Below are 144,179 nucleotides of genomic sequence, written 5' to 3' on the forward strand. Positions count from 1 at the left end.
TTTATTTATCTACGAAGTTTACCCCTGTCAGCAACCCCTTATCATTATTACACTTACAATGAATTCCAATGAGGATATGGCGCTATAGTATCAACTCAAAAGCATAGCATATCCGGACTAAAACGAGGTTGAAAGACAGTTCTATTGAAGGCAAACAAGTGAGTTCAATATAGTGGAGATCACCTTGTTCTTGCTTTTTTGTGTGTCTGATGGTTAAAACATTGTCTGCAACCTGTACAACCATGTTGTATCACTCTAATGATTCACAGTTTCAGAAGGAAAGACCGTCTTCCACCAATCAGCACCTATGAGAAACAACACCAACCTACTTCATTTTACAGTAACACACCCACAAATCCACCACAGCACTGTATAGAAAACAACATGTAAGACATCCTCATCATGGCTCCTGAATAAAGAGAACCACAAACAACGGTTTGTGGCTGCAGGCAGGCAGCGGTGTTGAGGATCAGTGAACTCCAGGAGGGTTCTGTCAACCCCTTCCCTAATTAATACAGCCTCCAGACAGAGCTGAGCGGCTCACCACTAATGGCTTGTCAGAGGCAGCAGGCCAGGGAGCCAGTTAACACCAGCAGCCTCACGGTGGGTGATGATAGTCCACTGGGATGGAGAGAGAGGGCTTATTCAGCTCTATGGTCCTGGAGGGAACAGTTAGCTAATACACCTGAGCTGCTCTTAATGTATCTAGCTATCTCGATATTCTCTCAGTCTTGTGCCTATGCAGTGTGTGTGCGCGTGTGTGTGCGTGCGTGCGTGCGGGTGCATTTGAAGGCCTGATAAAGGTATTCTGTGCGTAATTGGTAGTGGCTTCCTCCGCTCGCCTCAACTGAAAGTCATTAAGAGACAGCGGTTTTCATAAGAGGATTGTAATTGTCATCCCTTCCTCCAATCGCCACCGGCTGAGTAATTGCATTCTAGTTTGCCATACAATGCAGCAACTGAGTTCAATTCCGCAGGAAAATATTGCTTGCGTTAGTCTGACAGTTAATCCCAATGTCATTGTCCCTGTTAGGCTGTTTCCTATCATGTCCTTTCTAAATCCCCCATTTTATGCAAGCTTACAGGTTCTCCATGCCCTGGAGAGGAGCAAATGCACACACACACACACACACACACACACACACACACACACACACACACACACACACACACACACACACACACACACACACACACACACACACACACACACACACACACACACACACACACACACACACACACACACACACACACACTGGCCCTGCAGACTACACTACACAGATTAATTCTCCACATCACTCATTTAACTCCCCTTTTCTGGGGCTCAAGAGCAGTAGCCTAAGGAATGACAAATGTAATATGGATTTAGATCTGGAGCTGTTGTCTCACTGTAAAATCCAAATATCATAGCAACTATTCGCAATAAGTCTCTGAATCATATCATGACACTGTCCTCTAATTACAAAATACCAGACTAGTTCTCTGCGACTACTTCAAATCTTCCTAAAGCAGAGGCAAGACAGGAGAATTCAGAGCCCTGGATCCACTGGACATGGCACCAAACAAAAAGGCGTCACCTTGTGGATATCTAGCACACCGCAACTAAAAACACAGGGGAGACTTTGCGCATGAAAGGTGATCTCGCTGGGAAGAGTGAGCGCATCGTCATTCTGCGTGTCACGAGCAGCAGTCCGGCCTAGGTCTACTATACTGTACACATTAAAACTATATTTTTTTGTGCACAAGATGATCAAAAGATATATTAGCCCATTGAAACCTACCAATTGAGAAACATTGCCTTATAATTTAGCCTTCTATTTTGGTACAATAGTATCCGAAATCAAAGCCACGGTTTTGCTTCTATGCAGATGTGCGACCCACTACTCTGCTAGTGGTGGATTCAGCTCCTCGTCTTGGCTTTAAAATACCAAACTGGGCGGGGAGAAATGTGGCATCTGCTCTCTAAAAAAAGTAGAAGAGAAATGTTTTCTGTGTTTACTGTTCAGATCGCTGTCATGTTTGAATGAGTCTTACTTTTGTGATTGAAAGAGCATTTATTTATATTTGTAGGCTATTATATTTAAACAACTAAAAACTGTAGGCTTTATAAAGGTAACTTATTTTAATTGGTTTATTTTGTTATTGACCAAGAATCCAGGTGAAAGTGTGAAGAGGATTTTTTTCCCCCCACGATGATGAATCAGTTCAGTGTTGTTATGGTGATGTTGGGTTTGCATAATCTCTACATTGCCCGTGGCCAGGTGAGTACAACATGTGTTCTAGCCAACAACTATTGCTCTGGTTTTGTTTCTCTTGACTGATTACTTTTTAATGGAATATTGCTTCGATTTTAAAATTGCCATTTTTTTTCATGTTGCATGAAAATGCTTGCTGCTTTAAAAAAACAAACAATTGTAATACAAAGACATGCACAACTATTGCCCTACTGATACTAAATCCATATAGTGCATTTTTAAATAAGTGATGTTGTATTACCAAAAGTCATTCTGACACCTAGGAGCTGCTGATTGTGCCAATGAAAAAAGACTGACCTCCGGGATCACGTTTGCGCTTTCCTTTTCTCTTATATCAATGCATAGTGCTGCAATTCTAGTCTAACAGTGTTATTGTGTTTGAAAAAGCTATGGAAGTTGAGACAGAGCCACTAGAAAGTGTTCCTGACACATTTGGAGAACTTGGGAGACCGTTTGTGTTTGGTCACGAATTCCTGGCGCACTACATTTTCCACACAGGTGGGACTTCAGTAATCGGAGCAAAACATTTCACAAGGAGCTCTGACACTGAAAACCTCACCTCAGGACTTAACGCCTTTTACTCCTGTTTCAGTAAATACTACGTATACTTTTAAAAATGTTGTGTGCAGTGAGCAGCCACACACTGGTGATACCTCAGTGGGTGTTTTCCACTGAATGGAGCCAAACATGACTGTCTATAGTTTGCACTTGAAATGAAGCACATTTGACATACAGTACCCATTTTCCCCGAGAATGTGCAAGGAAAGCTATTGACATAGTCCTACGGTTTTATAGTAATATGTCTCCTACCACTGATCTGTAATGAATCATTTACTAACCTGGGTAGGTAGGTATCTCTTCTCATGTTGATTTGAATCATTGGATCCCAATTCAGTGTTACTCCACAGTAAACTAATTTCATCTTTCATTCACACACCCAAAACATTTAGGGCCAATTCCCCCCCACAACTGAAATCTTAAAATTGTGGCTGTCTACTGAATGATCTGGTCCTTGCTGTGCCCCCCACAGGACTGCCTGTCGAGGCAGGAGCTGCAGAGCTCTCTGCGCCAGGTGGAGAAGTTGCTGTCAGCCCAGGAGGCCTCCTACCAGCAGAGCCTTCTCTCCCTGAGGAAGAGACTGAGCGCCCTAAAGAACAGCAGTACCGTCAAACACACCACCAAGGCGCACAACGGTGAGAGAGAGAGATACAGTGACTGCTTAGTTTGTCATTAGCACATGAACGTTTTTTCTCTTGTACAATATATACTGTATATACTGTATAGTATTGCACTAGCACTTTGATAGTTACTGGACTTACCATTGCCAATGTCTTGTCTCATGCTTGTCCGTCTGAAAGTGTCATGATTGTCTTACTGTTTGTACTGTGTGTCTCTCTCTCTCTCTCTCCCTGTCCAGCCACCTGTCCTAAGCCTGAGACCCTGGCTTACGGCAGGAGACTGGGGAGGGTGTTTGGTGTGGGGCACGAGGTGCACTTTGTGTGTAAGGCAGGTTATGAGCTGCTGGGGCCCCAGACCAGAGTGTGTCTGGCGTCTCTGAAGTGGAGTGGCCAGCAGCCCACATGCAGGGGTGAGTCAGAGCCCAGAGCCCCCGCCCACTCCTGTCTGTGTCTCTGCTCCCTCCGTGCCTAGAACGATACCATTGTGTTATTCTACTATGATATGGTACGTTATTTATTACTGTAGGTAATATTCAACACCACTGGAGTACTATCTCTTTGTATGAATGGGGAGCCCCTTGTTTTATACTGTACTGTAACATGTGTAGACTTTGTCTCATTGCTCTTACTTACTCTGCTTAGTGGTGTAATATTTATGGTCCTTTTTGTTCCCCAGTCTTAAACACTGGGAGCAACATCCCCGCCGCCCTACCCACGCCGTCCTACTTCTCCTCCTCCCCCTCCCCCTCCACTTCCTCCATCTCCCCATCCTCTGCCCCCCTCTCGGCCTTCGTTCGTCCATCCCGCTGCACGCAGTTCCAGGGCTCCACCCATTGCATCTGTGACGCAGGCTTCACCATAAGCGGCCGCGACAGCGACATCTGCACAGGTCAGTACGGCTGAACCTTACCTACGGCCAAACCGTGGGCTCCTTTAATTCATGTGTTTCACTTTTAAGAATCAATCGGTTCTTAGAGCCAGACAATCTTAGAGCTGTATGTAAGTCATGGGATTTTATATAGGAGTGCAGTCAGTGTACAGTTGTGATTTTGGAAGTGGACCCAATACATCAGAGCTTAAAAAATATGTAGCCTGGAGTTTTTTCTATATATACTGAACAAAAATATAAGCAACAATTTCAGAGTTTCCTGAGTTACAGTTCATATAAATAAATCAGTCAATTGAAATAAATTCATTAGGCCCTAATCTATGGATTTCACATGACTGGGAATACAGATATGCATCTGTTGATTACAGATACCTTAATTAAAAGGTAGGGGCTTGGATCCAAAAAACAGTCAGTGTCTGGTGTGACCACCATTTGCCTCATGCAGCGCGACACATCTCCTTCACATAGAGTTGATCAGGCTGTTTATTGTGGCCTGTGCAATGTTGTCCCACTCCTCTTCAATAGCTGTGTGAAGTTGCTAGATATTGGCGGGAACTGGAACACGCTGTCGTACACGTCAATCCAGAGCATCCCATGCCCAATGGGTGTCTGGTGAGTATGCAGGCCATGGAAGAACTGTGACATTTTCAGTTTCCAGGAATTGTGTGCAGATCCTTGCGACATGTGGCCGTGCATTATCATGCTGAAACATGAGGTGACGGTGGCGGATTAATGGCACGACAATGGGCCTCAGGATCTTGTCACGGTATCACTGTGCATTCAAATTGCTATCGATAAAATGCAATTGTTTTTGTTGTCCATGGCTTATGCCTGCCCATACCATAACCCCACCGCCACCATGGGGCTCTCTGTTCACAACGTTGACATCAGCAAACTGCTCGCCCACACAACGCCATACACGTGGTCTGTGGTTGTGGGGCCGGTTGTACATCCTGCCAAATTCTCTAAAACCACGTTGAAGGTGGCTTTTGGTAGAGAAATTAACATTACATTCTCTGACAACAGCTCTGGTGGACATACCTGCAGTCAGCATGCCAATTGCATGCTCCCTCGAAACTTGAAACATCTGTGGCATTGTGTTGTGTGACAAAACTGCACGAATTAGAGTGGCCTTTTATTGTCCCCAGCACAAGGTGCACCTGTGTAGTGATCATGCTGTTTAATCAGCTTCGTGATATGCCACACCTGTCAGGTGGATGGATGGCTTATCTAGGCAAAGAAGAAATGCTCACCAACAGTGACGTAAACTAATTTGTGCACAACATTTGAGAGAAATACATTTTTTTGTGCGCATGGAACATTTCAAAGATCTTTTATTTCAGCTCATGAAACCAACACTTTACACGCTGTGTTTATATTTTTGTTCACTGCATATCAGTGATATATTGAGGAACTGTGTTTCAGACATGGATGAGTGTCAGCTGTTTCCGCTGGCACAGCCTGGACGACTGTGTATGCACACCTGTATCAACACCCCCGGCAGCTACCACTGTGTGTGCCCTCGTGGCTACAACCTGGCCAGAGACAACCGCAGCTGCAAAGGTCAGGACCACAGACCAGACCATTCCACCAATAAGAGCTACCACAGTACCCTGGCCTTAGCCAGTGGTTGTTACAGGGAGATTGTATTTTGATAACACCTCTGATATTTAGGTCTACTAGTGTCCATGGACTTTGTTGCTTTGTAATTGCAATGGGAACTAATGGTCACTCTGTATTATATGATAAAGTCTTTCTAGTCAAACTGAAGCTTTGGAGATGTGACGTGGGCTCAGTGGGGACCAGACTTGGTTACTTGTGTTTCTTTTCTGCCCCCTCCACCTCTGGATAGATATTGACGAGTGTGAGAGCAGACTTCACAACTGCACCCTGGACAAGGAGTGTGTGAATACGTACGGGGGGTTCCAGTGTGTGCAAGTGGAGTGTCCTCGCATCACAAACGCCACGTACATCAAGACCTCTCCTATGTGAGTAACTGCTGTAACAGAAACACCACTTCTATCCGATCTGGTGTCACTATGCTTCCTGTTTTAACCAAATCATGTTATGGTTTTGCACTGAGACTGAAAGCTACACTGATTCGATGGAGGAGATTCCCTACACTCTCAATCATTTTAAAACAAACATACAATTTAGATGTTTCTGTGGAGAGCGAAAAACATTTTCATTTCATTGTCACCACAGTGCAGCTCCACCCATCATTTGGCTCACATAACCTCATTCACCTAAATTACCCCTTGCACTAGACAATTCTTTTTTTATTGCTCATACAAATAACTACTACAATTAAGACAGATATACAATAGAAAACAACATTATTACAGTGGTTTGAGGAGGTGAGTTTGGATTTATTTCTCAGTTATATTAACTGGGTGAAACAAGAAGAACCATCCTCTTACCCTATCCCTGACCCTCCTCTTCCTCTGTCCCTGTCCCAGGCGGTGTGAGAGGAACCCGTGTGTGGTGGGGGACAAGGCCTGCTCCCAGGCTCCCAACTCCGTATCCTTCCACTTCATGCCCGTGGTCTCCAACATGTCCGCACCAAGGGTGCTCTTCCGGGTGTCTGCGGCCCGTGTGCTGGGTGACACACTGCGCTTCGGCCTGCTGGGGAGTCGCGGCCGCAGCCACTTTAGCATGCAGCGCTCTGGCAGGCAGACGGGCACCCTGCTCCTGGTGAGCCCTGTGCAGGGCCCAGCTACACTGGAGGCAGAGGTAGAGATGAGCGAGCTGGAGAGACAAGCCCTGCTGGGACGCTACCTCACCAAGGTCATCCTTTTCGTCTCCCCCTACGGTTTCTAGAGTGATGGAAAGGGAGAACGGAGGAGGATGAAGAAGGGAGGAGGGGGTGATGAGAGAGCACTGTCAGGTGTGGAAGTGGAGGAGCGAATCGAACCACTGGAAGAGCATTGTGGATAATGGCGAAGGGGAGGCCTCTGTGTAGATGGGTGTGGGTTTTTCCTGTCATTTACAGGAAGTCCTGAACCAGCCATACTGTTAATGTGGATGTGTTTTCTCCCTTTGTCTGTCGGTAGAGGGATCATAGTAATGTAAATAGTGGTTTATAAACAATCCTCAGGCTTTAGGCTGCTCTCTTGTTATCACCTTGGAGAATTTGAGGTATTTGTATGAATAAACCAGACTGGTTCAGTGTGTTTAATTTCCGTGGGGAATACAATGTGTTTCTTTGGGCTATGGAATCTGTAGCTCTAATATCAAAGGTAGACCGCCACATTAGCTGTAATGCATATACATGAGAAATGTATTAAGAATTTCAGTATTTTAGTGGTGTACGTCTATATTTATTGTTTCGTACATGTTTGGTTTTGTGTAAGGTATTTGTGATTGCAGGTCCTCTTCAAACTATATGTACTGTACTTTTTTTCTTAATTTCTGTTGTTACCATTTTGGTTTATTGGATATTCTCTGAATAGTTCATAGAATAAAAATCAACCCATTTACCAATAGAGCATGTAATGCTTCACTGTGCATGTAATCAAACATATTGTATGCCAGGGCAACATGGATGAGACCCTTGTCCCACTCACAAGTCTATTGGGGCTGTGTCTTGGCCAGCTGATCGATGAGCGTTCAATTAAATCGTTCCACCATCTCATCACACTGCAGATGATAGGGGCTGGTCCTGGTTTTCTTAACTCCCAGCAACTGGCAAATGTCTCCATCCACCATCCAAAGAACACTCAAACTACAATATCTAAAAAGTCCTTACAGAGTGTAAACTACCTATCCATCCACCCATGTATGCAGAGGAAGGCAGAGTGGGGTGGTTTTGAACTAGGCTGGAGAAAATGTAACACTCCAGTGTCAGACAGCAAACACAGGATCGGTCCCAGTCTCTGGCCTCCACACTGTTATCATATCCATCCATCTGACCATGACTGGATGCAGCTGGAAATAACTCCAACATGCGTGTACATGTGCACGCACACACACACACACACACACACACACACACACACACACACCATATCCAGAATGTCACAGGTCAGTACTTCAGATGGTCACGAGGCTAGTCTACATGGGGAATAGGACATCATTTATGTCGGTGTACTCTGCCCTTTTTAGAAATGATTTTATTGGGAGCTGTATTATCTAACTGACTACTGGGGCAGGTTGAGGTTGAACACATGAAGGGTTAACCAAATGCAAGCAGACTAGAGCACAAAGCAAAGCAGCATGTTCCCTACAGACATGTAATTCACTAATCATATTTATACATTTTAGTAATTCAGCTGACGCTCTTATTCGAAGCAGCAATGTTTTGGTTACTGGCCCAATAATCCTAACCAGTAGTCCCCCTAGCCACCTCATGGCCTGAGACCCCCTCTGGCATATGGTATGTTTGATTATTCATCTTGAATGTAGTTAGCTACCTTGAATGGCCAAGTCTAGTATAGCCAGGCCCACAGAGTAGACTGGCATGCAGATGGGGGGAAAAAAATGCAGGCATTCTCAATTAGTCTACTGAAGCGGTGATCAATGGGTGTGCTTCAGAATTGTTTATCAAACCTGGCTACTCGTGGCCATAGACTAGAGGATTTGTGTGCTAAGGGGCTGGAATGAACACAGATCCTTCCTTGTTTGGAACCTAATCTGAGTGGGAATGTAGGTTAGTGTAGGGGTTCTTCTGGGAGACTGGCCCCAGCCCTATAGCCCCCCTCCTGTCAGTCCTGTGCCTACAAAACAGTGGACAACATTATAAAAACCGGCAGACTTTATTAACAAATTGTCCAACTTCATCGGTATAGGACAGAACTCAAAACCAGGGAAATGCACTGTTATTCTGTTACATGGCATAATCAGAGATGAAAGCAAAGGACCTCCATACATTTATACACAAGAACATAATAATTACAAAACATTTTTTTCATCATAATCTTAATCATATGTTATAGTCATTGTTATAGTAATTTAATTTTGACTGGATGAAAGCTTTTGACAGACAAAAATAAAACAGTAAGTATTGATAGATTGAACGACTCAACAGAATTCAATGCTGTCTTGGTAGCATAGGAGCGCTGGTAAAAAAGAAAACTGAAAAATTGCAACGAGTTCTCCCAAACTAGGTGTCTTTGTTGGAGTGTTTCCCTTTCCCAAGTCTGGGGTGTGACAGCTTTGAGGGGTGCATGTACACACACCTCTGCTCAGTTTGAAGGGGAGTTAGGAGTAGGCTAGGGGCTTCTAGTATATATATATATATATATATATATATATATATATATATATATATATATATATATATATATATATATATATATATATATATATATATATATATATATATATAAAATAATGTATGTGGGGGATCCCCATCTGGGATTTTCAGAGTAGGCACACATTGACAAATCTACCTTTTGCATGGTTACAGCGGAGGCCATTTAAAATGACATTTATCAATTGTTTTTACAAGCAAGGAGGGAAGCGCTCACAGCTCACACCAATTCAAGAACAAGGCAATGACATAGTAGCAATGAGGGGAAAATGCTAAAGACTAATTTACATGGCATGACAGTTTGTTTTGAGAAAGCGATTGTTGAATCGTCGTGAGAACGCGTTTCAACTCCTCCTTCAGAGGGCTTTCCTCTGTTTGGATTGGTTAAAGTTTAGATCCCACCTGAACAAGTACTTTAGAGTTCAGTAACTAAAACCGAGCCAAGATGCTCCTGGAGGGACAACATCCAGCCCCTCCCCCAAACTCGTCCCCGCCACCACTACCACCCGCTTCCCTTAACCTAGCCTCAGCTACCAGGCTTCGCTCAAAGGTAAGGTGAAAGGCTGTGGCTACTCTTAACCTGGTCTAACAACAGGGTACTTCACAGGCAATGAAGAAAAAGGCAACAAGAGAACAATCAAATCAAAAAAGGACTCACCAACTTTGACCATTAGTAAACAAATAAATAAGGCTATGACCAAACAATATCTCTATATATATATGGGTATTGGTATATATATATATATATATATATATAAGAATAACAGAAAAATGTGCAACGGTTCCAGTTCCTTTCAAACAAAATCTTCACATCTCTATAAGCGTTAATCTGTATTGTATATCTATTTTTTTTTTTTTTTTTTTCATTGTTCTTGGCCCTTTGTACCACCAACCATTCTTCAATACCAATACCCATGGTTTAAACCTGCTACCCTACAGGTTTCACTACTTGAAAACTAGATGAGACACTTGTTAGAAGACAGTTTTCAAAAGGAGACTTATCTTTCCGCACCATCCGTCAGTGTTGTGTCCACTCAAGACAAATTAGACCCAGCTCTCTGTCAAATGTTCACTGTTAACGGAGTACCTTGAGAGAAATGTGTGTGAATGCCAGTCTGTTTGATGTAAACCGTTTCTCTACCATACCATCCATTAAGTTAGCGTCATGCAAACCCTACCACAGGCCAAGCATGGAGTGACTGGAGTACCGTTTCAGACTGTACTATCTCAGCAGGCATCCTTGCCACTGGAGCCATCTATGATACACTGCCAGGTCTATCAGCATAATCACGAATAGAGTAATCAATATAATTATCATCAGCTTTAAGGAGTGTAAGACTGACATAATATACTGTAGGCTAAAGGACTCCTCTCCCATGAGGCTCAGTCAGTGGAGGACAGTTCAACGCCACACCTGGCAGTCCCATGGCAAATCAGTGAATCTAATACCCATCGGCAACCTGAAGTCAGTCAACCACCTCGTCCTCTCAGAAGAACAATAATATAATAGAAAAACAGCGTTAATACTCCTCTTTCACAACTGTCAGACACACACACACACACACACACACACACACACACACACACACACACACACACACACACACACACACACACACAGTATCAGTACTGAAATCATTGAAAGCCTCTCAGGCAGGCCATAAGTAAGGAGAGGTTCTTTCTCACATAATAACTCTTCATGCTTACTGAGAACCCACCTCCCCTTCTGACCCACCAACCCCCCACAAATGCAACATTTCTTAAAAGAAAAAGAAATATTGCATCTAAATGATGCGGAAAAAAACCCAAAACACTGCAAAAGAAACCAAAAGCAGAATCCAAATCAATAAATAATGCTTATGGCCTAGCAGGCTGGCCTAGCCCGGCGGTACAGGTCTGTTAGCGTTAGCTGGTTAGCAGTGGAGCGATAGAGGACTAAGAGGTGGCGGCATCGTCCTTCTAGACGTCTCCTGTAGAACATAACGTGAAGACTTGGCTTTCATCAGTCAGACACTAGAGTGGGGTTGGAGGGGTTATGTGTCGGTCTCACAGTTGGGGCATGTGGGCTCTCACACCAGTGAAACTGGGAGACCAACCACCATAGGGGAGTTTGGGTAATGTAGGCCAGGCCCCAAAGTGGCCCTCCGACGACATAGCGATGATGACAGGGAAGCTTGAATGGCTCCCCCATAGAGCCCAGTCTCAGGGAGTGACGTGGAGGAGGCTTGGGGGGTAAAAGAGGGGGAGAGAAAGTAGGGGAAGATGGTTTGTACATGGAGTCAGGCTGAGGTGGGGGCAGTTGGGGCTATGCTGAGGGAGGACCCTGTCCAGGTTTTTTTTGCTGTTAGGGCCCTCTGAGGCCCCCCTCTCTACCTGTTCTTCTGCTCCTGCATTACTCGCTTGGTGATGCGGCCACACAGCAGGCCGAACAGGAAGAGAACGCACACGCCCAGGCAAATCATAGCCAGGATGTAGTTCTTGGAGGGTGAGGTCATCACCTGCATGGCCAGGTCTGAGAATCCTTCGGCCGGGGCCATCTGGGAGGGACAGAGGGGAGCAGGTGTGGGTGTCAATCAAATTATGGAAAAAGTAGAGGTTTCAGTGTGAAATTGTGCGAGTTCAATGCTAGACCATAGGAGGGTAAGCATCCACTGTTGTGTTGCACGGTATACCAGTACCGAAGTAATATCCCTGTAACAAAACCTCATTATACCAACATTTTTTAATACCGTAGTACTGTTTCATATGATACTAAAGACTTTTTCAGCCCTACCGATCTAAAGAACCTGCTGGCACCTGTTATAAAATGTGTATAAAGTCAGTTCTGTTAAAAATGTTTGTTGAATTTCAGCAACAGCCACTAGTCTCCGATATGCACACCTCTAATAACATCCCCTTTACTTTCATGCGCAAATCACAGCCCACACCAGCCCTCACTCACGTGCTTCTCTCAGCATCCCTTACCAGCCCTCACTCACCTGCTTCTCTCTGCATTCCCTACCAGCCCTCACTCACGTGCTTCTCTCAGCATCCCCTACCAGCCCTCACTCACCTGCTTCTCTCAGCATCCCCTACTAGCCCTCACTCACCTGCTTCTCTCTGCATTCCCTACCAGCCCTCACTCACGTGCTTCTCTCAGCATCCCCTACCAGCCCTCACTCACCTGCTTCTCTCAGCATCCCCTACCAGCCCCCACTCACCTGCTACTCTCTGCATCCCCTACCAGCCCACACTCACCTGCTTCTCTCTGCATCCCCTACCAGCATCCCCTACCAGCCCACACTCACCTGCTTCTCTCTGCATCCCCTACCAGCATCCCCTACCAGCCCTCACTCACGTGCTTCTACCAGCATCCCCTACCAGCCCTCACTCACCTGCTTCTCTCAGCATCCCCTACCAGCCCTCACTCACCTGCTTCTCTCAGCATCCCCTACCAGCCCTCACTCACCTGCTTCTCTCAGCATCCCCTACCAGCCCTCACTCACATGCTTCTCTCAGCATCCCCTACCAGCCCTCACTCACCTGCTTCTCTCAGCCTGCTCTTCAAGCTCATCTATTCCTCCATCAGTTTTGTTAAACATCATTTAGCCGTGATGGTGAGCAGGGATGCAGACCCAGACCCTGATGACTCTTCTGTTAGATTTGTACATGTGTTACATTGGAGCAGCGCGCAAAGCGAACAATGTGGATACATGGTTATTTCATCGCCTGTTATAACCAAGAGCACAGACTAGTCTGTGAGCAGAGCGAAGTCGGAGCAGAACGCGCCTAATTTCACTGGAGCACGCAGCGAGATTCCCAAAAGGCTGGAGTGTCGGCCTTTTCCAATTTCACTCCAGTGGAACTCACTTCAGGAGCTCAGGGCATGCCCGGCCCAGCATGCATTTGTAGTCTACTTGTGTGCTGCAATAGCCCGTTGCTTTAGCTACTGTCATGGAGTTTGCTAAATATTTTCATAAAGAAACTGATAGACCACACAGGTGCTAAATCAAGGTGACTTACAAAGATGAGGACCAAGGGCAAACGAGGGAGTGTGGTGATGCAGTGTCCACAACTAAAGAATCATTGTGGAATCTGAAAAGACATGTATCCCGAAATCATGATGGTGTACTTACTACGTGCACATGCTAAAAGGAAGGAACGAGGTGGGTAGATAACTAAGTGTGTCATTGCCTAAAAACCTTTGGGCCTACCTACAGAAAAAAAATAAAACAACTCTGCATCTCTGCCCAGCCTGGCAAGAGTGGCCGTCCCCAGTGGCTCTGCCAGTAAGGAGAGGATATTCTCTGCTGCTGGCCGGCTCTCCATGCACCATCGCATGAGCCTGAAGCCAACGAAATGTTGTTTAAATGCTGAGCGCTTTATGTCCCTACCAGCCTATTGGGTCGCACTCACAAATGCATTGCTTTGTAGGCTACAGCCTTGAAATAATATAGCCTAAATAATACATTTTTGTTCCTTCTTTGTCTCCCTGTCTGGCTCCTGACCTATTTAGAGAGTTATATGCTGTTTAATATGACATGTAACCTATCTGAAATGATATTTGCTTCTTACATTCACCTTTTCATGTTTATTCAAATACTTTTAATTCAAGTCCATATGGTTTGGTTTCAATACTTCAAAACCAAAAGGTAGGTCCAGGTAGTCACAAAAATAGATGGGTGTTAGTTACATTTCCAACCGCTCAACTCTGCTCACATGCTCTAGTCTGCAGCTTTACAGCAGAGGAAACGTCTCGTCTCTAGTCTGCAGCAGAGGAGACATCTCGTCTCTAGTCTGCAGCTTTACAGCAGAGGAGACATCTCGTCTCTAGTCTGCAGCTTTACAGCAGAGGAAACGTCTCGTCTCTAGTCTGCAGCTTTACAGCAGAGGAGACATCTCGTCTCTAGTCTGCAGCTTTACAGCAGAGGAGACGTCTCGTCTCTAGTCTGCAGCTTTACAGCAGAGGAAACGTCTCGTCTCTAGTCTGCAGCTTTACAGCAGAGGAAACGTCTCGTCTCTAGTCAAACGGTTAAAAAAACTATGATCCCTATTACCAGAGGTGCCTTTTTCCTTTCTATCTGGATTCGGGCGCATTTTATATAAATTTCATAAACCATGTCACGGGGCCGTTTTTAAACTAATCCTGGGTCGCTAATTATTGGTGTTGTTCAGTTGTTACCTAGATAGCTAAGAACCTGGTACATTGACAGTAGGTTTAGGCACATTTGACTGGCACAGGAAGAAAGGAAAATGGTCTGATACTCATTTTACATTTACCTTTTAGTCATTTAGCAGACGCTCTTATCCAGAGCGACATGCATATATATTTTTTTGGGACTGGCCCCCCGTGGGAATCGAACCCACAACCCTGGCGTTGCACACACCATGCTGGCGTTGCAAACACCATGCTCTACCAACTGAGCCACAGGGAAGGCCTGTGGCTCAGTGAGATGTGCTTGAAAAGGTAGGATTCATATAGGCCTAATGTAAAAATCTATTTCTGGTGCTACTTATATTCAGTTTGTGTGTGTGTTTATGAGAGTCAGGGAGACAGAGAGAGTGTGTGAGGAAGGGAGTGTGTGTGTCTCCGTTAACTGAAGAGTAAAGGTTTCATGCAGTGTTTTCCCCTTACTGACACAATGACATGCAGATCATTATGCATGTTTATCACAGGTTGGTGGCACCTTAACTGGGGAGAACGGGCTCGTGGTCATGGCTGGAGCGGAATCAGTGCAATGCTATCGAAGACATGGTTTCTATGTGTTTGATGCCATTCCATTTGCGCCATTCTAGCCATCATTGAGTCGTCCTCCATTCAGCAGCCTCCACTGATGTACAGTTGAAGTTGGGAGTTTACATACACCTTAGCCAAATACATTTAAACTCAGTTTTTCGCAATTCCTGACATTTAATCCCAGTAAAAATTCCCTGTCTTAGGTCAGTTAGGATCACCACTTTATTTTAAGAATGTGAGATATCAGAATAATAGTAGAGAGAATTATTTATTTTAGCTTATATTTCTTTCATCACATTCCCAGTGGGTCAGAAGTTTACATACACTCAATTAGTATTTGGTAGCATTGCCCTTAAATTATTTGATTTGGGCTTTCCCTGTACCTCAGTTGGTAGAGCATGGTGTTTGCAACGCCAGGGTTGTGGGTTCGATTCCCACGAGGGGCCAGCACAGAAAAAAATGTATGAAATTGTATGAAATGTATGCGTTCACTACTGTAAGTCGCTCTGGATAAGAGCGTCTGCTAAATGACTAAAATGTAAATGTAAAAAATGGGTCAACTGTTTGGGTAGCCATCCACAAGCTCCCCACAATAAGTTGGGTGAAGGGGATATTCTGTAATGATGTCAGTGATCACTGTGCGATTGCTTGTGTTAGAAATACAAAAAATGACCAAAGCCAAACCCCGTTATATTTTTCAAAGACATTTTAGACAGTTTGATGAGCAAGCTTTCTTACATGATCTGTACCATAATATTGACTGAGTACATCTGATTCCTGATGTTGACACTGCCTGGGACTATTTTTATATGAAATTTGTGTCCATTTGTGATAAGCATGCCCCTGTGAAGAAATTTAGAATCAGACAATACCTGGTTTTCAGATAACTTGGCAGAATTAATTAGAAAGAGAAATTTAAACAGTTGAAGTCGGAAGTTTACATACACCTTAGCCAAATACATTTAAACCCAGTTTCACAATTCCTGACATTTAATCCAAGCAAAAATTCCCTGTCTTAGGTCAGTTAGGACCACCACAAATGTCAGAATAATAGTAGAGAGAATTATTTATTTCAGCTTTTATTTCTTTCATCACATTCCCAGTGGGTCAGAAGTTCACATGCTACCAAATACTAATTTGAGTGTATTGCCTTTAAATTGTTTCACTTGGGTTAAACGTGTCGGGTAGCCTTACACAAGCTTCCCACAATAAGTTGGGTGAATTTTGGCCCATTCCTCCTGACAGAGCTGGTGTAACCGAGTCAGATTGTAGGCCACCTTGCTTGCACACACACTTTTTCAGTTCTGCCCACAAATTTTCCAATAGGATTGAGGTCAGGGCTTTGTGATGGCCACTCCAATACCTTGACTTTTTTGCCCTTAAGCCATTTCACCACAACTTTGGAAGTATGCTTGGGGTCATTGTCCATTTGGAAGACCCATTTGCGACCAAGTTTTAACTTCCTGACTGATGTCTTGAGATGTTGCTTCAATATATCCACATAATTTTCCACCCTCATGATACCATCTATTATGTGAAGTGCACCAATCCCTCCTGCAGCAAAGCACCCCACAACATGATGCTGCCACCCCCGTGCTTCACGGTTGGGATGGTGTTCTTCAGCCTGCAAGCCTCCCCCTTTTTCCTCCAAACATAACGATGGTCATTATGGCCAAACAGTTCTATTTTTGTTGTTTCATCAACCAACATTTCTCCAAAAAGTATTATCTTTGTCCCCATGTGCAGTTGCAAACCGTAGTCTGGCTTTTTTATGGTGGTTTTGGAGCAGTGTCTTCCTCCTTGCTGAGCGGCCTTTCAGGTTATATCGATATTGGACTCGGTTTACTGTGGATATTGATACTTTTGTACCCGTTTCCTCCAGCATCTTCACAAGGTCCTTTGCTGTTGTTCTGGGATTGATTTGCACTTTTCGCACCAAAGTACGTTCATCTCTAGGAGACAGAACACGTCTCCTTCCTGAGCGGTATGATGGCTGCGTGGTCCCATGGTGTTTATACTTGCGTACTATTGTTTGTACAGATGAATGTGGTACCGTCAGGCGTTTGGAAATTGCTCCCAAGGATGAACCAGACTTGGAGGTCCACAATTTATTTTCCTGAGGTCTTGGCTGATTTCTTTTGATTTTCCCATGATGTCAAGCAAAGGTACACAGGTACACCTCCAATTGACTCAAATGATGTCAATTAGCCTATCAGAAGATTCTAAAACCATGACATAATTTTCAGGATTTTTACAAGCTGTTTAAAGGTACAGTCAACTTAGTGCATGTAAACTTCTGACCCATTGGAATTGTGATACAGTGAATTATAAGTGAAATAGTCTGTCTGTAAACAATTGTTGGAAAAATTACTTGTGTGATGCACAAAGTAGATGTCCTAACTGACTTGCCAAAACTATAGTTTGTTAACAAGAAATGGAGTGGTTGAAAAACAAGTTTTAATGACTCCCACCTATGTGTATGTAAAGTTACGACTTCAACTGTATATTCCTTCCTGCCATTCCTCCGGCCAAATCTCAGGTAGGCCTTTGCAAATATGAGGAAATCTGCCATTATATATGCAGTCTTCCATTCTTTACATTCATTGAGTAGGAGTGTGAATTTCAGTGACAGGTTTTTGAAGAATGTTTTGAAAACGTGAACGAGCGTCCGGGGGGGGACGGGGAGAACAGATGTAAGTGCCTTAAAAAGCATGATGGTAATGTCTGACAGGTTCTCACTTGTTTTGAAGGGAATCGGGTGTGAGTGCTTAGTCAAGCTAGTGACGTGTTGCTGGTGGGTGGGGTGTGTGTGTGTGTGTGACTTGTTCACCTTGGCAGCGTAGCTCCACATGTCGATGCGGTCCTGCAGTCTCTTCTTACACTCTGGCTGCAGACGCACCCTCTTGTCTTGCAGAGCCTCCATCAGACAGGACATCTCTGAGGAAGAACCAACGCACACTGTCAGGTAATCAATCTTCATTGGTTGTGTACACATATTTTGCTGATGTTATCGCAGGTGCAGCGAAATGCTCCTGTTTCTAGCTCCAACAGTGTTGTAAGGCCACTCAACACAAAGCAAAAAGGGCCAAAGCGGTAAGAGATGTGTGTACGAGGGACAGAGGTGTGTATACAAATTGACCGTGTGCGTTACTCACGGCGTCCTCGTCCTGGTGGGATGGCAGCACAGTGATGTTTGATGTCCAGAGCACAGGCTGTGTGGAGGACAGGGTCCACAAAGATGTCTGCTTTACTCTCCTTCAGTATGTTCAACACCTCCTGCAGAGAAAAACAGAGAAAGGCGTGAAGAAGAGGGATTATGTGAGACTCTTGACTCCCAGAAAGCGGAACATTGTTACATTCGAGGTGAGGAGATGAGAGCCACCCACCTTCTTGCAGCCCTCCACTTTGATCTTGAGCAGGTTGACTTTGAGACACTCCTCAACTTGACCCGTCTGTTCCTGGGCCGCAGCCTCCTCTGGACACAGCAGAGAGATCTGACACACAGACGCGTGTTAACTCAGTGACTTCCCCAATGTGAAAAAAAACCTTAATAACGTGCGTAAACAGCAGAAATAGTCTTGCGCAGGACCGGGCGGCCTACTCACCTCGTCAGTGCAGTGCAGCTGCAGCTGAGGGTCCAGTCTGTAGTCCAGAGCTGACTCCTGCAGGATAACCCTGATCTGATCCTCACAGTCAGGAGACAGACGCTGTGGACAACATTACGCGTTTAGTACACACACCCAAACAGACAGACATAAAAAATAAATTAAAAAAGGCCTCAACACGGTAGTAACAACCCCCCCCCCCCAAAAAAAAAGGTGAACGAAATAAAAAGAACCAGTAACTCATTCTGCATTCTGACCTGGTCGGCGTATTTGAGTTTGAGGCAGGAGACGACCTGTCCCTCTAGCTCGCTGTCCCCTGTAGCCTTGTTCAGGATGCTCTGGCAGAACTTCGGGATGTCAGCCTTACACGACTTCCTCAGCACCGGGTTCAACCTGTAGTCTGGACAGGACACACGGGAGAGGAGACAGGGTGAGAACAGATGGGACATAGAAGTAATGCTACAGAGGTGCTGTGTTTGCATGCTGGAAGCCATAATCTCTGCTCATATTGTGAGCAGTGGAGACCGGTAGGAGGAGCTAGAGGAGGACGGGCTAATTGTAATGGCTAGAATGGCAGAAATGGAACGGAGTCAAATATGTGGTTTCCATATGTTTGATACTGTTCCATTAATTCCATTCCAGCCATTAGAATGAGTCCGTCGTCCTATTGCTTGTCCCACCAGCCTCCTCTGATTGTGAGCTATAGTGTGTGTGTGTGTCTGTGTGTGTGTCTGTGTGTTCAGTATCTACCCGTGTTCTGTGTGATCTGTCTCTTGGTGATCATCTGTTTACACTTGGGGTCCATCAGCTCGCTGTTCTTGTTCTGCTTCAGGCACTGCAGCATATTCTTGGCATCAGCCTCAGTACAGAACCGCTGGTAGAGACAGACAGAGACAACACTATGAAACTCAGAACCCTGATGAAGGCAGCCTAGCTGTCGAAACGCTGGTTGTTATTATAAATGACATTGATTGCACGGGAGCCACAGACCATGCAGCTTTTCTCTTGTAAGAGTCCCGGACTATAAAAACACTGGAAGAGAATACGCATGGGAGAGACCAACAGGCACCACAAGCCACAGTCATCCTGTCTGTCTGACAGTTTTACTAACTGCCAGGAACCTCTTCTTCAGAAAATTATAATTATACAAAATACACTCAAATTTAATTTCAGACGCAATGCAATCAGCAATCATGGTTTTATTGAGGCGCCTTCGAGCATAACTACATTGTTGAAGACTTCCTTACATTCCTTGCATTTGCCTTGTGTTTGGACCTGTGTCCTTGTGTGCTAAAACGACGCCGTGAAAAAAGTACATACCCGGATCATCGGCTTGCAGACCCTCATGAGTTGGTAGTCGAGCTCTGAGTCCATCATCTCTACCTCCTGCAGCTTAAACACCTTGTGGTGACAGCGTTGGGTCAGCTGCTTCTTGTTCTCCTTCAGACACTCGATCACCTATTACAGAGAGAGGGCACTCGTCTTCATCGTCATAGTCATCCTCGTCAATCATTCTCGTGTAGAAATATTACCGTTGCTAAACGCTTTTGTCTAGGGCACGACTGACAAGCGAGGTTGTCGTCAGGCTGATGGGAATCAGATGGAGAGGAATGTGTTTAGAACACTCATTAATAATACTGACCTGTGCGTTTCCAAAGGCCACGTTCTGGCACAGCCTCCCGATGTCCTGCTTACAGGAGTCGTAGAGCTCAGGCTCCAGACGGATATCCTCAGACATCTCCAGCTCCTCCACCCTCAGCTGCTTACGACACTTGACAGACACGCGCTGCTCTTTCATGTCCTGCAGAGTGTCGTTCCTCACCGTGGTGCTCAGACAGAGCACTACGTCCACCCTGGAGGGAATGAGAGAGGGGAGCGAAAGAGAGAACGTTTTGTTTGACAGTTTGTTCAACTATTTCCGGGTTCTCACTCAGGCAGCACTCACTTCTTCTTGATGTTGGGGCAGAGTTTGAGCACGTCCTCTTTGCAGGCCATCTTAAACTTGTAGGAGAAACGGAAGTCCTTAATCTGGACCTGGGAGGGAAGAGAAGGGACGAGCAAAAGGAGAAGGAACGAGCAGAGAAATGGGAGTGAAGCGACGGTCAAGGGCATGGGTTCAATTCTCACAGGGATTACACACATACTTATGTTGTTTCAGATCAGGAGTCCTATTTGACTTGGCCATGCCTCCTTGCCCGTCCAACAATTCCTCATCTACCACCCCTTCTAAACGCGAGTAGCCCCGATGCTCCTACCTCTTTTTCCCCTGCCACGCTACAAAGTTTCTCCCTGCAGGCGGTCACTGAGTCCGAGTTGCTGAAGGAGCTCCTTAAACTTGACTGCCAAAAAACATCTGGGTCAGATGGTTTAGACCCATTCTTCTTTAAAGGTTGCTAGAATCGCCAAGCCCATCTCTCCTCTCTGGGGAGGTTCCCATTCCTTGGAAGGCCGCCACAGTGCATTCTTTATTTAAAGGAGGAGATCAAGCGGATCCTAACTGTTATAGGTCTATTTCTATTTTACCCCGTTTATCAAAAGTGTTGGAAAACTTGTCAATAATCAATTGACTGGCTTTCTTGATGTCTATAGTATTCTCTCTGGTATGCAATCTGGTTTACGCCCAGGTTATGGATGTGTCACTGCAACCTTAAAGGTGCTAATTGATGTCACCATTGATTCTAAGCAATGTTGTGCTGCTATTTTTATTGACTTGGCCAAAGCTTTTGATACGGTAGACCATTCCATTCTTGTGGGTCGGCTAAGGAGTATTGGTCTCTCTCTCAAAGAGTGCAGTGTATAAAGTCAGTACATCTGCTGTCTCAGCCACAGCCTGTCACCTAGTGAGTGGCCCACGCTCTTCTCAATTTACATCAACAACATAGCTCGGGCAGTAGGAAGCTCTCTTATCCATTTATATGCAGATGATAGTCTTATACTCAGCTGGCCCCTCCCCGGATTTTGTGTTAAACGCTCTACAACAAAGCTTTCTTAGTGTCCAACAAGCTTTCTCTGTCCTTACCCTTGTTCTGAACACCTCCAAAACAAAGGTCATGTGGTTTGGTAAGAAGAATGCCCCTCTCCCCACAGGTGTTATTACTACCTCTGAGGGTTTAGAGCTTGAGGTAGTCACCTCATACAAGTACTTGGGAGTATGGCTAGACGGTGCACTGTTCTTCTCTCAGCACATCTCAAAACTGCAGAATAAGGTTAAATAAATCTTGGTTTCCTCTATCGTAATCACTCCTCTTCCACCCCAGCTGCCAAACTAACCCTGATTCAGATGACCATCCTACCCATGCTAGACTACGGGTCCTTAATTTATAGATCGGTAGGTAAGGGTGCTTTCAAGCGGCTAGAGGTTTTTTTACCATTCGGCCATCAGATTTGCCACCAATGCTACACATCACTGCACTCTATACTCCTCTGTAAACGTGTCATCTCTGTATACCAGTCACAAGACCACTGGTTAATGCTTATTTATAAAACCCTCTTAGGCCTCACTCCCCCCTATCTGAGATATCTACTGCAACCCTCACCCTTCACATACAACACCCTTCCTGCTAGTCACATTCTGTTAAAAGGTCCCCAAAGCACATACATCCCAGGGTCACTTTTCTTTTCAGTTCGCTGCAGCTAGCGACTGGAACGAGCTGCAACAAACACTCAAACTGGCCTGTTTTAGTCTGTCCTGTCTCTCCTCATTCAGACTCAATTATGAACACTCTTACTGACAGTTTTGGCTGTTTCGCGTGATGCATTGTTGTCTCTACCTTCTTGCCCTTTATGCTGTTGTCTGTGCCAAATAAGATTTGTACCATGTTTTGTGCTGATACCATGTTGTGCTGTTGTTGTCGTCTTAGGTCTCTTGTCGTGATGTGTGTTTTATCCTATATTTTTAATCCCAGCCCCCGTCCCCGCAGGAGGCCTTTTGGTAGGCCGTCATTGTAAATAAGAATTTGTTCTTAACTGACTTGCCTAGCTAAATAAAGGTTAAATAAAATAAAGACAAATAAAATACACCAGTGTTGGGAGTATATTTGGAGTTGGGCCACAGAGACTCACCAGCTGGAAGTGTGTGACGCCCACGGCACACTTGTCGTTCATCTCCTTCTGGTGTTTGTTCTGCACCAGACACTCCATCAGATCCCCCGTGTCGATCTGGTTATCTGCCACCTCCTGGGAGAGAGTAAGAAAAATAGAAAGTGGTCAGGAGCCAAAGACCATAAGGAAAAAAGTTTGAGTACTGTTAGAGTCAGAATACAAAGCCATTGAAATACAGTATGTCTCTTGTCCTTATAAGAATCAGTGAAATCAGTTAAAGGTGCACTATGTAGAAATCGTTCTGCCATTTCCTGGTTACTAAAATTCTAATAGTTCACCTAGTGTCAGTTTATGTGACAAAACACACAAGTATAGTATAGAGAATCATTGTACCATCTAAACTGCTGTGAAATATATTTTCCATAACCAGAAATATTGTATTTTCAGCTGTTTGAAGCTGGTGTACAACAGAAAGAACAAAAACTAAACTTAAAACGGGAAGCAGCGCACATAGAACAGATCTACCGCTTCTTTGACTTGCTTTCAACGAGAACAACAGATCTATAACTCACATTTCTTTTTTAATTATGGATCATTTGAAATTCTAGACTCTTGGCAGGATAGATATCCCTGTCATTGGTAGTGGAATTGAAGGGGGGGGGCGGGGGGGGGTTGCTGGTATGAATAGCCCTGTGAGAGAGCTCATCGTTGGGGTAGAGGTAGGACTCACGTGACAGTAGGACTGGATGACTGGCTCACAGGCTCGCATCAGCAGGGTCTCAATCTGAATGTCCTGGTGGGAGGAGAGAAGAACATCCTTTTACCATGTGACCAACCATAGTTTACCACAGCCAGTTCCTCACACAGAGCAGTCAGTAAATGTGTCCCTGGTACTCCTTTCTTACCTCAGACTCCAGTTCAGTCAGGTTGCCCACCACATCTTTGCACTCTGACACCAGGTCTTCTAGGTGGTCCTGTAGACAGTCCAGCTCCTGGAACACCCAAAAATACCACATCAGACTTCAATACAGAAAACATACACCTTGGTTGTGCAATTATTACTGTGCCCCTGATCTAAGCCCAACATGGTTGACCACATGTTATAGTTAACGAGTACAAAGCATTCTAAAGAAAGATTATCCCGCCAGCAGTTACAGGCTACAATAAATAGATGGATGATATGGTTTAATATGCAAGTGATAAGAATTGTGTGAGACAGACAGCAGGTGGTCTCCTCCAGTACCTGTCCAGACTCTGCCTTCTCACTGCACCACTTCCCCAGGTCGGTCATACAGCGCCTCTGCAGCTCCGGGTCCAGCTTCACATCCAGCGCCCTCTGGTGGAGGATACGCTGCACCTCCACTTTACAGTCCCGAGACAGCTAGGAAATATCAAAGAATAGAACCCAACATTATAGAGCTCGGGATCAGGGTTGGGGTCAATTCCCTTTCAATTCAGTCAATTGAGGCCAACCCTGTTGAGGATGCAGGACAAGAGACAACCAGAAAGTAGGGGACAAGAAAGACAAGCAAGCATCAATGCTAATGGAATGTCCCATCAAAATGAATGATACTGTTGCTTGTAGTGTACCTTCAGTATATTGATTGGGTGATCACAAGACATAATCCCACTGTTGTCAATGTCACCAAGCAACCATTCCAGTGAAATATTCAGAGATTATTCAGATTATAGTTATTTTCATTGCAAGGCTGAAGATCATTCCAGAGTATAGAGACCAATACATTACCTAATTCCACTTCTGACACCAATGCCACATTCAACATGTAAAGGTGCACACTGATACATCAAGTGATAAGCTATATAATTACATTTTCAGAAATGGTTTTCAAATTGACATTCGACAGCAACAAAAAATCCCAAATGTTCCCTCATTTTGACCAGAATCATCTTCAGGAATCAGAACCCAATCACATCACAATAATCATCATCATCACTGAACTTACTTACAATGTAACCTTGTTTTCCTGTTTGTTCCACTGCATTGACCTTTTAAAAAGGACAACACTTTCAGGATGTACTGAGGACAGATGTACGGTATTTCTAAAGGTCTAAGATCACTTCAGACAATGGTTCTTTATGTGATTATTGCAAGTAAATCTATATTGCTATTCCTCTACATTAGGCACTGATGCGTTTCCTGTGTGCAGTACGCTGTAGTCAATCATGAGTATATAAAGACAAACGGTTTGGACACACCTACTCATTCCAGGGTATCTTTCTTTTTACTATTTTCTACATTGTAGAATAATAGTGAAGACCTCAAAACTATGAAATAACACATACGGAATCATGTAGTAAACAAAAAAGTGTTAAACAAATCAAAATATATATTATATTTGAGTTTCTTCAAAGTAGCCACCCTTTGCCTTGACAGCTTTGCACTCTTGGCATTCTCTCAACCAGCTTCATGGGGTAGTCACCTGGAATGGATTTCAATTAACAGATTGTTATGGCAAGAACAGCTCAAATAAGCAAAGAGTAACAACAGTCCATCATTACTTTAAAACATGAAGGTCAGTCAATCTGCAAAATTTCAAGAACTTTTAAAGTTTATTCAAGTGCAGTTGCAAAAACCCTCAAGTTCTATGATGAAACCGACTCTCATGAGGACCGCCACAGGAAAGGAAGACCAAGAGTTACTTCTGCTGCAGAGAATACGTTCACTAGAGTTAACTGCACCTCAGATTGCAGCCCAAATAAATACTTCACAGAGTTCAAGTAAGAGAAACATTTCAACATCAATTGTTCAGAGGAGACTGTGCGAGTCAGGCCACCTTGGTGGAATTGCTGCAAAGAAAGCACTACTAAAGGACACCAATAGGAAGAAGAGATTTGCTTCGGCCAAGAAACACGAGCAATGCACCTTAGACCGAAGGAAATCTGTCCTTTGGTCTGATGAGGTACAAATTTGAGATATTTGGTTCCAACTGCCGTGTCTTTGTGAGAAGCAGAGTAGGTGAACGGATGATCTCCATGTGTGTGGTTCCCACCATGAAGCATGGAGGAGGAGGTGTGATGGTGCTTTCATGGTGACACTGACAGTGATTTATTTAGAATTCAAGGCACACTTAACCAGCATGGCTACCACAGCATTCTGCAGCGATACGCCATCCCATCTGGTTTGCGCTTAGTGGGACTATCATTTGTTATTCAACAGAACAATGACCCAACACAACTCCAGGCTGTGCAAGGGCTATTTGACCAATAAGGAGAGTGATGGAGTGCTGCATCAGATGACCTGGCCTCCACAATCCCCCGACCTCAACCCAATTGAGATGGTTTGGGATGAGTTGGACCGCAGAGTGAAAGAAAAGCAGCCAACAAGTGCTCAGCATATGTGGGAACTCCTTCAAGACTGTTGGAAAAGCATTCCTCATGAAGCTGGTTGAGAGAATGCCAAGAGTGTGCAACGCTAAAATATATTTTGATTTGTTTCACACTTTTTTGTTTACTACATGATTCCATGTGTTATTTCATAGTTTTGATGTCTTCACTATTATTCTACAATATAGAAAATATCAAAATAAAGAAAAACCCTTGAATGACTAGGTGTGTCCAAACCTTTGACTAGTACAGTATGCAAATATGAATGCATGTATGTCTATGGGTGCAATCCTACCCGCCGTCCCTGCTCCTCTGTGCGGTACGCATGGCGGTACAGACAGGAGAAGACGGCGCCGGGTGGCATCATCTCGCTGGTCTCGTTCCAGCCGTGGGTGTGACACAGGCGGGAGGCGTCGCCCTGGCACTTCTTATACAAGATGGGGTCCAGTCTGGGAGGTAGAATGTTTTTGTAAGGAACCGTCAATCAGATGCATCTAGAATGCCCTTTTTACATCAGCAGTTGTCACAGTGTTTCACAGTCCTCCGGCCTTGACCCCAAAGAGCAAGCAAGAGCACGATGGAGGACGAAGCCATACCAGGAAAATGCAGTGACCAGGCATAATAACAACCCTTATATTAAAAAGGTTAAAAGCTTAAAAAGGCTTTGAATGTGTGGAGGATCGCCATATGTCTGGAGGATCCCCATAAACTAGCATTGCCACTTACTTCCAGTCCCGTGCTATGAAGTACTGCAGCTCCAGCAGCCTGTGTTCACAGTCCTCCACCATCTTGTCTGTGTACAGGTGCTCCATCAGACACGACAGGATCCTACACAATCACAACAAACACACATTACCAGTGCTGAAGTATGACAGATAAATGATTATATATTAATTTTAATCACTGTTCTGGTAGTTCTCTTTCCTATTATCTATGTAAAGTGAGCAGGGGAGTGGTAGAGTTTGGTGACTCACATCGGGTCTCCGTTACGGATGTGTTTGCAGGCTGTCTGGATGACAGACTCACAGGCCTCGTTTAGGGCCCGGTCGATACGGTAGTCTGCCCCAGGGTCTGCCTCCTGGATCAAAGTCTGGAGCTGGGAGGGGTCAATAACAACCAACCAATCAATCGATAGAAATAAAATAAAAAACATTATTTGAAGCAGATACCTGTGTACAGTATGTCTATTTTCGTTCTGGTCCATGGCGGCTCTTTAAAGCTCCAAACTAAATGATTGTGCCCTTAATCTCAGTCTTGATAACTCATCTCCTAATATCTATGGTGAGATTTTGTAGGTGAACTGAACTCACAGCTTTCTGGCAGAGGTTGTCGATGGCGCCCAGGTCTCCTCGGCCTACCCTCATCAAACAGTGCAGGGTGCGTCCCTTGCGGTGGAGTCCGGAGCAGTGGGCCTCGATCTCCCCACGGCAATGCAGCACAATCTCTGGGCTCAGAGAGAAGTCCTCCATCAACATCCTCCTGTAGTCCAACATCTCCCCCTGACATTCCCCGCTCACCGTACGACCTAGAACACACACACACACACACCACGTCAGGAAATACCATGCAGGAACTGCAAGTAGGGCACTTGAAAGACATTTAATTTCATTAACTGAAGAGAAAAACACTAAAAGTAACACCAGTGTGACACCATATGAGAGTTTTGTACTCCAAAGGCAGATATACAGTACCAGTCAAAAGTTTGGACACACCTACTCATTCCAGGATATTTCTTAATTTGTACTATTTTCTACAATGTAGAATAATAGTGAAGACATCAAAACTAGGAAATAACATATGGAATCATGTAGTAACCAACAAAGTGTTGATATATATAATATATATATATATATATATTAGATTCTTCAAATTAGCCACCCTTTGCCTTCATGACAGCTTTGCACACTCTTGGCATTCTCTCAACCAGCTTCATGAGGTAGTTACCTGGAATGCATTTCAATGAACAGGTGTGCCTTATTAAAAGTTACTTTGTGGATTTTCTTTCCTTCTTAATGCGTTTGAGCATATCAGTTGTGTCGTGACAAGGTAGAGGTGGTATACAGAAGATAGCCCTATTTGGTAAAAGACAAAGTCCATATTATGGCAAGAACAGCTCAAATAAGCAAAGAGAAATGACAGTCCATCACTACTTTAAGAGATTAAGGTCAGTCAATGCGGAACATTACAAGAACTTTGAATGTTTCCTCAAGTGCAGTCTCAAAACCCATCAAGCGCTATGATGAAACTGGATCTGAACGGATGATCTCCGCATGTGTGGTTCCCACCGTGAAGCATGGAGGTGGTGGTGTGATGGTGCTTTGCTGGTGACACGGTCAGTCATTTATTTAGAATTCAAGGCACACTTAACCAGCATGGCTACCACAGCATTCTGCAGCGATACGCCATCCCATCTGGTTTGCTCTTAGTGGAACTATCATTTGTTTTTCCAACAGGACAATGACCCAAAACAAGGAGAGTGATGGAGTGCTGCATCAGATGACCTGGCCTCCACAAATCACCCAACCTCAACCCAATTGAGATGATTTGGGATGAGTTGGACCGCAGAGTGAAGGAAAAGCAGCTAACAAGTGCTCAGCATATGTGGGAACTCCTTCAAGACCGTTGGAAAAGCATTCCAGGTGACTACCTCATGAAGCTGGTAGAGAAAATGTCAAGAGTATGCAAAGCTGTCATCAAGGCAAAGGTTGGCTACTTTAAAGAATCTAAAATATAAAACATATGTTGATTTGTTTAACACTTTTTTGTTGTACAAAATAGTAAAAAAATAAAATAAAAAAATAAAAATGTGGAATGAGTAGTTGTGTCCAAACCTTTGACTGGTACTGTATATTTACAAAACATAAGAGACAGAACAGGTGGACACACAGATATAGGTTAGGAAGACACGAGCCAGCCCAACCTCTGTGTACGGCAGACTCCAGACAGAGCAGCAGGTAGGAGAGGCGTGCCTCGCGGGCGCGGGGCATGTTGGTGTCTGCGCTGCAGCGGTACTTCCTCAGGTCCGTCTTGCAGGCCTTGGCCAGGGAGTAGCTCACCTTGTAGTCCTGGGCAATCAGCTTCTGACGAGTGGTCAGAGCATCTCTGCACTGTGGAGGACAGCCACAACACACCACAGCTCTGGTCACAATCACTCTGACTTATTGACTAATGGCCAGAAGAATGGAAATAGAATGACCAGAACAGACATTCCAATGTTTCCCCTAGGATTTGTGGGCGTGGTAGTGGTCATGGCCAATGGCGCTGCCTCCACCCAAAAATGTAGAGGCCCTCCTCTTGGCCACAGAGACAACATTTTGCTGTTTTAAAGTAACTGCCCAGTGTTTCAGATTTCTATAATTACTTACAATACCAGTGAAACAGTTATTTCCCAAAAATATGTTAAAAAGCAGCTTTTCTTTGTTGGAATGGTGTGGGCGTACCCCAACAACAGAACGGTGTGGGCATATACCGTTTTTTTAAGTGTTTTTTCTCCAATTTATACTTTATAGGATGGGCATAGTCCCACCCACTGGGGAGCCAGGCCCAGTCAAATCAGAATGAGTTTTTCACCACAAAAGGGCTTTATTACAGACAGAAATGTTCCTGTTTCATTTGCTGTGTTGGTGGCTGGTCTCAGATTCTCCCGCAGGTGAATAAGCTAGATGTGGAGGTCCTGGGCTGGCGTGGTTACACTTGGTCTGTGGTTGTGAGGCCAGATGGACATACTGCTAAATTCTCAAAAATTCTCTAAGGTGGCTTATGGTAGAGAAATGAAAATTCTATTCTCTGGCAACATCTTGTGGACGTTCCTGCAGCCAGCATTACACGCTCCCTCAAAACATCTGTGGCATTGTGTTGTGTGTCAAAACGGCACACTTATTTTCACCAGCACAAGCTGCACCAGCATAATGATAATGCAGTTTAATCAGCTTCTTGATATGCCACACCTGTCAGGTGGATGGATTATCTTGGGAAAGGAGAAATGCTCATTAACAGGGATGTAAATAAATGTGTGCACAAAATTTGAGATAAATTATATTTTTGTGCATATGGATCATTTCTGTGATCTTTCATTTCAGCTCATGAAACATGGGACCAACACTTTACATGTCGTGTTTATATTTTTGTTCAGAATACATTTCAAACAATTACTCAGACGGATCAAAGGCCAACATTGGAATAATATTCAAATACATTTTTCATGTATATAAATAAAAAAAGCCTACATATCAAAGTGTAGGTGATATGCATATGCTATTGGCTATAGCCTTGTGTCCAAACCGATGCTGACAAGGGAAGCGCCAGAAAATGTAGCCAAACTTTAATGACAATTTTAATTTGCCAACATAAATATAGGCTTAACACCAGTCATTTTGACAAATATAATAAAGAATAATTAACATTTAACGTCTAAAGCAGGGGTATTCAAATACTGCCCTACAATGTCCGGAGCCTGCTGGTTTTCTGTTCTACCTGATAATTAATTGCATACAGTCCCGATTAGAGGGGAACAATGAAGCAAGCAGTGGAACTGGCATCGTGGTCAAAAGTTGAGTTTGAAGGGGTCTAAAGGCTTGATTCTTTCGACATACTCGAGGCAGATCAAATCGTCACAAGACCGGAGCGTGAAGGACAGTGCCTGTTGCACACCACACAGGCCAGTGGCGACCCGTCATTCAGAGCCCCACCTGTTTTGAGCCCCACATTTTTGCTAAAAATATATAATACAAAAAAAAAAATTGGGGCTTGCCTGTTATGCATGTAATTTTGGCATTAATGTAAAAATATATACACTACCGTTCAAAAGTTTGGGGTCACTTAGAAATGTCCTTGTTTTTGAAAGAAGATCACATTTTTGGTCCATTAAAATACCATCAAATTGATCGGAAATACAGTGTAGACATTGTTAATGTTGTAAAAGACTATTGTAGCTGGAAACGGCTGATTTTTTATGTAATATCTACATAGGCGTACAGAGGCCCATTATCAGCAACCGTCACTCCTGAGTTCCAATGGCATGTTGTGTTAGCTAATCCAAGTTTATCATTTTAAAAGGCTAATTGATCATTACCCACTACCCTGCCTTTCTAAGGTCTTCGAAAGCCAAGTCAACAAACAGATTACCGACCATTTCGAATCCCACCGCACCTTCTCCGCTATGCAATCTGGTTTCAGAGCTGGTCATGGGTGCACCTCAGCCACGCTCAAGGTCCTAAACGATATCTTAACCGCCATTGATAAGAAACAATACTGTGCAGCCGTATTCATTGACCTGGCCAAGGCTTTCGACTCTGTCAATCAGAGTCGAAAGAACACGGGAGAACAATAAGAACAGCCCATGTTCTGATTTCTGACATTGTACATTTCAAAAGTGCTAAACAAATAGTTATATGGACTACGTCCATCCTAGCTTGCTCATTAATGTCTAAATCGAAATTGTCATTAGAAACCACATTTTATTAAGCAAGTCAGCCATATAATTTTTCTAAATTTTTTTAAAAGGCAGTCAATGAGGCTGAATGAACTGTTTCGCTGCCAGACAAGGGTCCGCTGATAGCCAGGTGTAGCAGTGGAAAGATGTTGGGATTGCTGTTGTAAGCCCTAACAGTTTGTGGGCACCGTTTGTCGTCGATATAGTGAAATTAATGTATTGTTTAGTGTTGTGTAGTGGCTTTGCTGGCATGCATCCCACATTTGTTTTTTTTTGCCCCACAAAGATTTACATGTTAAAATCGCCACTAGCATAGGCGATCAGCATTTTGAAACTATTTAACCATAAACTTAAATCGTTTAATGCCATGAAACAAAAACGTGTCATGTTCTATTGGTTTTCAAACCAAAGTTATTTTATTGTCCAGCAGCCAACGGCATAATCAGTCAAATTAGTAATATATATTTTCATCTCTGTCATATGAAACCACTTGCGCGTGCAATGCACTTTTGAGATCAGTGTTCTCACTAATTGTATTTTGGAACATTCACGCGTAGCCTACAGCCATGCGCATTGTTGACCTTATAATATGAAGAAATACAACTAAACGGTCTTTAAAAAAAGATATATATTATGGGCAGCAGTTGTATGAATTTTGTATCTGTCATCCCAGAACTTCCCCAGCTTCTGTTTTAAACCGTCCTAGAAATACATTTTTTTGTCCCAAAGATGACGGGATGCCCTTAATTTCGAGCCCTGGAGGGAATTATTTTATAAAGGACAAAAAGTATTTGGTAATAATTGTCATATCGCAACATTTTAAAGGCTACCAAGGGTGACCAACCATCCTCCAGGAGAGCCTTAATGGGGCAGTGTTGTATTTTGAGACGGGCTTGAATATGCAAAGAATCCAATAGGTAGAGTGTAACCTACATTTGTGTCTGATTCACTATGGTAAAAAAGTTAGTAATGGATTGTATTTTGTAAAATGGTTCCTACAACAATGTAAAAAGGATGTTACAGACCTGTTTTTGGGGACAAGTGACTTGAGCTTTTGGAGAAGTAAAAATGAAGTCCTACCTGTCCAAAGGACAAGTGTAAAAAAAAAGTTAATGTCAAGCCCTGTTTTGCTATGGCTTATATCGTGTTCTTACGCAAATCAAAGTGACTCAAACATAAAATCAATAGATTACATTTTGTGGGCTTTAGATTCTCCCTGTCAAGTTTTTATTCTAAGGTTGTTTGTTCTCAAAGATGATCTTATTTTAAAAAAAATATAGCTCCATTATCTTTTCTACATACTTCATAACAGGTTTCAGTTGTTTAAAAAGGTGCAATATGCAGAAATAGCTGGTTTCCTGGTTGCTAAAATTCTAATAGCCCACTTCAGTTTGTGACAAAATAAGCCATGTATAGTGTAAAGAATCAACGTACTGTCTAAACCACTGTAAAATACACTACATGACCAAAAGTATGTGGACACCTGTGCATCAAACATCTCATTCCAAAATCATGGGCATTAATATGGAGTTGGTCCCCCCTTTGCTTCTATAACAGCCTCCACTCTTCTGGTAAGACGTTCCACTAGATGTTGGATTGCTGGGGGGACTTGCTTCCATTCAGCCACAAGTGCATTAGTGAGGTCGGGCACTGATGTTGGGTGACTAGACCTGGCTCGCAGTCAGCGTTCCAATTCGTCCCAAAGGTGTTCGATGGGCTTGGGGTCAGTGCTCTGTGCAGGCCAGTCAAGTTCTTCCACACCGATCTTGACAAACCATTTCTGTATGGGCCTCGCTTTCTGCACGGGGGCATTGTCATGTTGAAACAGGAAAGGGCCTTCCCCAAACTGTTGCCCCAAAGTTGGAAGCACAGAATCGTCTAGAATGTCACTGTATGCTATAGCATTAAGATGTCCCTTCACTGTAACTAAGGGCTCCTAGCCTGAATGATGAAAAATAGCCCCAGACCATTATTCCACCTACACCAGACTTTACAGTTGGCACAATGAATTGGGGCAGGTAGCGCTCTCCTGGCATCCGCCAAATCCAGATTCATCCGTCGGACTACCAGATGGTGAAGTGTGATTCATCACTCCAGAGAACGTGTTTCCACTGCTCCCAGAGTCCAATGGCAGTGAGCTTTACGCCACTCCAGCCGACACTTGGCATTGCGCATGGCGATCTTAGGCTTGCGTGCAGCTGCTCGACTACGGAAACCCATTTCCTGAAGCTCCTGATGAACAGTTCTTGGGCTGAAGTTGCTTCCAGAGGCAGTTGCAACCAAGGACAGACGATTTTTATGTGCTATGCGCTTCAGCACTCGGTGGTCCCGTTCTGTGAGCTTGTGTGGCCTACCACTTCGCGGCTGAGCCGTTGTTGATCCTAGATGTTTCCACTTCACAATAACAGCCCTTACAGTTGACCGGGGCAGCTCTAGCAGGGCAGAAATATTACGAACCGATGTTGGAAAGGTGGCATCCTACGACGGTGCCACGTTGAAAGTAGCGGAGCTCTTCAGTAAGGCCAGTCTACTGCCAATGTTTGTCTGGTCAGGGAGGCAGAGCTTTTATACACCTGTCAGTAATGGGTGTGGCTGAAATAGCAGAATCCACTAATTTAAAGAGGTGTCCAAATACTTTTGTATATAGCGTATTTTTTCAATAACCAAAAATATATTTTTTTCTACTGTTTTAAGGTGGTGTATAAAACCAAAAGTAAAAGACGCAAAAAGGAAACTCAAGAACGGGAAGCATAGAAATAGTGCACATAGAACAGATCTACCACTTCTTAGACTTGCTTTCAATGAGAGTGACAGATCTATAACTCACATTTCTATGTGAATTTGTTCAAGTAGCCCAAAATGTTACACATTGCAGCTTTAAGTTTACACCGAAAAAAATGTACCATCCCAAAAATTAAAATGTCAAATATATTTTGGTGAGTGGTGGTCCTGATTGAGCAGCTAAATTAACATAGGGGAAGGAAAGCATTACCATTTAACTATTTTCTCTCGATTATACTTTAGCCAACCATGCTGACATAATGCCTTGCAATCAAAGCATTATTCATATGGACAAATGACAAGAAGCAGATGATGGAAATTAATATTTTGGTAATGACTCTCCATTGGGAAATTTCAATCAGGCTAAAAAGCAGAAGTAGTACCTTTTCAGACATGGCCTCCTCAAATTTGTGGTTGAAGAGACACTTGTAAACTCTGCCCTCTCCAGCTGGAGTCTAGAAATCAAAGACAATGGAATTGTGATTCAATTAGCAATTATTTTTCACATTCACAAAGTGACAAAAACACCTTTTCAGTGAGCTGTGGGTTCAACTCTGATAAAAGTATGAACGCATCTCACTCTGAATCTTAATATTATGCCTCTTATTAAATGAAAGACTTGAGGGAATAAGAGAAGGAGCGAGGGAGAGGGGAAGGAGCGAGAGAGAGGGAGGGAGGCAATGTACTCACGTTTTCACAGAAGCGCTCGCGGTCCTCCCGGCAGGAGAAGTATAGGTATCGGTCCAGGTGGAAGTCGTCTGAGGAAAGTTCGGCCACACGCATGATGGCCTTCTTACAGTTGGCACCAATGGTATGGGCCCCGGGCTGCTCCTCTGCCTCCCTGACCAGACCCTTCTCCAGGCACGCTATCACCTCGCCTTGGGAGTGCACGTCCTTAGGAACATGGGGAGAGTGAGTTGGACAGGTTCAAATTGGCTAAAACACTGATGGGCCTTTGTGTACTGATGATGCATCTCTGTGTGAGGCCTGAAGAACTGTTAGCTCTCAGAGCAGCGCTTGAATCAGTTATAAAATGTTTCCTTTTAAATGATTTTTATGTGCGATTTAATATAACACACAACCACAAAAACCTACAAACAGCCAGAGGGGAGGGGAGGACAGATGCTAGTAAATATAGAGAAGCTAAATATTCAAAATATATATATATAATTTAATTCAGTGCGAGGAGTTATTGCTGTTGTGTTGCCCTGAAGACCGGGATTTGATTTCCGAAGGCATGGTCATTAATCATCTTGTACAAATTAATAATTCATTAGAGGAAGCCAGGATTAAAAATAGAGTACCAGTCAAAAGGTTTGGCAAGAGTGTGCAAAGCTGTCATCAAGGCAAAGGGTGGCTACTTTAAAGAATCTAAAGTCTAAAATATATTTAGATTTGTTCAACACTTTTTTGCTTACTACATGATACCATACCTACCCATTCCATATTTTGTCTTCACTATTATTCTACAATGTAGAAAATAGTAAAAATAAAGAAAAACCCTTGAATGAGTAGGTGTGTCCAAACTTTTGACTGGTACTGTATATTTGTTAACATGGAGTGTAGGAAGCATGGATAGGAGGTACAGGTGATACCATAAGTAATCACGCCCCCTTGGATTTTTACGAAGTGGGATTGAAAATTATTTAATTGTAATTTTCACAAAATACTCCATAATGCCAAAGTGAAAAGAGAATTATACAAATGTTTTCATATTAATAAAAAATTAAATAACAAAAATATTTGTTGCATAAGTATTTACCCCCTTTGTTTAAGCAAGCCTAAATTAGTTCATGAGTAAAATTTTGCTTAACTAAACACATAAATTACATGGACTATAATACATGATTTTTGAATGACTACCCTTGAATGACTATATATTTGTAATGGCAGTTACAACAATACTGAATGAACACTTATTTTAACTTAATATAATACATCAATAAAAATGTATTTAGTCTCAAATAAATAATGAAACATGTTCAATTTGGTTTAAATAATGCAAAAACACAGTGTTGGAGAAGAAAGGAAAAGTGCAATATGTGCATGTAAAAAAGATAACTTTTAATTAAGTTCCTTGCTCAGAACATGAGAACATATGAAAGCTGGTGGTTCCTTTTAACATGAGTCTTCAATATTCCCAGTTAAGAAGTTTTAGGTTGTAGTTATTATAGGAATTATAAGACTATTTCTCTCTATACCATTTGTATTTCATATACCTTGGACTATTGGACATTCTTATAGGCACTTTAGTATAGCCAGCCTAATCTCGGGAGTTGATAGGCTTGAATCATAAACAGCGCTGTGCTTCAAGCATTGCGAAGAGCTGCTGGCAAACGCAGGAAAGTGCTGTTGAATGAATGCTTATGAGCCTGCTGCTGCCTACCACCACTCAGTCAGACTGCTCTATCAAATCATAGACTTAATTATAATATAATAAACACACAGAAATACAAGCCTTAGGTCATTAATATGGTAAAATCCGGAAACTATAGTTGCAAAAACAAAACATTTATTCTTTCAGTGAAATACAGAACCGTTCCGTATTTTATCTAACGGGTGGCATCCATAAGTCTAAATATTGCTGTTACATTGCACAACCTTCAATGTTATGTCATAATTATGTAAAATTCTGGAAAATTAATTACGGTCTTTGTTAGGAGGAAATGGTCTTCACACAGTTCGCAACGAGCCAGGCGGCATAAACTGCTGTATATACCTTGACTCTGCTTGCACAGAAAGCAAGAGAAGTGACCATTTCCCTAGTTAATATTGCCTGCTAACATGAACTTCTTTTAACTAAATATGTATGTTAAAAAATATATACTTGTGTATTGATTTTAAGAAAGGCATTGATGTTTATGGTATGGTACATCGGTGCAACGACAGACCTCCTTGCTCACACACGCCTTTTCAGTTCTGCCCACAAATTTTCTATAGAATTGAGGTTAGGGCTTTGTGATGACCACTCCAATACCTTGACTTTGTTGTCCTTAAGCCATTTTGCCACAACTTCAGAAGTATGCTTGGGGTCATTGTCCATTTGGAAGACCTATTTGTGACCCAGCTTCAACTTCCTGACTGATGTCTTGAGATGTTGCTTCAATATATCCACATAATTATTCTCCTCATGATGCCATCTATTTTGTGAAGTGCACCAGTCCCTCCTGCAGCACAGCACCCCCACAACATGATGCTGCCACCCCCGTGCTCCACGGTTGGGATGGTGTTCTTCGGCTTGCAAGCGTCCTCCTTTTTCCTCCAAACATAATGGTCATCATGGCCAAACAGTTCTATTTTTGTTGTTTCATCAGACCAGAGGACATTTCTCCAAAAAGTACAATCTTTGTCCACATGTGCAGTTGCAAACCCGTGGTCTGGATTTTTTATTGCGATTTTGGAGCAGTGGCTTCTTCCTTGCTGAGCGGCCTTTCAGGTTACATCGATATAGGACTCGTTTTACTGTGGATATAAATACTTTTGTACCCGTTTCCTCCAGCATCTTCACAAGGTCCTTTGCTGTTGTTCTGGGATTGATTTGCACTTTTCACACCAAAGTATGTTAATCTCTAGAAGAACGCGTCTCTTTCCTGAGCAGTATGACAGCTGCGTGATCCCATGGTGTTTATACTTGCGTATTATTGTTTGTACAGATGAACATGGTACCTTCAGGGGTTTGGAAATTGCTCCCAAGGATCAACCAGACTTGTGGATGTCTACAATTGTTTTTCTGAAGTCTTGGCTGATTTCTTTTGATTTTCCCATGATGTCAAGCAAAGAGGCACTGAGTTTGAAGGTAGGCCTTGAAATACATCCACAGGTACACCTCCAATTGACTCAAATGATGTCAATTAGCCTATCAGAAGCTTCTAAAGCCATGACATCATTTTCTGGAATTTTCCAAGCGGTTTAAAAAGGCACAGTCAACTTAGTGTATGTAAACTTCTGACCCACTGGAATTGTGATACAGTGAGTTATAAGTGAAATAATCTGTCTGTAAACAATTGTTGGAAACATTACTTGTGTCATGCACAAAGTAGATGTCCTAACCGACTTGCTAACAAGTAATTTGTGGAGTGGTTGACAAACTAGTTTTAATGACTCCAACCTTAGTGTATGTAAACCGCCCACCTCAACTATATATAATCAAGGTATAGTATTTCATTTTTTTAATTACTTTTTGAGAAATGTTAGATTTCTCCCCCCACTCTGACATTGCAGTTTATTTTGAGTAAATACTTGACAAAAATTACAATTAAATCCATTTTAATCCCACTTTATAACAAAATGTGAAGAAATCCAAGGGGGGTGAATACTTATAATACCCACTGTAGTTAAGTATGCGACTGTAGGGAGAGCAAATAGGCTAGTCTCTTGGCCAGAGCCTAACACTGGAGCTCAAAGTAGCATAGCGAAGGCAGTAATTCAAACCTGACCACCCTATGCCCAAACCTCATGTAGTCATGTCATGTTTAAACACTTGTCAAAAAAAAACTGAAAACCAAACTAACAAATTAGAAACCAGCACAAACAAAATAGGCATATCCTGTGCCTGTCTGTTTTTGTGTTACCTCTACATATAGCACAGGGACAGATTCATACAAACCCAAAGCTTGAGCAGCTATTCCAAAAAAGCATCTTGACCAATTCCTGATATATATTAAAAGACCATTTTTTAAAAAAGACTGTGGCTTGTTGTTTTTATACACCTTCTTAGATTTTACAGGTTACTGCAAATTGTACTGGTCTTGAAAATGTGCAAAGACACCGGTGTGTATGAAGGCTAGAGCCAGCCTATTACCTTCTCGCCGGTGGAGATGCTGCCACAGTGCAGGGTGTTGATATCCTCGCGACATTTGTCCATGAAGCCACAGATGAGGCGGTAGTCACTGAACACAATGCTGGTCATCTTGATGATGTACTGGTTGCACTGGTACTCTGTGATGTTACCGCGGTGATCCACCAGGCAGGACACCAGGTAGCCCTTCCCTCTCTCCTCCGCTGCACATTCTTTTATCTGAAGGAAGGAGGAAAAGAAAATTACAGATTGTGTTCCTCATGGTCACAATATTTTTATTACTTATACTATACCTAATTCACATAGGATTCACGGTATGTTGTAGGGCTGCACAATTATCCACATTTGTATCCAAATTACAAAATTGACATGGCGATATCCATATTGCCAGTGGCTTCAATTTTTCTAATGTAATAAGGGTCCCCTGGGAAACTCTGACCAACACGTTGGTTCCTAGATAGATGGCTGGATTGCTAAAAAAAAGTAGCAACAAACCAAACATTGTCTAGAAAGTTGCATGGCTTGCTAGACTGACATATCCTAAATACATTTTTAAACAGATGAGTTTTTGGGCCGCAAAAAAAATAGAGCAGGTAACGTTGCTATTTGGACCAGTCTGCTGCATGCAGACTGCCGGTTTTGTGTTACTTTTTCATAATAACAACGACAAGTCGGACAACAACAATAGAATGTTCATGATTTAATGCGTGCCAAAGCCGGTAAGATGAAAGGGGACATTTACACTGAGGGGTTGGCGAGAACTTTAAATACATTACTGCAATCATGACTAGGTTGGTTGTCAGAAATAAAAGTACAGGCTTTGTTTGCCGGCATTACCTTTCAGTCGACAAAAAGTTGGCCGGTTTTCGTCTTGGTTTGAAAGGGATATTAGTTTGAACATCAAAGTCCTGTGAACATAGGGAGCTAAGGGCATGGGTGCTTTAGGCCTACTTAAGGGTATTCAAAGTGGTGTGTGTTGCTACTAGGTGCTCTACCAATTAAAAATGCTGTGTGTTGCTAGGTGCCAGGGACAGTGACACTAGTAGCATGAGGGACCTATAGTCAGAGCCATAAAGCAAGCTAGCCAGCCAACTTACATCGGTGATGGTGGTCTTGCACACCTCCACAGCCACAGACTCAAACTTGGGGTCGGTCGTCAGGTTCAGTTTGTAGTTCCAAAGGAGCTGGGGGGAGAGATTAAACATGTCTATTGATAGCTCAAAGAAAAGCCTAGGAGTACAAGGCCACCGTGTGTGTGGGGAATTTCAGCTAGGGCGTGATAGCCCCCTCTTGTGGTCAGACCTGCTAACAACGCTGTATTAAAATGATGACTGGCATTCAGTTCCACAAACTGAAAGGATGGTTTAATGATGTGGGAGAGTTCAGAACACTTACATGGTTGCAGTCAGCAGCAATCTCTGTTTCCTGGAGAGAAATAAGAGAGAACAGTCAAACTATGATCATAACCATAAAGAATATACATTTGCAGCCTATTCGCTGCTGCTTTTTCAAAGCCTATGTCAGATACTGTGTAATTAGCTCTACAGAGTGTAATTTGCTCAATATTAGGAGTTGAGACATACAGTGGACATCATTAGAAAGAAGAGCTTCTCCAATTTTCAATGTTGTTGCTAGCGATATTCATAACATTGAAAGGATTTATTTATTTTTGTGTCTTAATTGATCACTGCCCAGCATTTTTCCTACTCTTTACAGTTATTTTAATTATATTTTCACGGACCCCCTGCAGTAGAGTTCCGGCAGACCCCCAATTGAATAACCCTGTTATAAACATATAATTTAATTTCATCGTTAGAATTCAGTCAATTTATCATGATATGGATTTGTGTCTATATCGCCCAGCTCTACTAACCCACACGGTTTTATAGATAGATGAGCATCCAGGGCACTCTGTGTATCCATACTGACACCTAGGCTACATCATAAAAAGACCATATTCCCCCCTTTACCAATGCACCCAGAGCTTCTCTGTGCCATTTAATTCCAAATCTACAAAAAGTCTGTCACATTAGGAATAAGGACTTAAATCTTGGGGAAAAGTCACTAAGCAAAGCCATGGTCAGTGTCGTGTGGGACCAACAGGCAAAAATCTCAATTAAAGATGCACTGCTGCCTACTACGTCACAGACGGGTTGGTTATTTAGCAACAAATGGGGCAAAACAGACGGTGTTGGGTTAGATTGTTGACCGCATGTAAACTATATTTAGTCTCCAATGTTTATTGGATACATAAATCAATTTGCACATCTCAAATACATTGTTACTGTTGTTGGTCAGCTAGCTAGCAACTTTTAGCCATATTAGCATAGACGCCACATCAGTCAAAACACCTCAAACAAGACATGTTATGAAGAACCAGATCGCCTAAAACTAGCTGAAACAAGTCACATACGTTTCCCCACATGGCAGCTTCTTGTCATTGTTTCTAGCTATCTGGCCATCCAGAATCACAACACACTGCCTTCTGCCCCATTGAAGCATGTGCGTTTAGAGAGAGCTAGGTTTGTTGTTTTGTAAAGGTTTGAAAGTCTATTGAAACAGTTTTGTTACTAGCTAGTTACGTTTTGAGTTTGGATCCTGCAAAGCGGTTGGCATCAGTTGCTGGGACCGCTACTATCTAGCCAGTGATGCTGCCGACCAAGGCCGGGTCTAAAGAGCTGTTTGACGTAGCAGCTAGACTAGCTGCCTATCAAGCTAGAGGGGTTGAGAGCTTGAACGCAGCCCGTGACACGGTTAGCCATTGTGGCTGGGACCGCGGATTGTCCCAGACTTTTGTTGATGTTTACGACCTTCCCTCCAACCTACCCTGTCTAGAACTGCGAGGAATAACAGCCTAACCTATGTTGTTACCATGACAAAAGTCCAAAACCGGCGGGAGTACAGTTGAGGACAGTGCCGTCTCTGTATCACAGGTGAAGGATTTATAAAAATAAATAAAAAATAAAAAAGTTCTACAAGCAGTTGTTACAACAAGAAAATAGCTTCAAGTGTTGTCCAAATACTAGTGGAGTCAACTAATAAAATAATAGACTACCTGACCAGAGGTCCAGGAACTGAAGAACAGTTTGCAGTTCTCCTAGGGTCAGCTCGATGAGTTTAAACAGGAGAAAGACAAGATGACAGCACTGTAAGTAATCAGATTTTTAATCTTGAGGGACAATCAAGGCGGAATAACATGGTTGTGGACAGAATTGCAGACACCTGGACAGCGTCTGAAGACAAAGTGAGGGAAATACTCAAGAGACACTGAAGATGGAGCACAGGAAGATTGTGGTGGAGTGCGCCCACAGGACTGGAAAATCCACCACTGGCCCAGGTGACAGGCCCAGGCCAATAGTGGTCAAGTTACTGGCAGCAAGGTCAAGGTAGCTGTTCTGGAAAGAGCCAAGAACTTGAGAGCAGTGAGTGTGGGGACATTGCTTACATCCGCTATGCAGGGTTTCCTCGGCGTTCATTTAAGTGTGGCGCTGCGCCACGGCAGAATCATTGCCGCCACACAAAAAGAATCATCCGATTTCTACCAAGCAAAGTTTCAATAAAGTTCTGTAAAGCACATTCGTTGGCTAGCTCCCAGCATACTCATGCAGGGTAATAAAGACATGACTTGGGACTGTGCTCAGCTGTTTGTTTCACTAACGGTAGCTGGCTCGTTAGCTAACGTTACATGTGTGATCTTACGTTGTTTACCTAGTTAGGTTCATTGTTTACCTAGCTAGCTACATGTCTTAAGCTAAAGTGTACTGTTAGCTAGCGTTATTATTCGTATCCCAGAGGCGTATGCTTTTCTAGTTAGGAGCCTAATGTTAGCTAGCTAACATTGAACCTGGTTGGTTAGCTCCCAGCATATTCAAGCAGGTTAGTAACGACATGATTTGGCACTGCTGTTCGTTGTTGTTTAACCTGTTATGGCTAGGGGGCAGTATTTTCACGGCCGGATAAAAAACGTACCCGATTTAATCTGATTATTACTCCTGCCCAGAAACTAGAATATGCATATAATTATTAGCTTTGGATAGAAAACACTCCAAAGTTTCTAAAACTGTTTGAATGGTGTCTGTGAGTATAACAGAACTCATTTGGCAGGCCAAAACCTGAGAAGATTCCATGCAGGAAGTGCCCTGTCTGACAATTTCTTGCCCTTCTTGATTATCTCTATCCATTACAGGGGATCTCTGCTGTTACGTGACACTTCCTACGGCTCCCATGGGCTCTCAGAAGGCAGCAAAAAGCTGAATCGTGGCTTTGCAGGCTCTGGCTGAAAAAAAGTAGCGCGTTTGGATAGTGGCTGGTCACAGTACTGTGAGACTCAGGCTCGTGCCCGAGTCGACCCCATGCTTTATTTTCTTTCGTGCGTTTACCTAAACGCAGATTCCCGGTCGGAATATTATCGCTTTTTTACGAGAAAAATGGCATAAAAATTTATTTTAAACAGCGGTTGACATGCTTCGAAGTACGGTAATGGAATATTTACAAATATTTTGTCACGAAATGCGCCATGCTCGTCACCCTTCTTTACCCTTTCGGATAGTGTCTTGAACGCACGAACAAAACGCCGCTATTTGGATATAACAATGGATTATTTTGAACCAAACCAACATTTGTTATTGAAGTAGCAGTCCTGGGAGTGCATTCTGACGAAGAACACCAAAGGTAATCAAACTTTTCTAATAGTAAATCGGAGTTTGGTCAGGGCTAAACTTGGTGGGTGTCTAAATAGCTAGCCGTGATGGCTGGGCTATCTACTCAGAATATTGCAAAATGTGCTTTCACCGAAAAGCTATTTTAAAATCGGACACCTCGATTGCACAAAGGAGTTCTGTATCTATAATTCTTAAAATAATTGTTATGTTTTTTGTGAACGTTTATCGTGAGTAATTTAGTAAATTCACCAGAGGTTTGCGGGGGGTATGCTAGTTCTGTACGTCACATGCTAATGTAAAAAGCTGTTTTTTGATATAAATATGAACTTGATTGAACAAAACATGCATGTATTGTATAACATAATGTCCTAGGTGTGTCATCTGATGAAGATCATCAAAGGTTAGTGCTGCATTTAGCTGTGGTTTTGTTTTTTGTGACATTATATGCTAGCTTGAAAAATGGGTGTCTGATTATTTCTGGCTAGGTACTCTGCTGACATAATCTAGTGTTTTGCTTTCGTTGTAAAGCCTTTTTGAAATCGGACAGTGTGGTTAGATAAAGGAGAGTCTTGTCTTTAAAATGCTGTGAAATAGTCATATGTTTGAAAAATAGACGTTTTTGTATTTTTGAGGAATTTGTAATTCGCGCCACGCCTATCATTGGATATTGGAGCAGGTGTTCCGCTAGCGGAACGTCTAGATGTAAGAGGTTAACTAGCGAACGTTAGCTGGCTGGCTCGTTAGCTAACGTTACGTGACGTGTGTAATCTTACACATGGTTTACCAAGCTAGGTTAAATTGTTTACCTAGCCAGCTACATGTCTTAAGCTAAAGTGCACAACACCCGTTGAATATGGCCGGTGTCAGTAGATATCTGCAAAAAAGCGTACTGAAATTGTTGCCAGCAGAGCTGGTTAGGCTGTTTTCATGTTATCCATAGGTAAACAAATCGGCCAAAGGGTCAAGTGTGAGCTCTGAATGCTCCGAGAGCTTTACGAGATGGGTGGGGCTAAAGCATAAGAGGGTGTGAACGATGATGAATGGGTGTCGACAAAGAAGAGCTCTTCACTAGATACCAAAATATTCAAAGACCATTTTCTCAAAAGTGAGTTTTACAAGTTTATCAACTTTCAAAGCAGAATTACTTTCCCATTGTTCCTCAACTGTAGTGCATGATATACCATTTTGTAGCTCTGAGGTCTCTACTTTTATCCAATGTAAAAAACACAATTTCAAATTTTGCTCCATAAGACCAAATCCAGGAAGTGAGTCACATATATTGTTTTGGCGTGTGGGGCCTAGGATCGAGCCTTGGGGTACTGCCTTGGTGACAGGCAGTGGCTGAGACTAGGGATGCACGATATATCGGTAAGCATATCGGAATTGACCGATATTAGCTAAAAATACCAACAGCTGCATCGGCCCGATGTCTAGTTTAACGCTGATGTGTAAAACCGATGTTAACCTGTTAGGGCTAGGGGGCAGTATTTACACGGCCGGATAAAAAACGTACCCGATTTAATCTGGTTATTACTACTGCCCAGAAACTAGAATATGCATATAATTATTGGCTTTGGATAGAAAAAACCCTAAAGTTTCTAAAACTGTTTGAATGGTGTCTGAGTATAACAGAACTCATATGGCAGGCAAAAACCTGAGAAGATTCTGTACAGGAAGTACCCTCTCTGACCATTCCTTGGGCTTCTTGGCTCTGTTTATTGAAAATGTTGGATCTTTGCTGTAACGTGACACTTCCTACGGCTCCCATAGGCTCTCAGAACCCGGGAAAAAGCTGAATGATGTAATTCCAGCCGCTGGCTGAAAAACTTTAGCGCCTTTGGTTAAGTGGTCTATCAGAGGACAATGAGCTGAGGCGCGTGCACGGGGTGACACCATGTTTTTATTTTCTCTCTCTTTGTACTAAAACACAGAATCCCGGTCGGAATATTATCGCTTTTTACGAGAAAAATTGCATAAAAATGGATTTTAAACAGCGGTTGACATGCTTCGAAGTACGGTAATGGAATATTTCGAAATATTTTGTCACGAAATGCGCCATGCTCGTCACCCTTCTTTACCCTTTCGGATAGTGTCTTGAACGCACGAACAAAACGCCGCTATTTGGATATAACAATGGATTATTTTGAACCAAACCAACATTTGTTATTGAAGTAGCAGTCCTGGGAGTGCATTCTGACGAAGAACACCAAAGGTAATCAAACTTTTCTAATAGTAAATCGGAGTTTGGTCAGGGCTAAACTTGGTGGGTGTCTAAATAGCTAGCCGTGATGGCTGGGCTATCTACTTAGAATATTGCAAAATGTGCTTTCACCGAAAAGCTATTTTAAAATCGGACATAGCGAGTGCATAGAGGAGTTCTGTATCTATAATTCTTAAAATAATTATGTTTTTTGTGAACGTTGGTTAAAACTGCTCTACAAGAGGCTGTGAAAAAGCGATTCGGTGGCATTCTCTCTGAGCCTCTTTACTGTGTCGCAGCCATGCTCGATGCTAGGTACAAGGACCGCTACTTCGATGCAGACAAGAAACAGGGTTTACGTGAAATGTTATAGACACAGCTGGACAAGAATGAAACGGACACAGTGACGGACAGAGTTGAAACTTCACTGCTTGACATGTATGATGAAATCCTGGTTGTGACTGAACAAATGAACAACAAAAGAGCATAGCAAGTAAGCAAGAGCCAACAAAATAACTTTTTGGTCAGTGTGTGTGTGTTTCAACAATTTAACTGTACTAGAATGCTTAACCTGTTAGGGCTAGGGGGCAGCATTTGCACGTCTGGATAAAAAAAATGTACCCGATTTAATCTGGTTACTAATCCTACCCAGTAACTAGAATATGCATATACTTATTATATATGGATAGAAAACACTCTAAAGTTTCTAAAACTGTTTGAATGGTGTCTGTGAGTATAACAGAACTCATTTGGCAGGCAAAACCCTGAGACATTTTCTGACAGGAAGTGGATACCTGATGTGTTGTATTGACTTTAAACCTATCCCATTGAAAAACACAGGGGCTGAGGAATATTTTGGCACTTCCTATTGCTTCCACTAGATGTCACCAGCCTTTACAAAGTGTTTTGAGTCTTCTGGAGGGAGATCTGACCGAACAAGAGCCATGGAACGATGATGTCCCATTAGACACCTGGCGCGCGAGTTCATGTTGGGTACCCTCGTTCCAATACGTTATAAAAGAGTATGCATTCGTCCACCTTGAATATTATTCATGTTCTGGTTAAAAAAGGCCCTAATGATTTATGCTATACAACGTTTGACATGTTTGAACGAACGGAAATATATTTTTTCCCCTCGTTCATGACGAGAAGTCCGGCTGGCTTAGATCATGTGCTAACAAGACGGAGATTTTTGGACATAAATGATGAGCTTTTTTGAACAAAACTACATTCGTTATGGACCTGTGATACCTGGAAGTGACATCTGATGAAGAGAATCAAAGGTAATGGATTATTTACATAGTATTTTCGATTTTAGATCTCCCCAACATGACGTCTAGTCTGTATCGCAACGCGTATTTTTCTGGGCGCAGTGCTCAGATTATTGCAAAGTGTGATTTCCCAGTAAGGTTATTTTTAAATCTGGCAAGTTGATTGCGTTCAAGAGATGTAAATCTATAATTCTTTAAATGACAATATAATATTTTACCAATGTTTTCTAATTTTAATTATTTAATTTGTGACGCTGACTTGACTGCCGGTTATTGGAGGGAAACGATTTAAAGAGGCCATAATTATTTTTATAAATCGATTTCGTTTTTTTTTGGCAAGGAAAATATTGGATACCGGTATCGGCAAGTAGCCTAGATGTCAGAGCGTTGTAGAATAATAGTGAAGACATCAAAACTATGAAATGACACATGGAATCATGTAGTAACCAAAAAAAAGTGTCAAACAAATCAAAATATATTTTATATTTGAGATTCTTCAAATAGCCACCCTTTGCCTTCATGACAGCTTTGCACACACTGCACACATTCTCTCAACCAGCTTCATGAGGTAGTCACCTGAAATGCATTTCAATTAGGTGTGCCTTGTTAAAAGTTACTTTGTGGAATTTCTTTCCTTCTTAATGCGTTTGAGACAACCAGTTGTGTTGTGACAAGGTTGGGGGGATATAGAGAAGATAGCCCTATTTGGTAAAAGACTAAGTCCATATGGCAAGAACAGCTCAAATAAGCAAAGAGAAACGACAGCCCATCATTACTTTAACATGAAGGTCAGTTAATCCAGAACATTTCAAGACCTTTGAAAGTTTCTTCAAGTGCAGTCGCAAAATCATCAAGCACTATGATGAAACTGGCTCTCATGAGGGCTGCCACAGGAATGGAAGACCCAGAGTTACCTCTGCTGCAGAGGATAAGTTCATTAGAGTTACCAGCCCAAATTTAATGCTTCAGAGTTCAAGTAACAGACACTTCAACTGTTCAGATGAAACTGTGAATCAGGCCTTCATGGTTGAATTGCTGCAAAGAAACCACTAAAGGACACCAATAATAAGAAGGAACTTGCTTGGGCCAAGAAACATGAGCAATGGACATTAGACCGGCAGAAATGTTTTCTTTGGTCTGATGAATCCAAATGAGATTTTTGGTTCCAACCGCCATGTCTTTGTGAGACGCAGAGTAGGTGAACGGATGATCTCCACATGTGTATTTCCCACCGTAAAGCATGGAGGATGAGTTGTGATGGTGCTTTCATGGTGACACTGTCAGATATTTACTTGGAAGTCAAGGCACACTTAACCAGCATGGCTACCACAGCATTCATCCCATCTGGTTTGTGCTTAGTGGGACTATCATTTGTTTTTCAACAGGACAATGACCCAACACACCTCCAGGCTGTGTAAGGTTTATTTGACCAAGAAAGAGAGTGATGGAGTGCTGCATCAGATGACCTGGCTTCCACAATCACCTGACCTCAACCCAATTGAGATGGTTTGGGATGAGTTGGACCACAGAGTGAAGGAAAAGCAGCCAACAAGAGCTCAGCATATGTGGGAACTCCTTCAAGACTGTTGGAAAATAATTCTAGGGTGAAGCTGAGCGAATGCCAAGAGTGTGCAAAGCTGTCATCAAGGCAAAGGGTGGCTACTTTGAAGAATCTCAAATATATTTTGATTTGTTTAACGCTTTTTTGGTTACTACATGATTCCATGTGCTAGTTCGTCTTCACTATTATTCTACAATGTAGAAAATAGTACAAAAAAATAAAGAAAAACCATTGAATGAGTAGGTGTCACCAAACTTTTGACTGGTACTATAAATATTTATTTGTTACTGCTCGACTAAAACGATCTATGTCAACCAACAGCTTAACGACCAAACAATCAACTAATTGGGGTTAGCCCTAAACTGGGGACAAGCCCTTAGATACTAATCAGACAGCATCAAATGTTCTAAAACACCAGCCAGAGAGGCTTGTAGGAAGTCAAAACAAAAAGGTTATGACTTTATGGAAAGCCGTTTTAACATATCAAAATTATATTCATATATCAATAATTATCTATATCAATAATTCCCCCAAAACTTATATAGATAATTGACATTTCCATATGTACTAGGAAGCTAAATGTGACTGAAAAAGTGCCTCAGGCATTGACAAATATATATTTTTTTAAATCACTAATTGAAAGTAAGGGGATATCGGTGAACAAATGCCATGGTCAAGGGCAAGGCCACGACGGCGCCAGTGCAATGAGTGGAGTTACCTCAGATGTTCAAAAGCGCATATCAGACCGAGAGCCTAATGCTTCTTAAGTAGTTCATTATAAGTTTTAGTTTAGAAAACAATCTCTTACCGCAGAAGTGACAGTTACAGGGATGGTAAAAACAGCTTGATTGCCGTAGCAACATCAGGGACACTGGGCAGAAGGGAGGGGTGCTTCAAATACAGCAGTTCTGCAACATCTTTAATTGAGCCTCTCATTCTCCTTAATTGCCGGCCTCAAAATGTCACAGAAGGAGATTAACTGTATGGGAAGCTCTGGGTACAGATCGTCTTGATAGTAGATAGTCTGTATCAAAACATTAAGAACACTTGCTCTTTCCATGACAGACTGGCCAGGTGACTTCAAGTGAATGCCACGATCCCTTTATCCTGTCCCTTGTTAAATCCACTTCAATCAATGTAGCTGAAGGGGAGGAGACAGGATAAAGGATTGTTAAGCCTTGAGACAATTGAGACATGGATTGTGTGAATGCCCTTCAGAGGGTGAATGGGCGAGACAAAAGACAAGTGAACAGGGTATGGCAGCCCATCAAATCTTACTGAAATGCATCAATTCGTTCCCCTAATCAAGCTGAATCACACCCAATAGTTTCAAAATAAAAACGTATCGTTAATGTATCGTATCGGAGCACAAGTATCTAGATGCGTATCGAATCTTTCATGAAAGGAGAGATACGCAAATATGAGAATAATATATAACTAGTGACCAACCCGCACGACCTTGAATGTCACAAACAGAACACTGGAAATCATGTGTATTACAGAAAGGGAAAGTATATAAGTATGCTAAACATTATGTGTCTCATTCTAAACTGAAGATGAACTTCAAATGTATTGATCTCTATTACATGGGCAGGGCTAAGCTGGTCTTTGTTACAAGGAGCAAGTACACCGAGTATACAAAACATTAAGAACCTGCTCTTTCCATGACAGACTGACCAGGTGAATCGTGGTGAAAGCTATGATCCCTTATTGATGTCACTTGTTAAATCCACTCCAATCGGTGTAGATGAAGGGGAGGAGAAGGCTTAAAAGTCTTTATTTAACCTTTGAGACATGGGTTGTGTGTGTGCCATTCGAATTGTGAATGGTCAAGACAAAAGATTTAGGTGCCTTTGAATGGGGTATGGTAGTAGGCGCCAGGTGCACCGGTTTGTGTCATGAACTGCAACGATGCTGTGTTTCTCACGCTCAAGTTTCCTGTGTGTATCAAGAATGGTCCACCACCCAAAGGACATCCAGCCAACTTGACAACTGTGGGAAGCATGGGAGTCAATGTGGACCAGCAACCCTGTGGAACGCTTTTGACTAGGGATGCAGGATATAAATCGGTGAACATATCAGAATTGGCCAATATTAGATAAAAATGCCAAAATCGGAATCGGCCTGATGTCTAGTTTAACGCCCATTTTAAATACCGATGTCAAAGCTACCGTGCACACCTATGTAACGTAGGTACATGACGTAATGACGCCAAGTAAAATGTTGCGCTACACGTTTAACACAGCATTCTTAACCTAGCCCACAATGTCTACTGTGTGGATCGAGCAGTCAACAAGTCGAGCAGTCATTTGAAAGAGTAAGAATTTCAGCGAGACAACTCAAAGGTGAAATCCATTAAAGCCAAGATAATGGAATTCATTCTCCTTGACAATCAACTGTTCTCTGTCATGGGTCATGTTGTCTTTCGCCGACTGGTCGAGCACCGGTACACACTACCAAGTGCACTATTTTTCAGATGTTTCCCTACCGGAGTTACACAGTAATAGCGTCACTGATATAAGATTCACAACATACAAATAAGTCTGCAAATAAGCAAACACCGGCCACGAACTATGTGTTTACAATACCGTGTTGGTAATAAAGCATAATTTGTTAGACCTCAACTTCTGGGGTAGCTAGCTGTAGCTTGGTACCTAGCTAGCACTAACGCAACCAGCCTGAAAACAATGACCAGTAGAAACTGCAGCCATTTTCATTATTCTTAGCAAATAATTTAGGAATCCTTGTGAGTAAGTATTAGCTAGGTTGCCACTTGTTGTCCACCTATTGAAATTGAACTTCAGTTTATGAAAACAATAGCTAGCCAGCTACTTAACCCTGTTGCCCAAAGCTAACGTTATGAGCAGCCAGCTAGCTTCACCTGGCTAGTGAGGCTCGATGGGATCGGGTTATGTGTTGTGAAACTAGCCACAATAGTGGAATTTGCCTTCAAAATAAAAAAATGTCATTGACAGTGATGCAAATGAATACAAATTGTAGAATTATGCCATACTTTTTTATTTTGAAGGCTAACCGCAAAGTCCACTATTGTGGCTAATCCTTATTGTAGCTAGCTTCACATATATGGGTCTGACCACCATTAATCAAATAAGAACCGTCTTGTAAATCTTATAAATCAGTGTGAGGAATCACACTTCATCTTGCAGTACAATGGACAAATCTGGGTTTGGCAGATGCCAGGAGAACGCTACCTGCTTGAATGCTTAGTGCCAAGTGTTTGGTGGAGGAGAAATAATGGGTTGGAGCTGTTTTTCATTGTTCGGGCTAGGTCCCTTCGTTCCAGTGAAGGGAAATCTTAATGCTACAGCATACAATGACATTCTAGATGATTGATTCTGTGCTTCCAACTTCGTGGCACCAGTTTTGGGAAGGCCCTTTCCTGTTTCAGCATGACAATGCCCCCGTGCACAAAGCGAGGTCCATACAAAAATATTTGTCGAGATCGGTGTGGAAGAACTTGACTGGCCTGCCCGGAGCCCTGACCTCAACCCCATCGAACATCTTTGGGATGAATTGGAACACCCATTGCGATCCAGGTCTAATCACTCAAAATCAGTGCCCGATCTCCATGCTGTTGTGGCTGAATGGAACCAAGTCCCGGCAGCAATATTCCAATATCTAATGGAAAGCATTCACGTTAGAGAGGAGGCTGTCATAGCAGCGGGGGGTGGGGGCAACTCTATATTAATGCCTATGATTTTGGATTGAGTTGTTCGACGAGCAGATGTCCACATACATTTGGTCATGTAGTGTAAGTTGAAAAATGTAGGAGCACAAGTAAAAATATTTTAGGTAAAAAGCATTTTTTTTGTAGTAATGGTGCAAGCATGACGATCATGAATCTGCGCTCAGTGTATTCTCCATGGCCCTCAGGGTCCGCGGTAGAATTTAGTAATCACTTCAACAATTATCTGGCTGATTTTTTTCTAGGCGCATTGGTGGCGCTAAAGTAATATTCCAGGTTGCACGCAAAATATTTAGGTGCATACCAGTATGTGAGTAAAATGTTTGCACTGTAGAGCCCTGATAGGTTGATTTTGACTTTATAAATGTGTTTGGAAGAGGAAGATGCTTCGTGTTGTCATCTTTAAACAATTTGACTAGACCTATCCTTGACCTCAGAAACCATGAAAGCAGTGCACGCCTGCACAGGTACCTATTTTGAGCTTCTGTGAATTTGAGAATGGACCAGTTTATTAAGGTTTCATCAAGCTGAGAGGAAAATATCTGTCCGCTTAATTCACACTCAAAGAAGAGCCATGGGCTGAGAGCCAAGGTAGCAGAACCAGAATTAACCTCGCTCTGCACAAAACTATAGTGTGAAATGAAACGTCATCAACACATTTCCTACAGTGATTAAGGCTAGACGTCGACGTTTAGGCCTATTTGCTGTAACAAAACGGCAGTTGTCAGAATGAATGAAAAGCTATATTTCATTAAAGGACCAATAATATCATTTTGGGATTTTTCTTTAAAACAAATCTATAAGCTTACAATGCATGTTTAGCTCTATTGAGACTATAAATAGCCATGAAACTCTTCAACCTGAGAGACATTGCCAAAATGCCTCAAATTCCCCCAGAAAAGCTTTTTCAACAACACAGAACTCAAGAGGACCTTCAAAACTCAGAACTAAACGAACCAAGCCATGAGTCCTGAAAGTAAAGTCACACTGCCATGGCCTCCTCCCTACTCTGTGAATTGACCAAGTAAACAAAATCACAACTACCATGGAGGCTGGCAGTGAGCAGCAGCCTGGAGACAGGGAAATTCAATTCAATTTGCTTTATTGGCATGACGTAACAAAGTACATATTGCCAAAGCTTATTTTGGATATTTACAGTATTTAAAAAAATTATAAAATGAGAATCAAAATTGTCAACGGGACAACAGTAACAACACTAACCAAGGGTCAAAATAACCATACTTTCAACAATAACAATAACCATACAGTAGAGTACATATGCAGGTTTATTGGTCTGTCAGACACTGTCCCTCAACTTATGGCAGGCAGCAATGTAGTGCGCTGCCAACCCACAGCTCTCTGCGTCCTCTCCCAACAGGACGGGTAGCCTATCCTCATCAGAGAGGTCTTTGAAACCTTGTATAAGGGTTTCAAATTTGGGAAAATGACACTAATTGTTTTATATTTTTGACATTTTGTCCAGAAATGCAGCTCTGTCTCAGGTTCTGCTGTTGTGCAGTGGTTGCACAGCCTTTCCTCTACAGGGAGCCAGGTTTTGCTGTGTCTACCCTTCTCAATGGCAAGGCTGTGCTCACTGAGCCTGTACTTTGTCAAGGTTTTTCTAAGGTTTTGATTAGTAACCATGGTCAAATATTTAGCCACGGTGTACTGTCGATTTAGGGCCAGATAGCACTGCATTTTGCTTTGTGTTTGTGCTTCTCAAAAAGCAATGTAGTTTTGTTTTGACTGTGTTGTAATTTGGTCTATTCTGATTGATTGGATGTTCTGGTCCTGAGGCTTCAGTGTGTTAGTAGGCTGGGTTTATGTACAGCACTTTGAGATATCAGCTGATGTAAGAAGGGCTATATAAATACATTTGATTTGATTTAGTAGAACAGGTTTGTGAACTCAGCCCCAGCTGGATGAGGGGACTCTTTTCTTTGTACAGCTCTTGGCATTGCAGGGCTTGGTAATGATATGAGAGGGGGTCACTGTATTTTAGATGTTTCCAAAACTTAATTGCTCTTTTTTGAGTTTTTATTATTAGTGGATATTGGCCTAATTCTGCCCTGCATGCATTGTTTGTAGTTTTCCTCTGGACATGTAGGAGAATCTTACAGAACTCTGCATGCAGGGTTTCAATGGGGTGTTTGTCCCATTTGATGAAATTGCTGTGTGCCTCTAAACCTACCCACACCAAAAGAGCTGAGCCAAGACCACTGACTGAACCTCCTCAATGAAAACAGGCCACTGAAAGCTGGTGAAAATAAATGAAGTAACAATGAAGAGAGAAACCACTGGTCATTAACAGAGAACAAGATCCTTACCTAACAAAATCAGCACCAACCCCTGTTCTAAACTACAATAGATACTCATTCTGTAGATATACTCTAGCCTAGAGTCTAACAATCAAGGAAAACAAACCAAAAAGCTGATTACTCTCAGACCACTGCTGGTACTAGCCCCTTGAGCTAACAGGACCATTGCCTTGAGTCTCAGGCTGCAAACACCTGATTAGGATAGACTGGCCCCTCACCACATATTACTGTAGTGATTGACTTTCCCAAGCCTAACCATGACCATTGGCTGGAAGCTTTAAAAAAGGTCACTGAATCTACACTTAAGATCCAACAATCTCCTCCTATACTTACTCTGAACAGGACATTGCTGGAAATGTACATATATATAGGACGACACATGTGTTAGACCAGGAATGGACATGACTCACAACATATCATTAGAAGATCAAGCTAGCCATTGCTAGTTTAACAAAGGTCAACATAGTTAGCTTGGCACATCTGTAGGTATTAACGTTACAGTAGCTGCCTAGCTAGTTAGCTAAACTTATGACTTTATTAAAACGTTACCACGGTCCTAAAAGGCTGGTAAAAAAAAAATGGCACTATTTCAGTGGCTATACTTGTCGAATGATGCTCTCAAAGCATATAGAATAATCAATTGCAATCACTTCTATATCCTCTTTTTGCAACACAACCAGCGAGATAGTAAATGCTCGCTAAGTAGCCAACTAATAGCTAGCATCGGCTAGTAGTTAGCTAGCTAACGTTAACTGGATAACGTTATATGCTAGCTTGAGTAAAGCCAAGCCAAGGCACACCCAAGTTTTGGTCGGGCCACAATATCGCCCACAATCCAACATACCTCTTTCCTATCCTGGAGGCACTCAAGCACAGCCAGGTTATTGTTCCAGGAATGTTTCGGACAAAGCCTTGTCAAGTCCTCCCGACAAGCCCCCTCTTCGGCCAGCTTCCAGCCGCTAGTGCGTCTACGAAGTGGCAGGGCCGCGAGTACTGGAGCTCCGTTTACAGCAGCCGGTACTCCGCCTGGATTTTGAGCCGGGATAACAACACTAACTGGAGGCTTGGCGACTCCATTGATCTGATATTTTTCCTCTCGAAGGGGATGCACATACAAAAGGATAGACATCAAAAGCAGGAGACGAGGAACACGTCTACAAGCCGCCATCTTCGGATAACTAGCTAGCTAGGATTGCTAGCTGCAAATTACGACTACAGTGATGGGACGTTTTCTTGCATACGTCTGCGTGTGCGTTGTTGGCAATCTCTGTCATAGATCTACATTTTCTAGAGTGAAAATCGAATTGCGAAAACAGATACGGTCCGCTTCGTTACTGTTTCTCTGTAATTACATCAAAGACAATGGATCACCATCAATCAGCATTTTACTTGCAATGAATAAACAGTCGAATATAGTTCGGAATCTAAACCACTAATACATTTTCATTAGCCAACTATGGGATAATCTAGTACTTTTGTTTCTATTATCCGACTCCTGTCAGCTCTTTTGTTTTTGACAAACCCCTGTACTATTACGGATATTTTGCCTATGAAAATATAAACTGATTGTTTACTGACCACTAAAATACAGTTCAAGACAGAATACAGACATGGTTGAAAACATTTGTGAAAAAAAGGTTTATGAAAATAACAATGGCATTAAACATTGAACCTGCAGGTGAGGCACAATCACAAGTCAAGATGAAAAATAACTAATGATTTATATTTTATTACATTACAAATTATACACAAACATTTGTTAAAATATACATGTATATACACAATTTCCTTGAACTTTAATATGGAAAATTAAACAATAATACCCAACCCGGAAAATTAAAAAAAAACGTTTTTTATTTAATGCAGCTTGTTGATCAGTTGTGCCAATCAGAATCCAGGAAATGTAACAAGCCATTGAGGTCCTGATTTTCATCCATGGAGCCATCTAACACCAGAGATGAAACATTGAAAAATTCGTCGGCATCATGGTTAACTGACAACACTAACTGATCATCACATGCATCAAAAAACAAGAAAGCAAAAGTCCATTTTTTGATAGGATGTTTTCTGATTGTTAATGTAAACATTTAGGGCAGAAGTGTATCTGTACAGGCACTCCAGTTATCAGTTCCTTCATAACACTGCAGCAGTGTGATGGCTCTCCAGTCCTGCTACCGCAATGCAAACCCAATAAAGGCTTATCTGTAGTGGCTTCGGGTAAGAAAAGGCTGTACTAAATGGATACCATTTATACAGTGCAGCAGCCACGCTACTCATACATGTTCTATGCTGGTGGTGTCCTCCATAATTCCTCCTCATTCCCACTTGTAAATTTTGAGCATCTTCTCAGTGAGAGAGGCCAGGTAACTGCCCTGGTTGACCTCAAATGGGCAGATGTCCAACACTGGGAGGTCAGCAGACAACTTCTGAATCAGGGATCCACTCCCTGCATCCCACACCTGGGGAAGAAAATGACATGATTAGAAACAATGGCTCAATGTGAAGCTCGAGACAGTTTGAATGATAGAACTATGCCCCAAATCAGAGAGTCAAGTATCTCACTATTATTGGTTTCTTACAACCACAAAACAGTTGAACCATTGGGGAAGAATCAATCTCAACAGTGGAGTAAAGTTTAACTGAGCCTAACTTCTAATAATAAACCAGACAACCTGGAAAAAGTGCTTGTTTTTTGTTGTTGCAGGCTGTCATCCACAATAGATCAAACAATGGGGTAATACAAAGTAAGGCCGGATGTCACGTAAAACAGATTTTAGTGGTCAAAGGTTAAATATGGTTAAAATGGGCATAATTGAAATAGTAATAGATTTAGGGCAAATATCCTGAAATTCTTAACTAAAACTGAGTAGATGATCAAACAGACTCAATGCATTAATACACAAAAGCACGTGGAGACGCCTTCAAATTAGTGGATTCAGATATTTCAGCCACACATCCATTGCAGACAGGTGTATTAAAAAAAATAGAGCACATAGCCATGCAATCGCCATAGACAAACATTTGCAGTAGAATAGCCTTACTGATGAGCTCAGTGACTTTCAACGTGATACCATCATAGGATGTCACCTTTCCAACAACTCAGTTCGTCAAACTTCTGCCCTGCTAGAGCTGCCCCGGTCAACTATAAGTGCTGTTATTGTGAAGTGGAAGAGTCTAGAGGCAACAACTGCTCAAACGCTAAGTGGTAGGCCACACGGGCTCACAGAATGGGACCGCCAAGTGCTGAAGCGTAAAAATAGTCTGCCCTGAGATGCAACACTCACTACTGAGTTCTAAACTGCCTCTGGAAGCAACTTCAGCAAAATAACTGTTCATCGTGCGCTTCATGTAATGGGTTTCCACGGCCGTGCAGCCACACTCAAGCCTAAGATCACTATGTGCAATTCCAAGCGTCGGCTGGAGTGGTGTAAAGCTCACCGCGATTGGAATATGGGGCAGTAGAAACATTCTCTGGAGTGATGAATCACACTTCACCATCTGGTAGTCTGACAGACAAATCTGGGTTTGAATGCATAGTGCCAACTGTGGAGTCTGGTGGAGGAGGAATAATGGTCTGGAATTGATTTTCATGGTTCGGGCTAGGCCCCTTAGTCTTAACGCTACATCATACAATGAATCTAGATGATACTGTGCTTTCAACTTTGTGGCAACAGTTTGGGGAAGGCCCTTTCCTGTTTCAACATGACAATGCCCACGAGCACAAAGCGAGGTCCATTCAGAAATGGTTTGTTGAGCTCAGTGTTGAAGAACTTGACTGGCCTGCAGAGGTCTGACCTCAACCCCATCAAACACCTTTGGGATGAATTGGAACGCCAACTGTGAGCCAGGCCTAATCGCCCAACATCAGTGCCTGCCATGACCTCAATAATACTTGTGGCTGAATGGAATTAAGTCCTGCAGCAATGTTCCAACATCTAGTAGAAAGCCTTCCCAGGAGAGTAGAGGCAGTTATAGCAGCAAAGGGTGGGGGACCAACTCCATATTAATGCCAATGATTTTGGATTGAGATGTTCCACGAGCAAGCGTCTACATACTTTTGGCCATGTAATAACAAAAAGCCTCAATTTTACAAACGCACAAAAAACATCTCTCCAATGTTGTGCACAAATTTGTTTCCATCTCTGTTAGTGAGCATTTCTCCTTTACCAAGATAGTCAAGCCACCTGACAGGTGTGGCATATCACAAATCTAATTAAACAGCATGTTCATTACACAGGTGCACACACCTTGAACTGGGGACAATAACATGCCACTAAAATGTACAGTTTTGGCACTAAACACAATACCACAGATGTCTCAAGTTGAGGTAGAGTGCAATTGTCATGGTGACTGCAGGAATGTCCATCAGAGCTGTTGCCAAATAATTTTACGTTAATTTCTCTATCATAAGCCACTTCCAACGTCGTTTTAGAGAATTTGGCAGTACGTCCAACCGGCCTCACAACCGCAGATGGCAGACAGTGTAGTGTGTATGGCGTCGTGCGGGCGAGCGGTTTGGCGTCAACGTTGTGAACAGAGTGCACCATGGTGGCGGTGGGGTTATGGTATGGGCAGGCACAAGCTACGGACAGACAGATACTGTGACGAGATCCTGAGGCCCATTGCCGTACCATTCATCCGCAGCCATCACCTCATGTTGCAGCATGATAATGCACGGCCCCATGTCGCAAAGAGCTATAGATAATTCCTGGAAGCTGAAAATGTCTCAGTTCTTCTATGGCCTGCATACTCACCAGACATGACACCCATTGAGCATGTTTGGGGATGCTCTGGATCAATAGCGTGTTCCAGTTCAAGCTAAATCCAGCAACTTCGCACAGCCATTGAAGAAGAGTGGGACAATATTACAAAGGCCACAATCAAAAGCCTGATCAACTCTATGCGAAGGACATGTGTCGCACTGCATGAAGCAAATGGTGGTCAAACCAGATACTAACTGGTTCTGATCCACGACCCTACCTTTTAGTTTTTTTTAAGTATCTGTGACCAACAGATGCATATCTGTACTCGCAGTCATGTGAAATCCATAGATTAAGGCCTAATGCATTTATTTAAATTGACTGAGTTCCTTATATGAACTATAAAATCGTAGAAATTGTTGCATGTTGCGTTTATATTAGTTTCCTGTAATTGAACATTGATGTGTTCAGCTACAGTTGTGGTCTGTAGTGCCACTTAGGACCAATCTCAGATGATGTAGACCCTCTCAGAAAACTGCAGGAGACCCCATTGACCCAGGAGAATGTTACCTCGTAAGATTGTGACTTTCTGGGCCAGAGAAATTGAAACTGTAATGGCATTTTTAAGTGGTAAAAATTACAAGCAGCCAAAAAGGACGGATGGTCGCAGATTCTATCCAAATTTACTGAGCAAGTCAATTCAAACATAAATCATACTTTAAATCTTAAATACATACACTATGGAATAAACATTTATAGTTGCTATTGGTGTAATTATTATCCTCGAAGCCATGCATATAAACAGATAAAGCATACAGCATGTTCCATCATATTGGTCAAACTTGGGCATTAACAAACCAAAATCATTTTTAGGCAGTGTAGATTCCCACTAACTACTCCCAATCTACTCAGAGACACTTCTGAACAATAAGCACATCATCTTGTGAGGATTAGACATTCTGGGGCAGAGATATTGGGGCCGATGTGTAAATGCAGTCAAAGTTGGCATTTTTTGGGGTAATGATGAATCTAAACCATATTAACTGAATAAAGTAAAAATACACACAAAATTGCATCCATGCCAGTGGCTCACCATGGTGGAGTTGGTGGCCTCGTCCCCGGCACACACCAGAGTGGAGCCCTCCCCGGCCGGGCTTCTGAACACGGCATTCTTGGTGAGCAGCTTGCAGGAGGAGCCAGCGCTGAATGTCTGGACTGGGTAGCAGGAACACGAAGGTTCCTGAGCTGCGTCCTGCTGGGGGGTCCTGTTCAGCTCCATCAGAACACAGCGCAGCAATGGCTTGGAGCGCCCTGGACGGGATCAAACACAGAGACTGTCAGTCTAAATACGAGAGCTAGTGGGCACCTACCCTGGTCCTGGAGAGCTAATGGGGAGTACAGGCTTTTGTTACAGCCCAGCACAAGCTAGAACAAAACACCTGCTTAGGGATATTAGAATTAATCCTTCAGCAAACAGATGCCAGGACAACAAAGACCCAGTACTAAGCAGACAAATATGCCTATAGATCTTATTACATATACAGTACCAGTCTAAAGTTTGGACACCTACTAATTCAAGGGTTTTCCTTTATTTTTACTATTTTCTTCATTGTAGAATAATAGTGAAAGACATTAAAACTATGAAATAACATACAGAATCATGTAGTAACCAAAAAAAATATATATATTTTATATTTGAGATTCTTCAAAGTAGCCACCCCTTGCCTTTATGACAACTTTGTACACTCTTGGCATTCACGCAACCAGCTTCACCTGGAATGCTTTTCCAACAGGCTTGAAGGAGTTCCCACATATGCTGAGCACTTGTTGGCTGCTTTTCCTTCACTATGCGGTCCAACTCATCCCAAACCATCTCAATTTGGTGATTGTGGAGGCCAGGTCATCTGATGCAGCACGCCATCACTCTCCTTCTTGGTCAAATAGCCCTTACACAGCCTAGAGATATGTTGGGTCATTTATTTATTTCATCACATTCCCAGTGGGTCAGAGGTTTACATACACTCAATTAGTCTTTGGTAGCATTGCCTTTAAATTGTTTCACTTGGGTTAAACGTGTCGGGTAGCCTTACACAAGCTCACCACAATAAGGTGGGTGAATTTTGGCCCATTCCTCCTGACAGAGCTAGGCCACCTTGCTTGCACACACTTTTTCAGTTCTGCCCACAAATGTTCCAATAGGATTGAGGTCAGGGCTTTGTGACAGCCACTCCAAAACCTTGACTTTGTTGTCCTTAAGCCATTTTGGCACAACTTTGGACGTATGCTTGGGGTCATTGTCCATTTGGAAGACCCATTTGCGACCAAGTTTTAACTTCCTGACTGATGTCTTGAGGTGTTGCTTCAACATATCCACATAATTTTCCATCCTCATGATGCCATCTATTTTGTGAAGTGCACCAATCCCTCCTGCAGCAAAGCACCCCACAACATGATGCTGCCACCCCCGTGCTTCACGGTTGGGATGAGGTTCTTCAGCCTGCAAGCCTCCCCCTTTTTCCTCCAAACATAACGATGGTCATTATGGCCAAACAGTTCTATTTTTGTTGTTTCGTCAACCAACATTTCTCCAAAAAGTACAATCTTTGTCCCCATGTGCAGTTGCAAACCGTAGTCTGGCTTTTTTATGGCGGTTTTGGAGCAGTGATTTCCTCCTTGCTGAGCGGCCTTTCAGGTTGTCGATATTGGACTCGGTTTACTGTGGAGATAGATACTTTTGTACCCGTTTCCTCCAGCATCTTCACAAGGGCCTTTGCTGTTGTTCTGGGATTGATTTGCACTTTTCGCACCAAAGTACGTTGATCTCTAGGAGACAGAACACGTCTCCTTCCCGAGCGGTATGATGGCTGCCTGGTCCCATGGTGTTTATACTTGCGTAGTACTGTTTGTACAGATGAACGTGGTACCTTCCGGCATTTGGAAATTGCTCCCAAGGATGAACCAGACTTGTGGAGGTCTACAATTTATTATCTGAGGTCTTGGCTGAATTCTTTCGATTTTCCAATGATATCAAGCAAAGAGGCACTGAGTTTGAAGGTAGGCCTTGAAATACATCCACAGGTACACCACAAATTTACTCAAATTATGTCAATTAGCCTGTCAGAAGCTTCTAAAACCATGACATAATTTTCTGGAATTTTTCAAGCTGTTTAAAGGCAGTCAACTTAGTGTATGTAAACTTCTGACCCACTGGAATTGTGATACAGTGAATTATAAGTGAAATATTCTGTCTGTAAACAATTGTTGGAAAAATGACTTGTGTCATGCACAAAGTAGATGTCCTAACCGACTTGCCAAAACTATATTTTGAAATTTGTGGAGTGGTTGAAAAACGAGTGTTAATGACTCCAACCTAAATGCATGTAAACTTCCGACTTCAACTGCATCTTGGGCTCAAGTAGACATACAAATGCTCCCGTTGACTGGGCCTCCTTCAGAGTGCTAAGAATCAAATGCACAAGTTTGATCAGGCAATCCAAATCAGATTACTATTTAAATGCAGTCAGAGAGAACCTAAACAACCCTACCAAGTTCTAGATGCTAATCAAATCAGTGTCAGGTTCTAATGTAGCCTCTGGCCTTCCTGGCCATTTAATGATGATTCTAATCAAGTGAAAGATAAAACCCCATACAATATTAGCTTTAACAACCACTTCATATCTGCTGGTTCAGTTTTTAATAATGGTGGGGCCCAGGCCTCTAATGTAAGCTCTGTTACAGTCAACTATGATATAGGCCCTCATGGGAACCATTTTAACTTTGAGCCTGTTTCTTATACTGATGTCTATAAAGCATTAAAGGCAATATACACTAAAAAGGCTGCAGGTCCAGACAACCTGGACCCCTACCTCTTAAAGATAGCAGCTGGTATTATTACTGAACCTGAGGCTCACATTTTCAACCTCAGTCGCTTGACCAATTCCATACCCAGCATTTGGAAATCAGCTTATGTCATCCCACTGCTAAAGGGTGGAGATCCCTCAGATGCTAATAACTAGCGTCCTAACTCCCTATCCGGGGCAAAGTCTAGGAATCCCTAGTGATCTAAAATTATTATTTTTTTTTAAACGTACTGAGCAGTGTTCAGTCTGGCTTTAGATCGGGGCACAGCACCACAACTGCAGCTATGGCAAATCATTAATGCACTTGATAAAAAGCAACATTGTGCTGCTCGGTTTGTGGATTTATCAAAGACCTTTGATTCCATTGACCATGAATTGTTGCTAGCTAGACTCAGAAACATTGGTTTCAGTGAAGGGGCAGCAAATGTGCAGATGATAGTCATATATTCATGTGCGCCTTCTCTGGTTCAGGCTGTTGAAGAGCTCCAGACTGCTTTTCAGTCACTGCAGGCCTCCCTTTATGGTCTCAAACGGGTCTTGAATGTACAAAAAACTAAATTCATGACCTTTACCAGAGCTAGAACTCTCAGAAGGTTAGCATTGTCACATCTGGTGGCTTATCCACTGAAAAAGTGTCATCCTACAAACACCTAGGTATTTGGTTGTATGGAAAGTTGTCCTTTAAAGTTCATGTGGATAATCTTGTGACAAAGCTTAAATTGAGTTTATTTTTGTAATAAGGCTTGCTTCCCACTTATGGCTAGAAAGAAGCTTGTTCAGGCCACTTTTCTCTCTAATTGATTATGGTGACTTGTTGTATATGCATGCAACCTCCTCCGTCTTACAGAGACTGGACACTTTTTATCATGCATCTTTGTATTTTATTACAAATGCCAAGTCACTCACCCACCATTACACCTTGCACCAAATGGTAGGTCAGACCTCAATTTACACATTTACTCAATGCACAGAAAGACACATTTGTATGTGTTCATCTACAAAGCCCTTTTGGGTAAACTCCCTCTTTACCTCTGTAGTCTGGTCTCCTACACCACCAGCAGTTACCATACCCGGTCTGCTAGGTGGTTACTACTTAAATACCCAGGACATTCACAGTATTAGGCAAGACTGCCTTCTCTTCTTGTGCACCAGAGGCATGGAATAGTCTACAATCCATGCTTCATCTAGATATGTTAGAGCCACTGAATGAATTTAAAATATTGATGGGAGACTGTTACAGAGTGTAAATGCTTTTTTTAGGCTGGATTATGTTGTGTTTTAATTATGTAATGTATTAATAATTGCTGGCTTCTTGGCCAGGAATCCCTTGAAAAAGAGACTCTGGGTCTCAATGGGCTTTTCCTATTTATTTATTTATATATATATATATATATATATATAAATATAAATAAATATAAATAACTAGGAAAAGCCCATTGAGACCCAGAGTCTCTTTTTCAAGGGATTCCTGGCCAAGAAGCCAGCAATAATTAATACATTATATATATATACACATACATACATATATATAAATAATCACACTACCGTTCAAAAGTTTAGGGTCACTTAGAAATGTCCTTGTTTTTGAAAAAAATAAACGCACATTTTTTGTCCATTAAAATAACATCAAATTGATCAGAAATACAGTGTAGACAGTCATTTTCAACATGAACTATTGTAGCTGGAAAAGGCAGATTTTATGGAATATCTACATAGGCGTACAGAGGCCCATTATCAGCAATCATCACTCCTGTTTTCCAATAGTACTTTGTGTTAGCTTATCCAAGTTTATAATTTTAATAGGCTAATTGATCATTAGAAAACCCTTTAGGGTTTTTCATCTTGCTCAGATATGCACAAGGGCCTCCCACTCCTCTTTCCATTCTGGTTAGGGCCAGTTTGCGCAGTTCTGTCAAGGGAGTAGTACACAGCGTTGTATGAGATCTTCAGTTTCTTGGCAATTTCTCGCATGGAATAGCCTTCATTTCTCAGAACAAGAATAGCCTGACGAGTTTCAGAAGAAAGTTTAGTTTCTGGCCATTTTGAGCCTGTAATCAAACCCACAAATGCTGATGCTCCAGATACTCAACTAGTGTAAAGGAGGACAGTTTTATTGCTTCTTTAATCAGGACAACAGTTTTCAGCTGTGCTAACACAATTGCCAAAGGGTTTTCTAATGATCAATTAGCCTTTTAAAATGATAAACTTGGATTAGCTAACACAACATGCCATTGGAACACAGGAGTGATGGTTGCTGATAATGCGCCTCTGTAGATATTCCATTTAAAAAAAATATATATATATAAAAAAAACAGCTACAATAGTCATTTACAACATTAATGTCTACACTGCATTTCTAACCAATTTGATGTTATTTTAAAATGGACAAAATTATAATTTGCTTTTCTTTCAAAAACAAGGATATTTCTAAGTGACCCCAAACTTTTTAACGGTAGTGTATTGACACACACACTTATTTAGGCCCTTCATAGTCCTCCCCAGGATGGTATAGTCTCACCTGGTCTGTAGGTGACCAAACAGTGTCTGCTCTCTGGCTGCACCTGGATGTCTGTGCAGCCTCCTGTCTCCAGGGGCAACATGTGGGGTCTGTAAGTGGTCCCATCTACTTGCTCCCAGAAGCAGCCCCCATCCAGAGAGCCTGCGATGAGGCCACCACATGGGAACGAGCTGGAGGCGGCGCGAGGCACATAGGACAGGGATGCCACGGGACACCTGGGAGAAGCCAAAGGTCATGGTTGGTGCCTGTGGTTTTAAAAATCACACTGCATACTAAAATTGTATAACATATTACACTATGTGAATTACATTTCACACACACCATATAAATGAATATTCATTCAACCATCTTTGAAAATGAGTAACAAAACAAATAAAATACAAAATCTATGCCCAGAAATGTACCTGGTCAGATCCTGTTGTGAAGAAGGTAAAACTCTGCTTCCTACCTAGGTTATATTGACAGGTGTAGTTCAAACTGTGATGTCGAATACAGACTAGATGACCTTTGCCCCCTGGCCTGGCTGTCAGACTGACCTGGAACCTAGCGGCTGTAGCTCCTGGACATGTGTGCTGGTGTCCCTGGTGTCATACACCAGCACGGAGCCGTTACTGAGACCAGCATACACATAGTTGTTGTTGTCCAGGCACCAGCAGCAGCTCCACACTGGTTTACCTGTATTGTAGGTCTGCACCACTGTGTTGGTCATTAGACTGCAGGAGAATAATGGTACAGTTAGGATATTAGATTGAGAAGGAAAGATACTGTCCTAATTAACCATCAAGGGTTTTGTTATCGATATTTGGTCTGAATGGTTCTTGCAACTCAGAAAAGGTCAATGTTCTTCTCCATCAGAGCCTGGGGCTATAAGGTCAACACCATTCTGGAACACACTGTCCTGATAAATCTCTCTGCTTGGACAGACTATCTGGTTACCTGGTGAGTTTTATGGTGTTGTCCAGGGCAGCGGAGAGCAGGAGGCTGTCGGCCTGTCTGTTGAAGGCCAGGCCTCTGATCTGTTTGACATGGATGGGAATGTACTGGCAGGCCTTCAGATTCCCTGTGCTCACCTTCTTCACCCCGCAGCCTGGCAGGTAGACACAGAGGGAGGAGGGGGAAGAGAGAGCAAAGGTAGAGAAATTATTCCAAGAGGTAGCAAATACTTCCCTTTGATATTTTCACATCTATACAATCTGTGCAAAAAAAACAAACGTTCACAGCTATTTTGTACTGAAAGCATATCAAAGCTTATCAAAGGTCTTACCGGGCACCAGGGTAGTGTGTGGGGAGGGCTGAGAGGCCAGCAGGCAGCTGAGGGGTTCACAGTAGGACAGCACCCTGCATCCCCCCACCTGGGACACCAGCACGGCCGTGAAGAAGACGTAGTGGCCCCCCTGGGTGCTGTCCTGTCTCTGAGAGAGCCCAGAGAGAGAGGCCCTTGAGCTCTGAGAGGGCCCACAGCCAGGCTGGGCCATCAGCGTCTTCAGCTCCTGACAGAGGTAGAAGGAAGAAAAAAAAAGTGACGCACCTGCACTGTTCAATACCAATGGAAGTCAAGTTAAGAATAGCAGATAGAGTATGTGATCAGAAAAACATTGAAAGTCAGCATACAATCATCATAGTGGATTTAGGGGTAGATTAATCTCAATGATTACGGCTCGGTATTCTAGTCCACCTGATAAATGGATGGGAGACTGGGGGATGACCGGTAAAGCAATGGGAATAAAGTACCTGTAGCTGCTTGTGCAGTTTCCCACATTCGTCTGTCATCACCTGCAGTTGTAGTCGGCACTGCGCTGACTCCAGTTCAGCCTTTCGACGCAGTGAATGCTCTTGCTCCAGTGACCTGCACACAACAACGCATTCAGACAGACAGACTCACTCTCAACAGCTTCCTACAGTAGTGAATCAGGTCAGATCCATGCCAATATCAGCAGATCAGAAAGTAAACTAAAGAGGTGCGCAGCTACTTTACCTCTTCATACTCTCCTGCTCAGTGTTATCCAGAGCCCTCAGCTTGCGCGCGTACAGGAGGACGATATCGGCGCGCTTGGCCTTCTTGTTACACTGCAGACATACAGCAGAAGATCATTACAAGAGCCAGATGGAGTCTGATGGGACGCCTTCACGTCACTGTCTGCATATTAAGTCAATTGTTTTTTGGGGGTCATATTTTATGGCGGTATTTTCTCAGATTTAAGTAATTCAGAGGGGATTTCTTAAGTTTCGACTCATTTTTGAATGCTTGAGGAAACTGCGTCTCCAGCACAGTTTCCACCTGGTGCCAGTCACCACAGTGGAAGTAGGAGCTCGTTTTTTCCGCTTAGGATGGAATAGATGTTCCTTTCTTTCAAATGCTGAGCGCAAACCTTTTTAATTTTCCTGTTCATAGTGGAACAAGGAGTAATTCCAGTCCTCTTCCCCCCCAGACATACCAAGGCTGACAGACAGACATGAAGACACTGACCTGGGGACACTTGGCTCCCTGGCCCTGGCCCTTCACCCAGCGGTCGATGCAGGTGTAGCCAAAGAGATGTCCGCAGCGCAGGGTGGCCAGCCGATGCTCCCCTGACGTGGTCCAGGGCTCAAAGCAGATGGAGCAGGTCTCCCCTTCCCCCTCGTCCCCCTGGGACAATCGAAGGGCCGGTGCACTGGAGGCTAGTGGGTCTGATACAACCTAAAAGGGGACAGAGATGATGCATGACATTTCTGACAGTGCATGGGAATAAATAAAAATGGCACACAATGCTACTAGAGAAACTGCACTAACGAGCTAATCACCACCAGCTGCATTAAGTACTGCAGTGCATCTCCTCATGGACTGCACCAGATTAGCCCGTTCTTGCTGCGAGATGTTACCCCACTCTTCCACCAAGGCACGTGCAAGTTCCCAGACATTTCTGGGGGGGAATGGCCCTAGCGCTCACCCTCCGATCCAACAGGTCCCAGAGGTGCTCAATGAGATCCAGGCTCGTCGCTGGTCATGGCAGAAAACTGACATTCCTGTCTTGCAGGAAATCACGCACAAAATGAGCAGTATGGCTGGTGGCATTGTCATGCTGGAGGATCATGTACTCCCACTCCAGAGTACAGGCCTCAGTGTAATGCTCATTCCTTCGACGATAAACGTGAATCCGACCATTACCCCTAGTGAGACAAAACCGCGACTCGTCAGTGAAGAGCAGTGGACCAGCGACGATGGGTTTGTGCCCATAGGCGACGTTGTTGCCGGTGATGTCTGTTGAGGACCTGCCGTACAACAGGCCTACAAGCCCTCAGTCCAGCCTCTCTCTGCCTAATGCAGACAGTCTGAGCACTGATGGAGGGATTGTGCGTTCCTGGTGTAACTCGGGCAGTTGTTGTTGCCATCCTGTACCTGTCCCGCAGGTGTGATGTTCGGATGTACCGATCCTGTGCAGGTGTTGTTACATGTGGTCTGCCACTGCGAGGACGATCAGCTGTCCATCCTGTCTCCCTGTAGCTCTGTCGTAGGCATCTCACAGTACGGACATGGCAATTTATTGCCCTGGCCACATCTGCAGTACTCATGCTTCCTTGCAGCATGCCTAAGGCCCGTTCACACAGATGAGCAGGGACCCTGGGCATCTTTCTTTTGATGTTTTTCAGAGTCACTAGAAAGGCCTCTTTAGAGTCCTACGTTTTCATAACTGTGACCTTAATTTCCTACCGTCTGTAAGCTGTTAGTGTCTTAATGACCGTTCCACAGGTGCATGGTCATTAATTGTTTATGGTTCATTGAACAAGCATGGAAACAGTGTTTAACTTCACTAGGGTAGGGGGCAGCATTTGGAATTTTGGATGAAAAGCGTGCCCAAATTAAACTGCCTGCTACTCAGGCCCAGAAGCTAGGATATGCATATAATTTGGATAGAAAAAACTCCAAAGTTTCCAAAACTGTTAAAATAATGTCTGAGTATAACAGAACTGATATGGCAGGCGAAAACCTGAGGAAAATCCATCCAGAAAGTACTATTATTTTGAAAGGCTGTTTTTCCATTGAAAGACTTAAGACCCAGTTCACTATCTCTATGGCTTCTTCTACATGTGGCCAGTCTTTAGGCATTGTTTCAGGCTTTTACTCTGAAAAATGAGGGAGATACAGCAGTTTCAATGAGTGGACAGTGGACATTTCCAGACATGAGTCCAGCGTGTAATCGGGAGTGCGCCTTTCTTGTTTCTCCTTTTCTATTGACGAAGCTTTTGTCCGGTTGAAATATTGATTATTTATGACAAAAGCAACCTGAAGATTGATTTTAAACATTGTTTGACATGTTTCTACGAACTTTTATTGTACTATTTTGACTTTTCGTCTGGATGTTGAGAGCGCGCTTTGTGCCTTTGGATTACTGAACTAAACGCACCAACAAAACGGAGGTTTTTGGACATAAAGAGGGACATTATCAAACAAAACGAACATTTGTGTAACATGGAGTCCTGGGAGTGCCACCAGATGAAGATCAAAGGTAAGTGATTAATTTAGTCCCTACTTCTGACTTTTGTGAGTCCTCTCCTTGGCTGGAAATGTCTGTATGTTTTTTTGTGGCTAGGTGCTGTCCTAACATAATCGCATGGTGTGCTTTCGCCATAAAGCCTTTTTAAAATCTGACACAGCGGCTGGATTAACAAGATGTTTATCTTTAATCCCATGTATAACACTTGTATCTTTCATCAATGTCCCAGTGATACCAGAGAAGTTAAACCCTTTTCAATGAAGATCTGTGAAGTTATTTGGATTTTTACGAATTATCTTTGAAAAACAGAAGTTTATTTTTTTGCTGAGTTTAGTATGCCCATCCAAGAGTGTAGGCCCATCACTGGCAATGAATGTGGTCTTACCTCAGGATTCACTTGATTTCCAGTCACGGTCCTCGCAGCCTCTGTGGTTGCATTATAATCTATACACAGGATGGCATGGTGAGATTAACTCTATAGGTTACAGTGGAAAATGGCTATGTATTGATCAGACTTGAGCTTGGTTTACCTGAAGAATAAAGGCCTTCGGGTTGCGTGACTGCAACTGTAGAGTTTGGACGATGGCTGGAGGGAACGGCCGAGTTGGGAGGGTCTGCTGCTGGCCCCGGGGGATCTGCCTCATCCTCCGACTCGCTCACCTCCGTCGTACTCCCAGAGTCGCCCTCGGCCTGGTTGGCTGCAGGGACTCGCAGCAGGAAATCGAGGAAGCTGCTAGCACGAGCAGCGGTCTGGGTGGAGTTGTGCTCCCCGAGGCCTGGCCTTTAACCACACAGAGACAATACAGGTACAATCAATGGGTATAACATGGGGTGAAATAGGTACTCAATGAAGCATACAATTATGTCTCCAGTATGGCTACACAGTTTAGAGGGAATCCAGTCCAACCATAACTACCTGGCTCGCCGCTGCCTCAGGGTGGCTGCTGTGGTGACCCTGGGCTCAATATGACCCTCCATTCTGATCCTGGATCCAAGTTGACCCTCCACTCTGACTCTGTTCTGACTGAACGCCCAGGTGTTCGGGAGCCGCGGTGGGTCACAGGGAGCTGCGTCTGCCTCGTCCTCTGTTTCACTGCCAGAGTCAGGGATGATGATAGGGAGATCTACCTGGTCTGCCACAACATCTGGCTCCCTACTGGGGCCCCCCAGCTGCAAGTCCACCTCCATCGCCTCCATCTCACGACCTATGGGTGGGGGGCTAAAAATTAATTTACTTCAATAGGCAGGATAACCCAACTGCCTGAGATGTTTACAAAATGATTTCCCTCTTGACTTCAGTGTTCTCAGACACTAGCGTAGCCAACGGTTTTAATTGCAAGCAAATGTGAGTACAGTGCACCAATTCTGACTGAAGCCACAAAGGGTGACAACAAATCAGGTTATGTAACTTGCATGCAATGCTAACTTTTGCTATAAATGCCTCGTGGCTTAGTTTAACTGTCGTACCCCATCAGAACCCAAAATATAAGGATGTTTTACTCCAATGTGTGTAAACAAACGTCATATCCTCATAACAAGGTTAAAACTTTAATGTTGATATCATGACTGCTAAGTCCTTGCATCCATAACGCGGTCTATGAATTTGAGCGTGATTACTTTTGACCAAAACAGTGGCGGGGATTCGCTTTGTTATTGTTAGAAACTGCAAATTGGCCGTTTTAAGGTAAAAAGTTAGCTGATAATAGACATAGCTAACTGGTAGCTAACAATTATAACGTTAGTTAGTTAGCCACGTGCCATTGCTAACTATATAGCTAGTTACCGTGCCATAGCCGGCTGCTAGCTACACAGGTTGAGCGAAAGATGACTCAGAACAGGATTACCGATGCAGGTTTTGGAACTGGCAAGTAGCCAACGTTACATTGAGAGACTAGCTGAAGTCAACTCCATGGTGAACGAAGTTTACATTGGCGGAAGCCAAAGCAAAGGCCGCTCTGCTAGCTACAGTACCGTTAGCTACTTGAAGCAGCTAGCTAAAGTACATTAACAACTTGATTATTTGGTGACAGTCTCGAATATGATTAATGAAATAACGTTACCACATGGTTTTCATAACTATATACTTTTTGGGAAATAGCCTAAATTAGCTAGAATGATAACGTTAGCTAGCCAGTTCACCGCAGATCAGTCTCTTCCTGCTGGCAGTGTTGCCAAATATTTTTTATAACTAAACCATCCATTGCTTCTTCTTAGGTAGGGTTTGGCGGAGGTTGGAATCCATAGTGCATTACATTACCGACACATACTGTACCGGAGTGTGGGCCAGAGACAGGGAGAAACTAAATCCTACCTGCCCGCCTAGTTGCTCTTAAAAAAAATATAACATATGAGACTACATCTAATTACGTTCTACAATATACTATTTCATTTGCTGTGTCCCCTTCTCTCTCTCTCTCATTAGACCTCAGCCTCTCTCTTTCCCTCCGATACTGCCAATACTGTAACTACACATGCGCCACGGTCTCTGCCTTCTGGCAATAATCACACTTTCCTGTTGGATCCTTTCCTATCACATGTAAAGTCTTATTCAACCGACTGTGTCCCACTCGTAATCATGTAAACAAAAAAAATAGCCTCCTCTCTTCTGTCACATCCTCTCGTCCTCCCCGACTTCTCTGTACCTAAAATAAATACATGTCTGCCCTTAGTATCTCTATTCCACTGCTCCTGCCATCTCTGCACCATCACTGTCCAGATCAGGCTTTTTGCCTTGTTCATTGAAACGACAACATCAATATCCCTGCTTAAATTAGTTGCATGGGCAGTGCAGCATCTCACATCTACTTCTTACCTTGAAATATTGCGTGTGACCCAAACTATCCTTGCCAGTGTAAAACTTCGTCGGTTACCATGAAAACAGTTCAACTACATTGCTTTTATCTTCAACGGTAAGACATTTGGTGTAATAATCTGATCGCAGTCATAGTTTCTTTGCTATCCCCATTGTCTTTTTTTTTTCTTCTTCTGTGGGTTTTATGGCGGATAACAACCCGAAAATGTGTATTGCCGCCACCAACTGGACGGGTTGAAAAACCAAAACAAGGTAAAAAGAAAATCCATATGTTATAGGGAAACAAATTTAATCGACCCAAATTAAGAGTCCGTACATTGACAAAAACAAAACTCCCACTTCTTCCTTCTTTCAAATCTCCATATCTCCCTTCTCAGGCTCTTGGGCCTGAGAGGGTGGTATGGTTTGTGACAATGTTCCATGCCAGGGTTGGGGAGTAATGGATTACATGTAATCTGTTACATTTCAGGGATTACAAAAAAAGGGTAATCAGCAAAAATATTGTAATCAGATTACAGATACTTTTGAAAAAGTAGATGATTACTTTGAGGATTACTTTTAAATTCAGAAAGGATGTTTGTGTGATAAAAATCTTTGATACTTCTCGGTTTTCTCAATGACATTCAAATCAACATTGAAAAAAGGCACAAGTTTCAGTTTGTTCCACCTGAGCGAGTCTGACCACAAGTCAGAGACCACTATGTTGACACACCAAATGGGTTTGATGGATTGCAGGAAAAGAGCAGGAATAGGCTTTTGTAGGCTTTCGGTCTAAGCTATGTCTTCCAATGGTGCGACTGCTGTCGGCATCCAAAGATTATCCAACTTGAATAAACACTTGGATGTAAGGATGACAGCTGTGGTGTAGTCTTGCGGCGATACGGGGAGTAATGGATTACATGTAATCTGTTACATTTAAGGGATTACAAAAAAAAAGGGTAATCAGCAAAAATATTGTAATCAGATTACAGATACTTTTGAAAAAGTAGATGATTACTTTGAGGATTACTTTTAAATTCAGAAAGGATGTTTGTGTGATAAAAATCTTTGATACTTCTCGTTTTTCTCAATGACATTCAAATCAACATTGAAAACAGGCACAAGTTTCAGTTTGTTCCACTTGAGCGAGTCTGACCACAAGTCAGAGACCACTATGATGACACACCAAATGGGTTTGATGGATTGCAGGAAAAGAGCAGGAATAGGCTTTTGTAGGCTTTCGGTCTAAGCTATGTCTTCCAATTGTGCGACTGCTGTCGGCATCCAAAGATTATCCAACTTGAATAAACACTTGGATGTAAGGATGACAGCTGTGGTGTAGTCTTGCGGCGATACGGATATAATTTATTATTGATATCTACACAGCGCATTGATGTGAATCACACTTTTTTTTTTGTTCTGTTAAAGATCTACTACTCACCCTTGACCCGTCTTCCTCTACTTTCTTCACTACTCTAACCCTGGAAACCACAACCTGCCTCTCTCACACGGGACATTTCTGATCCACAGCCCAATGGGCACCCTTACAATTACAACATACCACTACTTTCCCCAATGCTACACATTCCCTTGTCTCATGCCCTTCTGCACACTTCTCACATCTGTAACAACATAATGTATTCGGCACAAAAGCTCGTACAGGTTAACATCACTTTCCTTACTGTATTCTGACAGTTTTCGGCATGTGTCCGAAAGTGATTGATGACCTCTTTTATGTGTCATGTGGTTATGCCCATATATGTACATCCTGTCCGGATGTTCTCACGCTATTGAGTGGGTGTTCATGTAACCTGATAGTGCAGCTCTTCCTTTGAAGTAAAGAATGTGTTTGCACTAAAGCTGTCATGGTGATTGATGTGTAGTGACCTTGTTGACCTGTGGAATGTGTTTGAACATTTGAAAGAGTAGGGAAATGTTGTAGTGAACTTATGGCTCTGCTTTTTAGGGATCTTGTATATGAAACAGTAATTTCCGGGGTAGGTCAGCCGGAGTATAAGTAAGATCTGTGAAAACTACGAGTGCCAAGAAACCTCAAGAGAGCTAAACCACAGAAGACTCTAAAGAAGAAAGAAATAAAACATGGCTCCTAGACCAATTGTCGGTGTATTGTGTCCTTCGTGTCATGAACACAATGACAAAACCATCAAAGCCATTCTTTGTGATGCCCCTGATTGTTTTAATGATGTGCTGGATATGAGTGACGGACATATGGGTTACATTTTCCAACCGGACGATTCAACGGTGAAGATTTTCACAAGCAGCTGCCTCATCACCCTTTTTCAACTAAAAACAGGGAGTTTTTCTCTTGCATTGCGGATGAGAGAATGGCTTAAGATAAGACTATGTCAGATCAAACAGGCCCTGAGTGGAACAACCCTGCCGGGGTACGCATTGGAAGAGGTGATTTGATTTGAAAGCCATAAGAATCTCGTCAGTGGCATATAGTCCAGAATCCAAAGTGACAATTTTAGGTTGTGCCGAATTCAATAGTTCAAATGCAACCAAATCAGTTAGTTCATATGTATTTTCAAAAGCCTGCACAGAGGTCAACTATTTTGTGTCTGTCTTTAGCTTCAGGTGGGGAGATTATCATGAAGTCCTTGACATGATGAAACAAGTGGAAAATATTTTCCAACATCGTGAACATTTACGTCGATGGGCCCTTCTATCCTTAAGACAGAACCTGGGCCTAAAGGCAAGAAGGTTGATCTAACCTGGAATAGAAAACATACGAAACCTGGATGGAGCGGGATATCATGCGGGGAAGAGACAATGTCTGAACCGGGCACATCTTGATGATGGTGATTTAGAGACTGATGGGGGTTTTGGTTTACCATAGATCCTTCCCCAGGCTTTTTTCTCTAAGAAAGGAATTAAAGAATAATAACATATAAACATGTATATGTACTATTGTTCAATAAAAACGTGTAATATGTATGCATTCGGTACTAAAGATTTAAAAAATGTAATTTACATTGAATGAAATATCCGGCTGTCTCTCTGTCTATGTACCTCGAAAGGGGGGGGGGGGATACCCAAACATATAAGGATACCCAGACAACAGTTGTCTTTTTCCAGAGGCTCTCATGATCCCCACCCCCAACTGTGAACGTGTGTGTGTGTGTGTGTGTGTGTGTGTGTGTGTGTGTGTGTGTGTGTGTGTGTGTGTGTGTGTGTGTGTGTGTGTGTGTGTGTGTCGTGTGTGTGTGTGTGTGTGCGTGTGTGCGTGTGTGTGTGTGGTTACATGCAGGGAAACTTACTGACAACAGTATTTTCCATCAACAAAATAATTATAAATATAAACATTTAAAGGATATTAAAGTGTAGTATTGTATGATAATATGTAGGATTTATATAAAAGTTTAGTAAAAAAAAACATTCCGGCATAGTTTGATATTGTATAGTGCACTTTTAATAATTGTGACATGTTTACATTTATGTATTAACATTTTAGAAGGGGGGAAAAAATGATTTTAAAATTGTATTTACCTTCAAGGGGCTGAAATATCCGGCTCCTTATGTCTCTGTGTGTCCAGGCTAAAGGCTAAAGGCTTCAGGGGGGAGAGGTGTCAGGTCTGTGGGGGGGTAACACCCAGAGACAGAGAGAGAATCCTGAAAACCTTATTTTATATGAGTACAATCTTTCCTACAACCGACAATTATAAATATAAACATTTCAAGGATATTAAAGTGTAGTATTGTATGATAATAATAAATATATCCTGTATATACATTACATTGTTTTGTGAAAAAAAACATTCTGGCTTGGTTGAATATTGTATAGTAAAATTGTTTAAATAATTTTAACATGTTTAAAAGGTCTGTACTAAAGATTTAGTATTAAATAAAGGGTTTAAAATTGTATCTTACCTTTAATGAATGTAATCTCTATGTCTCTCTCTCTGTATATGTCTGTCTTCAAGAGGTGTTTTTCTCAACACAAGAGAAAGGATTCCGGGAAAGGGGGGGGGGGGGGGGGGGGGGTGTGTGTGTGTGTGTGTGTGTGTGTGTGTGTGTGTGTGTGTGTGTGTGTGTGTGTGTGTGTGTGTGTGTGTGTGTGTGTGTGTGTAGGAACCAATGGTTTTTAAACCTGTCGAACCTCTCACCTTCCAAAAGACTTCTCAGCATTTCCCGGGGTGGGGTCAACAAAAGGTTTACACCCCTTACACCCCAGGAGAGCACCTCACAAATGTTTGAAAAACTGTTTTGATGTGGTCTCCAGGGGTGTCTGTCGCAGTCAATCAAGCCATCCTCTTTTTGAAAGGGTCATTTTACTCTTTAAGATGGGCCCTTTACTTGACTTAAACAGATCCATTTTACCCCCCTTAATAATGAATGCAGTGGGCTAAATCAGGTGTTTCTTGGTGGTCTTAAACAAATCTACTGTGAAACAAAAGTATACACCTCACACACATGGTTATGGGCTTAAAAAAGAAGACACCAGTAACGTCAGATAAATTTGAAATGTATTAATTTTTTAGTATTGATCCCAATAAGACACTTTAAATACATTTTTTTATGATTTCATGACTGTTTGATAATAGATCCCTGAATGGTCAAAAACCTCTTCAAATAGAAGTATGTTTATAGCACAAAATATCTTACAGGTAGGCCCTCTTTCACTCTCTCATCATGTCACCAGTGAACAGGCTCCCGGAGGCAGGGCCATAAAAGGCCCCAGCTCACTCAACTGCCCCTCCCCTCTCCAACAGCCATCAGCCCAGAACAGCATGAAGACAGATCAGCTAAAAGATAATCAGGGAATCCTTCCTTCCTCATGGAGTTTTTGAAGGTGAGTTGAATATTCAATGCGATGTTTGTATATAGATATATATTATTTAAGAATGAAATGTCTTAATTGTTCTCATTGACATTAAAAAATTAAGGATATTTATCCATTGAACAGTAACCATTGTTTTTATTCATAGTTTTTGTAAAGAATAGTTTATGCCCTCTTAGGGTCTATTTGACCCTCTTATTATATCAAACCTCTCAGACTAGAAACTATGATTAGAAAGTATTGCCAACTATGTTCAAACTATGATTAGAAACGATAATTAGAAACTATGACAAACTATGATAATAACTATGAACATCTATGAAGACATGTCTGTGTGTGTGAGTGATCTATTATTTAATTGTGTAATATTACTCTCTCTCTCAATGTATACTATTTGACTCAGTGTACACCAAAGTAACAAATATTTAACAACGTTTCAATGTTTTGTATTGCAACAGTTCTGAATGACAATGACATCCAATTTTTAGGCAATTATTAATATAGTGTGTTACATAGTGTGTAACTGTGATAACTTTATGTAATCAATTCTCTCTTTTTCTCTCTCTCTCTCTCTATGAAAAAGACAAAAGACATGACATTGTGTAACGGCCGTCTGAAAGAGTAGACCAAGGCGCAGCGTGGTTAGTGCTCATCATGAAATTTATTTGAATGAACACTGAATCAAAAAACCAAATTGCAACAGTTCTGTCAGGTAACAAATGACTAAACAGAAAATAACCACCCACAAAACCCAAAGGAAAACAGGCTGCCTAAGAATGGCTCCCAATCAGCAACAACGATATACTGCTGTCCCTGATTGAGAGTCATACCAGGCCGAAACAAAGAAATACCAAACATAGAAAAAAGGACATAGAATGCCCACCCCAACTCACGCCCTGACCAACCAAAATAGAGACATAAAAGGATCTCTAAGGTCAGGGCGTGACACATTGACTCCTGAGTGTTGAACTTTTGCCCACTCTACAGCCACCTTGGTTATTATATGACCCTGAGGGTCATCTACAAACGTTGGAACATCTTGAATAACAATAAGGGGCACATATACTTGTAAATGTCCACTCAGCACAGCCCTCGGAGCATGGTTCCTCTATAATTTTGTTCCTAGGTTTAACCAAAACCTTAACATGACTACTTGCAATGTAATTATTTTCATCACCATCCATCAATGGTTGAATTGCGTTATTTTTATTTGTACATGCACCAAGCTTCCAATGGCTGGAGCCAAGCAACATAGTAAATTAAAAAGACCCAAATAAAACGTATGTGAAAAGATGTTGTCAAAGTATAAAACTTTGCTGTTTTTTTTATATTATTTTTACAACAACCAGGTATTCCTAACATTTGCCATAACTAGTAAGCCTTACATCCTGAATGTATATGTGCTATAAAATATACACCTGGGCACACATGGGAGGGGTGGGACCACAGGCCCTTCTAAGTAATTGAGCCGAGAACATTATTGCTATATTGTAATTAAAATCACTGACCCATAAGAGAACACATGACCAAAGCAAGGCAAGACCCATATAGAATTAAAACAACATTATTCTTAATGAGAAATATAGTCTAATAAATAAATGTTTGCATAACCAAAGACATAAAAACCGTCTCTAACGTTGTATTTAGCTAGGAATAACACTTTCATATTGGCAGTAAGGTCAGTGAGAATAACAATAGACAATAGTTATTGTTGGTAGTGTGGGAGATAATTCGATGCCACTAATTGCATTTGCTATTTCTGAGAAGAGATCATGCCAATAATTACATTAGCTAATGTACATGACTACGTTAGCTAATGCCCATAATTACATTTATTACATCTGGACATACTAATGTCAGGTGAACATGGAGACAGGATGGTAACAAAATGACCAATACGTGAAACATATGTATACAATAAATGTATTATTTTTTGTATTACATAAGGGTCCTGCCACCATTATAACTTAACTCGAAGCAGATGTGGGCGTGAACAAGCAAGAACTGGGACTAAAAGATAAATGGTGGAGAAAGGACAAGGGGAGTTATTTCATTTGCATATGGGGAGTACCCATATGCGTTATGTAAGGATGTAATGCTATAAAGGTCAAAGCTCTGTGCTGAGAAACACGGTTGTTCCATGGAATAGCACATCTTTGCAATAAAGTCTAATTTGAATTCATAAGTTCCAGTAAAGATGTAATATTTCTGAGTCAATATTCCACAACAGTAGTTTAGGAATAAATATAGTAACGTTCACGAATGTTAAAGATTTGTTCACAGTAGCGATTTTGAAAGAGGGGGATTAGAACCCCAAAGTAATAGTGGTAAGAAAGATCATAAAGGTAGTTTCAGATTCAGGTTTAGGGGGGTAATAACTTTATGGAAACCACTATTCACACTATGTGGATTATAAACATGTATAGACATAGAGAACTATCACATCAAGGAGGTGTAACAGTGATGAATGGCTATTCAATGAACAACAGTAGTCATCTTGTCACGGTTGTCGTAAGGAGAAGCGGACCAAAGTGTAGCGTGTGTGTCGTTCCACATTTTATTTACACTGTGAAACTATGCGATACATAAACATAAACTAAAGAACAAAACAACAAACCGTGACGCAGAGTTGAAACATACACTACTCAAAAAACAATCTCCCACAAACCCAGGTGGAAAAAAACCCTACTTAAGTATGATCTCCAATTAGAGACAACGAGGATCAGCTCCCTCTAATTGGAGATCATCCCAAACAAAACCCCAACATAGAAATACAAAACTAGAACCTGACAACATAGAAATAGAAAACATAGGAAAAAAAACCTGTCACTCCCTGACCTACTCTACCATAGAAAATAACATCTTTCTATGGTCAGGACGTGACACATCTGTAGCAAGCAATATGTGTTAAATATGTTTACATACATCCATGACTGAATGGTTTCATGAACTCATTTAAAGGTTTTGCAAGAAAGTTGTAACAGTCCTCATTCAGCAGTCTGAATTAATCTAGAGGCACCAAAACATCAGCATTTAGAGAAGCTTAGAGATTATTCCACAAGTAAGGTGCAAAGAGTTGATTTACTAATCCTACACAGGCCATAGGAATTTCCAGAGCTAGCAATCCCTGAGACTGTGTATGATAACTCTGACTTATACGTCTAATGGTTATTGTACATGTTAGCTACAGAGGGAGTTTACAGTATGTCAAAGTGCTTTATAAAGGCAAAGAGAGCAATGAATTGACCAATGTGACCTTAAAGAGGGTCAGCTTACTTTATGATAGAGAACGCAGGGATGAGTACTGGACCTGTAACCATAATAAAACAATGTGCTCTGTGGTCAAGTGCATCTAATGGTTTTAATGAAGTGGCAGCTGCATTCATATAGATGCTTTCGCCATAGTCTAGGACCAGTAAGAACATTGATTGAATTATCTGCTTTGTACTATTAAGCAAGAGGCCTGACCTATTTCTATAGAAGAAGCCCTTTTTTATATTCAGCATCTTAATTAACTAACTCATCAATATGTTTTTGTTTTTTTAAAGACATCTGAAGGTCTATACAAATACACCATACTAAGTAAACACACTTCAATCATTAGAATCATGTTTGTGCACTCTAGAAAACAACATATACTTAGTTTTACACATTTTCAATAATAATTTAAGGTCAATAAAGTTTTTTTGGCAAAATAATGAAAGCATACTGTAGTTCAGATAGAGCCTGATCAGCAGGGTGGGCAATAGAGTACACAACTGTATCGTCTGCATACAGGAGCAGGTTAAACTTTCTTATTATTAAATGTATATTTTGTTGACAAAACAATATTGCCAATGTATACAATGTAGTTGTTGACTAGACATTCTAACTTATAACACATTGCCTTGGTACTAAAAAATGTATTTGCAACATTTGAACAACAATTTCCCCCTTGGGTTATGATGTACAGTGTATGACATGACACTGGATATCATACATTGGCTATTTTTTTAATACTTTTTTTTATTTCCATGTTTATAATCCAAAAGTATGCTTTTAAACGGCCTGGAAATATTTTTTATGTTAAACTTAAGAGAACAAGAACCTTTGGTGAATCAAGCAGTCACTGATGTTTTATATACAGTACTACAGATATCCAGAAGGCTCGTTCTGACAATAAACAATAAGCTTTAAAGTTCCAAATGAGGCTGTCAAGACAGGTCCTTAATGTAGTACTATACTATTACACTGTAATGTACTACTAATGTACTAGTATCTAAGATGTTAAGGAATCGGGGGAACATGCACACAATATAACACATTCCCCACAGCATCTAAGGATGCATTCACTGACATTTTATTTTGTTACGTGAAAGTAGCATAAGTATGTGTAAAGAGTTAACAATTTTGTTTAAAAGTTTGAATATGTCTCTTGTGAAAATTGAGATGGGGTACATATATTATGTATTTCAATGTCTTACACATTTTTAATAATACTTGTGAGTTGTAGACATGTTCTTCAGAGGTTATAATACAAATACATATTTGGATTTAGTTCCGCATTGACTTGTTTTTTACATGTAAGCTATGATCTTATCAACCAAACACATCTACAACTTTTTTCATTCACCCCATTGTGTTACAATAATGATTTACAAAAAAAATAAGTAAATAGTTAATTGCATATTATGTCATTGTTGATTCGATTCTTTTTCATTATTTAGGCTATTTTCTCAACTGTGATCCACTTGCTTTTTGGTTTATAGGTATGCTCTGCTAGTCCTAAATCCAGACATAATCCATACATATGTGATTGTTATAAAGGGTCTACATTGTGGGGGAACAAACATATGTGTTCCTGGGAGGGTGAGCTTTCAGGAATGGGTCACAATAAATATGCTAGAAGCGATAGAAACCAGGATGTATTTCCCAGAAACTAATAGTGTATATCAATGGTAACTCACGTTATCATGGTTCTATGATACGTGGCCCATTCTGGGGACTGAGAATAAAATACTTTGCACAACACATACATTTAGATTATTATTTCAAGTAGAGTTGTAAAACTACCTGTAATTTATCAAAGGTTCTTGTTCTCTACAGTTTAACATTATGGTAGAAAATTTCAAGATTATGTTTTAATACTGTTTATGCATCAAATAGCTTTGATGAGTACTCTCTCATCTGTGTGAGTGTGACTGAGTTGGGCCTCTGGGGCTTGGCGCTGGCAATTGATTTATGATGGCTCGGTGATAAAACCTACAGCCTGCATTCCATAGAATGAGTTGGTGTTTCTGTGAGGTACCAGGGATTAGATGTCTCGTGTGGACAGTTGATGGGTGGAACCTTGTCTTTGGGGCCAAACCCTGATTTCTATACAATTAGAACAATCTTCATAGCAAATTTTATCTGGCTGGGGTGTTATTTCTTTCTCACATACAAAACCTCACCTTTGACAAATTCTACACATCTGTTGTGTGTCACGTGCTCAGAAGGATGTGCTTAGTCTATGAAGGTTGTAACCCAACTCTGCTCGTTGTTTTTCTCAACGGTCACCTCCTGGGGTGGTTGTCGACGGCTCCATTACTGCAGTAATTAACTAATAAAGGTCAGTTGTTTTGAAGAAATCTAAAAGTCTCTCTCCTTTGGTTAGAATAATTTCCATGACAACATAAACAATATTTCCCACCTCTCTAAAAACACACTTTTGGATTATAAACATGTAAATAATAAAAAAAGGATTACTAAAATAGCCAATGTATCTTATACATCATAACACAAGGGGGAAATTTCTGTTCAAATGTTGCATATGCATTTTTTAGTACCTAGGTATTGTCATATTCGTCGTATGGAGTGGACCAAAACGCAGCGGGTATGTGAATGCTCATCTTCCTTTTATTGAAGAAAAACCAAACAAACCACTTACACAAAACAAACGACGAAAACAGTCCTGTAAGGTGCTCAGACTATACACGGAAACAACCACCCACAAACACAAGAGAAAATAAACCCACTTAAATATGGCCTCCAATTAGAAGCAACAACAACCAGCTGTCTCTAATTGGAGGTCGTTCCCAAAACTAACATAGATATAGAAAAACTAGAAAACCCACATTGAAATAGAAAACATAGAACATAAACCAAAACCCCGAAACACACTAAACAAACACCCCCTGCCACGCCCTGACCACACTACAATAACAAACAACCCCTTTTACTGGTCAGGACGTGACAGGTATTGTGCTATATGTCAGAATGTCAAATAAAAAACGATATTGTATACATTAGAAATATTGTTTTGTCCAAAAAATATAAATATAATAATAATGTTTAACCTGCACCTGTATACAGACGATACAGTTGTGTACTCTATTGCCCACCCTGCTGATCAGGCTCTATCTGAACTACAGTATGCTTTCATTATTTTGCAGAAAACCTTTATTGACCTTAAATTATTATTGAAAATGTGTAAAACGAAGTATATGTTGTTTTCTAGAGTGCACAAACATGATTCTAATGATTGAAGTGTGTGTACCTAGTATGGTGTATTTGTATAGACGTTCAGCTGTCTTTAAAAAAAACATATTGATGAGTTAGTTACGTAGGTCAATGAATTGCTCTCTTTGCCTTTATAAAGCTCTTTGACATACTGTAAACTCCCTCTGTAACTAACTTCTACAATAACCATTAAACGTACGAGTCGGAGTTATCATACACCGTCTCAGGGATTGCTAGCTCTGGAAATTCCTTTGGTCTGTACAGAGTTAGGCAAATCAGCTCTTTGCACCTTACTTGTGGAATAATCTCCAAGCTTCTCTAAGCATTGATGTTTTGGTGACTCTAGGTTAATTCAGACTGCTGAATGAGGACTGTTACAATTTACTTACAAAACCTTTAAATGAGTTCATGAAACCATTCAGTCATGGATGTATGTAAACATATTTAATAACTATTGCTTGCTACAGATGACTACTGTTGTACATTGAATAGCCATTCATCACTGTTACACCTTCTTGATGTGATAGTTCCCTATGTCTGTACATGTTTATAATCCACATAGTGTGAATAGTGGTTTCCATAAAGTTATTACCCCCCTAAACCTGAATCTGAAACTACATTTATGATCTTTCTTACCACTATTACTTTGAGGTTCTAATCCACCTCTTTCAAAATCCCCACAGTGAACAAATCTTTAACATTCATGAACCTTCAATATATTTATCCCTAAACTACCAACAATAACTATTGTCTATTGTTATTCTCAATGACCTTACTGCCAATATGAACGTTTTATAGGTCGCTAAATACAATGTTAGAGCTGGTTTTTATGTCTTTGGTTATGCAAACATTTGTTTATTAGATTATATTTCTCATTAAGAATAATGTTGTTTTAATTCTATATGGGTCTTGCCTTGCTTTGGTCATGTGTTCTCTTATGGGTCAATGATTTTAATTACAATATAGCAATAATGTTCTTGCCTTGATTACTTAGAAGTGCATGTGGTCCCACCCCTCCCATGAGTGCCCAGGTTTATATTTGGTAGCCCATATAGAGTCAGGATGTAAGGCTTACTTAGTGATGGCAAATGTTAGGAAGATCTGGTTGTTGTAACATTTAAAAAAAAAAAAATTCACATACGTTTTATTTGGGTATTTTTCATTTAGCGTGTTGAATGCCTCCAGCCAATGGAAGCTCAGTGCATGTGTAACCTTTATTTAACTAGGCAAGTCAGTTAAGAACAAATTCTTATTTACAATGACGGTCTACCCCGGCCAAACCCGGACGATGTTGGGCCAATTGTGCGCCACCCTATGGGACTCCCAATCGTGGCCGGATGTGATGCAGCCTGGATTCGCACCAGGTACTGCAGTGACCACCTCTTGCACTGAGATGCAGTGTCTTAGACATTGTACAAAGAAACATAATGCAATTCAACCATTGATGGATGGTGACAAAAATAATGACATTGTCATGTTAAGGTTTTCAATGCATGTGGCTGTGCATTATATGATGCCTGAATAGGAAAGAGGATCTGATCATGCCTACTGGTATTCTGGATCAATTCTTGATCCAAAAAGACACACAACTGTTTTGGGGTTAATTCCACATCTGCTTGCATTGCTTGATAGTGTATTCGCATGGTATGTGTCACGTCCTGACCATAGTAAGTTGTTATTTTCTATGGTAGAGTAGGTCAGGGCGTGACGGGGGTGTTTGTCTATGTTTTGTATTTCTATGTTCAGGTCTCCAGTTCGCCTCCATAGTCCGGTACGCCCTGTGCTTCCTTCCCGCACTCGCCCTGAGGTGCGTGTTACCAATCTGGCGCCACCTAGGCCAGTTCCCCGCATCAGACCTCCAGTGTGCATGCCCAGTCCGGAGTGTCCTGTTCCTGCTCCCCTCACTCGCCCTGAGGTACGTGTTACCAGTCTGGCGCCACCTAAGCCAGTTCCACGCATCAGACCTCCAGTGCGCATGCCCAGTCCGGAGTGTCCTGTTCCTGCTCCCTGCACTTGTCCTGAGGTGGGGGGTTACCAGTCTGGCGCCACCCATGCCAGTACCATGCATCAGGATTCCAGTGCACATTCCCAGTCCAGAGCTTCCGGCGACAGTTCCCCATCCAGAGCTTCACATCAACAACAATAAAATCAACTACTTATTTTCAATATAGAATGACATGTATACAGATTATATACAACATTTAGTGTATTGTCTTAATGACTGATCTTTAGTAAATAGGAAACGCAACAGGGTGTTAGTCCGAGAAACATTAACTAGATAGTTGTTTTATGTTTGTGAAACCTTGAAACATACACAATGAGAAGGGATTTTATAACAAAAGTTTTGAATGGGTAATTGTGTCAAATACATATAATTGAGAGAGAGAGAGAGAGAGAGAGAGAGAGAGTAATATTACACAATTAAATAATAGATCATCACTCACACACACAGACATGGCTTCATAGTTGTTCATAGTTTGATCATAGTTTCTAGTCAGAGGTTTTGATATAATAAGAGGGTCAAATAGAAACTAAGAGGGCAGAAGCTATTGTCTACAAACAGTATGAATAAAAACAATGGCTACTCAAAATCAAATCAAATCACATTTTTGATCACATACACATGGTTAGCAGATGTTATTGTGAGTGTAGCGTAATGCTTGTTTCTTCTAGTTCCGGCAGTGCAGTAATATCTAACAAGTAATCTAACAAGTAATATCTAACAAGTAATATCTAACAAGTAATTTAAGAATTCCGCAACTACCTAATACACACAAATCTAAGTAAAGGGATGGAATAAGAATATGTACATATAAATATATGGATGGGCCATGACCGACCGGCATAGACGAGATGCAATACATGGTATAAAATACAGTATATACATCTAGGATGAGTAGTGCAAGATATGTAAACATCATTAATAAAGTGGCATTAATAAAGTGACTAGTGATCCATTTGTTAGAGTGGCCAATGGTTTCAAGTCTGTATCGGGGTGAACAGGCAGTGGCTCAGGTGGTTGTTGTCCTTGATGATCTTTTTGACCTTCCTGTGACATCGGGTGCTGTAGGTGTCCTGGAGGGCAGGTAGTTTGCCCACGGTGATGCGTTGTGCAGACCACACCACCCTTTGGAGAGCCCTGTAGTTGTAGGTGGAGCAGTTGCCATACCAGGTGGTGATACAGCCCGACAGGATGCTCTCAATTGTGCATCTGTAGAAGTTTGTGAGGGTTTTAGGTGACAAGCCAAATTTCTTCAGCCTCCTGAGGTTGAAAAAGCGCTGTTGCACCTTCTTCACCACACTGTCTTTGTGGGTGGACCATTTCAGTTTGTCCGTGACGTGTACACCGAGGAACTTGAAACTTTCCACCTGAGCCACTGCTGTCCCGTCGATGTGGATAGGGGGGTGCTCCCTCTGCTGTTTCCTGCAGTCCACGATCATCTCCTTTGTTTTGTTGACGTTGAGTGAGAGGTTGTTATCCTGACACCACACTCCGAGTGTCCTCACCTCCTCCCTATAGGCTGTCTCGTCGTTGTTGGTGACCAAGCCTACGACTGTTGTGTTGTCTGCAAACTTGATGATTGAGTTGGAGGCATGCATGGCCACGCAGTCATGGGTGAACAGGGAGTACAGGAGGGGGCTGAGCACACACCCTTGTGTGGCCCCAGTGTTGAGGATCAGCGAAGTGGAGATGTTGTTTCCTACCTTCCCCACCTGGGGGCGGCCCATCAGGAAGTCCAGGACCGGGAGTTGCAGCGATGAGACGAGACTAACTACTACCAATTGGATACCACAAAATTGTGGAGAAAAAAAGTGGTGAAAAAAATAAAAATAATAAGTGACATTTTGGAGAGATTTTTGGACAATATAGGGGCCGCTTAGGCCTTGTTATGGATAAATGTCTATAAAGATAGATTGGTGTAAGATATCTGCTCATGTTGGGGCCCATGTTGACAAGATGTTGGGGAATCACTGGAGGGGAATATTGGCCAACTGAGCATCAGTGTACAGCTCAATAAACACAATATGCATTTTGTTACATTTCAGTCTTCTGTGATGTATATAAGGTGTCACATTGGGATACAAACTCAAAAATAAATACATTTAAACTAAATCTCACATGTTACTGGTGTCTTCTTTTTTAAGTCCATAACCCTGTGTGTGAGGTGTATACTTTTGTTTCACAGTAGATTTGTTTAAGACAACCAAGAAACATTCTGTGTGCCCCTGATTTAGCCCACTGCAGTAAAAGGTTATTAAGGGGGTAAAATGAACTGTTTAAGTCATAAGTTAAGGTCCCATCTTAAAGAGAACAATGACCCTTTCAAAGAGGAGTGTGAGGCCTCTGGATTTCTTTATTTTTTTATTGACTGAGACATCTACCCGGACATCCCCGGGCGCCCCCCCTGAGAACTCTTTTTGAAAGGGTTAAGGTGAAACAGATTTTAAACAGTTGGTTCAAAGACACTTGGGGTTTCACTTGTGTACATATAGTTCCCTTGTGTGTAAAGGACCCCCTAGATTAGCCTACCTGTTAACAATTAAATATGGATAGCTGAGAACTCGTTTTAAAAGGGTAAAGGTGAAACAGATGTAAAACAGGGGCTTCAAAGACACTCCACACCCACACACCCCAAGGGGGAGAGACAGAGGTACAGATGTAAAGATATGTAATTAATTGAAGGTATTTATTTGGGAAATGTCCAGTCTTTGCTCTTTTCGCCATTACCATGCTAATGATTTCAAATTGGATTTATTTGTATCTGTTAAGACACTGAATACATGTTTAGTATATTTACTACATTTAGTATGTTGTTTTTTCTCTGTGGAGTAAGTTCATTTTAAGTTATGTGACTTGTTTTATGTAGATACAACATTTCAATGTCAACACACAGCAACCAAAAACCGGATCTAATTTGCATATTCATATTGAGTTTGCAGCAAACAATAGAATGTTCACCACAAGTTTTCCAGGATTCTTTGCCAGAAGTTCACGCGTTGCCGCAAATTTACAGCAACAGTTTGCCCAAAAACTAATTTGCATTTGAAAATATGAGTTTGCTGCAAATTTGCAACAAACTGGCCGAAGGTTTGCCAGAAACAAAGGTTTTAGGCAAGGGGTTGGTTGGTCTTCCTTTGACCTGGGGAGTGGGGATGATAGCGCTTCATGTTTTTTCTCTTCTCCAGCCATGTTTCTGAGAACTCTGAAGATGGAGATGAACCTCTGTGTTTGTTAGTCCTCCTCTAACTGCTCCACCAGATTGCGCAGCTTGTCAACCAACACTGTGGAACAGAGAAAGCTGATTAGGAAACAATAACTCAGAGGACAAATAGGAATCCATATCGAACAGCTAAATGAAATGTATGTTCCTGCACATTCATTATATGCCATTTAGTTGTGTTGCATTACCTCCCGCTGTCGGCCTGTAGAAGCTGTCGTAGGAGCGACAGTAGTTGATCAGTTCTCCCAACTGTTTAGGGCAGTCTTTAGGAAGAGGTTCAGTATATTTTTCTTTATACACCCTCTGATACACATCTTTGTGTGAGCAGTCTGATCAGAAGAACAAGAGAACAGACATTGAATGATATATTTCTAAATATGACAGAGCAACTACTGCATGCTTACAGCGAGAGAGAAAACCCAACCATACCATTTTCAGATATACAGTATCACTGTTATTGCTGATAGTGTTTGTTACACACAGCATTTCAATTAATGGAGTTGACACACCTTTGAAGGGAATCTTGCCGGTTGCGATCTCCCAAAGGACAATGCCAAAACTGCAACGAACACAACAATTTAAACAGAGTGAACTGAGAGTATACTTAGGGCCTGCATTACACCAACAGAGAACATTTGAACATAAAAAAATATTTCTGTGATTATGACATTCATTCATTTACAAAAGTGGAGAGTGTGTTGTAAGTGTGCTTGGAAGCAGACCTGTACATCTCACAAGCTTTGTTGTAGGGATGGTTGACACTCTCAAGCTGCTGAGGGGAGCTGTAGCACAAGGAGCTCCTCTTCCTGTCCTCAGTCCTCTTCAATGACGTCTCTGTTTGGGCCAGCTCAAAACCTGCCAGCTGACCACACACACACGCACAACAGAACCCAAAACAATTACATTGCGATAGAGTACTGCAACACTGTAAACATGGAACATCAACTACACATCTTCAAAACAACCTCTGCCTCTATTTAGCAGTGGCCTTACTTTCTGGGTCTATCGCTTAGTGGTGCCAACACATATGGCTGTGTAGAGGACTGCATTGAACCTCATACCTTCACTCTGTACCCAGCATCTACCAGGAACTTGCTGCTGTTGATGCATCCATGCACTTTAAACTTCTCCTCCGACTGGTGCAATCTATAGTGATAGAGATATTAGCTAGTCTTGACAGGGTAGCTCAATGTGATTAGGGTACACTTTCTAGTGCTGTGAACTTTGGTGAGAGAGGTACAGGGCACAGATCCAGTATACCTATTGTTTTAGTGAAGATGAAGCAGCACATACTAATAATGGTGGACATATGTTTTAGTAGGTGGATTGTAGACACATGAACAGGAATTTAACGTTCCTCTTTCGAATATGGCCAAATTGTACCTGCCGTGTTACCTGTGACACTTGGCCATGGCATGGCTATTAGAGGTGCGACATTATTAGCCAGCTATTGGCGTTGCTTTCCACCGCTCTGGTGAAGCCCTTTCGTGTGTGTACAGGACACATGACTTTCTACTTTTGGAGAGGTAGCGGGGTAGAGATTAGAAAGGGAAAGTACCCGACAGAGACATTATTCAAATAAAAGATTAGACTATAGATCGATTCGTTATTGTATCGACTTAACACATTTATGGCAACAATATGATAGAGGTGGTGCTCTTTGTGTCATATGCAATAGGTGTTGTGACTGGTTTACTTGTGTAGGGCACAGGGTAAAGACATTCATTTCTATGTTTGTATACCTGTAGAGGCCCTGTGCTGCATCCAGACTCATGACAATAAACATCAACCTGTTACCTGTAGAGGCCCTGTGGCATCCAGACTCATGACAATAAACATCAACCTGCTACCTGTAGAGACCCTGTGCTGCATCCAGACTCATGACAATAAACATCAACCTGCTACCTGTAGAGGCCCTGTGCTGCATCCAGACTCATGACAATAAACATCAACCTGTTACCTGTAGAGACCCTGTGCTGCATCCAGACTCATGACAATAAACATCAACCTGTTACCTGTAGAGGCCCTGTGCTGCATCCAGACTCATGACAATAAACATCAACCTGTTACCTGTAGAGACCCTGTGGCATCCAGACTCATGACAATAAACATCAACCTGCTACCTGTAGAGGCCCTGTGCTGCATCCAGACTCATGACAATAAACATCAACCTGCTACCTGTAGAGGCCCTGTGCTGCATCCAGACTCATGCGAGCCTTTCTGTCCCAGGGCAGCTTCCTTTGGGAATCCAGCACCTCTCTCAGACTGCCCTTCTCACAAAACTCCATGACAATGAAGTAGTTTGGATTGGGTCCTGCGGGACAACCACGGTAGAGAAGAGGATTATTAAATGCAACAAGGGCACATCATCATCCCATTTTGATATCATATTCTGAAATCACATGGTGATTTGGTGAATGGCGCTGGAAAGGATGGCTGACGTTTTACGTGCTCCCAACCAATTGTGCTATTTTGTTAGTTTTTTTCGTGTTATTTGTAACTTATTTTTTTACTTATTTTGTACATAATGTTGCTGCTACTGTCTCTTATGACCGAAAATAACTTCTGGGCATCAGAACAGCGATTACCTACCTCGAACTGGAAGAATATTTTTTCTTTAACTAGTCCGAAGCGAAGGAAATACTGCTTGTTCGGGAACGGGCCCCCGGAGAAAAAGGGGGCGGAGGTCGGCTGCCTTCTGAGAATTCGTAGGCGAGTGAGAAAACTCCCACTGCCATCCGTTCAGTTGTTCAACGTGCAATCATTGGAAAATAAAATGGATGACCTACTATCAAGATTATACTACAAACGGGACATTAAAAACTGTAATAACTTATGTTTCACCGAGTCGTGGCTGAACGACGACATGGATAATATAGAGCTGGTGGGATTTTCCATGCACTGGCAGGACAGAGAAGCTACGTCTGGTAAGACGAGGGGTGGGTGTGTGTGTCTATTTGTCAATAACAGCTGGTGGGCGATGTCCAATATTAAAGACGTCCCGAGGTATTGCTTGCCTGAGGCAGAGTACCTTATGATAAGCTGTAGACAACACTATCTACCAAGAGAGTTCTCATCTATTGTTAGTGGTGTGTATGGGAGGCGAAGTCAGGTGCAGGAGAGCAGAGTGTAGTAACAGGCGCACTTTTAATTCCGGTCCAAAATGATAGCACATAAGTACATAAACATGCCCAAAAAACACGGAGCATGAACAAAAGTATGGTGCATGACAAATACCCACATAACATAAAACAATTTCAGAGGGGAACAGAGGACTAAATACATTCAGTGTGATTAGGGAATGAAAACCAGGTGTGTATGGAACAAGACAAAACTAATGGTAATATGAAAAATGGAGCGGCGATGGCTAGAAAGCCGGTGACGTCGATCGCTGAACGCCGCCCGAACAAGGAGAGGAGCCGACTTCGGCGGAAGTCGTGACATCTATATTATTCGTAGCCGTCTATTTACCACCACAAACAGATGCTGGCACTAAGACCGCATTCAACCAGCTGTAGGCCATAAGCAAACAAGAAAATGCTCATACAGAAGCGGCGCTCCTAGTGGCTGGGGACATTAATGCAGGCATGGGCAACCAGAGGAAAGAAACTCTAGACCACCTTTACTCCACACACAGAGATGCATACAAAGCTCTCCCCCGCCCTCTATTTGGCAAATCTGACCATAATTCTATCCTCCCGATTCCTGCTTACAAGAAAAAACTAAAGCAGGAAGTACCAGTGACTCGCTCAATACGGAAGTGGTCAGATGACGCAGATGCTACGCTACAGGACTGTTTTGCTAGCACAGACTGGCACAGACAGGAATATGTTCCTGGATTCATCCAATATGTTCCCGGGATTCATCCATGGCATTGAGGAGTATACCATCTCAGTCCTTGGCTTCATAAATAAGTGCATTGACGACGTCGTCCCCACAGTGACCGTACGTACATATCCCAACCAGAAGCCATGGATTACAGGCAACATCCGCATCGAGCTAAAGGCTAGAGCTGCTGCTTTCAAGGAGCGGAACACTAATCCAGACGCTTGTAAAAAATCCCGCTATGCCCTCAGACGAACCATCAAACAAACAAAGCGTCATGGGCTGATCGTGGACTACAGGAAATTGTGGGCTGAACAGGTCCCCATTAACATCGACGGGGCTGTAGTGGAGCGGGTCAAGTGTTTCAAGTTCCTTGGTGTCCACATTACCAATGAACTATCATGGTCCAAACACAGCAAGACAGTCTTGAAGAGGGCCCGACAACACCTTTTCCCCCTCAGGAGACTAAAAAGATTGGCATGGGTCCCCAGATCCTCAAAAAGTTATACAGCTGCACCATCGAGCGTGTCCTGACCGGTTGCATCACCGCCTGGTATGGTAACTGCTCGGCATCTGATCATAAGGCGCTACATAGGGTAATGCGTACGGCCCAGTACATCACTGGGGCCAATCTTCCTGCTATCTAAGACCTATATACTAAGCAGTGTCAGAGGAAAGCCCCAAACATTGTCAGACTCCAGTCACCCAAGTTATAGACTGTTTTCTCTGCTACCGCACGGCAAGCGGTACTGGAGCACCAAGTCTAGGACCAAAAGGCTCCTTAACAGCTTCTACCTCCAAGCCATAAGACTGCTGAACAATTAATCAAATGGCCACCGGATTATTTACATTGACACCACCCCATTTGTTTTTTACACTGCTGCTACTCACTGTTTATTATCTATTCATAGTCACTTCACCCCTACCTACATGTACAAATGACCTCGACTATCCTGTACCCCATCACATTGACTCGGTACCGGTACCGCCTGTATATAGCCTTTTTATTGTTATTTTATTGTGTTACTTTTTATTTTATTTTTTACTTTAGTTTATTTGGTAAATATGCACTGTTGGTTAAGGGCCTGTAAGTAAGCATTTCACGGTAAGGTCTACACATGTTGTATTCGACACAGGTGACAAATAAAGTTTTGATTTGATATCATGTCCTGATTACTTTGCTCATTATACAGCAACTGTACTTCGCTATGCACATTCCTGCACATATGCGGTTGCCAATTTTCCCTCTGCCACTGACTGACTGCATATGTAGTTCCACTCCATTGCACACCATGGACTGTACATTTGTTTATACATCCATACCATGTACAATTATTCATTTTTGTTGTTGTTGCTGTTCATAGTATACAGACTGTATGTGGATTCATGTAAATTCTTCATCTATATTCTGCTTGTTTATTCTGTTTACTGTGGCAGCACCATTTCACAAAATCAAATTCCGGGTGTACATGGTGAATAAAGGTGATTCTGATTGTATCCAGTCTCCTATTTGTTCAGCAACTACAGTATTTCACATACTGCAAAAAGAAGCTCACTCACCGCTCTCTTCCTGGACACAGATCCCAAACATTCGCAGGATGTTTGGTGACTCAAAGCGTTTCATAGTCTCCACTTCCTTTTTAAAGATGCTTCTCACCTGACTGTGTGGGACAAACATAACCCATTAAACAAATATGTTTAGCACCGAAGCTGATATTACAAGAACTCTCTGAGACGTCTTGTATGCTATATACCTCAGGCTTGTGCTCCTTGAGTAGGTGTATCTTTTGATGGCCACTGTGAATTTGTTGTACTCTCCTTTGAATATCTCTGAATTGTCATTTTTGATGAAGGGCTCTTTGGGCAGGTTGTAGATCAGCTCCTCTGGCTTGATCTCTCTTATGTCTTGATCTAAAATCCTTGGCTTCTTTACTGTCAATGGGAAACACACAACAAAGTCAATGAGATAGCAAGTCATACGAGACTTAGGAACATAACACATCAATAACACAGATAACTAAAGGTCCAACAGGAAAACACACCATCATGCAAAATACAGTGAGACCATGCTTTCCTGGTGTAGGATGTAAACTATGCTGTGTTTTGTAGTTTGTATGAGTTTGTATGAGTGAAACTTGAGTGCTTGTAGTATCAAACAAAAATGGAGAAAGGTATAAACCACAAAGGAACGAAAACGCAAACAGACACACAGTCTCCTTTATCATCAGACGCTGGTCAAGGTCAACGAGAAATGAGAAACAGTTGCTCAGATTCCAAATTAAGTAGTACAGCTAGTAAACAAATAAAGACGAAACATTCTTAGTTTCATTAATTTGGACATTAATCTATAGAGGCTTACTTACAGGTTTCCAAAAAGGCTTTGATGTCTTTTGCATCTTCTTGGGTGGAGTCCACTTTCCCTAGCACTTCTTCCACTTTCTCATGTAGCACTGTGGGATAAATATGCACAATGTCACTTGCTTGAAATTGCCCCCAATCAAGCCACATATACACACACACACACACACACACACACACACACACACGGTGTAGTCAGCAGGATCAGTGACTGGCCATAAAACAGCCCAGACCTCCTGGCAGTGACCACAGTACACATATACAGGGAGGCTACATGATTAAGACCTTGCACTAAAAAGTGCATGGTAGAAGTGTCTCACATTTCTGCAGCTCCAGATGATCTATCTCCCTGTCCGCCTTATCCTCTCTCCATCGCGTCTCCTCGTTGAATCTCTGCTGTAGCTGCTCTCTGTGATCCACCTGCAGGGCTAGCGACAGCACCTGAGCTGAATCGTACAAGCGCATGGTCAAACTCTCAAACTCTTCTCCCTGCTTGTAGGCCTTCAAGACGCGATTCATGTATTTGGCGCTAGCGTATTTCTCAACCATGTCCTGGGCATTTTCCAGGGTGAGTTTGAGCTCACGCAGGCTGTTCTCCACAGGGGCAGGGTCTTCCCCCAGCCCCTTTACCATACTCACCGTATCTGCCAAGACATTTACGCGCTGGGCCAAACGCTGACAGCGCTTTTTATTGGCTTTCACTTCAGCACATAAAGAATAGAGCTTCTTCGCTATGCCCAATATGGGCTTTATGATGTCCATGGCTGGGGAGAGAGGAGAAGAGACAAAGGTTTAGAAATGCATTAGACAAGTTTTCCCCCCAAACATATGTCTGAGAATGTCTCTAGCTACAGTATACATTTTGGGGGATTTTTTTAAGGGGGTAGATCATCTTCAATATTGCAAATAGATTGTGGCTTCTATCAATGTAATTGTCTGAATCATTTCCAATCCCCCATATATACTTTTTATAAATATATATTTTCCTTGAATAATTTCCCTTAACCCCACCTCCCCTCCCCAAATTGGAGTAAACTAATGTACAACAGCACATAGGCTTATACATCCAGCTTATACATACTATATACATTTTACGGACACAGTATATTTGACATTAGTTATCTTTTGTTTGTTTTTAGTCCCATCCTTCAGCTGCCATAAACCCCTCCCATCTATCTCTGAACACTATCCAGGTAATATTTGCCATATATTTCTCAACTGAGCTGTGACGTTTCACAAAATGTCTGAACCTTTCTATTCTCATAGTTTCTACATATTGTAAATTAAAAATAAACATTTTTGCTAAGAGTATTATTATTTTATTGATCAATTGACTATGACTTTTCAAATCACCCAGCAGTGCTATTTGCAGAGTTAGCGCCAGGTAAACAATTCTTCAGCCATTCCTGAACCTGCGACCAAAAACAAGCTACTTATGGACAGTACCAAAACAAATGATCTAACGATTCTGTCTCTTCGCAGCAAAATCTGCACAGCTGGGATTGTTGTATACCCCATACAGTGCATTCGGAAAGTATTCACACCCCTTCACTTTTTCCACATTTTGTTACGTTACAGCCTTATTCTAAAATGTGTATAGATTGGTAAGGGGGAAAAAAACAATCTATACACAATACCCATAATGACAAAACAAAAACAGGTTTTTAGAAATGTTTGTACATTTTATTAAAGTTAAAAAACAGAAATATCACATTTACATAAGTATTCAGACCCTCCACTCCGTACCTTTGGCAGCAAGTACAGCCTCAAGTCTTCTTGGGTATGATGCTACAAGCTTGGCACACCTGTATTTGGGGAGTTTCTCCCATTCTTCTCTGCATATCCTCTCAAGCTCTGTCAGGTTGGATGGGGAGCGTCGCTGCACAGCTATTTTCAGGTCTCACCAGAGATGTTCGATCGGGTTCAAGTCCGGGCTCTGGCTGGGCCACTCAAAGACATTCAGAGACTTGTCCAGAGCCACTCCTGTGTTGTCTTGGCTGTGTGCTTAAGGTAATTGTCCTGTTTGAATGTGAACCTTCACCCCAGTCTGAGGTCCTGAATGCTCTGGAGCAGGTTTTCTTCAAGGATCTCTCTGTACTTTGCTCCGTTCATCTTTCCCTCGATCCTGACTAATCTCCCAGTACCTGCCGCTGAAAAATATCCCCACCTCCCTGACCAAGGCCCTTCTCCCCCGATTGCTCAGTTTGGCCGTGCGGCCAGCTCTAGGAAGAGTCTTGGTGGTTCCAAACTTTTTCCCTTTAACTCTAGGAAGAGTCTTGGTGGTTCCGAACTTTTTCCCTTTAACTCTAGGAAGAGTCTTGGTGGTTCCGAACTTTGTCCATTTAAAAATGGAGGCCACTGTGTTCTTGGGGATCTTCAATGCTGCAGAAATGTTTTGAAACCCTTCCCCAGATCTGTGAATCGACACAGATCTCCCAAGTGGTGCAGCGATCTAAGGCACTGCATCTCAGTGCTAGAGGCGTCACTACAGACCCTGGTTCAATTCCAGGCTGTATCACAACCGGCTGTGATTGGGAGCCCCATAGGTTGGGGCACAATTGGCCCAGCGTCGTCCAGGGTCAGGGTTTTGTCGGTGGTAGGCCATCATTGTAAATCAGAATTAGTTCTTAACTGACTTGCCTAGTTAAATAAAGGTTAAAATATCTCTGAGTTCTATGGACATTTCCTTTGACCTCATGGCTTGGTTATTGCTGACTTGCACTGTTAATTGTGGGACCTTAAATAGACAGGGGTGTGTCTTTCCAAATCATGTTCAATCAAAAGTTTCTAAACCATACCATATTTCCTATAGTGTCACCATAATATTTCAATTGAAGAAGTTTGTTGTTCATAATCATTAGGATATTTTAGCACTCCACAGTACATCCTAAATTCCCCCCAGGCTTCAGATGTGAGCTAAACAGTGCAATTGCACTTAAGATGCATTTTAAAGTTAGAATTTAGAAAGATAACTTATAATTTCCAAACATTTAGGTCAGTTGTATGCATCTGATTTTCGATCTATTAACATCAAGAGTTGCATTAAATAGGCTTACTGATGCATTTGGCAATATTAAATTCATACACACAAAACATAAACAAAAGCATTCACTGTGAAACTTGATAGGCTGCATGTTTTTTTTACTTATTTTTTATTTAACCTTTATTTAACATGTAGGCTATTCATATTTTTTTATGTAGGCTATTCATATATAGCTTATGCGCATCACTTAGTTCAATGTATGGAATCAGTTATTGTTTTCTTGCCCAAACCGCGAGCATCACCTGTCAAACTCAGACAATTCTCTCAAAACAGAGGGATGTCGATTCGCACGGGTCTATTATCAGAATACATTGGAGTTCGCCAATACAACAGTAGGTTATTCTGGCTGGAATTGTTACTCTCCTGCCATGTACAAATTACTGACATTGCAGTTTCAGACCGGACTAAAATTACAGACGTGGTGTTTTGTGCTCGTGCACATAATTACATTACCTGACCTCCCACAGTAAAACGAATCCTGTCCGAATAGGGCACAATAGGGCCTGACCTATAGCCAGGACCGATATTTGCCATTCTGCCGCCATAGGCGAGACCACAAAATGACGCCCACCACAAAAATAGTATAGTACCAGTAAGCAAAATTACATTGAAAATACGTCTAAAATATGTATTTTCCAGACGTTGAAGTTAGATTAAATTTAGGTTCTGAATGAAAGGTGAAAATGTATTTTACGTATGGTTAAAATACATTGGCATCGTTTTACGGACGTTGAAAAATACGTATTTTACGGATGTTGAAATCAGGTTCATTTTCAGTTCTGAGTGAAGGTTGAAAATACTTATTTTCCTGGTGTTGAAAATAGGTATTTCACAGACGTTGACATTTTTGGGGGATGTTGGGGGGGATACCTTAAGGGGTCCTAAATATCAAAATCAAATAGTTAAGTGATCCTTGTTATGACCATCTTAAAACAATTCCAGATGTTAGCTTCTTAAACACAACTTCTGTTAATGATAGTAATGACACAACATTTATGACGCCCTGTGCGAGGAATCTAAAATAGGATGAGGCATTTATTTTGAATTAAGTATACAGTTGAAGTCAGAAGTTTACAAACACTTAGGTTGGAGTCATTAAAACTCGTTTTTCAACCACTCCACAAATTTCTTGTTAACAAACTATAGTTTGGGCAAGTCGGTTAGGACATCTACTTTGTGAATGACACAAGTAATTTTTCAAACAATTGATAACAGACAGATTATTTCACTTATAATTCACTGTATCACAATTCCAGTGGGTCAGAAGTTTACATACACTAAGTTGACTGTGCATTTAAACAGCTTGGAAATTCCAGAAAATGATGTCATGGCTTTAGAAGCTTCTGATAGGCTAATTGACATAATTTGAGTCAATTGGAGGTGTACCTGTGGATGTATTTCAAGGCCTACCTTCAAACTCAGTGCCTCTTTGCTTGACATCAAGCGAAAATCAAAAGAAATCAGCCAAGACCTCAGAAAAAGTCAGTCTGGTTGATCCTTGGGAGCAATTTCCAAATGCCAGAAGGTACCACGTTCATCTGTACAAACAGTAGTACGCAAGTATAAACACCATGGGACCACGCAGCTGCCATACCGGTCAGGAAGGAGACGTGTTCTGTCTCCTAGAGATGAACGTACTTTGGTGCAAAAAGTGCAAATCAATCCCAGAACCACAGCAAAGGACCTTGTGAAGATGCTGGAGGAAACAGGTACAAAAGTATCCATATCCACAGTAAAACGAGTCCTATATCGACATAACCTGAAAGGGCGCTCAGCAAGGAAGAAGCCACTGCTCCAAAACCGCCATAAAAAAGCCAGACTACGGTTTGCAACTGCACATGGGTTCAAAGATCGTACTTTTTGGAGAAATGTCCTCTGGTCTGATGAAACAGAAATAGAACTGTTTGGCCATAATGACCGGGGGAGGCTTGCAAGCCGAAGAACACCATCCCAACCGTGAAGCACGGGGGTGGCAGCATCATGTTGTGGGGGTGCTTTGCTGCAGGAGGGACTGGTGCACGTCACAAAATAGATGGCATCATGAGGGAGGAAAATAATGTGGACATATTGAAGCAACATCTCAAGACATCAGTCAGGAAGTTAAATCTGAAATAATTTATTCTCTCTACTATTATTCTGACATTTCACATTCTTAAAATAAAGTGGTGATCCTAACTGACCTAAGACAGGGAATTTTTACTAGAATTAAATGTCAGGAATTGTGAAGAACGGAGTTTAAATGTATTTGGCTAAGGTGTATGTAAACTTCTGACTTCAACTGTTTGTGTATATATATATATATATATATATATATATATATATATATATATATATATATATATATATATATATATATATATAAAAAACACACACATACATATATAAACACATATATAGCTACTGCTCCACTAAAGAAATCTCGGTCGTCCAACAGTCGTCCAATCAGCCCTAAAATCTACAGCGCTACATGGACTTGCTCCTATCTATCTCACCGATTTGGTCCTGCTGTACATACCTACACATACACTGCGGTCACAAGACCCAGGCCTCCGTCCATAGAATTTCGATGCAAACAGCGGGAGGCAGGGCTTTCTCCTATAGAGCTCAATTTTTATGGAATGGTCTGCATATCCATGTGAGAGATGCAGACTCGGTCTCGATCTTTAAGTCTTTACTGAAGACTCATATTTTCAGTAGGTCCTATAATTGAGTGTAGTCTGGCCCTGGAAGGTGAACGGCAAGGTCCTGGAATGACGAACCGCCCTTGCTGTCTCTGCCTGGCTGGCTCCCCTCTCTCCACTGGGATTCTCTGCCTCTGATTACGGGGGCTGAGGCACACTGGCTCACTTGTGCTCTTCCTTGCGGTCCCTAGGAGGTGTGTCATATTGTGCTAGACATTTTTTGCGCTATACTCGACTTGAGTGGGTTGAGTCACTGATGTGATCTTCCTGTTCTATCTTGTGCCCCCTCAGGCTCATGCGGTGGAGGAGATATTCGTGGGCTATACTCAGTCTTGTCTCAGGGTAGAAAGTTGGTGGTCTTTTGATATCTCTCTAGTGGTGTGGGGGCTGTGCTTTGGCAAAGTGGGTGGGGTTACATCCTGCCTGATTGGCCCTGTCCGTGGTATCGTCAGATGGGCCACAGTGTCCCCCGACTCCTCCTGTCTCAGCCTCCAGTATTTATTCTGCTCTAGTCTATGTACCAGGGGGTTAGGGTCAGTCTGTTTTATCTGATATAATTCTCCTGTCTTATCTGGTGTCCTGTGTGAATTTAACTATGCTCCCTCTAATTCTCCCTCTCTCTCTCCCTCCCCTCCCGGAGGACCTGAGCCTTAGGACCATACCTCAGGACGACCTGGCCTGATCACTCCTGACCGTTCCCAGTTCACCTGGTCGTGCTGCTGCTCCAGTTTCAACTGTTCTGCCTGTGGCTATGGATCCCTGACCTGTTCACCGGACGTGCTACGTTGTCCCGGACCTGCTGTTTTTGACTCTCCCTCTCTCTCTCGCCCCCTCTCGCTCTCTCTCTACCGCACCTGCTGTCTCGACCTCTGAATGCTCGGCTATGAAAAGCCAACTGACATTTACTCCTGAGGTGCTGACCTGTTGCACCCTCTACAACCGCTGGAATTATTATTTATTATTAATCTGGCCTTAATGGCCATGTACTCTTAAAATCTACACCTGGCACAGCCAGAAGAGGACTGGCTACCCCTCAGAGCCTGGGTCCTCTCTAGGTTTCTTCCTAGGGAGTTTTTCCTAGCCACCGTGCTTCTACATCTGCATTGCTTGCTGTTTGGGGTTTCAGTCTGGGTTTCTGTGTAAGAACATTGTGACATCTGCTCATGTAAAAAGGGCTTTATAAATACATTTGATTGAGTTCTGCCACATTTATGAACCTATTTAAAGCATGACATATGGTTATAGATGATTTTTAACACATTTATATAGCGTTTACGAAGGCTTTATGAAGCCTTTATAAGCTGTACGTCATTTAATGCGGGACCCTATATAAGATACTGTAAAACTTCACATTTAAACGTATGCTGATATAGACCCACTCATATCAATGGTAATTGCATACCACTTGCAGAAACAAGTTTGATGACCTTCATACTGTATGGTACAATAACTCTTTTAGAGGTTTTTTTTATCAGCTACATCCACCTTCACATGGGTGAGATTGAGAATCTGTGTCAACTTGGTGACTGCTGTAGTAAACTGTTAACTAATGTAGTAATGGTGAAAGGTAAGTCCATAGAGAATGCCGTCATTGTAAATATATACTTTGTTCAACTGACTCGCCTAGAATTTGTTCAGCTGACTTGCCTAGTTAAATACAAGTTAAATAAAATTAAAATAAAATATAAAAGGTCCTTGGGATGTCAGTCTCAGTAATACATTGGTGTTGAGTATCTCATACTGTAACACCATTACGAGATGTGCAGAGTTACTCAACCAGTATAGTACACCTGAAATACTCTATTATCTCGTATACACATGAACACTTTACTTGTGCAAATACTTATGAGATCTTCAAATTGGTGGGGGGGGGGGGCTAGATACATAAAGTGCTTTAATATCTAAATGGTAAAACAGATATGAAACATTTGACCTCTAATCCAAAATGCTGAAGTATAGAGCCAAATTAAAAGTTTTAGCTTCACTGTCCAGATAAATACGGAGGGGGGCGTGTATATAAATATTTTAAATAATTCACAGAATTTTGGTAAGAATGTGCCCAAAAAGTTGTCAGAATGACTGATTTCTGAAGATGACACGATCAATAATTGCAATATCTAATCTTCAAACATGTAAAATGGATATGCAGATGTGAGTATTCGTAGATAAGATGATTAAAATTATATACAAAGTTATCTTATAACCTATACAACGTTATCCCATTATCCTATTCAAATTTCATAAAACAGAGGATTAAAAACTTGCTGCATTCCATAGGAATACCAATACATTTTAACCTAATATCTTGATGAGAGCAGCAAACCATTACACATAGCTATTCTAAATTAAGATGTATTCTTACTATGGGGCCATAACAGATTGGTCTGTTACTAGAATGCCAAAAATATAGATTAATATAAGTGGTCTCAACAGGTGTCACACCCTGATCTGTTTCACCTGTGTTTGTCTCCACCCAGCTCCAGGTGTCATCCATCTTCCCCATTATCCCCTGTGTATTTATACCTGTGTTCTCTGTTTGTCTGTTACCAGTTCGTTTTGTTTCATGAAACCTACCAGCGTTTTTTTCCGCTGGTCCTGTCTGTTCTTGCTCCTGTTTTCTAGTCCTTCCCGGTTTTGACTGTTTTGCCTGCCCTGACTCTGAACCTGCCTGCCATTCTATACCTTGCCCCACCTCACTGGATAATTGACCCCTGCCTGCCCTGACCCTGAGACTGCCTGCCGTTTTGGACCTTTTACACCCTCTCTGGATTAATTACCTCTGCCTGCCTTAGACCTGTCATTTGCCTTATCCTTTACTAGAAATAAACTTTTGTTTCTTTGACACTGTCTGAATCTGGGTCATACCTAAATCCTGATAACAGGTCCAACATTGGATTTGATAACATTGTAATGGAATGTACGAGGCAGGTTTATAGTTCTCAAAATTAAAACAGTTAATAGGATAACATTTTAATCAGTGCACATTCATTACTATTTTCATGTATAAACACATGATTGAAGATTAAATATAGCAAAAAAGGATCAAAGCATACTCAGAAAACACAGATTCTGACAGCTTTATTCTGACAGGACACATTCTTACCACATTTCTGTGAATAATTTAACATCTTTATATACCTCTGTCACGTCCTGACCATAGTAAGATGTTATTTCCTATGGTAGAGTAGGTCAGGGCGTGACAGGGGGTGTTTTTCTATGTTTTGTATTTCTATGTTTATGTTCTAGTTTTGTATTTCTATGTTGGTTTTGTTTGGGATGATCTCCAATTAGAGGCAGCTGGTCCTCGTTGTCTCTAATTGGAGATCAATTAGAGATCTCTCTATGACAACCATGACAGAATCTCCCACAACCAAAGGACCAAGCAGCGCGGTCAGGAGGACTTTATTAAGCAGCGTGCCCAGGAGGAGATGGCATCCTGGTCGCTGGAGGAGTTGGAGAAAAGGATAGACTGGACTTGGGAGCAGGTATTGGAGAGATACAACAGCCTGCCGGGGAAGCAGGTGGAGGCAGCGAGGGAGTCACAGCAACGACGGAAGCCCGAGAGGCGGGGGGGCACACGGGGAGATTGGCAGAGCCAGGGTGGAGACCTGAGCCAACTCCCCGTGCTTACCTTGGGGAGCGAGTGACGAAGCAAGCACCGTGTTATGCGTGTTATTCGTGTTATTCACAGCCCGGTGTGATCTGTGCCCGCGCCCTGCATTTGCCGAGCTCGGTTGAGCATTCAGCCAGGAAGGGTGGTGCCAGCTCAGCGCTCCTGGTCTCCAGTTCGCCTTCTCGGTCCAGGATATCCTGCGCCGGCGCTGCGCACTGTGTCGCCAGTGCGTATTCACAGCCCAGTTCGTCCTGTGCCAGCTCCCCGCGTTTGCCGGGCAAAAGTAAGCATCCAGCCAGGACGGGTTGTGCCAGCTCTACGCTCGAGACCTCCAGTGCGCCTCCACGGTCCAGTATATCCTGTGCCTGCCCCACGTACCCGGTCTCCAGTGAGTCTATCCAGCCTGGTACGCCCTGTTCCTGCTTCCCGCACTTGCCCTGAGGTGCGTGTTACCAGTCTGGTGCCACCTATGCCAGCCCCACGCATCAGGCCTCCAGTGCACCTGCTCAGTCCGGGGTGTCCTGTTCCTGCTCCCCTCACTCGCCCTGAGTTGCGTGTTACTAGTCTGGCGCCACCTATGCCAGCCCCACGCATCAGGCCTCCAGTGCACGTTCCCAGTCCAGAGCTTCCGACGACAGTTCCCAGGCCAGAGCTTCCGGCGACAGTTCCCAGTCCAGAGCTTCCGGCGACAGTTCCCAGTCCAGAGCTTCCGGCGACATTCCGCAGCCCGGAACCTCCTGAGACGGCCCGCAGCCCGGAACCTCCTGAGACGGCCCGCAGCCCGGAACCTCCTGAGACGGCCCGCAGCCCGGAACCTCCTGAGACGGCCCGCAGCCCGGAACCTCCTGAGACGGCCCGCAGCCCGGAACCTCCTGAGACGGCCCGCAGCCCGGAACCTCCTGAGACGGCCCGCAGCCCGGAACCTCCTGAGACGGCCCGCAGCCCGGAGTCTTCAGCGACGGCCCGGAGTCTTCAGCGACGGCCCGCAGCCCGGAGTCTTCAGCGGCGGCCCGCAGCCCGGAGTCTTCAGCGGCGGCCCGCAGCCCGGAGTCTTCAGCGGCGGCCCGCAGCCCGGAGTCTTCAGCGGCGGCCCGCAGCCCGGAGTCTTCAGCGGCGGCCCGCAGCCCGGAGTCTTCAGCGGCGGCCCGCAGCCCGGAGTCTTCAGCGGCGGCCCGCAGCCCGGAGTCTTCAGCGGCGGCCCGCAGCCCGGAGTCTTCAGCGGCGGCCCGCAGCCCGGAGTCTTCAGCGGCGGCCCGCAGCCCGGAGTCTTCAGCGGCGGCCCGCTGCCCAGAACCTCCAGCGACGATCCACAGTCCGATTCCTCCTCCGACAATCCATGGTTCGGTGGTACAGAAGCAGAGGGATCAGCGGGCGGAGCGGGGGTTACACCCCGAACTGGAGCCGCCTCTTCTGTGGGAGGATCCGAGGGATGAGAAGGTTATGGGTACTGCACCAAAGCCGCCATAGATAATAGTTACCCACCCCACACTGCCCTCACTTTATTTTGGGGGGGGGGGGGTTGTTGTTGTTTTGTTTAGGTGTGGTCGGAGTCCGCACCTTTGGGGGGGTACTGTCACGTCCTGACCATAGTAAGATGTTATTTTCTATGGTAGAGTAGGTCAGGGCGTGACAGGGGGTGTTTTTCTATGTTCATGTTCTAGTTTTGTATTTCTATGTTGGTTTTGTTTGGGATGATCTCCAATTAGAGGCAGCTGGTCCTCGTTGTCTCTAATTGGAGATCATACTTAAGTAGGGTTTTTTTCCACCTGGGTTTGAGGGAGATTAGTTTTGAGTAGTATCTGTTTCACCTCTGCGTCACGTTTTTTTTTTTTTTTGTCATTCAAGTTTATTTATGTATTGCGTAGTTTCACAGTATAAATAAAATGTGGAACGACACACGCGCTGCACTTTGGTCCGCTCCTCTCTACGACAACCGTGACAACCTGGTACACTGGACTCATTTGGTTGTGTATTCTGCATCACTATGTACATTTTAAGATATTACTGGGCATACTACAATAATATTTCATGCTGGTATGGTCAGATGAGAACAGAGTTGTTTGGCGGCCATATCGGAAAAAGGCTTCTGTGGGGTTAATGCGTGGATCCTGTGTTGGTCCTATATCTCAAAATATTTCTAAAACCCTGTTCTAGCTGTGTGTGTGAAAAGTTATGATTAACGGGTGAGCAATAACTTGTTGTATACTGACATTGTTTGTCATAGGGTAAAATCCCTATGGGAAAACTGTATGGGATAGAGGGATGAAAGAAAGAGTGGTAACACAGAGAAAGCTACTGTGGAAGAGGAACATTTAATTTGGTATCTTATATGGCCTGAAGAAGGGACAGATCATAATTTTCTTCTTAATTTCTGTAAGATTGCTCTGTTCTCTGCTATGCTCTCAATCGTGTGTCCTTGGCATGATTTGTCTGTTGCCTATGGGACTGCTAACTAGGGATAAGCAGAAGTACCTGACTCATACGAATGGCATGTGAAACACCCCACCCATCCTGGGTCTGTATAAAATGTCTGTGAGAACTAAGAGCGAGTTGAATTGGTTTTCCCGTGCATATTTAAATAAAGCTTCTGTATATTGAGACTGGAATGTCTTACAGGTGTTTTTTCCACCACACTACCATATTGCTGCAATGCTATAGCACATTTCCCAAAATCACTATGAGATATCGTCACCCCAACTGAGCCCGATGGCCCAAATTTGGGAGCCTTGCTCAGGGATTTATGAGGAATGATTTGAACAGAATGCATTGCTCTCAACAGCAGGAAGCAGGCTTTAGGATACCCATACAGGTTCGCCATCAAGTATACAGTTAATTTGAACTTTTAAGTACAGTTAGTATAACAGTTCAGCGACAGAAAAGATCACACGCATCACAAGCAGTTACTGTTCTCTGTTCAACCTAAAATCTATTGTAAGTTTGAAATGAAACATACCTTGAGAGACTGTTGTTGTTGGTGCAGACTTCAATGACCTTTGAAACTAAAAGGAGATCACACCCTTTATGTTCACCGACACTGGTTTGTCTTGAGCTCCACCTACAACACCACTACAACTTACAATAGGCTACAGCTGTGCACTTCCTCGGTTTATTGCAGGTCAGGTCTGCTTATCTAATTTCTTTCTTAACAATAGTGATTGCCTGCTAAAAATACGGTATAGCATGCCATGTACCTACTTGGTTCAACAAGGGACCCCAAATGACCAAATATTTAAATAAATATATTTTGTCCAATCGATCAAAAGTGATGAAATATGTCAAACATGGCACTGAGTGTGCAGTGGGAAGGTGACAGTGGTGTAAAGTACTTACAGTGGCTTGCGAAATTATTCACCGCCCTTGGCATGTTTCCTATTTTGTTGCATTGCAACCTAGAATTAAAATACATTTTTGGGAGGTTTGTATCATTTGATTTACACAATATGCCTACCACTTTGAAAATGCAAAATATTTTTTATTGTGAAACAAACAACAAATAAGACAAAAAAATAAAGATATACTTCAGCGTGTATAACTATTCAGCCCCCCCAAGTCAATACTTTGTAGAGCCACCTTTTGCAGCAATTACAGCTTCACGTCTCTTGGGGTATGTCTCTATAAGCTTGGCATATCTAGCCACTGGGATTTTTTGCCCATTCTTCAAGGCAAAACTGCTCCAGCTCCTTCAAGTTCGATGGGTTCTGCTGGTGTACAGCAATATTTAAGTCATACCACAGATTCTCAATTGGATTGCGGTCTGGGCTTTGACTAGGCCATTCCAAGACATTTAAAAATGTCCCCTTAAACCACTCGAGTGTTGCTTTAGCAGTATGCTTAGGGTCATTGTCCTGCTGGAAGGTGAACCTCCGTTCCAGTCTCAAATCTCTGGGAGACTGAAACAGGTTTCCCTCAAGAATTTCCCTGTATTTAGCACCATCCATCATTCCATCAATTCTGACCAGTTTCCCAGTCCCTGCCGATAAAAAACATCCCCACAGCATGATGCTTCACTGTGGGGATGTGGATCTCGGGGTGATGAGAAGTGTTCGGTTTGCACCAGACATAGCGTTTTCCTTGATGGGCAAAAAGCACATTTTTTTGTCTCATCTGACCAGAGTACATTCTTCCATATGTTTGGGGAGTCTCCCACATGCCCTTTGGGGAACACCAAACGAGTTTGCAAATAAAACATTTTAAGCAATGTTTTTTTTCTGGCCCCTTTTTTCTGGCCACTCTTCGATCAGGTCACTGACCACCTCCCTGTATTGTCTCATCGTCATGAGTGATCAGGCCTGCCATTCTGTACCTGTTGACACTGCCCTGGATTACTGACCACTGCCTGCCCTGAACCTGAGCCTGCCTGCCGTTCTGTACCTTACGGACTCTGCCCTGGATTACTGACCTCTGCCTGCCCTTGACCTGTCCTTTGCCTGCCCCGTTTTGTAAATAAACATTTGTTATTTCAAACTGTCTGCATCGGGGTCTTATCCTGAGGTCTGATATATATATATATATATACACACACACACACATGTACATATATATATACTGCTCAAAAAAATAAAGGGAACACTTAATCAACACATCCTAGATCTGAATGAAAGAAATAATCTTATTAAATACTTTTTTCTTTACATAGTTGAATGTGCTGACAACAGAATCACACAAAAATAATCAATGGAAATCCAATTTATCAACCCATGGAGGTCTGGATTTGGAGTCACACTCAAAATTAAAGTGGAAAACCACACTACAGGCTGATCCAACTTTGATGTAATGTCCTTAAAACAAGTCAAAATGAGGCTCAGTAGTGTGTGTGGCCTCCACGTGCCTGTATGACCTCCCTACAATGCCTGGGCATGCTCCTGATGAGGTGGCGGATGGTCTCCTGAGGGATGTCCTCCCAGACCTTGATTAAAGCATCCGCCAACTCCTGGGCAGTCTGTGGTGCAACGTGGCGTTGGTGGATGGAGTGAGACATGATGTCCCAGATGGACATGATGTCCCAGGAACTGCTGACACACTCCAGCCACGAGGTCAAGCATTGTCTTGCATTAGGAGGAACCCAGGGCCAACCGCACCAGCATATGGTCTCACAAGGGGTCTGAGGATCTCATCTCGGTACCTAATGGCAGTCAGGCTACCTCTGGCGAGCACATGGAGGGCTGAGCGTCCCCCCAAAGAAATGCCACCCTACACCATGACTGACCCACCGCCAAACCGGTCATGCTGGAGGATGTTGCAGGCAGCAGAACGTTCTCCACGGCGTCTCCAGACTCTGTCACGTCTGTCACATGTGCTCAGTGTGAACCTGCTTTCATCTGTGAAGAGCACAGGGCGCCAGTGGCGAATTTGCCAATCTTGGTGTTCTCTGGCAAATGCCAAACGTCCTGCACGGTGTTGGGCTGTAAGCACTACCCCCACCTGTGGACGTCGGGCCCTTATACCACCCTCATGGAGTCTGTTTCTGACCGTTTGAGCAGACACATGCACATTTGTGGCCTGCTGGAGGTCATTTTGCAGGGCTCTGGCAGTGCTTCTCCTGCTCCTCCTTGCACAAAGGCGGAGGTAGCGGTCCTGCTGCTGGGTTGTTGCCCTCCTACGGCCTCCTCCACGTCTCCTGATGTACTGGCCTGTCTCCTGGTAGCGCCTCCATGCTCTGGACACTACGCTGACAGACACAGCAAACCTTCTTGCCACAGCTCGCATTGATGTGCCATCCTGGATGAGCTGCACTACCTGAGCCACTTGTGTGGGTTGTAGACTCCGTCTCATGCAACCACTAGAGTGAAAGCACCGCCAGCATTCAAAAGTGACCAAAACATCAGCCAGGAAGCATAGGAACTGAGAAGTGGTCTGTGGTTACCACCTGCAGAACCACTCCTTTATTGGGGGTGTCTTGCTAATTGCCTATCATTTCCACCTGTTGTCTATTCCATTTGCACATCAGCATGTGAAATGTATTATCAATCAGTGTTGCTTCCTAAGTGGACAGTTTGATTTCACAGAAGTGTGATTGACTTGGAGTTACATTGTGTTGTTTAAGTGTTCCCTTTATTTTTTTGAGCAGCGTCACACACACACACACACACACACACACACACACACACACACACACACACACACACACACACACACACACACACACACACACACACACACACACACAGTTGAAGTCAGAGGTTTACATACACCTTAGCCAAATACATTTAAACTCCGTTTTTCACAATTCCTGACATTTAATCCTCGTAAAAATTCAATTTTAGGTCAGTTAGGATCACCAATTTATTTTAAGAATATGAAATGTCAGAATAATAGCAGAGAGAATGATTTATTTCAGCTTTTATTTCTTTCATCACATTCTCCGTGGGTCAGAAGTTTACATACACTCAATTAGTATTTGGTAGCATTGCCTTTAAATTGTTTAACTTGGGTCAAACGTTTCGGGTAGCCTTCCACAAGCTTCCCACAATAAGATGGATGGATTTTGGCCCGTTCCTCCTGACAGAGCTGGTGTAACGGAGTCAGGTTTGTAGGCCTCCACGCTCGCACACACTTTTTCAGTTCAGCTCACAAATTTTGGAAGTATGCTTGGGGTCATTGTCCAGTTGTAACACATATTTGCGACCAATCTTTAACTTCGGACTGATGTCTTGAGATGTTGCTTCAATATAGCCACATAATTTAGCTTCCTCATGATGCCATCTATTTTGTGAAGTGCACCAGTCCCTCCTGCAGTAAGGTACCCCCACAACATGATGCTGCCACCCCCATGCTTCACGGTTGAGATGGTGATTTTCAGCTTGCAAGCCTCCCCCTTTTTCCTCCAAACACAACGATGGTCATCATGACCAACCAGTTCTATTTTTGTTTCATCTGACCAGAGAACATTTCTCCAAAAAGTACAATCTTTGTCGCCATGTTCAGTTACAAACCGTAGTCTGGCTTTTTTGGCGGTTTTGGAGCAGAGGCTTCTTCCATGCTGAGCGGCCTTTCAGGGTATGTCGATATAGGACTTGTTTTACTGTGGATATAGATACTTTTGTACCTGTTTCCTCCAGCATCTTCACAAGGTCCTTTGCTGTTGTTCTGGGATTGATTTGCACTTTTCGCACCAAAGTACTCTCTAGGAGACAGAACGCGTCTCCTTCCTGAGCGGTATAACGGCTGCGTGGTCCCATGGTGTTTATACTTGCGTACTACTATTTGTGCAGATAGAAAGGTGGTAATTGCTCGCAAGGATGAACCAGACTTGTGGAGGTCTACAATTTTTTTTCTGAGGTCTGGCTAATTTCTTTTGATTTTCCCATGATGTCAAGCAAAGAGGCACTGAGTTTGAAGGTAGGCCTTGAAATACATCCACAGGTACACCTCCAATTAACTCGAATGATGTCAATTAGCCTATCAGAAGCTTCTAAAGCCATGACATCATTTTCTGGAATTTTCCAAGCTGTTTAAAGGCACAGTCAACTTAGTGTATGTAAACTTCTGACCCACTGGAATTGTGATACTGTGAAGTGAAATAATCGGTCTTAACAATTGTTGGAAAAATTACTTGTGTGATGCAAAGTAGATGTCCTAACCGACTTGCAAAAACTAAATTTGTGAAGTGGTTGAAAAACAAGTTTAATTGACTCCAACCTAAGTGTATGTAAACTTCCGACTTCAACTTTGTGTGTATATATATACACACACACACACACACACACACACACACACACACATACATACATACATATACACAAAAAATATATAAAAACAATTGAGTTTTTTTTATATCTCCTAGATTTAGATTTATTTTTTGACTGTCCTTTTTGCCATTTATGAATGTGTTATTAATGTTTTTTTGTGGGCTTTAGTAGTAAAGGCCAAAATCAATATTTTATCAAATCATTTTTAATATATATTTTTTTATACCTAAAGGGATACCAGAAATTACAAATCAAATAGCTAAATTATCCATAGTATGACCACCTTCAAACAGTGTATACATGAACCGGAGCACACGACTTGACAAGTAATTTACAGTTGACCAATCATCCCAAATGCAAGCCTACTGCCTAGCCTAACTGTAGCGCAAAGCTCAACAGGGTTGCCAGATTTGGAGAAACCATTTTAGGGGTGGGTCCCTGGGGGGGTAGAAGTGGGGAAAGGTATTGTGGGGGGATATGATGCAGGAAATATTACTATGATGGGGGATTTATCAATAAATCAATAAAAAAATGTACTTTCTGAACTGGCAACCCAGAGTAACAATAGTTACAATCTAAGTCAGTCAAGTGAACCATCCCTTCACCTCGTTTTGTTATAACATCTTTGGTCTGACAGACGTTTATGTGACAACATGAATGAATTGTATGATGTGAACAAACATGGTGCCACACATAGCTGGCATTTAGCTTAGCATTAGCTCATTATCTGAATGTATGATTGGTTACCAGTACTTGAAAACATGAATAAAATACAGTAAATACATTATCCTCCGTACATACTGTACATACGGGTTGCTACAGTAAAAACGACACCATGATATACAGAAACTAATGATAACATAATAAGGCACTTACTTTGATAGGAATGCACACGTCCAAAGTTAATATTATTAAAAAAACTATAAAGAAGGCAATGCGGGCGCTAGACGGAAAATGCGCGAGTGCGGAAAAGTTTGTAAGTTCTGTTCTGATTGGAGATGTGCAAATGCCTGCATACTGGATCTGGGAAACACTGGGGAAGTGTTTGGGTTCTCACTGAAGAGAAAAGTTTGTCTGGCTCAGTAAAGCCTCAAACATACATTTTCCAAAAAAGTTAAATGGGCAACTTTTATGTGAATTCACGTGGAAGCGGAACACACCTCAATTCAAACTGTTAGAAAATAAAACTTGTCAATTTCAAATTATTTTCTAACAAGTTGAAACATAACTATCTATAGGCTAACAGGCAGCGTGCCTTGGTTGGAGGGCAGCGCGGTTAACTGTCCTATTGAGTAACAATCACAACTTACGCTGGGGCGACCATTAGAGATATTTGGAACTCACATGTGAAAAGGTTAAAAACCTTACTCACGTCGGCCTCGGAGGGCAAGATCACCCAGTCCCCTGGGTTAACGGTTGCCCTTGTGCACGGCTCGGTATTGTTTTTGTCAAAGCATACATAAAAAGCATTGAGTTCATCTGGTAGAGGGGCATCGTTGGGCAGATCACGACTGGATCTTCCTTTGTAATCCATAATGGATTGTAGCCCCTGTCACTTGCGTCGCAGCCCGTGTAATAGGCTTCCACTTTGTTCCTATATTGTCCTTTTCCTTGTTTGATGGCTCCGCAGAGGTCGTAGCGGAACTCCTTGTACTTGTTTGTGTCCTCAGCCATATCCTCGGGGTTGGCGGCGATAGTCCTGTTTGCGGTAGCCCTGCAATTTAGTTTAGCGCCAACCTCAGTGTTAATCCAGGGCTTTTGATTGGGGAAGCAGCAAACCTGCACTGTGGGGACAACGTCGCCGATGCATTTCCTAATGAAGCTGGTGACGGAGGTGGTTAGCTCATCGATGCTATCGGCGGAGTCCCGGAACATATTCCAGTCAGTGCTAGAAAAGCAGTCTTGTAGCATAGCCTCCGATACGGAGGACCATTTCTCAACGGAGCCAGTCACGGATACTTCCTGTTTGAGCTTCTGCTTTTAGACAGGAAGCAGGAGTATAGATATGATATGATTTGCAGAAGCGGGACGAGAGAAGGCCTTGTATGCTTGCTTGTGGGTAGAGTAACAGGGGCTTAGGACTTTATCGCCCCTAGTGGTGAAGGAGACGTGTTGATGGAAATTAGTCATTACGTGTCGCAGCCCGTGTAATAGGCTTCTACTTGGAATTGAAATCACTGGCAACAAGGAAAGCTGCCTCCGGGTGCATGGTTTCCTGCTTGTTTATAGCCTCATACAGTTAAGTGCCAGCAGTCACGATAACAGATGAAAACTCTCTCGGGAGGTAGAAGGGTCGACATTTGACCATCAGGTATTTCAAAATGGGTATTGATGGGTCAAGACTTCCACTGCACTAGTCAGCACACCATTTGCTGAAGATACATACCCCTTCCCCTCTTGATTTCCAGTCATACAGTACAGTGCCATCATCCTCTAATAACAACTAATAACCCAATAGTCTCAACCCACCTCCTCTCTCCAGCAAGCTATCTTGAGTAACCCTGGAGTATCACAGGGCAAGAGAGTATTTGATCTGGTGTGTGGCTCGGAGACTCAGCTAGTATTGCGTTGCCACACCTCCAAATTCCCATTGTTATCACAGAAACCTGGTTCGCAATGAGGCTAAGCCTCAGATATAGATATTGGTGGCAGGTAACCTAGCAATTATAATGTTGGGCAAGTAACCAAAAGGTTGCTAGTTCAAACCCTTGAGCTGACAAGGTGAAACATCTGTTGATGTGCCCTTGAGCAAGGCACTTAACCCTAATTACTCCATGGTCGCAGTTGAATGGCATACCCTGGCCGTAACTCCTCTCCAAGTGTGTCTCAGAGAGAATGTACAGTGCCTTCAGAAAGTATTCACACCCCTTGACCTTTTCCACAATTTGTTGTGTTACAGCCTGATTTTAAAATGGATTAGACGGAGATGTTTGTCATCACTGGCCTACACACGATACCCCATGATGTCAAAGTGGAATTATGTTATTCAAAAATGAAAAGCTGAAATGTCGAGTCAATAAGTATTCAACTCCTTTCTTATAGCAAGTCTAAATAAGTTCAGGAGTAAAGATCTGTTTAACAAGTCACATAATAATTTGTTTAACATGAATTTTGAATGTCTACCTCATCTCTGTACCCCACACACAATTATCTGTAAGGTCCCTCAGTTGAGCAGTGAATTTCAAAACGATTCAACCAAAGACCAGGGAGGTTTTCCAATGCCTCGCAAAGAAGGGCACCTGTTGGTAGATGGGTAAAAAAAAAAAACATACATTAAATATCTCTTTGAGCATGGTGAAGTTATTAATTATACTTTAGTGGTGTATCAATACACCCAGTTACTACAAAGATACAGGCGTCCTTCCTAACTCAGTTGCCAGAGAGGAAGGAAACCGCTCAGGGATTTCACCATGAGGCCAATGGTGATTTTAAAACAGTTAGAGTTTAATGTCTGTGATAGGAGATAATGGAGGATGGATCAACATCATTGTAGTTACTCCACAATACTAACCAAATTGACAGAGTGAAAAATAAAAGTCTTCCAAAACATACATCCTGTTTGCAATAAGGCACTAAAGTAAAACTCCAGGGTCGCCATTGGAGTTTGGGATAATGGGATATGCAAAAAAAACACTGGACAAATATAAGCACCCACCACATTATTATAGCTGCGAAGCTCAGCGGTGCTTCTCATGTAGTAGCCAATGATGTCGACCCTGGTAAAGTATTCTGCATGCTTCCCAGCCGGAAGTGTTCTTGCATATATTATGATTACATATTGTGATGTTATGATAACATTTTGTGATGTTTTTTGTTCGTTTTGGACTTCGGTGAGTTTTTTCCCCCCAGTTGTTCGGGAACACAAGATTTCTTCTGGAGGCAAGCCAAAGTCTACGCCCCTTCATCGGTGATTAGTCAACTTTGTCATTCAACGAGAGACGACTCATTTTCTTGCTAATCTTTTCATTGAAAAATACTGCACCAAACATATTAGTTAGATGTAAAATTGCGTGACTAAGACCTCCTCAGCAAAAACATCAAAATTAATGACAGATTTCTTGAGTCATCTTAGATTAATTCTGACTATTACGCGCAAGGAGTCAGGAAACACGTGCAGTTAATGAGTTTAATAATAATGAACAATACAAAACAAGAGAAGCACCTGACATGGAAACATAAACAATACTACCTGACGACTATTAACAGAAGATTACTATATAAAAAGGGTGAGTAATGAAGTCCAGGTGTGACTGATGAGATGCAGGTGTGCGTAATGAGGTTTGCCTGGTGTGTGTAAAGATGGGTTGCCAGGACTGGTGGTTAGTAAACTGGCGACGTCGAGCGCCAGTAGAGGTGACAGAAGTTTATACTGACTATAGCGTCTCAAAATGGACAAACAGTACTATTGCTGTTTTTTTCTTGGTTTTCCAAGTGAATTTTCACCTAAAATGACATACCCAAATCTAACTGCCTGTAGCTCAGGCACTGAAGCAAGGATATGCATATTCTTGATACCATTTCAAAGGCAACACTTAAGTTTGTGGAAATGTGAAAGGAATGTAGGAGAATAACACATTAGATCTGGTAAAAGATAATACGAAGAAAAAGTTTTGTATGTTTTTGTACTATCATCTTTGAAATGCAAGAGAAAGGCCATCACGTGCAATTTAGATTTTGTATGTAGCAGTGCATGTACAAAGTTTCAGACTGAGCCAATGAATCATTGCGTTTCTGTTCAAAATTAAGTATCAAGAGTGCCGAAATGTGCCAAATTTGTTTATTAATAACTTTTCATGTTCAAAATTGTGCACTCGCCTCAAACAATAGCATGGTATTCTTTCACTGTAATAGCTACTGTAAATCGGCCAGTGCAGTTAGATTAACAAGAATTTATGCTTTCTGACAATATCAGATATGTCTATGTCCTGGGAAATTGTCTTGTTACTTACAACCTCATGCTAATCGCATTAGCCTACATTAGCTCAACCGTCCCATGGATGGGACACCGATCCAGAAGTTATTTTAAATCCCATAAAGAATGAGACAGTAAATTGGTCTTCCTTTGACCTGGGGTTGATAACCGGTCTTGCTTGTCCTCTTTTCGGGGGAGTACTCTGGGGATGGAAACCTCTGTTTGTTAGTCCTCCTCTAGCTGCTCAACCACTTTGCGGAGCTTGTCCACTAACACTGTGGAACAGAAAAAACTTGATTACTCAATCTGTCCTAGGTATGATAACCTCTTAATGATGATTATAAGGATGGAAATAAGAACTGGATAACTGAGGACAAATAGGAATCAACATGGACAGATGAAATTGTATCTAGGCCTACAGTAGATTATACAGTGCCCTCTGTAATGATTGGGACAGTGAAGCATTGTCTCTTCTTTTGGCTCTATACTCCAACAGTTTGGATTTACAGACTGTCAGCTTTAATTTGATGGTATTTTCATCAATATCAGGCAAACTGTTTAGAAATTACAGCACTTTTTGTCCATAGTCCCCCCATTTCAGGGCACCAAAAGTATTGAGACAAATTCACTTGTATTAAAGTAGTAAAATGTTAAGTATTTGGTTCCATATTCATAGCATGCAGTGAATACATCAATCAAGTTGGTATATTTGTGCGTCTAACTTTCTCACTCACCATTATTCACGATAAATTCATGATCATGGTAGCATCCACAATGTAGAAGTGTTCAGAAACATTCTATTCTTATGTACAATAAAAAGGGACTCAAAATGACAATGCATTATTTACCATTCATTTCTATTGAGTACAAAATAATCTGAAACACAACCAAAACAAACAGCAAACGCATCCAACAAATGTGTAGAGTCACAAGCTTCATGCAGTCATTGCATGCTAGGAATATGGGACCAAATACTTAACTTTTTACTACATCAATACACATACAGCAAGTGAATTTGTCCCAATACTTTTGGTGCCCTAAAAAAATGGGGGGGGGTTCACCTAATATGGATGAATACCCTCAAATTAAAGCAGACAGTCTGCACTTTAACCCGTTAGGTTCTGAACAGAGTAAAAACTCAGACGATTAGAAAAAGCTAAAATTAAGTTTATTCACCCACTGGGTCATATAGCTTGCAAAGACATGTCTACACAAGCATATATATTTATACCTTCCTACTAGGCGGAGTCAACTCCTTGCACATCTAGACAGCCAATACATCTCGGTTGCTAATCAGGAACTTAATTGGTTCCTCTCACTGGTGTAGTCCTGGCCCTGCCTTTGAGTGTGGAAGTATGTGGGTGTGAGACAGGACTGTTCCTTCTCACTTCATCTGACTTGACCTCGGACCGAATTCTTTGCGTCTCCCTAATCCTCGACTGTCCTACTTTATCAGTGACTTAAACCTGACTGTTGCCTTCCCCTCAATCCTTAGGAGCCATGAGATTTAATAATAACATGTTGACAGAATGTAAACTTTCTGCACTCCCTCGTCAAAGGCCGTAACTTTCCATAGACTTAGTTCTTATCCATCCTCCATTGACCCCAACATATACATTCCTTACACATGTACAGTAATCAATAAGTTCTAGTCTGGTAACATGAATAAGTATATTTCAAGCTAGAATCCAACACCCGGGAGTAAAGAAGAAAGACTGCATCACTGTTCCAATAATTAAGGAGGGCACTTTATGTCTAGGCCTATTAGTTGTGTGTGTTGAAGGTATTACCTCCTGCCGTTGGCCTTTGGAAGCTGTCATAGGAGCGGCAGTCGTTGATCAGTTCCCCCAACTGTTTAGGGCAGTCTTTAGGAAGAGGTTCAGTATATTTGTCTTTACACACCTTCTGATACACATCGTTGTGTGAGCAGTCTGATCAGAAGTACAAGAGAAAACAGAAATGTAATGATACATTTCTAAATATGACAGAGCAAGCATATACTTAGGAGGGAAAGAAAACCCAAGCATGCTATTTTCAGATATACAGTGTCATTGATATTGCTTATAGTGTTTGTTACACACAGCATTGTCGCTAATTGACACACCTCTGAAGGGAATCTCGCGGGTTGCAATCTCCCAAAGGACAATGCCAAAACTGCAAAGAACACAACACTTTTAAACAGAGGGAAATTGCAGTAGACTGAGACCTGAGGGGCCTACATTAGAACAACAGAGACCATTTCAACATAAAAAAAATTGCGTTGCCTTCAGAAAGTGTTCATACCCCTTAGCACAATGTGGAATAAGTTACAGCTCAAATTCAAAATTGATTAAATATATTATTTCGCTCAAACTACACACAATACCCCATTATGACAAAGTGAAAACATGTTTTTAGTTCATTAACATAAGTATTCAGACCCCTGAGTCAATGTTAGAATCTCCTCTGGCAGTGATTACAGCTGTGAGTCTTTCTGGGTAAGTCTAAGAGATTTGCACACCTGAATTGTACAATATTTGCACATTATCTGAAAAGTTCTTCAAGCTCTGTCAAGTTGGTTCTTGATCATTGCTAGAACGACATTTTAAAGTCTTGCCATAGATTTAAGGCGATGTAAGTCAAAATTGTAACTAGGCCACTCAGGAACATTCAATGTCGTCATAGTAAGCAACTCCAGTGTTAATTTTGCCTTGAGTTTTAGGTTATTGTCCAGCTGAAAGGTGAATTTGTCTCCGAGTGTCTGTTGGAAAGAAAGCAGGTTTTCCTCTACACTCTTATAAAAAAAAACTTTAAAAAAAAAGGTTCCATAAAGGGTTTTTCAGCTGTCCCCATAGGATAACCATTTTTGGGGTCCAGGAAGAACCCTTTTTGGTTCTAGATAGCAATTTTTTTTCCTAAGAGTGTAGGATTTTGCCTATGCTTAGCTCTAGTCTTTTTTTTTTACTCCCTAGTCCTTGCTGATGACAAGCATACCCATAACCAAGGGTTGGAACCAGTTCAGGAAACAGAACCAAAAAATAACTGCGGAACAGAGCCTGAAACTAAAGTGATCTAGACAGTTCCGGAACAGAACCATTATTTTAAAAGCATGGGAACCAGTTAATAATGTTATTTTACGCTCCAGGCAAGCTTCCTACAAAATGTCAGTGTGTGTGTTTCTTTTATTATGATTAAACCATGATGTTACAGCAAAATACAATTTGCTCTCAACAACTTTACTATGCAGATTAAATTGCTTACCCGCTCCATAGTACATTTACGTCATTTAGCAGACGCCCTTATCCAGAGCGACTTACAAATTGGTGCATTCACCTTAAGCTGCTCTATCTGCACTGATTGGTTTAGTAATTTAATGTCGAGCTAAATGTAAAAATGTAAATAAATTCATAACTTCATTTTTCTGGTCGGAACAGTAACGTAACACAAATAATGGTTCTGTTCAGAACAAAACGATTGGAAAATGATTTTGGTTCCAACCGCTGCCCATAACATGCTTGCAAATATGGAGTGGTACTCAGTGATGTGTTTTGTTGGATTTGCCCCCAAACATAACATTTTGTATTCAGGATATAAAGTTCATTTCTTTGTCACATTCTTTACTTTAGTGCCTTATTGCATACAGGATGCATGTTTTGGAATATTTGGATTCTATACAGGCTTCCTTCTTTTTACTCTGTCATTTAGTTTAGTATTGTGAAGTAACTACAATGCTGTTGATCCAGCCTCAGTTCTCTCCAATCACAGTCACTAAGCTCTGCAACTGTTTTAAAGTTAACATTGGCCTCGTGATGAAATCCCTTTGCGGTTTTCTTCCCCTTCGCAACGGAATTAGGAAGGACACCTGTATCTTTGTGTCACGACTACTGCCCGAAGTCGGTTCCTCTCCTTGTTCGGGCGGTGTTCGGCGGTCAACGGTCTTCTAGCTATCGCCAATCCATTTTTCATGTTCTATTTGTTTTGTCTTGTTTTTTCACACACATCTGGTTTCAATTCCCTAATTACATGTTGTATATTTTCCCTCATGTCCTTGTCGGGAATTGTTTATTTTGTAAGTACTCGTGCTGTGCGTTACTGCTGCGCAACGGGTTTTATTCCCATGTGTTTGTTGTTTTGTATGCCGTTAGTTTTAGATATTAAACTGCTCCGGCTATTCACCAAGTTCTGCTCTCCTGCGTTTGACTTACCCTGCCACCAGTTACGCACCCCTTACACCATCCAAAGTGTAATTAATAACTTCACCATGCTCAAAGAGATATTCTGTTTCATTTTTTACCCTTCTACCAATAGATGCCTTTCTTTGCGAGGCATTGAAAAACCTCCCTGGTCTTTGTCGTTGAATCAGTGTTTGAAATTCACTGCTCGACTGAGGGACTTTACAGATAATTGTATATGTGGAGCACAGAGATGAGGTAGTCATTAGTCATGTTAAACACAATCATTGCACACAGATCGAGTCCATGTAACTTTTTAAGTGACTAGTAAAGCAAATTTTTACTCCTGAACTTTAGGTTTGCCATAACAAAGGGGTTGAATACTTATTGACTCAAGACATTTCAGCTTTGATACATTTCTAACACAATTCCACTTTGACATTACGGGGTATTGTGCGCATGCCAGTGACACAAAATCTCAATTTAATCCATTTTAAATTCTGTAACACGACAACATGTGGAAAAAGTCAAGGGATGTGAATACTTTCTAAACGGTACTATAATGAGTTTGTGATTTTATATTCATGGTTCAATGGTTGAGAGTGTAGTATTTTGACTTGAAGCTGACCTGTACATCTCACATTCCTTGTTGTATTTATGATTAATACTCTCAAGCTGCTGAGGGGAGCTGTAGTAGAAAGAGCTTCTACTGCTATCCTTAGTCCTCTTCAATGACGTCTCAGTTTTGGCCAGCTCAAAACCTCCCAGCTAACCATGTACAACAAAGGACAGAAAATTACATCCAGATAGAGTACTTAACCTATCACTTTGTAGTGTCAAACACACATGGATGTGTACAGGACTGCATTGAACCTCATACCTTCACTCTGTACCCAGCATCTACCAGGAACATGCTGCTGTTGATGCATCCATGCACTTTAAACTTCTCCTCTGACTGGTGCAATCTACAATTAGAGAGGGATTCACTAGTCATGACAGCTCAAAGTGATTAGGATACACTTTCTTTTATGTGAACTTTTGTGAGAGAGGCGCATAACACTGATACAATGTACCCACTATTTTAGAGAAGATGAAACGCCACAGCATACTGTATAGTACTGGTGGATAGAAGTTTAAGTAGTTGAATCATAAGCTGCATGAATAGTTTCCAACGGAAAAGCATTCCTCATGAAGCGGGTTGAGAGAATGCCAAGAGCGTGCAAAGCTGTCATCAAGGCAAAGAGTCGCTACCTTGAAGAACCTCATATAAAATGTTTGATTTGTTTAACCCTTTTTTGGTTACTACATGATAACATATGTGTTATTTCATAGTTTTGATGTCTTCACTATTATTCTACAATGTAGAAAATAGTAAAAAGAAAACACTTTGCATTCTCTCAACCAGCTTCATTAGGTAGTCATCTGGAATGCATTTCAATTAACAGGTTTGCTTTATTAAAAGTTCATTTGTGGAAATTCTTTCCTTCTTAATGCATTTGAGCCAATCAGATGTGTTGCGACAAGGTAGGGTGGTATACAGAAGATAGCCCTATTTGGTAAAAGACCAAGTCCATATTATAGCAGGAACAGATCAAATAAGCAAAGAGAAATGACAGTCTATCATTACTTTAAGACATGAAGGTCAGTCAATACGGAACATTTCAAGAACTTTGAAAGAAAGATTCTTCAAGTGCAGTCGCAAAAACCATCAAGCGCAATGATGAAACTGGCTCTCATGAGAACCGCCACAGGAATGGAAGACCCACAGTTACCTCTGCTGTAGAAGATAAGTTCATTAGTTACCAGCCTCAGAAATTGCAGCCCAAATAACTGCTTCACAGAGTTCAAGTAACAAACATCTCAACTGTTCAGAGGAGACCGTGTGAATCAGGCCTTCATGGTCAAATTGCTGCAAAGAAACCACTACTAAAAGGACACCAATAAGAACAGACTTGCTTGAGCCAAGAAACACAGCAATGGGTATTAGACCGGTGGAAATCTGTCCTTTGGTCTGATGAGTCCAAATGTTGTATTTTTGGTTCAAATTGCCGTGTCTTTGTGAGACGCGGTGTGGGTAAACGGATGATCTACGCATGTGAATTTCCCCCATAAAGCATGGAGGACGTGGTGTCATGGTGTGGGGGTGCTTTGCTGGTGACACGGTCTGTGATTTATTTAGAATTCAAGGTACACTTAACCAGCATGGCTACCACAGCATTCTGCAGCGATACACCATCCCATCTGGTTTGGGCTTAGTGGGACTATCATTTGTTTTTCAACAGGACAATGACGCAACACACCCCCAGGCTGTGTAAGGGCTATTTTACCAAGAAGGAGAGTGATGGCGTGCTGCATCAGATGACCTGGCCTCCAACAATCCCCCAACCTCAACCCAATTAAGATGATTTGGGATGAGTCGGACAGCAGAGTGAAGGAAAAGCAGCCACTAAGTGCTCAGCATATGTGGGAACTCCTTCAAGACCGTTGGAAAAGCATTCCAGGTGAAGCTGGTTGAGAGAATGCCAAGAGTGTGCAAAGTTTTCATCAAGGCAAAGGGTGGCTACTTTGAAGAATCTAAAATGTATTTTTATTTGTTTAACACTTTTTTGGTTACTACATGAATCCATGTGTGTTATTTAATAGTTTTGATGTCTTCACTAATATTCTACAATGTAGAAAATAGTAAAAACAAAGAAACTCATGAATGAGAAGGTTTTCTAAAACTTTTGACCGGTAGTGTATATGAATGAAAGAAAGAGAGCGAGCAAGCGAAAGAGAAAGACTTATTCAACTAAATAAAAAATGTATGATAGACCGATTCCTTAGTTAAAATTGTATCAATATAACACATTTATGGCAAAGATATGATAGAGATGGTGCTCCGTGCATCATGTCATGTGTAATAGGTGTACTGTCTGGTTTCATGTGTGTGGGCACACATTTCTATAGTGGTACTGTACAAATGTAGGTAGGTTGGCATTTATTGTCATGAATTTTGCCCTGGAGGCAGCTCTGCAGTGGTCACTAGCTGGAACAGCCACAAAGACATTAAATCAGATTTTAAACCTAACCTTAACCACACTACTAAACCTAATGCCTAAAAAAAATACCTTCAATCAAGACCAAAAAGCAGCTTGCACATCTAGCCCATCATTACTGCCTTCAGGTCAAGATTCATGACAATAAACATCAACCTTCTACCTGTAGAAGCCCTGTGCTGCATCCAGACTCATGACAATAAACATCAACCTGTTACCTGTAGAGACCCTGTGCTGCATCCAGACTCATGACAATAAACATCAACCTGTTACCTGTAGAGACCCTGTGCTGCATCCAGACTCATGACAATAAACATCAACCTGTTACCTGTAGAGACCCTGTGCTGCATCCAGACTCATGACAATAAACATCAACCTGTTACCTGTAGAGACCCTGTGCTGCATCCAGACTCATGACAATAAACATCAACCTGCTACCTGTAGAGGCCCTGTGCTGCATCCAGACTCATGACAATAAACATCAACCTGCTACCTGTAGAGGCCCCGTGCTGCACCCAGACTCATGCGAGCCTTTCTGTCCCAGGGTAGCTTCCTTTGGGAATCCAGAACCTCTCTCAGACTGCCCTTCTCACAAAACTCCATGACAATGAGGAAGTTTGGATTGGGTCCTATAGGACAACAAGGGTAGAGAAGATCATTATTAAATGCAACAAGGGCACATCATCACATTTTGAAATATACTGCAATCACATGGTGATTTGATCCTGTCCTATATTTCTTCAGCAATTACTACACATACTGTAAAACAAATACAGACGCTTACTCACCGTTCTCTTCCTGGACACAGATCCCAAACATTCGCAGGATGTTTGGTGACTCAAAGCGTTTCATAGTCTCCACTTCCTTTTTAAAGATGCTTCTCACCTGACTGTGTGGGACAAACATAACCCATTAAACAAATATGTTTAGCACCGAAGCTGATATTACAAGAACTCTGAGAAGTCTTGTATGCTATATACCTCAGGCTTGTGCCCCTTGAGTAGGCGTATCTTTTGATGGCCACTGTGAATTTGTTGTACTCTCCTTTGAATATTTCAAAGTTGTCATTTTTGATGAAGGGCTCTTTGGGCACATCATAGATCAGCTCCTCTGGCTTGATCTCTCTGATGTCTTCATGAAAAATACTGGGCTTCATTACTGTCAATGGGAAACACACAACAAAGTCACTGAGATGGCAAGTCACATAGGCACATCAAACCAATAACACAGAGAACTGAAGGCATCACAGCACATCGTCACGCAAAATACAGTGTGGACGGAGAGACCATGGGATGCTGGCCTGATGTAGGATGCAAAACTGTGCTGATAGGACATACTCACAGTCTCCTTTATCATCAGGCGCAGGTTGAAATCAGTAAGAAATTAGAAACAGCAACAGTTACAAGTACAGTTTGTAATGACAATCTATAGAGGCTTACTTACAGGTTTCCAACATGGCTTTGATGTCTTTCACATCTTTTTCGGTGGAGTCCACTTTCTCGTGCACTGTGTCCACACTTTGCTTTGTGTCCTCTGCCAGAGACCGTAGCACTGTGGGACATAACAGTAACACACACACACACACACACACACACACACACACACACACACACACACACACACACACACACACAAATTTGGCGTAGTCAGCAGGATCAACAACTGGAGCTTTCCCTACCTGCTCATACAGAGAGGCCATTTGATTATGACCTTGCACTGAAACGGCATGGTAGAGCTGTCTCACATTTCTGCAGCTCCAGGTGATCACTCTTCCTGTCAGCCTCATCCTCTCTCCATCGTGTTGTCTCTCGAGCCTCCTGAACTAGCTTGTCACTCTGATCCACCTGCAGGGCTAGCGACAGCCCCTGAGCCGCATCATTCAGACGCTCATTTAAACTCCCAAAATCATCTCCCTGGTCGTAGGCCTTCAGGATGCGCTCCAGGTAGCTGGCGCAGGCGTATTTCTTAACCACGTCCTGGGCATTTTCCAGGGTGAGTTTGAGCTCACATAGGACATTCTTCACAAGGGAAGGCTTTTGCCCCAGTCCCTTCACCTTGACTTCTCTCACCAGCTCTTCCAAGGCTTTTATGCGCTGGGCCAAACGCTGACAGCGCTTCTTATTGGCTTTCACTTCCCCACATAGAGAGTAAAGCTTCTCCGCTATGCCCAAGATGGGATCTATGATGTCCATGGCTGGAGGGAAAAGAGTGGATTAGGAAATGCATTAGACAAGGTTTTCCCAAACCATAGCTCTGAGAAAGTCTATCAACCATAGCAGTACACTAACCTGTCGAACTGACCATGTTGTTGACAGCACCAAACTAGTTCAATAATTCATGTTGAACGCTGTGTTGTCATGTGTTGCTGCCTTGCTATGTTGTCTTACATCTCTCTTTATGTAGTGTTGTTGTCTCTTGTCATGTGTGTTTGTCCTATATTTATATTTAAAATAAATAAGGCCTCCTTATGTGTTTGAGGAGGCCTTTTGGTAGGCCGTCATCGTAAATAAGAATTTGTTCTTAACTGACTTGCCTAATTATATACAACAAATAAAAAAATACAGTCATACAAGTTCTGGGGACGTCTCTCTCACTTCAGCTAGACATTATATGTGCCGATTGTGTGTGTGTGTGCGCAGGGAAGGCATTGTTACCACCTAATTACATAAATAATATAATCTGAAATGGGTACATCAGGTTTTCTGGTCATTTTTAACCTTAACTTCTTATTTCCATAGCTACTTTGGCACTGAGTAATGTCAGTTAATGTCTTTCGAACATTAGTCTGGTAGAGGAAGGGAAACTTGCTTATCCCTGAAACACATCCGATGTGAGACTAATGTGCAGTTTTTAAGTTCTTGTGATAGCTGAGGGAAGTTTATTTCATTTGGCCTTGATTTTTAAGTAATGTTCAGTTGAGCAATCAATGACAAATGAACAGCAGCAGTTATGACAAACAATAAGGTCTGATTTCCCAGACCCAGGTTAAGCCAAGTCCTGGACTACAATGCACTTTCAATGGGTATTCAATGAAGAAAATTGCTGGTGATGGCATGGATATGATGTAGCTACCCCTTTGTGTTGGCTGGCAACCCCTGCTTAGGATCATTCAAAGCAATAGCATCTGTCTTAGCCATTCCAAAATCACAGAACTGTATAATTCTACAACCTAAACTGTTTTTCTATTGCCTCTAGGAGGCAACTGAATAACAAGTGCTGACAAGGAAATAATTCGTAAGCAGCTAATTTCAACAGACTGCCTTGCTCTCGAGAACCCAAGGGGGTTTACAGCTTTCCCGTATTGGGTTCTCAGCTCAATCTCTGCGAACTACTTTACCTCCATATCACATCAAAAATAATTTCACAAAAGCTAAATATACACTTACTGTAAACTGTTTTAACACAGTTGCAGCTGACAGTATTTTTCAGTTACACACAGGTGATCATACAGGGATGATTTCTGTATTTTGAAAGTTACATATCTTGAAAACTTGATTGCTGACAAGCTAAACATTTTGGGACTGTCAAGTCAACAACGGACTAAAGAAACAAATACAAAAATATAGTTTTTGGGTGGATTGCAAGCGAGGCGTACAGACGTTAAGACAGAGCATCTGTGCAGCGTCGGGGGAATTTCCCTCAGGCGGCAGACAGCTTCGTGAATAGACGGTATATATTTACCGTCTATTGAATGGGCTATAGAGCCCCCATATCACTAGTATGAGTCACATCTGTCGATTGGTTGTAGTATGAAATGTTTCACACTTGCCAGCATCTATCAATGACAACCAGAAGTTCTCGCCTTTCAGAGGAGACAGACACGCTAGTGAGAACTTTTGATGAATGGTTTGAGCAAAAGGCATTGTTCTCAAAAGCAGGAAGTAGGCTATAAGACAAATCACACAAAACAAGCATTTGTTAATGTTCTCAACCTAAAACCTATTGTACGTTTGAAATGGAAAATACCTTGAGAGACTGTTGTTGGTGCTGTGACTCTGACATCTGAAACCGAAAGGAGATCGCACCCTTAGAATGCACAGGTTTCTATGGACCTCCTCCTACACCCCTACCGCTCACAGAAGAGCTTCTTATTTTTCTTCTGTGGGTTTTATGGCAAACTACACTCAAAAAGTTGTATTGCCACCACCAACTGGACGGTTTGAAAAAAATACAAAATAATGATGAGATAAAAAAAAAATCCATACGTAATCCACCCTAATAAACATAGTACATTGCCAAAGCAAACAAAACTCCCACTTCTTCCTTTTAGTTCTCCATATCTCCCCTCTCAGGCTTTAGAGGGTGGTACAGCTTGTGCCAATGTTGCATGTAACTCCTTCGCTGAGAAATCTTTCAGCCCCAGGAACCTCTCCGCCGCAATCACTATGATTTCTATCTTCCTGGACCTTCTCTCCACATTGGCAGTGCCATTGATTACCATAGCTATAAATGCCACAAAGTCCACCTTCCTAACCTTTAAAATGTCAGGATCCTGCTGGTGAAAGGCAACCCCTGCATCCTGCAGTGTATGCCTATCCACTACCTTGGACTCTTCATCTCGGCTTCTCCCTTCTGCAAACACTTGCTACATGATCAACATCGTTACAATTATCACACTGCATTGGTCTTGGGATAAATTCTCTGACTCTGTAGTTTATATACCCCATCAGCACTTGAGTAGGGAGAGACTGCATATCAAAAAACAAAAGAACAGTTAGACTTCACTTTTTCACCATACGATTCAACCGACGTGCTTCAATCACTCCAGGAATATATATCTTCAAAATCAGATACTGAACAGTCAGCAGCTATATAATTGGTAGACGCGTTTTTTAATGCTTGCTGTGTGATTTGCTGGCTAAGTAGATAGCTAAATATCCAGTGGTGGAAAAAGTACCCAATTGTCAAACTTGAGTAAAAGTAAAAATACCCTAGCACAAAATGACTCAAGTAAAAGTGAAAGTCACCCAGTAAAATACTACTTGAGAAAAAGTCTAAAAGTATTTGGTTTTAAATATACTTAACAGGGCTGTCAACTTTTGAAGAAAGAAAATCTCACTTTAAGGTATGTGAATTTCCTTGCCCCCTAGCACAACCCCTAGATGGGGTAGGTGTGTCTATTTGTCAATAACTGCTGGTGTGCGATGTCTAATATTAAAAAGTCTTGAGGTATTGCTCGCCTGAGGTAGAATACCTCATGATAAGCTATAGCCATCTATTTACCACCACAAACCGATGCTCGCCCTAAGACCGCACTCAACGAGCTGTATAAGGCCATAAGCAAACAAGAAAATGCTCATCCAGAAGCGGCGCTCCTAGTGGCCGGGGACTTTATTTCAGGCAAACTTAAATCCCTTTTACCTCATTTCTACCAGCATGTCACATGTGCAACCGGAGGAAAAAAACTCTAGACCACCTTTACTCCACACACAGAGACGCATACAAAGCTCAACCAGTTCTCCCCATTAAGCAATGGGTCGGAGTCAGAGGTCGAGCCTTCTCTGGTCTCTCCTCCTCCTGTTACGGGGTCTGAGACTCCGAAGCCTCCCACCATTAGCTCTGAAAAATTGAAAACCCTAGTCATTGGCGACTCCATTACCTGCAGTATTAGACTTAAAAAGAATCATCCAGCGATCATGCACTGTTTACCAGGGGGCGGGGCTACCGACGTTAAGGCTAATCTGAAGATGGTGCTGGCTAAGGCTAAAACTGGCGAGTATAGAGAGCATAGGGATATTGTTATCCATGTCGGCCCCAACGATGTTAGGATGAAACAGTCAGATGTTGCCAAGCGCAACATAGCTTCAGCGTGTAAATCAGCTAGAAAGATGTGTCGGCATTGAGTAATTGTCTCTGGCCACCTCCCAGTTAGGGGGAGTGATGAGCTTCTCAGCAGAGTCTCACAACTCAATCACTGGTTGAAAACTGTTTTCTGCCCCTCCAGAAAGATAGAATTTGTAGATAATTGGCCCTCTTTCTGGGACTCACCCACAAACAGGACCAAGCCTGGCCTGCTGAGGAGTGACAGACTCTATCCTAGCTGGACGGGTGCTCTCATCTTATCTACGAACATAGACAGGGCTCTAACTCCGCTAGCTCCACAATGAAATAGGGTGCAGGCCAGGCAGCAGGCTGTTAGCCAGCCTGCCAGCTTAGTCTGCCACTAGCACAGTCAGTGTAGTCAGCTCAGCTATCCCCATTGAGACTGCATCTGTGCCTCGATCTAGGTTGGGCAAAACTAAACATGGCAGTGTTCGCCTTAGCAATCTCACTGAAATAAAGACCTCCATTCCTGCCATTGTTGAAAGAAATTGTGATATCTCACATCTCAAAATAGGGCTAGTTAATGTTAGATCCCTCACTTCCATGGCAGTTATAGTCAATGAACTAGTCACTGATCATAATCTTGATGTGATTGGCCTGACTGAAACATGGCTTAAGCCTGATGAATTTACTATGTTAAATGAAGCCTCACCTCCTGGTTACACTAGTGACCATATCCCCCGCGCATCCTGCAAACTCACTAAAAGTGACAGTAATAAAGCCTCTCTTGAAAATGCCAAACCTTGACACAGAAAATATAAAAAACTATTGGCCTATATCGAATCTCCCATTCCTGTAAATTGTTTTTGAAAAAGCTGTTGCGCAGCAACTCACTGCCATACTAAAGACAAACAATGTATACGAAACGCTTCAGTCTAGTTTTAGATCCCATCATAGCACTGAGACTGCACTTGTGAAGGTGGTAAATTACCTTTTAATGGCATCAGACCGAGGCTCTGCATCTGTCCTCGTGCTCCTAGACCTTAGTGCTGCTTTATACCATCGATCACCACATTCTTTTGGAGAGATTGGAAACCCAAATTGGCCTGGTTTAGATCTTATCTGTCGGAAAGATATCAGTTTGTCTTAGTAGATGGTTTGTCCTCTGACAAATCAACTGTAAATTTCGGTGTTCCTCAAGGCTCTGTTTTAGGACAACTATAGTTTTCACTATATATTTTACCTCTTGGTGATGTCATTCAGAAACATAATGTCAACTTTCATGGCTATGCGGATGACACACAGCTGTACATTTCAATGAAACATGGTGAAGCCCCAAAATTGCCGTCCCTGGATGCCTGTGTTTCAGCCATAAGGAACTGCATGGCAGCAAATGTTCTACTTTTAAACTCAAACAAAACAGAGATGCTAGTTCTAGGTCCCAAGAAACAAAGAGATCTTCTGTTGAATCTGACAATTAATCTTGATGGTTATACAGTCATCTCTAATAAAACTGTGAAGAACCTCGGCGTTACTCTGGACCCTGATCTCTCTTTTGACGAACATATCAAGACTGTTTCAAGGACAGCTTTTTTCCATCTTCATAAAATTGAAAAAAATCTGAAACTTTCTGTCCAGAAATGATGCAGAAGAATGTATCTATGCTTTTGTAAATTCTAGGTTAGACTACTGCAATGCTCTACTTTCCTGCTACCCAGATAAAGCACTAAACAAACTTCAGTCAGTGCTAAACACGGCTGCTAGAATCTTGACTAGAACCAAAAAATGTGATCATATTACTCCAGTGCTAGCCTCTCTACACTGGTTTCCTGTTAAGGCTAGGGCTGATTTCAAGGTTTTACTGCTAACATACAAAGCGTTACATGTGCTTGCTCCTACCTATCTTTCTGATTTGTCCTGCCGTACATACCTACACGTACGCTACGGTCACAAGACGCAGGCCTCCTTACAGTCCCTGGAATTTCTAAGCAAACAGCTGGAGGCAGGGCTTTCTCCTACAGAGCTCCATTTTTATGGAATGGTCTGCCTATCCATGTGAGAGACGTAAACTCAGTCTCGACCTTTAAGTCTTTATTGAAGACTCATTCAGTAGGTCCTATGATTGAGTGTAGTCTGTCCCAGGAGTGTGAAGGTGAACGGAAAGGCACTGGAGCAACGAACCGCCCTTGCTGTCTCTGCCTCGCTGGTTCCCCTCTCTCCACTGGGATTCTCTGCCTCAAACCCTGTCACAGAGCCTGAGTCACTGGCTTACTGGTGCTCTTCCATGCTGTCCCTAGGAGGGGTGCGTCACTTGAGTGGGTTGAGTCACTGATGTGATCTTCCTGTCTGGGTTGGCACCCCGCCTTGTGTTCGTGCCATGAGGAGATCTTCGTGGGCTATACTCGGCCTTGTCTCAGGATAGTAAGTTGGTGGTTGAAGATATCCCTCTCGTGGTGTGGGGGCTGTGCTTTGGCAATGTGGGTGGGGTTATATCGTGCCTGTTTGGCCCTGTCCGGTTGTATCGTCGGGCGGGGCCACAGTGTCTCCCGACCCCTCCCGTCTCAGCCTCCAGTATTTATGCTGCAATAGTCTATGTGTCGGGGGGGCTAAGGTCAGTCTGTTATATCTGGTATATTTCACCTGTCTTACCTGGTGTCCTGTGTGAATTTAAGTATGCTCTCTCTAATTCTCTCACTAATTTCTCTCTCTCTCTCTTTCTTTCTTTCTTTCTTTCTTTCTTTCTTTCTTTCTTTCTTTCTCTCAGAGGACCTGAGCCCTAGGACCATGCCTCAGGACTACCTGGCCTGATGACTCTTTGCTGTCCCCAGTCCACCTGGTCATGCTGCTGTTCCAGTTTCAACTGTTCTGCCTGCGGCTATTGAACCCTGACCTGTTCACCGGACGTGCTACCTGTCCCAGACCTGCTGTTTTCAAGTCTCTAGAGACAGCAGGAGCGGTACAGATACTCTGAATGATCGGCTATGAAAAGCCAACTGACATTTACTCCTGAGGTGCTGACCTGTTGCACCCTCTACAACCACTGTGATTATTATTAATTGAACCTGCTGGTCATCTATGAACATTTGAACATCTTGGCCATGTTCTATTATAATCTCCAACCGGCACAGCCAGAAGAGGACTGGCCACCCCTCATAGCCTGGTTCCTATCTAGGTTTCTTCCTAGGTTCTGGCCTTTCTAGGGAGTTTTTCCTAGCCACCGTGCTTTTACACCTGCATTACTTGCTGTTTGGGGTTTTACGCTGGGTTTCTGTACAGCACTTTGTGACATCAGCTGATGTAAGAAGGGCTTTATAAATACATTTGATTGATTGATTGACAAAATTATTTTCATAGTTACAAATCAGGTCACCCTACCAAACTTCCCTGCCTTTCGTTGTCACAACCTAAATGTCAATCACCAGTCGAGGGGACTAATGCAAGTGTGGATTAAATCTGTTTTAGTGTTTTAGTACATGCTGTCAAAAGACTGCATTCTGCAATAGGAGTAAAATAAATCTTATTTTGTTGACAATTGTACATAAAACACTATTTTTACAGTTTTATAAACTCAGCAGAGAAAGTTCTCGCTCTCCATTCAGCTCCACTCTTATCTTGAGGAGTGTTTCTTTAAAATATCCAACATATCAAGCAAGTATTTTTATATTCCACAAGTGTAATATATGGAGCTATACACCTTTAATGATAGTCCATAACTCCCATGTTTAACAGCCAATCAGTATCACTCTTGAGGTTGAAGGTCAAGGGGATATGTAAATGAGCGGTCTTGCAGTTTGAAGTGAGCAGTGTTAATTCTTACCATGCTTCAGATTCTGGCAGTCCGATGGACGAATCTGGGTTTGGCGGATACAAGGAGAATGCTACCTGCCCGAATGCACAGCCCCAGACAATTATTTCTCCTCCACCAAACTTTACGGTTGGCACAATGCATTCGGGCAGGTAGCGTTCTTCTGGCATCCGCCAAACCCAGATTTGTCCATTGGACTGCCAGATGGTGAAGCGTGAGTCATCACCCCAGAGAACATTTTGTGATAGAAATTAATTATTTACCTGATTTATTTGATATTAATGGTGAACGATTCATATTTAACAATAGTAAGACATTTATGTTCTAATAATGCTGTGTTTTTATGGTCTCCACTCTAGTTTCCTGCAGCTAATCTGGGTGTATGGTCTCTAGAGATGGCTTGAGCTGACAAATGAGTTAAAGACTGCATTCTATAGACAAGATGTGGTGGGTGTAACCGAGATAGAGATAGCCAGGAAGAGTTTAGAACAATCCTTCATTGTCTCTAAATCCTCCTGGCATCTGTGAAACTTAGCCAGGGTGGGGTTAAGACCACAACCCCTATGCACATAACGACAGGATGAACCCAGAAAACCAAAAAAATCATAATTTAAGTCGTAGAGCGCTATGTAATTGTATTACATCACATTGTCATATTGTGTTGTACAGTAAAGTACTGTATTGTAATTGTATTGACCACCTCTGTTTACAATACAATATAGTAAAAACATGAGCTGTTGCACACTAGATAATGTTGGCAGATGTGCTGACAAACAATAGTAAACGGTGTAAAACACTTTACAAAGTATATACAAACTATATTTTTAAACACAGATATGGTTACTTTTGGTAGTTAATAAGTACAAGGGCAAGACGCAGATGCAGACACGGGAGGCAGATGGTTTGAGTCTGATATTTATTATAATCCAAGGGACAGGCAAAAAGTCATAACAAGGTCAGAGACCAGGAGGTACAGAGTGGCAGGCAGGCTCGAGATCAGGGCAGGCAGTATGGTCAGGCAGGCGGGTTCAGAGTCAAGGCAGGCAAGTGTCAAAACGAGGACTGCAAAAGAGAGATAAGAAATAGCAGGAGCATGGAAAAGAACACTGGTTGACTTGACAAGATGAACTGGCAACAGACAAACAGGGAACACTGGAATAAATACCCAGGGACTAATAGGGAAAACGGGTTACACCTGGAGGTGGGTGGAGACAATCACAAAGACAGGTGAAACAGATCAGGGCGTGACAAATAAGTACCCTCTGTGTAACGATCGTCTGACAAAGGGGACCAAGATACAGCGTGGTAAGTGCTCATATTAACTTTAATGACACTTGAAATAAAACAAGAAAATTAAAGCCAACAGTTCTGCCAGGTGAATACACAAGACAGAAAACAACTACCCACAAAACCTCAAAGGAAAACAGGCTGCATAAGTATGGCTCCCAATCAGCGACAACTATGTACAGCTGTCCCTGATTGAGACCCATACCAGGCCAAAACAAAGAAATACAAAGCATAGAAAAAAGGACATAGAATGCCCACCCTAGTCACACCCTGGCCTAACCAAAATGGAGAATAAAACCCTCTCTATGGCCAGAGCGTGACAGTCTGAGGTGATTTCTGATCACGTTAGGCTGCGTTTCATTAGATTTTTTATGTCAGTTTGATCGCGGGGGAGGCACTAGTAATGTCTGCAGGTTTCGGTTTGGCTATTTGTTTCAAGTGTATTAGTCTAAATAAATCTCTTTGCCAAAATTCGTCATCTCTCCTATTCGACTAGTAGTTCTGAAATGTTTATTGCTTGTCTACATTTTACTCCCTCCTATGTTTAATATAACACACATACATTATTAATTTTGGTTGCCTATCCTGATGTGAAGTTTGTTCTATAGAAAATATTTCACTCTAATGTGTCACAGAAAGTATTTGACTCTAGCCACAAAATTAAGGAAATTAGAAGGGGGGGGATTTCGGCAAGGCCATTTTCTTGCCTGCTGAAATTCTCCCCTCCCCTTCTGTCTTGGGACTGCAAGGCCTGGCACACTAAAGAATCATTTTCGTAGCTCATCATTTTGGTAGCTGACCAGTAGTGTGTGCCACAGAAAGAAAAATTAGAGTATAAAGAAACATTAACATTTATTTTAGAAACATTTTGTAATGTTTAAAATAAAGATAATACACAAATATTATCACCCAATAACACAAAAACATCACAGAAAGTTAAGTTCGTTAACAAACATTAAATAAGAAATACAAATTTTGATCTTTGCATAATAAGATATAAAATTACAATAAATCAAATATAAAAAGACAATAACAAAAACAAATATTGGAAAGCGACAACAGCTTGACTGAACATTTAGTCCACTTTTTATGGAAAGTTTTCCAGGTGATACCGTCGCCTGGAACTCAAGCCTAACCTAGTCCTGACAGGCAGCGCAGACATAATCCTCCAATGATGGGATGGTTTTCATACAGGACTGGTGGAACCATCCTGGGCAGCGGTCACAACCAATCTGAAATTTATAATGAAAAATGTTAATACACTGCTCAAAAAAATAAAGGGAACACTTAAACAACACAATGTAACTCCAAGTCAATCACACTTCTGTGAAATCAAACTGTCCACTTAGGAAGCAACACTAATTGACAATACATTTCACATGCTGATGTGCAAATGGAATAGACAACAGGTGGAAATGATAGGCAATTAGCAAGACACCCCCAATAAAGGAGTGGTTCTGCAGGTGGTAACCACAGACCACTTCTCAGTTCCTATGCTTCCTGGCTGATGTTTTGGTCACTTTTGAATGCTGGCGGTGCTTTCACTCTAGTGGTTGCATGAGACGGAGTCTACAACCCACACAAGTGGCTCAGGTAGTGCAGCTCATCCAGGAAGGCACATCAATGCGAGCTGTGGCAAGAAGGTTTGCTGTGTCTGTCAGCGTAGTGTCCAGAGCATGGAGGCGCTACCAGGAGACAGGCCAGTACATCAGGAGACGTGGAGGAGGTCGTAGGAGGGCAACAACCCAGCAGCAGGACCGCTACCTCCGCCTTGGTGCAAGGAGGAGCAGGAGGAGCACTGCCAGAGCCCTGCAAAATGACCTCCAGCAGGCCACAAATGTGCATGTGTCTGCTCAAATGGTCAGAAACAGACTCCATGAGGGTGGTATGAGGGCCCGACATCCACAGGTGGGGGTTGTGCTTACAGCCCAACACCGTGCAGGATGTTTGGCATTTGCTAGAGAACACCAAGATTGGCAAATTCGCCACTGGCGCCCTGTGCTCTCCACAGATTAAAGCAGGTTCACACTGAGCACGTGACAGACGTGGCAGAGTCTGGAGACGCCGTGGAGAACGTTCTGCTGCCTGCAACATCCTCCAGCATGACCGGTTTGGCGGTGGGTCAGTCATGGTGTGGGGTGGCATTTCTTTGGGGGGCCGCACAGCCCTCCATGTGCTCGCCAGAGGTAGCCTGACTGCCATTAGGTACCGAGATGCGATCCTCAGACCCCTTGTGAGACCATATGCTGGTGCGGTTGGCCCTGGGTTCCTCCTAATGCAAGACAATGCTAGACCTCATGTGGCTGGAGTGTGTCAGCAGTTCCTGCAAGAGGAAGGCATTGATGCTATGGACTGGCCTGCCCGTTCCCCAGACCTGAATCCAATTGAGCACATCTGGGACATCATGTCTCACTCCATCCACCAACGCCACGTTGAACCACAGACTGTCCAGGAGTTGGCGGATGCTTTAGTCCAGGTCTGGCAGGAGATCCCGCAGGAGACCATCCGCCACCTCATTAGGAGCATGCCCAGGTGTTGTAGGGAGGTCATACAGGCACGTGGAGGCCACACACACTACTGAGCCTCATTTTGACTTGTTTTAAGGACATTACATCAAAGTTGGATCAGCCTGTAGTGTGGTTGTCCACTTTAATTTTGAGTGTGACTCCAAATCCCGACCTCCATGGGTTGATAAATTGGATTTCCATTGATTATTTTTGTGATTTTGTTGTCAGCACATTCAACTATGTAAAGAAAAAAGTATTTAATAAGATTATTTCTTTCATTCAGATCTAGGATGTGTTGTTTAAGTGTTCCCTTTATTTTTTTGAGCAGTATATTTAAAACATTAAATACATTTTCTTGAATTACAATTATTATTTCATTATCAGACAAAGCAGATGATACTACCTCTAGAAATATTACTGCTTATACAAATTCGTACTCGTAAAAATGTGCCTTTAGAAGAGAACAAGCAATTACCCAGTCTTCCTCATTATTGTCCACCTCCCCACAAAAGTGGCACATTTGGCTCAGGTCATCTAGCAAAACATAATGTCAAGTAATCTATACATCTTTACATTTATTTTTCTGAGCAAACAGGGAACAAGGGAATAGTAAAGGTTTCTTGTAACATAAATATTTAAATACATGTTTTAGTGGCCATCTAGTCAGAAGTTGGATCAAAGATAACCTTGAAAGATCCATATAAATGTTTATTTATCTCCAATTATTTTAAATTAGAAATTGAACATACCAGTGTTTTGGAGGAGAGTGACTGCTATTTCTTCTCTCATGATGTTAACATCTTTGTCTGTATTTAAAAAGACAATTTACTCCTCCTTCAGAGCACATTTGTCACGACTTCAGCCGAAGTCGGTTCCTCTCCTTGTTCGGGCGGCGCTCGACGGTCGGCGTCGCCGCTCTACTAGCCATCGCCGATCCACTTTTCATTTTCCATTTGTTTTGTCTTTGTTTCTGCACACCTGTTTTTCATTCCCCTAATTCTTTTTCATGTATTTAACCCTCTGTTTCCCCCCATGGTGTTGTGCGGGATTGTCTTATGTCATGTTCGGTATGTTGGTGACTGGTTATTTCGACGGGTGCTGTTTATTTATTTATACAATTTCATCCTTCCTTAAGACATAGTCCCGACACATCTAGATTTGCTACCCAAGGTGGCTGGTCTTCTTGTTCTGTATCTATGGATGCGACCCAGATGTTCATTCTAAATATTCCATTGCCATACTGGCCGTAAACGTTCTTATCCCTTGCTTGCTAGCTAGCCAACTACGTCTAATTTACAGTCACGTCAAAAAGTGCAGCCAGAATAACAACAAAGTAGCTGCCCTTGCATTTGCTTAAGCTGTTTTCTAGTGACATTTATTTGGAACATTCATAACAATGAGCTAATGGCATAGAAAATGTGCTCACTCGTCAGGTCACTGTTCAGAGAAGCTAGCCAACAACACAGCTAAATCAATCACTTCAAACTGAAGCTGGAAAGACTGCAAACTAGCTGCACTTCGTTTACCGAGGTAAAGACAGTTTCACGTTGGATATTCGACGGATATTCGGCTAGTTTTCCTTACGTTCACCGACAGCAGTTAGGGACTGTCAATATGGTGACAAATCACATTTTTCAAATGTCAATAGCTCTTTTTAAAACCATTACTCCTAAAACTCTCCTAAAACTTTCTAAACTGGTTGTAGCTAACCCGATGGCGTAGACAATACTGCCCCATTGTCATATCCATTCTGGATAAAATCATAGCTGAAAAATGCCTCTATGAATGTGTATACTGTATGTGGGAACATCTTATGTCCGTCCTACATGTAGTGTTGATACATGGAATATTCCTCAACTGCATATCATAAATTGCTATAGCAAATAGAACTATTATGTTCAACAACTGACATTTTCAGATATTATTTTGACAAACACACTTTGGTGCTTACAATTCCTTCTCTAATGTCATAGAGTTGATGGTTCACTGTCATCTGTGATCTTTGTGATATGACTTTAATTAAGCACGTACTGATGAAACTGTCACTTAATATTTTTTTGTTAAAGTCTACAAACGCTCTACATTTATTCACTCTGTGATAGGGTTGAATCCTATATGCTACTTCTATTATTGTCCTGTAAATGGTTCAGTGCCTATAATCTAGGCTGTGTGTAGAATGGGGCATAAAGGAAATTTCCTCTACTAGATTATAGTGATAAGGAAATCGGCATACAGTTTTGGCCTGTGTATTCATTTGCTTATAACTAATCAGAATTCCATTATGTTTACATAAAAAAGAGAATACTTCAAAATGAGAAGATCCTGCCAAGGAAAAGACGACTGGGTGGACATAAAGTGGAAAGGAGGGAAATAACTCACACCATGCAGCACGACACCTTCAGCTGAGGGGTCTTTGTAATGCAGGTTTGATAGTTATATTTTCAATAATGAATGGTTATATCACGTCCTGACCAGTAAAGGGGTTATTTGGTATTATAGTTTGGTCAGGACGTGGCAGGGGGTATTTGTTTTATATGGTTTTGAGTGTGGGTTTGTTTAGAGGGGCGTTTGATTTATGTATTCCGGGGTTTTTGGTTTAGTTCTATGTTGTATAGTTCTATGTTTGTTCTAGGGTATTTAGATCTATGTTTAGGTAATTGGGATTGGGGCCTTCAATTGGAGGCAGCTGGTTATCGTTGCCTCTGATTGAAGGTCCTATATTTAGGAGTATGTTTGTTATGGGGATTGGGAGGTTGTTCTTAGCACTGCTGTATTTAGCATGCAAGACTGTTAGTTTGTTTTCTTGTTTTGTTTAAGTGTTCACTAATAAAGTTAAGATGAGCACTCGACCCGCTGCGCCTTGGTTCACTTACTACGACGATCGTGACAGGTTAGCTGTTAGGTGACAATTAGGTCAAAAACTCTATTTTATTTTTGGGGTGTAGATGGCCAAGGAAGTTGCACAGAACTTCCCCAACATCCCCTCCCAAATTGATATAGAACCTTCACAAAAACACATGGAGCAACTGCAAAAAGAAATGGCTGAGGATATATTAAAAATGTATGTTATGACATTTAATTCAAAGTAAATGTAAATTCTTTATTTTTATGTAGTTGTGTGGGACAGCCATATGTTCAGTTCATACCTATGATTTCAGAGTTCAACAAAGCCAACAACTGCTTCATGTGTGCCACTGATAAAGAACCTGGATGTGGCCCAAAGACTGACTGGGTTAGTAACTTTATTTAACATGTTTATAATCTTTTGACAACAGTGACAGCATGTAAGACAATTTATGATATAACACAATGGATGGCTAATTTGTCATACTGCATTGATATTTGATATTTATAACATGTTATGCTTTATTTTGCATGCCAACGGTGGTTCCATGTGCTGTAACTAGGAATGAAGACGAGTTCAGAGTGAAGAACACAAACTGGAAGTGCTGTCTTTGTTGTTGAAAATGTATGCTATACCCCATCCACAAGAGGTTCTGAAATGTACATCAACCAGGGATAAAGAGAAAGTTAACACTGTGAAATATGTTGTACTTATTTGAAGTAAAGTGTTGACATGTTGGAAAATATTAAAGGTCTACAATTTCTGTTTAATATGTCAATATTACATTTTTATTCATAGATTTTTCTGGCCATCATTACTGTGGTTAAATGTTCAGTATATGTATTGACCAGCAAACCCATTGCAGCCTACCTCACTAGCTCACTCTCCATCCCTGCTTTTGTGATGACCCTCCCACTCTGTCTGCCGTATTCTCTCTCTTTGTTCTTGTTTCCTTATTAGGATGCCGGTGGGCGGAGTTGGAAGGGTCGTCAGCTACATGGGAAACACCTGGATCCGGGTGTGTCCCAGGATAAAGGCACCTCTTCCACAGTCATTGGGGAGACTCTCTCCACGCAGACACCTTGTTGTTTTTTGTTGTGCTAGTTGTGGTATCTAATAAATATATATTTTTGATACTCCTTGTCTCCACGTTGTCTTCCTTTTGTTGCGAACTTTGAGCAGGTTCGTAACACTTTGGACAATTAATAACATGACTCTTGTACTTTGCCATTTATGGTTGACCAAGGAGCTATTGAAAGTTAGAAAAATGTATGTAAAAACGTGTGAGATGAAAATTGACAAACTAAAGGATGTGCAATGTGAAGGCCAACTGAGTGGACATTCTGAACCTTATTTGAGTCCAGTAGGTCACATGACCAAGGAGCTATTGACATTTTTAAGTTTGAAAAATTCATGTAAAAACACGAGAGATGAAAACGGACAAACTAAAGGGTATGAAATGTGTAGGCCCACTGACTGGACATTCTGAACCTTATTTGAAGCCAGTAGGTCACATGACCAAGGAGCTATTGAAATGAGAAATTTTGAAAAATGAATGTAAAAACCTGTGAGATGAAAATGAACAAATCAAAGGTTGTGCAATATAGAAGGGTAGTCAGTGGACATTCTGAACCTTGTGTCATGTAGGTCACATGAGCAATTGAAATTCAAATGTAAAAAGTTTGTACTTTGTTTACACTCCATTACTAATTCAACTAGTAATACAAAATGCTGCTCACATTTCCACATGTTTATTAGCTTTGGAAAGCAAATTAATGACCAAATCGTGAAAATAAGACCTGTGCAATTTTTCCAACATCTTGACACTTATTTGGAGTCTGTGGCTCGAAAGCTATTGAGGTTTGAAAGCACGAATATCCGTTGAATATCCAACTTAACTGTTTTTACCTTGGTACTTCGTTTCACCTTTTTTCGACATTTCTTTGTATATATCCATAAAAATTAAAGCAGCCGATTGATGATTTAGACAGGCAGCGTTTCTCAGCCAGTCTGTCTATTCCCGACTCCGGACAAATTCATTACCATGGTACAGTTGGAGCATAAACAAAGGAATGTTTGGGTGTCGTGTGAGCATTGTTGTGGAAAATTGTCTTAAGAATATAATACTCTTGCAAGAACTTGTGAATTTAATACAGACTTTAATACAGAGTAGCAAAGCCGAGCTGGTCCATGGAACAACTTCCCTGAGCATCGGCTCTTCTTTTATGCACATACAGCATATGGGTACATCCCCTATGTTAATGCAATTACTCCTCTTAGTCTTTCCGCCACCATTATCTTCCAACCCGAGTTTCTTGCCTGTTTATGCCTGATAACGCCCACATCTGTTCCGGTTTGGATTACAATGGTGGCAGAACCCCCTAGTTTATACATCAAATAATACATTTATTGCATATGGTTCACATGTCAGTCAATTTGCCACCATTCTTCTCCTGTTTCCTCCTGACAATAGTATGTTAGGCGGAAATGTTATGTTCTCAGCTAATGCAATCTTTGTCATGACATCCTACTCAGAGATGGTAATTGCATTACATGCCCCCACCTTTCTATCTGGTCAATGTACTCATTGTCCTTGCTACTTCCTGCTATTCAATTATGTTTCTTCAGCAGCATGCGGCTTTGTTGCAGGGGAATAGAGATGCGCATTTCGTGCACATAAACTGCCAGCCGTTTCAACGCAGGCCTGAGGCAATTCTTATTAGTTTCATAAAACACGTCAGAATTGGCTTTTCAGTAAGGGGAAATGTTTAGCTTGCTATATAGATATAGACCAGAGCAGGCTGGTATG

At 42.2% G+C, this 144,179-nt stretch overlaps 5 protein-coding genes and 2 long non-coding RNA genes across 11 annotated transcripts in view; 2 read left to right on the top strand and 5 right to left on the bottom strand.

Moving 5' to 3' along the window:
- Window positions 1-1,961: 1,961 nt before the first annotated feature.
- Window positions 1,962-7,810, top strand: LOC106561005 (fibulin-7). The gene is made up of 7 exons (XM_014124536.3): window positions 1,962-2,264; window positions 3,289-3,451; window positions 3,676-3,846; window positions 4,113-4,325; window positions 5,751-5,888; window positions 6,178-6,313; window positions 6,785-7,810. The coding sequence occupies exons 1-7, from the start codon at window positions 2,196-2,198 to the stop codon at window positions 7,143-7,145; spliced, it is 1,251 nt and encodes a 416-aa protein (XP_013980011.3). The 5' UTR covers window positions 1,962-2,195; the 3' UTR covers window positions 7,146-7,810.
- A 1,250-nt stretch (window positions 7,811-9,060) lies between these two features.
- On the bottom strand, window positions 9,061-56,266 carry LOC106561003 (Golgi apparatus protein 1). 2 transcript variants are annotated; one of them, XM_045688119.2, is made up of 26 exons: window positions 55,855-56,266; window positions 40,689-40,718; window positions 40,391-40,477; window positions 39,297-39,512; window positions 35,186-35,389; window positions 34,879-34,950; window positions 29,204-29,390; window positions 27,594-27,808; window positions 27,258-27,379; window positions 27,010-27,111; window positions 26,579-26,732; window positions 24,907-24,945; window positions 24,182-24,319; window positions 23,844-23,930; window positions 23,669-23,731; window positions 22,960-23,073; window positions 20,843-20,931; window positions 20,540-20,750; window positions 20,218-20,355; window positions 19,648-19,771; window positions 19,155-19,297; window positions 18,898-18,999; window positions 18,679-18,786; window positions 18,448-18,568; window positions 18,123-18,229; window positions 9,061-12,113 (listed from the first exon to the last, which is right to left on the bottom strand). In XM_045688119.2, the coding sequence occupies exons 1-26, from the start codon at window positions 56,176-56,178 to the stop codon at window positions 11,946-11,948; spliced, it is 3,465 nt and encodes a 1,154-aa protein (XP_045544075.1). In that variant the 5' UTR covers window positions 56,179-56,266; the 3' UTR covers window positions 9,061-11,945. The 2 variants fall into 2 exon arrangements, with proteins under 2 accessions (XP_045544075.1, XP_045544076.1); XM_045688120.2 differs by lacking the exon at window positions 24,907-24,945 and having other exon boundaries at window positions 55,855-56,265.
- A 367-nt stretch (window positions 56,267-56,633) lies between these two features.
- LOC106561004 (E3 ubiquitin-protein ligase rfwd3.S) lies at window positions 56,634-77,336 on the bottom strand. 4 transcript variants are annotated; one of them, XM_014124531.3, is made up of 15 exons: window positions 77,243-77,336; window positions 76,862-76,947; window positions 76,110-76,233; window positions 71,477-71,765; window positions 71,091-71,341; window positions 70,946-71,004; window positions 68,556-68,765; window positions 68,064-68,155; window positions 67,820-67,934; window positions 67,353-67,578; window positions 67,025-67,175; window positions 66,625-66,801; window positions 66,089-66,303; window positions 60,804-61,021; window positions 56,634-57,469 (listed from the first exon to the last, which is right to left on the bottom strand). In XM_014124531.3, exons 3-15 carry the CDS (start codon window positions 76,207-76,209, stop codon window positions 57,326-57,328), a joined length of 2,247 nt encoding a protein of 748 aa, XP_013980006.2. In that variant the 5' UTR covers window positions 76,210-76,233; window positions 76,862-76,947; window positions 77,243-77,336; the 3' UTR covers window positions 56,634-57,325. The 4 variants fall into 4 exon arrangements, with proteins under 4 accessions (XP_013980006.2, XP_045544077.1, XP_045544078.1 ...); XM_045688121.2 differs by having other exon boundaries at window positions 76,087-76,233; XM_045688122.2 differs by lacking the exons at window positions 76,110-76,233; window positions 76,862-76,947; window positions 77,243-77,336 and adding an exon at window positions 73,373-73,717 and having other exon boundaries at window positions 71,477-71,779.
- A 693-nt stretch (window positions 77,337-78,029) lies between these two features.
- On the top strand, window positions 78,030-86,552 carry LOC145858610 (uncharacterized). Its single transcript, XR_014379063.1, has 3 exons — window positions 78,030-78,164; window positions 78,736-78,793; window positions 86,379-86,552. It is a non-coding gene; the product is annotated as an uncharacterized LOC145858610 (long non-coding RNA).
- A 2,428-nt stretch (window positions 86,553-88,980) lies between these two features.
- On the bottom strand, window positions 88,981-108,447 carry LOC106561002 (mixed lineage kinase domain-like protein). The gene is made up of 11 exons (XM_014124525.3): window positions 108,328-108,447; window positions 96,358-96,801; window positions 96,043-96,129; window positions 95,434-95,611; window positions 95,240-95,340; window positions 92,033-92,168; window positions 90,916-91,000; window positions 90,577-90,716; window positions 90,364-90,413; window positions 90,043-90,183; window positions 88,981-89,915 (listed from the first exon to the last, which is right to left on the bottom strand). The coding sequence occupies exons 2-11, from the start codon at window positions 96,797-96,799 to the stop codon at window positions 89,866-89,868; spliced, it is 1,410 nt and encodes a 469-aa protein (XP_013980000.3). The 5' UTR covers window positions 96,800-96,801; window positions 108,328-108,447; the 3' UTR covers window positions 88,981-89,865.
- An 8,727-nt stretch (window positions 108,448-117,174) lies between these two features.
- On the bottom strand, window positions 117,175-129,158 carry mlkl (Mixed lineage kinase domain-like protein). Its single transcript, NM_001140293.1, has 11 exons — window positions 129,130-129,158; window positions 126,908-127,357; window positions 126,607-126,714; window positions 126,144-126,321; window positions 125,952-126,052; window positions 125,657-125,792; window positions 123,006-123,090; window positions 122,754-122,893; window positions 120,079-120,128; window positions 119,765-119,905; window positions 117,175-118,249 (listed from the first exon to the last, which is right to left on the bottom strand). The coding sequence occupies exons 2-11, from the start codon at window positions 127,353-127,355 to the stop codon at window positions 118,200-118,202; spliced, it is 1,437 nt and encodes a 478-aa protein (NP_001133765.1). The 5' UTR covers window positions 127,356-127,357; window positions 129,130-129,158; the 3' UTR covers window positions 117,175-118,199.
- A 14,351-nt stretch (window positions 129,159-143,509) lies between these two features.
- LOC106561001 (uncharacterized) overlaps window positions 143,510-144,179 on the bottom strand; it is a 20,019-nt gene continuing 19,349 nt past the window's right edge. The window contains exon 4 of the long non-coding RNA XR_014379064.1: window positions 143,510-144,179. This exon is cut by the window's right edge and continues 2,628 nt beyond it. This is a non-coding gene — a long non-coding RNA (uncharacterized LOC106561001).

The sequence above is a fragment of the Salmo salar genome, chromosome 10, assembly GCF_965601325.2.
Source record: "Salmo salar chromosome 10, fSalSal1, whole genome shotgun sequence".
NCBI lineage: Eukaryota > Metazoa > Chordata > Actinopteri > Salmoniformes > Salmonidae > Salmo > Salmo salar.

Coding starts and splice junctions, on each gene's coding strand:
- LOC106561005 (XM_014124536.3), top strand. CDS start 2,196: ATGATGAATCAGTTCAGTGTTGTTATGGTGATGTTGGGTTTGCATAAT. Junction 3,847..4,112: donor CCAGCAGCCCACATGCAGGG/GTGAGTCAGAGC, acceptor TTTGTTCCCCAG/TCTTAAACACTGGGAGCAAC. Junction 6,314..6,784: donor TACATCAAGACCTCTCCTAT/GTGAGTAACTGC, acceptor TCCCTGTCCCAG/GCGGTGTGAGAGGAACCCGT.
- LOC106561003 (XM_045688119.2), bottom strand. CDS start 56,178: ATGGCGGCTTGTAGACGTGTTCCTCGTCTCCTGCTTTTGATGTCTATC. Junction 19,772..20,217: donor TCTGCAAGCCGATGATCCGG/GTATGTACTTTT, acceptor TGTCTCTACCAG/CGGTTCTGTACTGAGGCTGA. Junction 19,298..19,647: donor ACAGATCACACAGAACACGG/GTAGATACTGAA, acceptor TGTCCTGTCCAG/ACTACAGGTTGAACCCGGTG.
- LOC106561004 (XM_014124531.3), bottom strand. CDS start 76,209: ATGGTAAACCAAAACCCCCATCAGTCTCTAAATCACCATCATCAAGAT. Junction 71,766..76,109: donor TGATATCCCGCTCCATCCAG/GTTTCGTATGTT, acceptor CCCCACCCATAG/GTCGTGAGATGGAGGCGATG. Junction 57,470..60,803: donor AGGCCACCAACTCCACCATG/GTGAGCCACTGG, acceptor TTTCTTCCCCAG/GTGTGGGATGCAGGGAGTGG.
- LOC106561002 (XM_014124525.3), bottom strand. CDS start 96,799: ATGGACATCATAAAGCCCATATTGGGCATAGCGAAGAAGCTCTATTCT. Junction 96,130..96,357: donor TCATCTGGAGCTGCAGAAAT/GTGAGACACTTC, acceptor TTTATCCCACAG/TGCTACATGAGAAAGTGGAA. Junction 90,184..90,363: donor CGGCAAGATTCCCTTCAAAG/GTGTGTCAACTC, acceptor TCTTCTGATCAG/ACTGCTCACACAAAGATGTG.
- mlkl (NM_001140293.1), bottom strand. CDS start 127,355: ATGGACATCATAGATCCCATCTTGGGCATAGCGGAGAAGCTTTACTCT. Junction 120,129..122,753: donor AAGGAATGTGAGATGTACAG/GTCAGCTTCAAG, acceptor TGTTCTTTGCAG/TTTTGGCATTGTCCTTTGGG. Junction 118,250..119,764: donor CCAAAGGCCAACGGCAGGAG/GTAATACCTTCA, acceptor TCTGTTCCACAG/TGTTAGTGGACAAGCTCCGC.